This window comes from Mytilus californianus, unplaced genomic scaffold, assembly GCF_021869535.1.
Source record: "Mytilus californianus isolate M0D057914Y unplaced genomic scaffold, xbMytCali1.0.p SCAF_1, whole genome shotgun sequence".
Classification (NCBI taxonomy): domain Eukaryota; kingdom Metazoa; phylum Mollusca; class Bivalvia; order Mytilida; family Mytilidae; genus Mytilus; species Mytilus californianus.
The window spans coordinates 35,514,746-35,658,924 of NW_026262581.1; the positions used below are offsets into that span (position 1 = coordinate 35,514,746).

General features: G+C 32.2%; 3 protein-coding genes and 2 long non-coding RNA genes across 13 annotated transcripts; 3 read left to right on the forward strand and 2 right to left on the reverse strand.

Moving 5' to 3' along the window:
• Nucleotides 1–5,664: 5,664 nt before the first annotated feature.
• On the reverse strand, nucleotides 5,665–30,318 carry LOC127719843 (peroxiredoxin-1-like). Of its 8 annotated transcripts, none has more exons than XM_052226173.1 (7): nucleotides 30,189–30,318; nucleotides 27,569–27,585; nucleotides 13,551–13,690; nucleotides 11,550–11,666; nucleotides 10,821–10,943; nucleotides 7,684–7,814; nucleotides 5,665–6,787 (listed from the first exon to the last, which is right to left on the reverse strand). In XM_052226173.1, the coding sequence occupies exons 3-7, from the start codon at nucleotides 13,682–13,684 to the stop codon at nucleotides 6,699–6,701; spliced, it is 594 nt and encodes a 197-aa protein (XP_052082133.1). In that variant the 5' UTR covers nucleotides 13,685–13,690; nucleotides 27,569–27,585; nucleotides 30,189–30,318; the 3' UTR covers nucleotides 5,665–6,698. The 8 variants fall into 8 exon arrangements, with proteins under 8 accessions (XP_052082133.1, XP_052082144.1, XP_052082162.1 ...); XM_052226184.1 differs by having other exon boundaries at nucleotides 27,569–27,609; nucleotides 30,189–30,317; XM_052226202.1 differs by lacking the exon at nucleotides 30,189–30,318 and adding an exon at nucleotides 30,018–30,123.
• Nucleotides 30,319–33,919: 3,601 nt separating this feature from the next.
• On the forward strand, nucleotides 33,920–57,877 carry LOC127719889 (uncharacterized). The gene is made up of 5 exons (XM_052226247.1): nucleotides 33,920–34,080; nucleotides 45,315–45,416; nucleotides 50,987–51,046; nucleotides 53,644–53,709; nucleotides 57,638–57,877. Exons 1-5 carry the CDS (start codon nucleotides 34,045–34,047, stop codon nucleotides 57,698–57,700), a joined length of 327 nt encoding a protein of 108 aa, XP_052082207.1. The 5' UTR covers nucleotides 33,920–34,044; the 3' UTR covers nucleotides 57,701–57,877.
• Nucleotides 46,058–48,307, forward strand: LOC127719928 (uncharacterized). The gene is made up of 2 exons (XR_007990543.1): nucleotides 46,058–47,073; nucleotides 47,996–48,307. It is a non-coding gene; the product is annotated as an uncharacterized LOC127719928 (long non-coding RNA).
• Nucleotides 57,878–63,023: 5,146 nt separating the features above from the next.
• LOC127719912 (uncharacterized) lies at nucleotides 63,024–65,680 on the forward strand. Its single transcript, XR_007990539.1, has 2 exons — nucleotides 63,024–63,336; nucleotides 64,201–65,680. It is a non-coding gene; the product is annotated as an uncharacterized LOC127719912 (long non-coding RNA).
• A 47,248-nt stretch (nucleotides 65,681–112,928) lies between these two features.
• On the reverse strand, nucleotides 112,929–132,650 carry LOC127719713 (uncharacterized). 2 transcript variants are annotated; one of them, XM_052225959.1, is made up of 3 exons: nucleotides 132,545–132,650; nucleotides 124,588–127,631; nucleotides 112,929–120,751 (listed from the first exon to the last, which is right to left on the reverse strand). In XM_052225959.1, the coding sequence occupies exons 2-3, from the start codon at nucleotides 127,538–127,540 to the stop codon at nucleotides 120,501–120,503; spliced, it is 3,204 nt and encodes a 1,067-aa protein (XP_052081919.1). In that variant the 5' UTR covers nucleotides 127,541–127,631; nucleotides 132,545–132,650; the 3' UTR covers nucleotides 112,929–120,500. The 2 variants fall into 2 exon arrangements, with proteins under 2 accessions (XP_052081919.1, XP_052081912.1); XM_052225952.1 differs by having other exon boundaries at nucleotides 132,382–132,644.
• Between the last annotated feature and the right edge of the window lie 11,529 nt (nucleotides 132,651–144,179).

A 144,179-nucleotide genomic window follows, 5' to 3' on the forward strand; every position in this document is an offset into this window, starting at 1 on the left:
ACATTTACACCCTACAATAATTCAGTAGCAATTCAAAATATCTGAATATTGACCCAAGCATGAAAAATTGTTGAACATAAAAGCAAAACCATGAATATGTGTCCATATGGTATCATGTCCCTTTTGCACTATCATTTCCTTGGTCAGTCATCTGTAATATATATGGGTCGAATTCATACTTTGGCATATAGTTTTAAAAGTTCACAACATAACCAACATATGTACCAAGTTTTAATTTGATGTGACCTTATCAACTTCACGGTTAATTTAACTTAACCAAAAATTTTAACATTAGAATGAACTGGTTTCACACTATTCAAACCCGTAATTTGGTATATATTTTACATCACAACGAACATATCAACTATATTTCATGTTGATGCGACTACAACCTCATGACCAAAGTCCTGTAATCTTATATTGGACGGACCAACGGATGGAAGAAATTTCGGTGGGGCATGAAATTATGTCAAAGTGGCATAACTGTTAGACAGACATGTACATCAGACAATGATGCTTTAGACCAAAATGTTTTAAAGGGGGTTTTCTATCGATATTCTAATAATTTAATTTTGGATGTAACACGTCTTCTGATTGGCTGAAAGTGTTTTATCTATCAGCTCATAGACATAATTTTGTCATGTGACCGTGATGTCATCAACGTTTTTATCATGATCTTCTCCTTTTTAGAATTAAATTATAAGGAATGACTGTAATATTTTTTCTGTCTATTCGAAATAACATAAAAATGTGGTGCACACTTTTAAATAACACGCTACGCGCGTTAATCAGTGTGCACCACATGTTTGATGTTATTTCTTCATTGACAGAAAAAATATTGCAGTCATTCCTTAATTAGTTCTAAATTCTTTTTTGCCTCTCACAAATAATGTCCGAGTCAATAAAATTAAAGGTCTGAATTTGGATTGCAATTTAATATTTGACACATAATAGGTTTCAGACACAGAATAACTGTAGTCAAAGAACTTAGATTTGGTTATATGATTTGAATTTATATTCATTTTTTGGCTTTTGAGCAATACACTATGCTGTTGCAAATTGCCCCCCCCCCCAAAAAAAATTAACCCCCCTTTTTTTTTGTTTTTGTGCAATACACTATGCTGTTGCGAATTGACCCCCCCAAAAAAAATAAAATAAAATAAAATAAATTTACACCCCCCCCCCCCCCCACCCCCCCTTTTAAAAAAAAAATATTTGAAGAAATTTTCTTTTTAATTTCTGAAATCTGAAAAAAAATGTCCCCCCCCCCCCTCACAAATTCTTTTTTACCCCCCCCCCCCCCCCATTTTTTTTCACCTCCCCCTCCCCTTTTCAAAAAAAAATTCTTTCCCTCAAGATATGGACATAATCTCAATTCAAATTTCCAATGGAGAATTACCCATTTAAATACATCATAAAAGTCTTAAAATAGAAAATGACATACATAATCATGGCTAAAATTAATATATTAAATATTCCTTAATCAGCACTTTTAAATACAGTAACTTCTAAAAATAAATTGACAGCTAATCACCACAATACAACATTTCTTTATACATAATTTAAAAAGCAGTGTAAGGAGGTAATCCAAACTTAACATTGTACTTTTTTTAATTGTCCATTAACCAGGAAACCCTTGTTTATCCCCCTTTTTTGCCCCTAATTCCTAAACGGTTTGAGCCATAACCCCCCAAAGTCAATCCTAACCATCCCTTTGTGGTATGATAACTTGTGGTATAATTTCAGAGAGATCCATACACCGTTCCACAAGTTATTGTCTGGAAACTAGAAAAATGCTTATTTAGGCCCCTTTTTGGCCCCCAATTCCTAAACTGTTAGGACTATAACCCCCAAAATCAATCCCACCCTTCCTTTTGTGATTATAAACCTTGTGGTTAAATTTCATAGATTTCTATTTACATTTACTAAAGTTATTGTCCGGAAACCAAATGTCTTTGGAAGATACTGACGACAATGACGACCACGTGATACCAATATACGACTGCAAAATTTTTTGCGGTCGTATAAAAAGCACTTTTTTTTTCTTTAAAACTTTTTATTATGTGATTTCCATTATAATTTAAATTTCCAAGGGGCATAACTCGTTAAAAATATTTGATCAGAACTTATTTTCGAAAGTGTCAAAGACATTGCTGATATAAACCTATGATATAAGTTTCATAAAATTCTGGCAAGAATTGAACACATGAGAGCGAAAAACATTGCAATTTTCCATATTATCAATATTTTCAAGGGCATAACTCTTTTAAAAATAATTGATTCACACTGATTTTTAAACTCTTCAAGAACATTGATGATATAAACCTATGATATAAATTTCCTAAAAATCTGGCAAGAATTGTACACATTAGAGCGCCCATAAGGCAATATTCCATATAATTCATATTTCCAAGGGGCATAGCTCTTTTAAAAATAATTAATCGGCACTGATTTTCGAACTTGTCCAAGACAATGCTAATATAAACCTATGATATAAGTTACACAAAAATCTGGCAAGAATTGTACAAATGAGAGCGCTAACAATGCAATTTTCCATATAATTCATATTTCCAAGGGGCATAACTCTTTTAAAAATAATTGATCGTCCCTGATTTGCGAACTCGTCCAAGACATTGCTGATATATAAACCTAAGATATAAGTTTAATTATAAAAAATCTGGCAAGAATTGTACATGTGAAAGTGCTAGCAAGACCGGACGGACGGACGCCCGGTATTTCCATGTCCCACACAACACATTGCCCGGGGGACAATAAAAATTTAAAGAGCTGATAAAACCAAAAATTGGTAGCTTTCAAGACTGTCATGAGTATGCGAGGTTTTTCTGGTGTGTCAATTTTACAACTTATAGTCTAGATTGTTATAGAAGGTTTTTGTAAACCCAAAATTATTGAACTTCCATTACTTATATTGTGTCTGTACCAAGTCAGGCAATCTTGACCATGAAATGTTTGTGCTTTTTGGTCTTGATTATTGGTCTTTTCTTTGAGAAGTGGATTGTTGGTTGTTGGTGTGGTATGTTATATTGTCGGATATTTTTGTTAGCTCGTTATCCATGTTAGAAAGTACAAAATATAGAAGATGCATGACTTTTAGAAGCTTTAGCGTGTCCAAGGTTAATAACTGAACAATGAACAAGAGGTTCTGAAGAGCCTGATTTGCTCACCTGGAATGTTTTGTGTAGATCTTCCATCAAAATGAATGATTAATTTTAGGTGTTATGTATTTTAATGCGTGTAAAAGTTTCCATCTATCATAGTTTCTGCAAAAAAACAAAAAATTGGTAAAAATTATCTTTCAAGGGCAATAACTCCTAAAAGGGATCAATTGACAATTTGGGTCATAACAACCATTAAACAGAGAAATTTCACAACAAATATTATTTCAGGGGCAATAACTCCAAATTGGGTTGTCCTATTTGTCTGAAAAATTCCTCACTGATAGATGTTGACCTGCTGATCATTTTTACCCCGTCAAGTTTTGGTTTTAATTTTTTTTTCATTTTTGAGATATACGCTGAAAAACTGCTTTTTACCCCTATGTTCTATTTTAAACCATGACAGCCATGTTTGTGGACTAGAATAAAAAAAAAAACTTTATACAAGATACCATAAGGATCATTCACCCCAAGTTTGGTTGAAATTGGTTCCTTAATCTGTTCTAAGTTTACTTTTGAAAAAATTAAGTTTTATAAAATTAGTGAATGTTTTCACCATCCTCTGACTAGTATACATCTCTCCCCTAAATACAAATTTCAGCAAACATTTGTCATAGCCAAGACAGACACATTTATGTCCAAGTCAACCCTTGAATTAATGTCAAAAGCCTTCAAAGATGAAAAAAAGAAAGCTTTTCACTTGCTTTGATGTTCACCTTTTCTAATGTTTTTTTCTTGTCTCAAGTTAGTACTTGTCTATTCATGATTTCAATATAAACTAGACGTATTGCAAGCCAAACTATTAAAAATGTTTCTCCAAGCCCCTTGCAAAGTCCATGATTTGCTAAGGGAAAACCAAAAAATAATTTAGACCAAATAACAAAATCGGTATTCAAGCACTGTTAGGTATCACAGTTCATGGCAAAACTCAGTAGAAACCCAGAAATTTACCAAAAGAACATACTTTAAACAAATCAAATATAAACAGCAATAACTGTCTTTTCACTAAATCCATTGGATGTTGGATGTGAACTGATTGATTTTTTAGTCTTCAATGCATAACTTTTTTGTTTCATGCTGTTGGCTTTGAACTAGCTTTCAGGAATATGACAGTTGTTATCCATTCGTTTGATGTGTTTGAGCTTTTGAATTTGCCATTTACTTAGGGACTTTCCGTTTAGAATTTTCCTCAGATTTCGGTATTTTTGTAATTTTACTTTTTCAGTAACTGTGAGTACTCTCAGATCTGTACTCTGTGTCTTTTGTTGTTTTTTTTTTGTTATTTTCAGGTTGTTTTTTTTCTTTGTATCGATCTGATGAGTTAACCCCTTTTCAACAGATTTTTATTGTTTGTTCTTATATTGTACTGTTACACAAATGTCCCAGGTTAGGGGGAGGGTTTGGCACAAGCAAACATGTTTAACCCCTCCATATTCTGGATGTGCCTGTCCCAAGTCAGGAGCCTGTAATTCAGCGTTTGTTGTTTATTGGTTTGTACATAAATTAGGTCGTTTTTCATTTTAATTGTTTTACATTTGTCATTTTGAGGCCTTTAATAGTCTTTACTATATACTGTTTGGGTTTTGCTCATTATTGAAGGCTGTACGGTGACCTATACTGTAAATTCAGAAATTATTTCAAGGTTTTTATTAATGCGAATAATGTGACTGTGCAAGTATCGCAACAATAAGAACTCCCATTCTGAGTTCAATGCATATATCTGAATGCAGATTTTCCTGAAATTGCAATGATTATTTTGCTCATTTTTGTCCATTCTTCAAAATTAGCAATAAGAATGCACGTAATAATTTCTGAATGTACAGTAGTTGTTAACTTCTACAACATTTGGTCTCTGGTGGAGTGTTGCAATCGTACATCTCCTTTTTTTTCATATTGTATGGTCAAGATTCTGAGACAGTTTCATTATATTATATGATAAGGGGTTTAGGAGGACAAGCAGCTACAAACATGTACTGAAGGGTGCATATATGACAAAGTCCATCTCCATTTTATCCCAAAGAAAACACCATAAATTAATCAGACGAAGAAATGAAATAGATGTAAAAGTACATCATTGTGAAGAATTTTGTGAGATTTTCAAAATTTCTGTCAAATTTGCTGGAGCAGTTGGGGATACAATAGTTAGACAAATGAATGAACGACGACTGAACGACCGCACTGATCCAACTATCACTATATAATGCCCGCTTTAGATTGATTGGTGTTTAATGCCACTTTTAGCACTATTGTGCTATTTCATGGCTGTCAGTTTGTATTGGTGGAGGAAGCCATAGTGCCTGGAGAGAACGACGACCTTCAGTAGGAAAACTGACAATCCTAGTCTTAAATCAAGCACACCTGCCATGTGTGGGATTCGTACTCACAACCTCAGTGTTGATAGGCTAGTGATATGGTAGTGCAACTTCTTAGACCACTTGGCCACCAAGGCCCTACCTGCTTTAGAAAGTGAGGGTATAATAATAATCCATTCAACAATGTATAGCTTTGTTTTTACTTTGTTAAAGACAACGGAGGGACTATACAAAAATTATGAACACAGAAACTTCTTTATGATAAACCAGACTTGGACTATAATATGGCCTGAAAATTTTCAAAATTTCAAAATTTCTTTTTAAAACATTTTGATAAATTAGTATTTTTACATTTTAAATGTCCTTGTTTTCTGGTTCATATAACTAGGTTCATGTATGTGAATAATCTAGAAAATACTGTTCAATTACACAAGCACAGTATGTTAAACAATTCATGGAATACATATTCCTATTAATCATACTGATTTCTTCTTTAATATGTTTCTATAAGCTTATTCTAAAAAATAGAATGACCTCATTTATAACATCTAGACCAAGATAATTCTTTTTGAAGCATAATTAGTAGAATGCTTTCAGTTTTGTATAATTTAACAATACAATTGTAGACAGAACAATGAAATTCTGTATTGATTAAGTTCTTTAAGTAACAATTGTAAAACTATTACACATCTAACAATATAACACTTGATTTGAGCACTCATATTAGACTGTAAAGTCAATTCAAAAATACTTATTCACCAAAAATAGACTGAATCCTGAAAAATTTTGTTTTATCTTAAATAGTTTTTTATAATTTTAAGTACAAATTTAAATTTAAAAATCTGTATTCATAATGATCTAAAGTAATAAATTTTGAGTATCTATGCAATTTAAAATAAATCCAAATCAACCATGTGCACGTCAGTGAATGAAAAATAAAAAATAAAAATTAACTTTTTTACCAGCAGTTATCGTTCTTTTCATGATAAATAAAGCAAATAAATTTTCAAATATTTCTAACTTTTAAATGTTAATATTCTTATATATTAACAATATCTGAAGTGTAAAACCATCAAATGTTATCAAAATTTGAATTTAAATGCTTAACAACACTAAATACACAATACAGAACATCAAATGATATTTATAGAGACATGAAAATCCACCAACTGCAATAGATTTGAGTATTTTGGCTGACATTTTTGTTGTGTTACTTGGAATGTTTTCCAAAGTATTCCTGACTTCCCTTAGGGTCTGGCTTCATTGTGTCTGATCCTGGCTTCCAGCCTGCTGGACATACTGTAAATAGACAATGAATGAAATAAAATTAGTACTGAGTACAAATCTGTTATTTTATTGAAAAAGTGGAGATGCAAAACACATTGATTCAGCTATTATGTGATTGTCTTGGTTTTGTTCACTTAATTAAATATGGATATCCAGGATTTAAAGAATTTGTGAAAAAAATTTTGTCATGAAAAAAAACCTCGCTTATCTAATCTTTTTGCTTAAATTCAGATTACATCCTATTGAGAAAACTGTCTAAATTCTCAAGTAATTTTGTATTCAAATGCTTAAAAATCTATATATTAGTCTGGTTTGAATGAACCTTAAAGTGGCTTCCTAGAGCAATTCTAAATAAACCTGCCTACGCAGTCTATTTTTTATACCAAGACCCAGAAGAATGGCTTCATTAATTAATACTTCATATCTTTGACCTGTATTTTCAATAGTTTTGATCTTTGTGAATGCAGGGGTGAAGTAATATTGTCATAAATCAAAATTGTCAGACAATCACCCACTGCATGTGTCACTGTGAGTTTGAAATGCAGAAAACACAAAAAAAGCTCTATTCCTTTACTTTGAGTTTTGTCAAGTCTCTGCAGGGATTTGGTGTAATTTTCCTTCTCTTCCATAACCCAATAAAGTTACTGTAAAAACATGTTGAACCAGATTTATAATCTTACAGTCCAGAAACTTTAGTTACACCTTTTGGAAAGCCAGTGTTGAAAAAAAAATTAAAACATGGTTCAAAGATTATACTTTAAAACCTGTCAGTAAACAAGTAAAATATTGGTTGAGATATACCTTTAATAGTAATTAATTATAACATAAAAGTTGTTATTTCGTTTTTTTTTCTTTTCACCCTTGCACATTTATAAACTACTCTATTTGTTTTGATGGCAATCTCTTACCTTCTCCATGTTTATCAGTAAACTGGAAAGCTTGTACAAGACGTAAAGTTTCATCAACTGATCTTCCTACTGGAAGATCATTTACTGTCATCTGTCGTAAATTTCCTTTGTCATCAATTACGAATAATCCTCTGTAATAAATAAAAGTTTTCAATTTTTACTGTTTTAATGAAAATGAGGAATTTTTTTTATTGGCAATCATAAGCCATCTCCTTATTTCATAATTACTGGTTTGTAAGAATAAAGTCTAGAAATAAAGAATGTGTAAGCAATATATCAAAATATATTTACACTATGTTCCAGCATATCTGTAAGAATAAAATTATTGCAAATTATTATAGATTTCGAATTTCAAAGAAATACATTTGCTACTTCAATACGCTGTGATGATAACTACTGTAACCTAAATCATTGACACATTTGATATTTTTCCTAAAAACCAGCTCTGATGGTGGTTACCTGAAAGACCATGTGTATCAATACAACATTTGATTAACCAATGATGCGAAACACACAAACCATGAACTGAATTTATACGCCTACACTGATAAAACAGCAAAGTGGTGTGTCCAAAATGCACCATTATTTCCAAAGATGTGTCCGAATGTGTCAAGTGATAAGAATTGTTCACTAGCAGTTTTTAGCCGTGCTTTTGCTTATGCAATTTCTTTGTTTCTGAAGAAAGCACATAACCATTTTTTTTTAAACCAATATTTCTCGTAAAATTGATGTACATAATAGAAGGCTGTTTGAAAAATCCTCATGGTTACATATACCCATTTTTTTTTTTATAACTCAGAAACAGTTGACTTCATATTTAAACAGATAACATATTCCAAAATAAATGAAAGAACCTTAGTGAGCGCTCTCACATACCCCACGTCCCCACATTGTCATTGGAGAAATAAAATAAGTATGTATCAGAAAAAAAAATTGAATCATTATTTCCTGTCAATATGCACATCTACATAGTATGTCCTTATTATCTACACAGTTTCATGAAATTCTGTTGTGTGGTTTGAGAGGAGTTGCGATGACAAAAGGTTGCAGTAGTATATTGGGCAAATAAGTTCAAAGGGGCGTAACTCTTGGGAAAAAAATTGAATCGTAATTTCCTGTCGATATGCACATCTAGGTAGTATGTCCTTATTATCTGAAAAGGTTTCATGAAATTCTGTTGTGTGGTTTGAGAGGAGTTGCGATGACAAAAGGTTGCAGTAGTATATTGGGCAAATAAGTTCAAAGAGGCGTAACTCCTGGAAAAAAAATTGAATCGCAATTTCCTGTCGATATGCACATCTAGGTAGTATGTCCTTATTATCTGAAAAGTTTCATGTAATTCTGTTGTGTGGTTTGAGAGGAGTTGCGATGACAAACTGTTGCAGTAGTACATTAAAGTAAATAAGTTCAAAGGGGCGTAACTCCTAGAAAAAGAATTGAATCGTAATTTCCTGTAGATATGCACAACTACATAGTATGTCCTTATTATCTAAAAAGGTTTCGTGAAATTCTGTTGTGTGGTTTGAGAGGAATTGCAATGACAAGAAATAGGACTGACGGACGGACAGATGGACGGACGGGTCAAAAACATTATACCCTCCGCAACTCGTTGCGTGGGGTATAATAATTACCCTACAGGAGATAACTTCAATAGTTTTCTCAATTATGTTTTGATTTCAAAATTAACTGATTTTGAAAAAAAAAGTATACAAGGAACTTAAGATTTAATTATGAAAAGCTGTTGTTCAACATTTTATTTCAAAGAATCACTAAGGGACTCCCACCTATATATTTTTGAATCCTACAAATTACTTATCATCTACAGACAAAGATTCATGAATATGGCACTACCTACATATTTCAATTCTTCTGGATATGACCACTCAGTCTAATTCGTCAAAATTATCTCCCCATTATATCATCTAATTCATCAAGAAAATGGAAATAAAGTAAGCGCATGATACACCCGTCGCCAACTGGATAGTTTTCATCAATTTTTCAACTAATAAAGTTCCATAACTCAGCAATGTCATATCAGAAATTTATTAAAAAAAACAAAAGGTAGCTTATTTCAATAGATATAAACAAGTCACCAAAGTTTCATGATAACTGCTAGAGCATTTTTGAGTTATTGTCCGAAATACTGGAAAATCCCCCCTTTTTTATGACTAAAATCCAATACAATGTACTCCAAAACATAAAATCAGAAATTTTTAAAATTCAAAAGGGAACTTATGTCAATATATATAAACAATTCACCAAAGTTTCATGAAAATTGTTCAAAGCATTTATGAGTTATAGTCAGAAAACTGATAAAATCCCACATTTTTTATGAATAAAATCCCATAACTCGGAAACGTAAAATCTTAAATTTTTAAAAATCGAAAGGGAGCTTACATCAATAGATATAAACAATTCACCAAAGTTTCATAAAAATTGGTGAAAGCAATTTTGAGTAACTGTCCGACATGTTGAAGACGGACGGACAGATGGATATCATAATATGTCCCTGGACAACGGTATATCATAATATGTCCTGTAAACGTGCTTATAAAAATTGTGGGGATGGCTTGCTGTCAATTAAAGGTAAAAATGCATATGGATTATATTTGAGGTTGATTTGTGGCTTATTTTGACAAAATTGAATCAAACTGACTGCTAATAACAACAAATTATTCAATATTCCATTCTTGTAAATATTTGAAACCAAGAAAAACATATTTTAATTGTTTCCACTTATAGTGTCAACATTTTTGCTTATGCCCATTTTAACATATGTAAAATCAAACTGGAGTAAGCATAAGACATGACTGTAATTTTTTTGTAATTTACAGTTCCATAATTACAAGGAACAGTAAATCTTCAAGTTCAGCATGATATTAAACAAACATTGTCATAAAGATTTGTTACAATTGTCATCAATATCTGTTGCAGCAAACTTAAATTAAAATGATATTCTTGAACTGATGGACTGACAATAAAACATTGCAGTGTCTTTTTTAATGAGTTGAGCAGTGTTTTAAACTATTTGCAATATTTTTTTTGAGTTTTTTCATATAATATTTCTCTTATGATGTCCAATGTGCATCTACCATATATCCCATTTAATTTTTTTAATTTTTTTTCAGCTGATTTACCTAAAAGCAATTCCTTCATCTTCCTTCAATACATTATATGATTTACTGATTTCTTTTGTTATGTCTGAGAGGAGAGGAATTTTCATGTTTCCCAGTCCACCTTGCTTTCGTGGAGTGTTTACCCTGAAAAAAATTGTTGAAAATATATGTAAATTCCAGCATGAGAAGATTATTAATACCATTCAAATTTCAAATTAATTTTGTTCTGACACTAGAATTTGTGTTATCATGGTAATGCATATATTTACATAAGTGTCAAATTTTAACCAAAGAAGATCATTTTTACTGTTATCTTTATTCCAAATTCTATAGATTCTATTCTATTTTTTTTGTTTTTTTTTAATGAAGAAGTAGTGGTAAGGTTTTAGTTGCCTGATGTCTGGAAATTAAAAATGTTAAAAGAATCTTTGAAATTCTTACACTGAAACATCTGTCAGGAGTTATCTTTCTTTGTGTGAGTTATAATTATATATATTCAAGTAGAACAAACAACTATTACTATTTTGGGTGTTTTTCCTCCGGAAAATGTTATTGTTATTGAATGAGATATCTCAATTCATTTTTTTTATTTTGTATTTGTATTTGTTTTTTTTAATTTTGTAGCCAGATGGGAGAGAATTGGTTAAATATACATATATATATATAGTGCTTATGTTATATATTTATAAAAAATAACTATGTACACTGACATTGACCATGGCAATATCTTCTGCTAGTTTAAATACTTACCATGCTAAATGTGAAAAATGACTGTCAACTGAACAAGCTACTACTTCACAGTTTATGGAACGGAATTCTTCTGCTCGATCACTGAATGCTATTATTTCTGTTGGACAAACAAATGTACTGAAAAAATAAAAAAAACTATCTTCAAATTCATGTCCTGTAGCATTGCTTAAATAAGTAACATGAACTGGAGCATTGCTTATACAAGTTACATGACCTGCAGCATTGCTTATACAAGTAACATGACATTGATCATTACTTAAACAAGAAACATGGCCTGGGGTATTGCTTAATCAAGTAACATGGCCTGCAGCAATGCTTAAATAAGTAACATTGCCTAGAACATTGCTATAACAAGTTACTTGGCCTGTAGCATTGCTTAGACAAGTCACATGGCCTAGAACATTGCTTGAACAACTTCAACAAGTCACATGACCTGGAGTATTGCTTAAACAAGTCACATGGCCTGGAGTATTGTTTGAACAAGTTGTTATTTTTAATTAATAAATATAGGTAATTTTATAATGAAATATATGGGAAAATGCTCAGAAGAGCAATTTCAAAAATCAACCAAGGCCTGGACTACATGTTTTCAATGAAATTTTATGAAGGCCTTTGTACACAAGTGGTGAGTTCACATCTTTTGATCATCAACTGCTTCATTTAAACTCTTAATGAAAGGAAAATAAAAGTATAAAGCACAACATTCTATCAACACTGACATGACTGATTATAAATGAAAAGAGAAAAATTTTGAGGCTAAATCAAATGCCCACAAACTACAAAAGCAAAACTGTAGAGGCACATTAGTTATCCTACTATGACAAACAAAATTTTATTTTGAAACCACATGGAAAATCCAATACACATGGTTGTGTTACAATGAGGAGACATGTAACATATTCTCACTCATATTTTTTTGCTTTAGGTGAGGGAAAAAAAACATTCCAAGAAAACCCTATTGTATGCCTTCAAATGTGCTCCAATTGAAGGATTTTAAATTTAATTTTTTTTTATTTCCCAGTTAGGGGACAACTCCAATCCTCCTTAAGAGGTTTCAGGACAATCCCTCAGGACTACCACTACATAATAAGGACTCCCAATCTTTTGTATAACTAGTCCTTAAATTTGGATTCATTTCAGAGTGTACATTGGAAAATTTAATTAAAAACTTCCAAAAAATTTAACTATTTCAAAATACATGCATGAATTAGGTTATTCAGTATACTAATATCAAATGCTTCACTAATCTTTTCAAACATGTCATGGGTCACTCTAACAAACCTTGTACCTGCCAGGTGTCCACTGGTCAATATAATTTATTGATAAAGTTGGGTAATTTAATTTGACCCAAATAACTTAGTATTACATGTACATAAAGACATTGTACAAATACTTTAAAGCATTAATGTAAATAAAATTTTATACATTTTGTACAACTTTTATAATGTTCATTCTGTACTTCTATACTGCTAAGCCTTGGGGTCAAGATTTTGTGTCATGAATAAATACACCAAATACCTCCTTTTCCATTTCAAAATAAATTGTAAATGAGATATCTAAAGGTATATCTATTTCTATTACAGGTGAAAAGTGCAGACAATGTGCAGGATTCAAAACTTATTCTTTAAATTATTGAGAAGTTGTATCAGTTTGGAAGAAATCTATTCCATTCAATGTTGAACTATCCAGTATTTTGGGGGATTCCAATTATACTTTGTATGTATTATGCACTGTTTTGGGGAACAGAAGACAAATTTATGTCCCTACACATGTGATTCTTTTTGACTCTAATTCATTTCTCATCAAAAAGAACCATAAATTAGAAACAGAATTAAATTTCCCAGTGTTATCTATGCTTTATGCTTCCTTATATTGCTAACATTTTTAAAGAATTAAATTGTATGACCTTGGTAACATGAAAAAGATACTAGCCTGGCCTTTAAACATTGATTTCCTATTTTATGTAATTCAAAATATTATACAGTATTTAAATCTACTCACAAATCTAATGGATAAAAGAAGAATACAACATATTTCCCTCGATAATCTGCCAGTGAAATGTCTTTAAATTCCCCATTGACCACAGCAGTTCCTCTGAATTCTGGTGCTGGCTTAGTGAGTTTCAGCTGAGACATGGTGTTCTGTAAATAAAAGAATAACATATTGCTATGTCCCAAAGTATATTCAACTGTACCAATACAAACAATTGTAAATCATAAATGGGGGAATGTACCTCTCCCCCTCTCATCATTTTTAAATTAAAATTAAAAAAATCTACCCTGTTTGTCTATTCTGATCAAACCATTTTGTCCAACCATCAGTTTGGCTAAAATTTTACAACGATTCTGGCCTTTTAAAAAGGCAAATTATAAATTCTGGCTTTTCAGAAATCTTTATTCTGTTAAAACTGCTTCATCATATAAATATGTATACAGTGTTTCCCTAGCATAAAAAAAAATGTATCTTTAAAAAATGAAACTAAAAATTTCTTACTGTAAGTTTTTTATCCTTCACGATTCTCTTTATTTGTTACCTGTTAGTTACGCAGGTTAACCAAGGCTATATAAGCTTGTAAATGAAAGAATCAATACTGACATTTCTTTTAGGACGTGAAAATTTACACATTCAACTTAAATCATGTTCATAAAGAAGATTTGGCATTTCAATATAACAAACAAATGTATAAACAAGATGTTGATTACAAAAACATGTAAACATAAATTTTTCTTATCTACAATGTTATAAACATGATAAACCTTTATATGAGCTGAAGTGATGCCAAATAGAGTTATGTTTTTTTTCTTCTTCAAAAATCATCTTTATATCTAAATTTAGAAACAAGTTATTTTGGGCCACAACTTTTCTGAAAGTTACAGAAATTGTATTTTTGTGGTATACAATAATTGATTGTTTCAATGTGTACTAAATGCTGGAATCCCTAAGTATATTGCTTAATGCACTACAAAGTTTAATAAGAACAGTGTTCCAATGTCCCCTGCTGCAGCAAATATTTCATTATCACAATTTTTATTTCTAATCTTTTCAACTTTTAATAATTATCCAACAAGAAATGCAGACATGATCTCAGAGTGCTTCAATGCAATTTTCCATATAATTTAGATTTCCAAGGAATTGAACTCCTGTAAAACAGTTTATCGGGCACTGATTTTCAAACTCGCCTGATACATTGCTGATATATGTGAAAAAATGTATGCATAAACCTTTGACATAAATTTATCTAAATTCAGACTAAAATGTAGGCCTTAAGAGCACTTACAATGGAATTTTTCAAGTATGTACATTTCCATGGGGCATAACTTCTGTAAAAATAGTTGATTGCCTTTTATGTTTGAACTCGTCCAAAAAATAGCTGTTATAAACCTCTGATATAGACAAGAAATGTAGGGGTGAGAAAACACTTCCACTGTAATTTTCCATATAAATTACATTTCCAAAGGGCATAACTCCTGTACAGATAGTTGATTACTACTTACTTCTGAACTATGACAAGACATAGCTAATGTAAACCTTTAATATAAGTCAAGTTTCATAAAAATCTTACAAGAAATGTCCACGTGTCCACTAATTTAAGACCTGACGGTAAACAGACAAAAGCACACATGGGCACTGAGTATTCCTATGTTACTGTCCATAATTCAAGTTGAGGACAAAAAAGTAAATGAAAGAACTTTCCACGAGGAACCTTGCACACTCCACACAAAAGGGACAAACTGATAGTGACCTGTTGGCTTTAAAATAGTTTTTTCTGTTTATTTTGAGATGCGATTCTCTCCTGTTGTGATTTCAGAAATTAATATTGCCTAATGAGCAATTGGAATTAATATTAATACAGTTTTACAAGTATCCCTCCCAAAACGAGATCCCCCATTTCAGACTTTTTTTCTTATAGAAATCATTGAAGGTTTTGATGAGTTAAAAAAATCCTTGATTCATGACATATCAGAACAGGAGCAATTAAAAAATATTTAATCTTAAATAAGATTTAATAATTATAGCACTGACAAAAGGGTCAAAAACATGATACCCTTAGCAACTGTTGAATGAGGTATTACAAAACTCAGAGAAGAGCAACAAAATTAAGTCCCTGCATTTAGTATAAAGCAAATGAACATGAAGTAAAAACACTTAAATTGAGCAATAAGTACTATAAGTCAACCCAATATTTTGGTCATTATAATAATGTTTAGATCTTATTTGCTGATGATTTTTGCTATTTACAGTTTCTCTATATCTTCATAGTTAGTTGTATGAACAGTGCCAGCAGCTCATTAATTTGCTGGCATGCAATTGAATTGAATGAGCTAATAATTAGGAACTATTGTCAATACTCATAGGTCAACAAATAAAAAAAAACATTCAATTTTTGTCGAGCCTTCGACTTTAGTCGAAAAAGCGAGACATAGCGATCCTACATTCCGTCAGCGTCGTCGGCGTCCACAAATATTCACTCTGTGGTTAAAGTTTTTGAAATTTTAATAACTTTCTTAAACTATCCTTGATTTCTACCAAACTTGGACAGAAGCTTGTTTATGATCATAAGATAGTATCCAGAAGTAAATTTTTTAAAAATGAAATTCCATTTTTTCCGTATTTTACTTATAAATGGACTTAGTTTTTCTGCTGGGAAATATTACATTTACTCTGTGGTTAAAGTTTTTAAAATTTTAATAACTTTCTTAAACTATCCTGGGTTTGTACCAAACTTGGACAGAAGCTTGTTTATGATCATAAGATAGTATCCAGACGTAAATTTTGTAAAAAAATAAATCCATTTTTCCTTATTTTACTTTTAAATGGACTAAGATTTTCTGCCAGGAAACAACACATTCACTCTGTGGTTAAAGTTTTTAAAATTTTAATAACTTTCTTATACTATTTTGGATTTGTACCAAACTTGGACGGAAGCTTGTTTATGATCAAAAGCTAGTATCTAGAAGGAAATTTTGTAAAAAAAAAAAATCCATTTTTTCCATTTTTTTACTTTTAAATGGACTTAGATTTTCTGCCAGGAAACAACACATTCACTCTGTGGTTAAAGTTTTTAAAATTTTAATAACTTTCTTATACTTTTTTGAATTTGTACCAAACTTGGACAGAAGCTTGTTTATGATCAAAAGCTAGTATCTAGAAGGAAATTTTGTAAAAATAAATGTGGATAGTGTCCACATGTGGACACAGATGATGCCCCCACTTGCATATCATATAGTTATAAAGGGACATAACTGAAGAACAGTAAAAGTGACGCTACCCAAATTTGAACTTGATCTGAGTTTTGTGTGTAAGTCCCATAACATTTGGTTGAGGCTAACTTAAGTAGAGAAAAGAAACTAAAAATTCAGCAATTTTTCTATTTATAAAGGGGCATAACTCAATAATGGTTAAAGTGACACTACCCAAATTCAACTTGATCTGTGTTTTATCAGTGGAAGTCAAAATTAAACATTGCATTGTATAAAGCATTGATTGTAGTTGATTCAACTATAATCATGGACAAAGGAAGATAACTCCAATTTTAAAAATAACTTGATATTTAGAAGAAAATAAAAATTTTGCAATTTTTTCCATTTATAAAGGGGCATAACTCTAGAACGGTTAAAGTGACGCTACCAAAATTCAAACTTGATCTGTGTTTTGTGGTAATATGCATTGTGTATAAGTTTCATAACATTTGGTTGAGGCAAACTTAAGTTAGAGGACGGAAACTAAAAATTTTGCAATTTTTCCATTTATAAAGGGGCATAACTCAAGAACCGTTAAAGTGACGCCACCAAAATTCAAACTTGATCTGTGTTTTGTGGTAATAAGCCTTGTGTATAAGTTTCATATCATTTGGTTGAGGCAAACTTAAGTTAGAGAACGGAAACTAAAAATTTAGCAATTTTTCCATTTATAAAGGGGCATAACTCTAGAACGGTTAAAGTGACGCCACCAAAATTCAAACTTGATCTGTGTTTTGTGGTAATAAGCATTGTGTATAAGTTTCATAACATTTGGTTGATACAAACTCAAGTTAAGAGAACGGAAACCAATTTTGGGACGTACAGACGGACGTACGTACGTACAGACAAGGGTAAAACTTAATGCCCCCCACCGCTACGACGGGGGCATAAAAATAAATCCATTTTTTCCATTTTTTACTTTTAAATGGACTTAGATTTTCTGCCAGGAAACAACACATTCACTCTGTGGTTAAAGTTTTTAAAATTTTAATAACTTTCTTATACTATTTTGGATTTGTACCAAACTTGGACAGAAGCTTGTTTATGATCAAATGCTAGTATCTAGAAGGAAATTTTGTTTTCTTCCAGTTAACATTACATTCAGTCTGCAGTTAAAGTTTTTAAACATTTATTAGATTCATAAACTATCCTGGATTTTTACCAAACTTCGACAGAAGCTTCTTACAATCAAAAGATAGTATCAAGAGGAATATTTTTATTGATTTACTTCCTCATTTTTGTTGAGCCTGCGATTAACAGAAAAAGTAGGCGAGACACTGGGTTCCGCGGAACCCTTACGAATTTAATTGATATATCTATCAGTCTAACAGTTTAACCTTAAATTAATATTCACATTTCTGAACTTGCTTATCTTGTCTGAAAATATTTTGCTGTATCTTTTTAAGTTACAATGTTGGGAGGCATTGAACTTTCAGACCTAAACTAGCAGGAAAACACCTACCATCTTTTACCATAATCTATTTCATAAATGAATTGGGAAAAAAAAATTGTGGATTGCATAGTTACTGTCAGGAATGTCTATCAAATTTTGCAATACAGGTGACAAATAAAATCTCAGTCCCTTTTTTAAAACAGTATTATAAAATTCTCCTTTTTTAAAGCCCTTTATTCAAAACTGGTTTTTTTTTTAAGTTGAATATTAAAAACGATTCTGGATCAATAAAAGAATTTTCCTAAACAATCTTACATTTAGCATGTGTAAATCAATGTATAACATGTTTAAATTAACATCTGCAAGCACCATATGTATTCTAAAGATTTTTCAATAAATAATCGACTCTCACATCCTTTTAACTTTTCCAATAATGATGGCAGGTGTTAGCAATCTTACCTGAGACTCTGTTTTTAAAAATCCCCCGTTAAAATCTGAATTTTTATCCTCCTCAAGCAAATCAACAGTTTTAACTAAAGCTTTGGTTTGTTCTCTTAATGATTTTAAATATTCCCTATACATAACAGGAACAGTTTCATGACATCTTACATCAGGAATGCAAGAATATTCATAATCAACATTTATCTATGGGACATTTTAATTTCAAGTATTGATGTTGAATTAGCTGACATGTCAATATGATCATGAAAATATGGAACTCCATCAACTTCACTGAAATCATCCTCAGGCTAATTAATCATTGGATATTTCATGAACGCAAAACTTAAATGTACTAATAAAAGGATGAATTCACAATTTCCCTTTCATTGAAAAAAAACCTTTAATCTTTAAATAAGGGAGCTACCATTTGATTTTTATGGGGGGGCTAGGATGAAAAATTTTGTCCTGCATTTTTTTTTAGTTGTAATCTCTGTCCTGCCTTTTTATTTTTTTCACTCTATTCGGTCCTAGTTTATTCTGACTTTTTTTACATAAATTGTCATCCTGCCTTTTTTTTTACCAACTTGCTCATCCTGCCTTTTTTTCAAATTTCATCCTAGCCCCCCCCTCCCCCATAAAAATCAAATGGTAGCTCCCTAATGTTTCATCCCTAAAATTTACTTTTAAAAGAAGGTTAGATAACACATTATTATGTCACATATATCAATAATGTCAAATATTTATTTAAATGGCTCTATTGGAAACTTGAATACTTCAATAATCATATATAAAAGATAGGAATATCAGTAAAAAAGATTTAAAGATAAGGTCAAAGATAAAAGCACTTATGTTCATGTTGAATTATTGTAAAAGATCCTTGGATCTCCTCTTTTCATGATGAATGATCATGATTAATTTTTTGTAAACTATTATGAAATACAGTATAATACTATTTTGGCAAATTGGCAGTACATGATGTACCTTCAAGTCTTACATTCCAAAAACCTGTACAGCATCCACACACACACACACACACACACAAACTGAACATCCAGACAATAACTTGGATGAAATTAGAAAGAGCAAAAACTAAATTACAATACTAGTCAATACACAGGGCTAGCCAAAAGAAAGATCAAAATAATAAAATTTAAGACACCCAAGAGAAAGAAGAGGCTAAACAGAAAGGTTAAAATCTAATCTTATTGATTTAAATCATTTATATACAATTTATAGGAATAATTTAATTCTTAAAGCTCTGACCATAATCCAAATTATTTATTTGATTTATTTTGAAATACAATGTTTTCTTACAAAAGTGTTTTAGAAAAGATGAATACAAAACTTAATCAAGAGCAATCAATAATGTTTTGGATTTTCTGTTAAGGAAATCAATGTCAACATTTAAACATGTTTAATCATTGATGTTATAATTAATAAAATGGACAGACTATGTGTCCAACTTCACTTTTAACACAAGGAATTGATTTTTTATATCAAAACTTTTCATTCACTAACCAACAACAAGGAATGAGTCCCAGTGACACTTTAATCATAGAGCATGTAAAAAAAAAGGAGAAAAGTTGAGAGCCACAGTTTAACATGTTAAAGGTTCTTTTTTAAAATAAAATTAGGTGATCTTGGGATAACAGATACCCCCTGCAGAAAAAAGTCCCAAAGGTAAATTCCAATACCGAAATTTAAACCTGGAATTTTGGGTTTCAAAAAATGGTACTTTAATCAACTAGGAACCAAACAAATCAAAGTGTTATTAGGTAACTAAGGAAATAACTCTGGAATGGTAAATATCAAAACCACCAAAATAGAACTAGACTTGTGTTTTATGGTCCATGACATAAATGTTAAAGTTTAATAAAATGCTCCGCTGGGGCGCAGCTTGATACGACCGCAGAGGTCGAACCCTGAACAGTTGGGGCAAGTATGGACACAACATTCAAGCTTGATACAGCACTGAATTTGGATTGTAATTAAATATTTGACACAGCATAGGTTTCTCACACAGAATGAAAGTAGTCTAAGAACTTAAAATTTTTTAATTTACCTATTCAAACCATATCATTATTATTTGCTTTTATATATAAATCAGAAATAACCAATTTAAAATGGAAAATTTTAAAGAAAAAAAAGGAAAAAAAAATCCCCCCCCAAATTTTTTGAAACCCCCTTATGATTCATCACCCCCAAACTCAATCCCAGCCTTCCCTTTGTGGTATGGTACCTTGCAGTACAATTTCAGAGAGATCCATACACTTGAACACAAATTATTGTCTGGAAACTAGAAAAATGCTTGGGTTTTTTGCACCTTTTTGGCCCCAAATTCCTAAAAGTTTAGGGCAATTACCCCCAAACTCAAACCAAGCTTTCCCTTTGTGATATGGAACCTTGCAGTACAATGTCATAAAGATCCATACACTTACACACAAGTTATTGTCATGAAACTAGAAAAATGCTTGTTTTTTTGCCCCTTTATGGCCCCTAATTCCTAACATTTTGAGACAATTACCCCCAAAAACAATCCCAGCCTTCCCTTTGTGGTATGGTACCTTGCAGTACAATTTCAGAGAGATCCATACACTTGAACACAAGTTATTGTCTGGAAACTAGAAAAATGCTTATTTTTGGCCCCTTATTCCTAAACGTTTTGGGCAAGTACCCCCAAACTCAATTCCAGCTTTCCCTTTGTGATATGGAACCTTGTAGTACAATTTCATAAATATCCATACACTTACACACAAGTTATTGTCATGAAACTAGAAAAATGCTTGTTTTTTGCCCCCTAATTCCTAAAATTTGGAGGCAATTACCCCCAAAATCAATCCCAGCATTCAAACCCTCAATCAGCATCATTTAACAGTAATATCTAAAAATGGAAATTACATAATAAAGGTATTAAAATAGAAAATGACATCATAGTCATGGCTAAAAATAAACAAAATCCTTAATCAGCAACATTTTACAGTAATATCTAAAAATAAAATTCCTTTGTAACCATAAAAGCCCATTTAAATACATCATGACAGATATTAAAATAGAAAATGACATCATAGTCATGGCTAAACATAGCAAAAACCTTAATCAGCATCATTTAACAGTAATATCTAAAAATAAAAATTTCTTTGCAACCATAAAAGTAAAATAGAAAATGACATCATAATCATAGCTAAAAATAAACAAAAATTTTTTTTATTACCAAATTTTAAATGGAGTTTATTAAACTAAAACAATAAATTTGCAACCATAAAACCCCATTTAAACACATCATAAAAGTATTAAATAATTCAACTACATCATAAGGCTATAATCAAAGTACTGAAGTACTGAACATCGGATGACCACAAGTTCTTGAGGATGGTCAAAAGCACTTGTCTCAGAAAAAAAACAACATATCTCTTTACCTGAAACTGAGGTTAATGTACAGAGATATATTTTTTTCTAGACAAGTGCGTGCGAGTATGATGAATAAATGACAGGAAATTCAACTTCACCGTAATAACTATTATATTGTAGTGATACAAATCTGTATACACTGATTTGTTGTTATATATTATATTAAAATAACAGTTACATATATATATGATTTGCATCCGTTTGTATATCATTCTATTCTACTGTTCTAATAATAGTGCAATGCAAGTGCATGGTGGACACTTTTCTGTAAAAATTCGATTTTTCTAAGATTGGATACGAGTAGGCATTCATATTTTCCCGCAAAAACAATTACAGAGTTACCGGTCCTGTCGCAAAACGTTCTTTGAGATATTCTTCCGCATGCTTTAACACAATTTTTCGGTACGTGTGCATTTATATTATCAATGATTTTTTACTTATATATATATATATCTAACTACAAAACATTTTCACATTATTAATTTATGTTGTAAACAAAAATATTTTTATCAGTATTCATTGAAGAGATGTATTTATATCAAATGACAAGGAATGTTATTTTGCACTCGTTTATGTGCGCATATTTATCATGTTTATAGATCGGTTACAAACCCAAAACTAATTTACATAATGGAAATCTAGGCGATAGCAATACATCGGAGTGACCTCAAGGTCATCGCGATGTAAAAATAGAAAATGACTTCATAGTCAAGGCTAAAGGTAAACAAAAAACCTTCATCAGCAAAATTTTATATTGGCAAATTTCCAATGAAGTTTATTATACTAAAATTGTTGGCAAATTTCCAATGCATTTATTAACAATAAAGTTATTGGCAAATTTCCAATTTACATAATTTAAAAGCAGTGTAAGTGAGATATTTAATTGAGTTTGAATTACCAACCTTACACTGCTTTTAAATAATGTTTTGTACTTATTTGTCTATTAACCTGGAAACCCTTGTTTTTTCACCTTTTTTTCCCTTATTATTTAAAGGTTTGAGCCATAACCCTACCCCAAAGCCAATTCTTAAATTCCAATGTAACCTAAATTTACAATATACATAACTTCAATTTAAGTTTTTGATAAAATCAAACCACATCATTATTATTTGCTTTTATATCTAAATCAGAAATAATTAACCAACTTTAAGTGGAAAATTTTCACACATCACGCCCCCCCAAACTCAATCCCAGCCTTCAGTTTGTGGTATGGTACCTTGCAGTACAATTTCACAGAGATCCAATTACTTAAACACAATTAATTGTTGGAAACTAAAAAAAAATGCTTATTTTTAACCCCTTATTCCTAAACATTTGAGCAATTATCCCCCAAACTCAATTCCAACTTTCTCTTTGTGATCAGAATTAACCAACTTAAAATGGAAAATTTTAAAGAAAAAAAAAAGGAAAAAAAATCCCCCCCCCCCAAAATTTTTTGACCCACTTCCCTTTGTGGTATGGTACCTTTAAGTACAATTTCAGAGAAATCCATACACTTGAACACAAGTTAATGTCTGGAAACTAAAAAAATGCTTATTTTTGCCCCCTTTTTTGGCCACTGATTAATAAATGTTTTGGGCAAACATTTTACAATAATATTTAAAACTGAAATTAATTTGTAACCTTAAAATTAAATAGAAAATGACATCATAGTCATAGCTAAAAATAAACAAACTATTGGTAAATTTCCAATATAAAATTGGCAAATTTCCAATGAAGTTTATTATACTAAAATAATTGGCAAATTTCCAATTTACATAATTCAAACATAGTGCAGGTGAGATATTTAAATGAGTTTGAATTACCAACCTTACACTGCTTTTAAATAATGTTCTTTACTCAATTATTTGTCTATTAAAATGGAAACCCTAGTTTTTTAACCTTTTTTCCCCTTATTCCTTAAACGAAAAAAAATAATTACCCCTTTTTTGACCCCCCCCTATGATTCATCACCCCCCCTTCCCCCCCAAACCAAGCTCAATAACAGCCTTGCCTTTGTGGTATGGTACCTTGTAATACAATTTTAGAGAGATCCATACACTTGAACACAAGTTATTGTCTAGAAACTAAAAAATGCTTATTTTTCACCCCTTTTTAGGCCCCTTATTACTAAACGTTTTGGGCAATTACCACAATACTCAATTCCAGCTTTCTCTTTGCGAAATGGAACCTTGTAGTAAAATTTCAGAAAGATCCATACACTTACACACAAGTTATTGTCATGAAACTAGAAAAATGCTTGTTTTTTGCCCCCTTTTGGCCCCTTATTCCTAAAATTTCGAGGAAATTAACCCCAAAATCAATCCCATCATCGACCCTTTGTGATATGGAATCTTTTAGTACAATGTCAAAGAGATCCATACAATAACACACAAGTTATGTCTGGAAGTTACAAAAATGCTTATTTTCGGCCCCTTTTTGGCCCCTAATTATTTAACTGTTGGTACCATAACCCCCAAAATCAATCCCCACCTTCCTATTGTGGTATTGAACCTTATGGTAAAATTTCATAGAGATCCATTCACTTAAACTAAAGTTAGAGTGCGAAAACCATTGTGTATTCGGACGACGACGACGACGCCAACGTCATACCAATATACGACCACAAAATTTTTTTGCGGTCGTATAAAAAAGATTTGGTTAAAGTCATATGATATTTAAAATTTAAAAAAAAAGTTGGATATGTTTCATATATATATACTTAAATGGTTAAGTTTTACTATAAAACAAGTGTACATGGACTTTCTTGTTAAAAAATCCAAAATCTTATCAAAATTTTCAGAAATGTACTGCTAATGAATTATTTATTGTCTTCCTGTATCAAGTGTACTAGGTGAAAAAACCTCACAAAACACCAAAATAATCGTAACGTCATAGCATTGTAGGCTGTAAAATAATAACACTACAATAAAATGCTTCGCTGAGCACAGCCTGATACGACCGCAGAGGTCAAACCCTGGACAGTTGGGGCATATTTGGACACAATATTCAAGCTTGATACTGTCTGAATTTGGATTGTAATCAAATTTTTGACATAATATAGGTTTCTGACACAAAATAAATGTGGTCAAAGATCTTATAAATCCATTGCTCTATACTGTGCAATTGAAGATTTCTTCTTGAAACTTCAAAAATTCGAAATTTTAAAATTTTGAAAAAAAATATGAATCCCTTAAAAAAAAAAATTGGGAATAAAATCCCCCCCCCCAGAGTTCGCGAAAATGGTCGGTCCTGTCGGTCCTGTCGGTCAAAATGAGGCTCGGACCAGTATTTTGAAGGCTAGTGCCGGTCCCAATGACCGATGTAAAAACGGCCGTTGTAGTGCATATTTCAGCACTTTTTTACATCGGTTATTAGATGTACCGCAACTGTTTCCAATAAGTGTTTACATCAGTTATCAGATGTACCCGCTGCCAATTTCCGGTACTGGTTTACGGATTTATTATAAACAAACCAAAGCGGCGATCTACACGTGGCCTACTAAATTTGTTCATAGAGCCATCCCTGGTAAACAATCGGCGATTGAACCCTACAATGGAGCAAACAAATACTGTAACAGCCGAGAAAGTGATTCAGATGATGAAATGGATAGTGAAGATGACTTTAAATAAGAACAATCAGAAGACCTGAACTGGTCCTTCATTGTTAATTTGCCTGTGGGTGCGAAGAATAAAACTAATATTAATAAAGTTATTTTTCGATAAAATATGTTATTAATTTTATTTCAGGATAAAATTGACAGATTTTGTAGGACTGGCTAAAATTTTGTTGGACTGACAAATAATCGTGCTTTGTCGGTCCCATGACCGACGGGTCAAAATAAGTTTTTGCGAACTCTGGCCCCCAACTTTTTGAAACCCCCCTTGGAGCAATAACCCCAAAACTCAATCCCAGCCATTCCTTTGTAGTATGGAACCTTATAGTACAATTTCAGAGACATCCATACACTTACACACAAGTTATTGTCTGGAAACTAGAAAAATGCTTGTTTTTGGCCCTTTTTTGGCCCCTTATTCCTACATGTTTGGGGCAATTAACCCCAAACTCAATCCCAGCATTCCCTTTGTTATATGGAACCTTGTGGTACAATGTCAGCGAGATCCATACACTTACAAAATACACACAAGTTATTGCCTGGAAACTAGAAAAATGCTTGTTTTTGGCCCCTTTTTGGCCCTTAATTCCTAAACTGTTGGCCCCATAACCCCTAAAATGAATCCCAACCTTCTACTTGTGGTATTAAACATTGTGGTACAATTTCAGAGAAATCGAAATACTTATACACAAGTTATTATCCTGAAACTAGAAAAATGCTTGTCTTGGGCCCTTTTTTGGGCCCCTTATTCCTAAACGGTTGGGACCATCATCCCCAAAATCAATCCCAACCTTCCTTTTGTGGTATTGAACCTTCTTAAAAAATTTCATAAAGATCAATTCACTTAAACTTAAGTTATTGTCTGGAAACCAATGTGTCTTCGGACGACGAAGACATCATACCATTATACGATCCAAAAAAAATGTTTGCGGTCGTATAATTAGTAAATATAAATGTAATACACGTAATATATACACATATATATATCCCAAGCTTTAAAGCACCAAATATCTATATATATTTTTTAATTAATTTATAATGCAGATCACTAGTAGCATGATGAATGGGATTCTTGTAAACTGTCAAATATTTAGCATTTTCAAAACCATATGACCAAAATCAGGAAAAAACTTATGATTTTTATCGCAATTTATGAATTCACAAAAATTGATTCAGAATTGATATCACTAAATATCTAAGGTTAGAACATTTGTCTTCATCTGGAGCATGTATTAATAGAAAAACAAAGGATATCATATGGGATATCCATCCATGAAACAACAAAAAAACACACACAAAAAGCAAAGGAACAGCGCTTTCATTGCTGTTCTTCATCTTAAGTCATTGTCCATTATTTTTTGTAAGTTTGTCTTTTTCGGGTGATTATCTCCTTTGATGGATTATCTATTTTTTGAAGATAAACAATACAAGACATTCTTTGAGTCTTCACCATAAACATTTGTTTCCAAAACTGTAAGCTCAATTTTACTTTTTTTTCATTTTAAAGTTTTTTTTATTTAATTGGACAGTACAGGTGAATTTTACAATCCTTAGCTGCTGGGTCTGTGATTCAGCATGAAGACTACAGTTTACTATTAATTCATCATTTTCTTTTTAATCTGAATATAAATAAATTACATAAATAAATGAGTTGAATTTATTTAATATGAACTTATATTTAACTATTTTGGGTTATATTTCTGATAAAAAAAATTTCATCTTTAAAGGACCATCACATTTTACATCTGTAGTTATACAATCGACAATCAATACAAACAACAACAACTTTAATTTTTGCATTGTTTATCTATGACCATAAATTCAAAGACTATAACCATGCACTATCACCCACATTTACCATCAAGAGTGATTTTCAATTTGATTACCTTGTACCTTCTGCATATCAAAGCTAAGCAAAGCAGAATCAAATAAATTTACTTACTTGAGATTAATTTCCTCCTGAAAATAATTCAAAAGAAACAGCTGCAAAAAACATGATGCAAGATTCAATCTCAAAATGAGTTCACTTTTTTTTTATAAGATTAACAGAAAGTATTTAGTACATGTATATGTCTTGGAGAACACATAATAAGCTGAGTTCTTGCATTTCTGCCACTAAATACTGGAAAAATTCTTTTTTTTTATAATTTGTTCCACACAAACACTAGAATGTGGAAGAACCCAAACAATATAGGGTGAAACAAGAGTTCACATGCTGAAAGAATTGCCTGCTTCACTGATTATGCCAGAATTGTATGCTTAGTCTTTTAAATGAAGGTCCTACTGAAGGTTTTATGAATACTTCACCAAAGATCCATGAAAAAGGTCAAGGTCAGTTGAAACCTGTCAGATAGATAGACTTAATAACTTGACCTATTACTAACAGCACCTGTTTATGATATATTGACTATCGCCAAGGAAAAATTAAGGCAAATAATACTCTTAGCATATAACCCTGTATTTAAGGCTGTAAAACATAAGGCAAAGGAAACCTCATATATCTCAGCAAGTTAAGTTTGTGTAAAATAAACAGTCAATAAAGGGCTATTTACATTTATCAAGTTAAAAGAAAATGCTGTTGTAAAAATGATAGCCGCCCTAAAGTGCCCTTGTTATAGGAATGTGACCCTCTGCTCTCAGCTTCTCAGTCCAGGTTCTAGCTAGAACACTGAATTATGATCCACAACCAGGGGCTCTTTTCACAATAAAATCTAACAAAATTTATCGCAAGTTACACTGAATGTTCATGACTTAGAGTATTCTTTTTAATTTTTAAAGGGCCGTTCTCATACACAACAGTCTACTTAAAAGTGAAAAGGGGACATTATTTCTTTAAATCATAACTTTGCAATTAATCATTTTTTAAAAGACAATCCAGTACATGTTTAAATGTTTCTATGAAAACCTCATGTTCAGCATTGCTGTGACAGAGGGTTATTATTGTTTTCTGTATTCCATTGTATTCACAAAGGTTATCGGAATAAACATGAACTTAGAAATTAAACTCTTCAATTTTTGTGAAATGAGTCACAGATAGTTTACATGGGATAACTCCTCTCTTAAACCTTAAGCATCATGTCATACATTATTTTGTAGATAATTTAATGTAAATTTATGACATGACGAGGTTCAATGAGATAGACAACCGTGGAATCAAAATATAACAAACATGTGTAACCAAGTGTCTGCATTTCTCAAAAATGTGAGGTGGTTACCTTGAGTTATATTAAGGTTTAAGAGGTTAAAAAAATCAGAGACAAGTGTCTATCTTCGGAAGCAAGTTAACTCGTACCATTGTAAACTCGTACCACGTAAACTCGTACCAAAAAAGTTAACTCGTACCAACGTAAACTCGTACCACTGGGAAGTCGTACCAATCAGAATTTTATACTAGATTTTAATGAAAACTTAGACAAAAATACGAATGTTTTATGATTTTTTTTTTTTTTGGTAAACTTAATAAAAAAAGTTGAATTACTTGAATTTTATACTAGATTTTAATGAAAACTTAGACAAAAATACGAATGTTTTATGATTTTTTTTTTGGTAAACTTAATAAAAAAAAGTTGAATTACTTGAATTTTTTTACTAGATTTTAATGAAAACTTAGACAAAATTACGAATGTTTTATGATTATTTTTTTTAAGATTTATACAAAAAATTGAAATATCTTGGAATTATATACCAGATTTTAATGAAATCTTGGAATTTTATACCAGATTTTAATGAAAACTTAGACAAAAATACGAATGTAATTTCTTAATCACCATGCTAATTAATATATTAAATTCCTTTGATTGTGTGATTATTGGTTGATTATAAACTAATCAACTTGTTTAATCATATTATTAAATTTTGATTGTTGTTATATAATTTAACAGCTTGGAATTAAATGTATAATGTTTATTATTAAATGAAATTCCTGATTATCAAAACAAATTGGTCATTGTAATTTCAAATTATATACATTTTACAGATTTAAGAGGTATTGAGTGAAATTAAAGTATATATTCATCATGAAACACCATTTGAATGCATTTAAATAAGTTGGTACGAGTTTACAATGTTATGAATTTACCGTGGTACGAGTTAGCAGTGGTACGAGTTTGCATTGGTACGAGTTTTTTCTTAGTGGTACGAGTTGACATTGGTACGAGTTTACAATGGTACGAGATAACTATAATTCCTATCTTCAGACCCTATAATTTTTAAAAAATGAACCCTCGATCAACTTCAATATCGTATTATACTTTACATTAATTGCAGATTTACTGAGGTTGAAAGAATTCGTTGTTTTGCATAACTGTAACAACATGCATTAGCAATCAAACAATAATTATAGCTGTAAACATGCAGTTTGATGCAATCTTTGGGTTTTCTTTGTGATTTACCGTACAATATTTTCTTCTTGCAATATGAAACTGATCGGGATGTCCTGGTCGTGCTGAACTTAACCGGATATAATATCGGTTACACCTTATAACATAGCTGCTTATTTGTTTTGAGAGGTTGTACAATGTTTTCAGTGACATTTTGGAATTTTAAATTTACATAAAACTGACCAGTGAATGTCCTTGAATAGCTTTCAGGTCGATTGTTCTAGAAGCCGGTTATTTCCACACGTGCTGCGCAAAAACGAAAGTGGTTCTGGTTCCCAGTCCAGAATTTCATTTTCATTTTACAGTAAATTTTCCTCCTTGCTATTGGAGCACCCAGAGTCTCTGTGGAGCACCGATTGTTATTACCGTTCATAAAACACGATACGATAGCATTTTTAAACATAAATAAGTTAATTTATTTTTCCTGAACTGTTTAAACGCAATGATTTTAATAGTCTTTTTAAAACCTTGTCATTAGTTAATATTGTGCAAAATTTTAATATTTTTCAGGTAAAGTTTGATTCATAGAAATAAATAATGCTATCCTGATCTCTAATCCTGATCCTCAGGTTAATATAAATGGTCTCTTTGTGTTTGCTTGTTTCATCTTAGTACTATAGTTTCTCCGAGTAATGTCACACTGTACTGAGGTTAATTTGTTGGCACTGGCTACGGTAACATTGAAATGTAACAATAATAAAAAAAGTTATTGTTACATTGGAGACTAATTGCCGGAATGCACGGTTGGGTAAGGAACTGATTAATTACGAATGTAACAATAATTTAATGTGGACGGTTACGTTATGTTAACATACTGGATGTGTAGAAACTGCCATTGTAAATAAAAATTTAAAAAAATGTATGCAATATTGAAAATTCAAATAAAAGTTTTCAAGTTTTATTTGAATACATATTACTAGTCCCAGCATACATTGAAGTGAATTAACGTAACAATTACTCAAGTAACCGTAGACACAAATATTATTGTTACATTCGTAACTTATCGGTTTCTAACCCAACCCTGCATTCCGGCAATTAGTCTCCAATGTAACAATAACTTTTTTATTATTGTTACATTTCAATGTAACCGTAGCCAGTGCCTAATTTGTTTAGGCGCAGGATCGGGATTCTTCAGGGCTAAGTGCATCTTAAATATTCTCCTATAATATCCGCTGTTCTCTCGTATGTCTCTTTCTTTACTGGTGCTAGTAGGGTATGAAGATCTATTGGGATATCGCAGCCTGAAGCAGGCTTAAGCTGACCCATAAACAAAAATGTATACTAGTTCAGCGAAATGGACGCCACAATAAACTCCGAAACATACAAATGAACCAAAAATTTAAAAAAAACACACAAGACTAACAAAGGCTAGAGGTTCCTGACTTGGGACAGACGCAAACATGCGGCTGGGTAAACTTGAACATATTTTGTGAGATCTCAACCTCCCCTCCTGAGTCCTCCTATACCTCTATCCAATGTGGAATAAACAAAAACACAGCAAAGTGCACAGTAAAACTCAATTAAAAAGAAGTTCGAGTCCGATGTAAGAATAGGTAACAGAAGAAACTAGTAAGCAAAATGACAATGATCAACATAAAATAACATACGACTACTACGTTAGCAGGGGTGGGTCAAGGTGAGGGCGTAATGGGCGTACGCCCCCCCCCCCTCCCCCCTTTAAAAAAAAACCTATTAAATATACATGCTCCAAGTTAGGAACCGTTACATTAGTGCATTTCACAATTATTTTATGTTTTTTAGCAAAAAAAAGGTCCAAAAAATGTTTCACCTCGCTCCGCTCGGCAAAAGATTTTATTCTACGCCCCCTCTTTCAAATATCTTAGAAACGCCCCTGGTTAGCAGTAACTGACATGCCTGCTCCAGACCTCAATTAAACTGACTGAAAGACTACGTTTTCAGCATATGAAATTCAACCAACCGTTAGAGGTTTAGTATCATGACTTCATAAATTTTACGAGAAGAACATAACCCGCAGCATGCCAACAACTGGTTTTAGAATAAATGTGTTTATTTCCGAAGCAAAGACCCTATGAGTGAATCAATATTAATTCCAAAAAAATGCATATGTATATGATTGATACGATCGTGCCCCTAGTAAATCAGTGAAGTAATAGAGTTGACTGAGTTGATCAACTATGACACGATCGTATCGATTGAATACTATTGATACGATCGTGCTCCTAGTAAATTCAAGTAATTGAATCGATTGAGTTTATTAACCGTGGCACGATAGTATCAGTTGAATATATTGATACGATCGTACCCTTAGTAAATTGAAGTTTTATAATCGATTGATTAGATCAAATGTGGCATGATCGTATCGATTGTATACGATTGATACGATCGTGTCCCAGTAAACTGAAGTAATAGAATTGATTGAGTTGATCAACTGTGACACGATCGTATCGATTGGATATACGATTGACACGATCGATCGTGCTCCTAGTAAATTGAAGTACCGTAATAGAATTGAATGAGAACTATTTGTAAAGAATTGATTGAGTAGAAAAATAGAGCTGAATACAAATGGTTGCAAATACCCCACAACGTCCTACAACGTTACTTGAATGACTCGGATAGGCTATAGGATAGATAGTGTTTTCCATAAAGTGTCTTTTCAATCGATTGTCAAATACTGTACTGTACATTGTAAGACCTATAATGTTGTTGGTATACTTTAAAGGCTGATTCGAATTCACTCATCGACGGTGGTTTAAAATTAACAAAATGCAGAAAACATATCACATAAATTCAATTATATATATTCATAATTCTGACTTTTCAAGTGATACTACTGTCAAATTTTTAAATATTCAAGTGCCGTTTCAGAATCTAAAGGACCAAGGGTAATTGCGGCATTGCTTGTATCCCAAAAAGAATAAAACGTCACGTTTAATACACATGCATATGCTTTATATGGTACGGCATGTCTAAATATAGACTAGATCGGTACTTTGTTTTCTTTCTTATGTTAGTTGCACAGGCACTTGTCTCTGAAAAAAAAATTACCAATATACTTTAATAGGTTTTTTTTCATAGACAAGTGCCTGTGGTAAGTTGCATCATAGGTGGTTTATACATCTATGGTTGCATGTATTGTGCTTCGTGTTGATCTGGCTTCCAGGTCAGGAACCGGATTGCAAAAACTGAATGTGATTGGTTCTTCCAGAAAACTTTGCGCAGTGTCGGGCAACACAAAAAGTTCATTCTTGGCTATTTACATTGAAAATGTTCGCAATATTTTTACAATTAAAATTATGTACAACTGATGTTGCCTAGTTCCTTTCAGAGCATGGCTTTAGGGCATGAATGTGGGTCGTAATGTGGGTACCTTCATGACAAATAACGATAAAAAAAATCTTGCCAAATGACGATACAATGTACATTTTCTTTATGGCGATACAATGTACATTTTCTTTATGGCGATACAATGTACATTTTCTTTATGACGATAAAAAAATCGACTGATTTTGACGAATCACGTTAAACTTTTTTCCAAAAATTACGGTAACGGATAATTATTTGAGACCTCTGACGAATCACGATAAGGAATTTTTTACGAATCACAATAAAATTTTAACCAATTTCACGCTAACTGTAGCCGAAAATTACCGTTTGACGCCTGACGGTAAAGGGTATTCCTACCCTCCTGAATCCTTCAGCTGTGTTGGCCGATGAAACTGATGTTGGTAAATTGTTCCAATCCCTAATGGTCCTTAATTGAAAAGAAAGATTTTTTTTTCTATTTTTAAATCTTAATTTTAACAGGCAGAACAGCAATCTATTTTGTAGTATTCTATTTTCTATTGCGTATATTTTTCAATATTCACTAAGACATTTGTAGGGCGTGCGGCATCTTGTCAAGGTCAAGTGCTTGTGACCTGGGTACTCCGCTCCGTCGAGGGAGAACGTAGAGGAGAGGGAACCAGATTACGGAATTGTAACTTCCGGTCATTATAATTTTCGCGGATTTCCATGTTGATAGCTTTTTGGAGCTTTAGAAAATAACAGTGTGAGGATGTCAGACGAATCTTTAATAAAACAAGTTAATCAGGTAAAATTGGTGCAAATCGATTCACAAATTGAGAGTCATAATGTTTTAAGCGATTACTACGTGCAATATGGTGAACATGTTGTGAACGCAATTTTCCACAGCCAGGTAAATTGCCTTAATTCAATAATTGGGAAATTATGGACCCCCCTTTTTCTAAATAATATTTTAATAAATGTGTTTTAATTTTTTTGTGTGAATTTTCTGTTATATTTTTAGTACGTTCAAGTCCGATGTATCCGCGCAACTAAGACTTTTGGCTTCACTTTTGACAGTTTTGTAAATTCATATAACCAATAATCTGACATAACATCATACATGTGCTTGATAAATAAATTATGTTACTTCTTGATTTCTATTTTGTCTGATAATAATGATAATGTAAAAGATGATCATAAATTATGGCATAGTACATATTAATGCAACAATACACTAGTAGTTATTCACATTTTGAAAATATACAATGTATATATACCATAATTTGCGTAATGATCATATCTTTCTACATTCATGACATTATTTAGAAAGGTATGATCATGGTTCTTTGTATTATTTTATAAATTATTGTGAAAGAAATGAAACATTTTCGCATTTTGAGTAGCTTTATTGTGTCGAATTTAAATTTTTGGAACAATGAACTGTCCCATTGAAAGAATATAATACAGTACAACCTGTGACTTCCTCTTAATTATGTCCACCCTCTTGTATGGTCACCATCAAATGGTGGCCATTTATTGGGGTATTCAATCTTGAGATGATGGCCATTTATTGGGGTCATAAAAACATAGGTTGATGTTTTATCTAATTGTGTTACCTGTTGAAATCAATCAGGGTTGAAGTTTTCAGCTTGTATGTTTCATTAAAATTTACCTGTACAGGTAACTCAGATTCTAAAATTGACATTTCACCTTTTCTTGAAAAAGTAGATTCGAATGTTGATTTAGTCTTTGTTAATTCATATTATTTGTTGATTTTTAAATATTAATATATTTTCCTTTCTTTCCAATGTTTTTATTTTTTTTTTATTATATTTTTTTTATTTTTTTTTATTTTTGTTCTTTTAATTGCTTCTTGGTAAGAATCTTGAGTAGAAATGACAAAAAGTCAAGTTATTGACTAGCATGTGAAAACAAAACAGAGAATCCATAAATAATTATTTTTCAGTAAAAAAAAAGTTATTGTACATGATGTACATTACATTGTATTCAATTGTTCATTTGCATTATTAAATGAATTACAAAATGTATTATTAAATAAGTTATAATCATGCAAATGATAAGTTTAAAGGAACCATGAAGCAAGTTATATAAAAAGCCTGTTTCTTAACAAATTAAATTTATCAATATCAATACTTTTACAATAAATTTTGTTAACAAAGTTGTACAGTCTATTATTATTCAGCAAAACTACAAATATCATCATATAGTATAGGAAAACACTATTTTTGTTTATCTTTTATATTTTTCAAATCTTAAAACTGGAGACTTCAATTTTCCAAATGGCTACCTAGTTATCATCAAAAATGCTAATCATAATGAAATATGTTCTTATTTCTAAATAAAGTAAATCTTAGGACAAGAAGTTATTTAAAGAAAAAAAATGTCTTGCTTTTTGAAACAATTGTTTACTTATCAAATATGTTATCTTCAGTTTGGCTAATTTCTGTCTCCAGAAAAAATAAAGTACACTTCTATAGATTGTGGCATTTTTAGGGTCTATAAATTTAATCACTTTTTGTTCTGTGTATTATATTATCAAAACTGCAGGACTGGCATGATACATATTCTTGGTATACATTTGCAAAGAATATTTCACACAACCCAGGCCTTTTAGATAAAGTTAATAATTGCAGGGACTTGAATGAATTAGACTCTTTAAAGCCTTTGATTAAAAATGAATTTTAAGAACAAAACTAAGAATTTTTTTGAAAATAAAATAAAAACCTATGATGAAAACAGTAAACTCAAATGTAAGAATTAGTGGTCATAATTAAGAAATAGAAATTAGTGGATAAAATGTCTAGAAAGGATAAAACATGTAAACTGTGCCTCTTGCTGGAAGATGAAGAACACTTCCTCCTTGATTGTAAAATTTACATAATAACTTAGAGACAATCTATTTGAAAATTGTTTACCTTAATTCTCATGATAATGTCTCTTAACCAGGTTATGAATAAAATCTTACATCTTATAAAATCTTAACAAAGAACAAAAAGTAAAAGAAATGCTAAACCTCTATAACATGGAACATGTTTAAAATATTGGCTCCATTACCCATGTTATCAAATAGTCATTAGAACTGAGGGCAGAAACATATTTTTTTTCCATGTGTTTTGATTTCTTATAGAATTGTTATTTCTTTGCATTATATTGTTCAGTTTTGTATTTTTTTGTCACAAACTAATTATAATATGTTTATATGACAAAAATATTATCAAATTTTGCTGTAATGATTATTCTGAACATATTTATTAAATAGAGAAATAATGAATTACCTAAATTTTATTTAGAATAAGTCCTAAAGATAATCTTAAACATTTGTTAAACAATGTTGAATGCAGATCAGTCTCTCTAAGTATAAACAATTTTGATTTTAGAAAATTAATTTAAGAAGCACCTTTTCAATAGAAAAAGGCAGATCTATGTTTGCATTATATCAGAAGATGATAGACTGATATTCATTTATTCTTCACTTGCCAAAAAAAATACATGTAAAAAATTACTTACATGCATTGATCATGTTGATAGAATTATTTAAAAGGTATAACATCAAAAACAAACAGTCATGACAATTTTTTCAATATTTTTTTATCAAGCAATTTGTTCAACTAGTTTATATTTTTGAATTTTTATTTCATAATCACATTAACTAAATTTGACAAACACATATATTTTACCTGAGACACTTTACCTGTAAGTTATATAATTTTAACACTTCAATGCAGTCATGATTTCCCTTTATCCTTGACTAGTTTTTATACGACCGCAAAAAAATTTTGCGATCTTATATTGGTATGACGTCGGCGTCGTCATCGTCGTCGTCCGAAGACACATTAGTTTTCGCACTCTAACTTTAAAGTGAATGGATCTCTATGAAATTTTACCATTAGGTTCAATACCACAAAAGGAAGGTTGGGATTGATTTTGGGGGTTATGGTACCAACAGTTAAGGAATTAGGGGCCAAAAAGGGGCCAAAAAAAAGCATTTTTATACGACCGCAAAAATTTTTGCGGTCGTATATTGGTATGACGTTGGCGTCGTCGTCGTTGTCGTCCTGTGTCGTCCGAAGACACATTGGTTTTCGCACTCTAACTTTAGTTTAAGTGAATGGATCTCTATGAAATTTTACCATAAGGTTCAATACCACAAAAGGAAGGTTGGGATTGATTTTGGGGGTTATGGTACCAACAGTTAAGGAATTAGGCCCAAAAAGGGGCCAAAAATAAGCATTTTTGTAACTTCCAGACATAACTTGTGTGTTAGTGTATGGATCTCTCTGACATTTTACCACAAGGTTCCATATCACAAAGGGAATGCTGGGATTGATTTTGGGGGTAATTGCCTCAAAATATTAGGAATTAGGGGCAAAAAAAGGGGCAAAAAACAAGCATTTTTCTAGTTTCATGATAATAACTTGTGTGAAAGTTGTGTGAAAGTGTATGGATCTTTCTGAAATTGTACTACAAGGTTCCATATCACAAAGGGAAAGCTGGAATTGAGTTTGGGGGTAATTGCCCGAAACATTAAGGAATAAGGGGCCAAAAAGGGGCCAAAAATAAGCATTTTTCTAGTTTCCAGACAATAACTTGTGTTCAAGTGTATGGATCTCTCTGAAATTGTACCACAAGGTTCCATATCACAAAGGGAATGCTGGGATTGATTTTTGGGGGTAATTGCCTCAAAATTTTAGGAATTAGGGGCCAAAAAAGGGGCAAAAAACAAGCATTTTTCTAGTTTCATGACAATAACTTGTGTGAAAGTGTATGGATCTTTCTGAAATTGTACTACAAGGTTCCATATCACAAAGGGAAAGCTGGAATTGAGTTTGGGGGTAATTGCCTGAAACATGTAGGAATTGGGGGCCAAAAAGGGGCCAAAAAACACATTTTTCTAGTTTCCAGACAATAACTTGTGTTCAAGTGTATGGATCTCTCTGAAATTGTACTGCAAGGTACCATACCACAAAGGGAAGGCTGGGATTGAGTTTGGGGGTGATGAATCATAAGGGTGTTCAAAAAATTTGGGGGGGGGGGATTTTTTTTTTTTCCTTTTTAGCTCACCTGACCTGAAAGGTCAAGTGAGCTTTTCTCATCACTTTGCGTCCGTCGTCCGTCGTCCGTAAACTTTTACAAAAATCTTCTCCTCTGAAACTACTGGGCCAAATTTGACCAAACTTGGCCACAATCATCATTGGGGTATCTAGTTTAAAAAATGTGTCCGATGACCCCGCCAACCAACCAAGATGGCCGCCATGGCTAAAAATAGAACATAGGGGTAAAATGTAGATTTTGGCTTATATCTCTGAAACCAAAGCATTTAGAGCAAATCTGACATGGGGTAAAATTGTTTATCAGGTCAAGATCTATCTGCCCTGAAATTTTCAGATGAATCGGACAACCAGTTGTTGGGTTGCTGCCCCTGAATTGGTAATTTTAAGGAAATTTTGCCGTTTTTGGTTATTATCTTGAATATTATTATAGATAGAGATAAACTGTAAACAGCAATAATGTTCAGCAAAGTATGATCTACAAATAAGTCAACTTGACCAAAATGGTCAGTTGACCCCTTAAGGAGTTATTGCCCTTTATAGTCAATTTTTAACCATTTTTCGTAAATTTTTGTAATCTTTTACAAAAATCTTCTCTGAAACTACTAAGACAAATTTAACCAAAATTGTCCACAATCATCATTAGGGTATCTAGTTTAAAAAATGTGTCCGATGACCCTGCCCGCAAACCAAGATGGCCGACATGGCAAAAAAATAATACATAGGGTAAAATGCAGTTTTTGGCTCATATCTCTGAAACCAAAGCATTTAGAGCAAATCTGATGGTATAAAATTGTTCATTAGGTCAAGATCTATCTGCCCTGAAATTTTCAGACCAATCAGGCAACATGTTGTTGGGTTGCTGCCCCTGAATTGGTAATTTTAAGAAAATTTTGCAGCTTTTGGTTATTATCTTGAATATTATTATAGATAGAGATAAACTGTAAACAGCAATAATGTACAGCAAAGTTAGATCTACAAATAAGTCAACATGACCAAAATTGTCAATTGACCCCTTAAGGAGTTATTGCCCTTTATAGTCAATTTTTTACAATTTTCATAAATTTTGTAAATTTTTACAAAATATTTTCCACTGTAACTACTGGGCCAAGTTCATTATAGATAGAGATAATAGTAAGGAGCAAGAATGTTCAGTAAAGTAAGATTTACAAACACACCACCATCACCAAAACACAATTTTGTCATGAATCCATCTGTGTCCATTGTTTAATATGCACATAGACCAAGGTGAGCGACACAGGCTCTTTAGAGCCTCTAGTTTTTCTTTTTTTCCTTTTTTTTTTCTTTTAAAATTTTCCATTTTAAGTTGGTTATTTCTGATTTATATTTAAAAGCAAATAATAATGATATGGAAGGAGATACACACCAAACAGGATGTGTAAATTATTATGTAATAAGTATTGTGCAATAGCAAGAAATTTTCAATTGCACAGTATTGCACAATAGCAAGAAATCTTCAATTGCACAGTATTGCGCAATAGCAAGAAATCTTCAATTGCACAGTATTGGGCAATAGCAAGAAATATCCAATAGCACAATATTGCGCAATAGCAAGAAATTGTCAATTGTGCAGTATTGCGCAATAGCAAGAAATATTCAATTGCGCAGTATTGTGCAAAAGAAGATACTTCGTATAAATTGCTTATTTCTTGACCAATTTCAATGGGGTTTTATTCTTGAATTCTTGGGGTTCTTTAATATGCTGAATCTAACCGTGTATTAAGTTTTTGGATTTTGGGCCCCGTTTTTAAATTGGTCCACATTGAGGTCCAAAGGGTCCAAAATTAAACTTTGTTTGATTTCATCAAAAATTGAATTATTGGGGTTCTTTGATATGCCGAATCTAACCGTGTATTTAGATTCTTAATTTTTATACAACCGCAAAAAAATTTTTGTGGTCGTATATTGGTATGAAGTTGGCGGCGTCGTCGTCGTCGTCCGAAGACACATTAGTTTTCGCACTCTAACTTTAGTTTAAGTGAATGGATCTCTATGAAATTTTACCATAAGGTTCAATACCACAAAAGGAAGGTGGGGATTGATTTTGGGGGTTATGGTACCAACAGTTAAGGAATTAGGGGCCAAAAAGGGGCCAAAAATAAGCATTTTCTAGTTTCCAGACAATAACTGTGGGATGGTGTATGGATCTCTCTGAAATTATACTACAAGTTTCCATACCACAAAGGGATGGTTAGGATTTGCTTTGGGGGGTTATGGCTCAAACCGTTTAAGAATTAGGGGCAAAAAAGGGGGAAAAACAAGGTTGTCCTGGTTAATGGACAAATACTTTAGTACAAAACATAATTTAAAGCAGTGTAAGGGAGATAAATCAAATACATCATTGAAATTATCTCCCTTACACTGCTTTTAAATTATGTATAAAGTAATGGTTAATGAACATTTAAGATAATTTAAAACAGTGTAAGGGAGGTAATCCAAATACAACGTTTTGGTAACTTCCCTTACACTGCTTTTAAATTATGTTTAAAGAAATGCATATTTATAAAGGAAGACCAGTAAAAATATCTGCAAATGTTGCATCTTTTTTTTTCACAAAAAAATCCATATGAAAGATTTGACACTATATTTTAAATTCTATTATAAAATAGATTAAGTTAGCACTATGGTAAATTTAAATGGGTAATTATGGTTGCAAACTCCATTGGAAATTTGAATTGAGATTATGACCATATCTTGAGGGAAAGAATTTTTTTGGGGTAAAAAGGGGGGGGGGGTAAAAAGAAATTGTGGGGGGTCAATTTTTTCTCATTTCAGATTTCAGAAATTAAAAAGAATTATTCTTCAAATATTATTTTTTTTTCAAATTTCAAATATTGAAAAATTTGAAGAAGTAATCTTTAATTGCACAGTATGGCGCATTAGATTTGTAAAATCTTTGACCACATTTAATTATTTGTTATGCCGAATCTAACCGTGTATTTAGATTTTTAATTTTGGGTCCAGTTTTCAAATTGGTCTACATTAAGGTCCAAAGGGTCCAAAATTAAACTTTGTTTGATTTTAACAAAAAATGAATATATGGGATTCTTTGATATGCTGAATCTAAACATGTATTTAGATTTTTGATTTTTGGCCCAGTTTTCAAGTTGGTCCAAATTGGGGCCCAAATAAAACTTTGTTTGATTTCAACAAAAATTGAATATATGGGTTTCTTTGATATGCTGAATCTAACCATGTATTTAGATTTTTTATTTGTGGACCCCGCTATCAAATTGGTTCATATTGAGGTCAAAAGGGTCCAAAATTAAACTTTGTTTGATTTCATCAAAAATTGAATTATTGGGGTTCTTTGATATGCCAAATCTAACCGTGTATTTAGATTTTTAATTTTGGGTCCCGTTTTTTAAATTGGTCTACATTAAGGTCCAAAGGGTCCAAAATTAAACTTTGTTTGATTTCAACAAAAATTGAATATATGGGGTTCTTTGATATGCTGAATCTAAACATGTATTTAGATTTTTGATTTTTGGCCCAGTTTTCAAGTTGGTCCAAATTGGGGTCCAAAATTAAACTTTGTTTGATTTCATCAAAAATTGAATTATTGGGGTTCTTTTATATACCAAATCTAACCGTGTATTTAGATTTTTAATTTTGGGTCCCGTTTTTTAAATTGGTCTACATTAAGGTCCAAAGGGTCCAAAATTAAACTTGTTTGATTTCAATAAAAATTGTATATATGGGGTTCTTTGATATGCTGAATCTAAACATGTATTTAGATTTTTGATTTTTGGCCCAGTTTTCAAGTTGGTCCAAATTGGGGTCCAAAATTAAACTTTGTTTGATTTCAACAAAAATTGAATATATGGGGTTCTTTGATATGCTGAATCTTACCATGTATTTAGATTTTTTATTTGTGGGCCTGCTATCAAATTGGTTCATTTTGAGGTCAAAGGGGTCCAAAATTAAACTTTGTTTGATTTCATCAAAAATTGAATTATTGGGGTTCTTTGATATGCCAAATCTAACCGTGTATTTAGATTTTTAATTTTGGGTCCCGTTTTTTAAATTGGTCTACATTAAGGTCCAAAGGGTCCAAAATTAAACTTTGTTTGATTTCAATAAAAATTGAATATATGGGGTTCTTTGATATGCTGAATCTAAACATGTATTTAGATTTTTGATTTTTGGCCCAGTTTTCAAGTTGGTCCAAATTGGGGTCCAAAATTAAACTTTGTTTGATTTCAACAAAAATTGAATATATGGGGTTCTTTGATATGCTGAATCTAAACATGTATTTAGATTTTTGATTTTTGGCCCAGTTTTCAAGTTGGTCCAAATTGGGGTCCAAAATTAAACTTTGTTTGATTTCAACAAAAATTGAATATATGGGGTTCTTTGATATGCTGAATCTTACCATGTATTTAGATTTTTTATTTGTGGGCCCGCTATCAAATTGGTTCATATTGAGGTCAAAGGGGTCCAAAATTAAACTTTGTTTGATTTCATCAAAAATTGAATTATTGGGGTTCTTTGATATGCCAAATCTAACCGTGTATTTAGATTTTTAATTTTGGGTCCTGTTTTTTAAATTGGTCTACATTAAGGTCCAAAGGGTCCAAAATTAAACTTTGTTTGATTTCAATAAAAATTGAATATATGGGGTTCTTTGATATGCTGAATCTAAACATGTATTTAGATTTTTGATTTTTGGCCCAGTTTTCAAGTTGGTCCAAATTGGGGTCCAAAATTAAACTTTGTTTGATTTCAACAAAAATTGAAAATATGGGGTTCTTTGATATGCTGAATCTAAACATGTATTTAGATTTTTGATTTTTGGCCCAGTTTTCAAGTTGGTCCAAATTGGGGTCCAAAATTAAACTTTGTTTGATTTCAACAAAAATTGAATATATGGGGTTCTTTGATATGCTGAATCTTACCATGTATTTAGATTTTTTATTTGTGGGCCCGCTATCAAATTGGTTCATATTGAGGTCAAAGGGGTCCAAAATTAAACTTTGTTTGATTTCATCAAAAATTGAATTATTGGGGTTCTTTGATATGCCAAATCTAACCGTGTATTTAGATTTTTAATTTTTGGGTCCCGTTTTTTAAATTGGTCTACATTAAGGTCCAAAGGGTCCAAAATTAAACTTAGTTTGATTTTAACAAAAATTGAATTCTTGGGGTTCTTTGATATGCTGAATCTAAACATGTGTTTAGATTTTTGATTATGGGCCCAGTTTTCAAGTTGGTCCAAGTTGGGGTCCAAAATTAAACTTTGTTTGATTTCAACAAAAATTGAATATATGGGGTTCTTTGATATGCTGAATCTAACCATGTATTTTGATTTTGGACATTGGACCAAAATAGGTAAATTAAAAAAATTTAAGTTCTTAGACCACACTCTTTCTGTGTCAGAAACCTATGCTGTTTCAAATATTTAATCACAATCCAAATTCAGAGCTGTATCAAGCTTGAATGTTGTGTCCATACTTGCCCCAACTGTTCAGGGTTCGACCTCTGCGGTCGTATCAAGCTGCGCCCAGCGAAGCATTTTATTAGTTCTGTTTTCAAATTGGTCTACATTAAGGTCCAAAGGGTCCAAAATTAAACTAAGTTTGATATTAACAAAAATTGAATTTTTAGGGTTCTTTGATATGCTGAATCTAAACATGTATTTAGATTTTTGATTATGGGCCCAGTTTTCAAGTTGGTCCAAATCGGGGTCCAAAATTAAACTTTGTTTGATTTCAACAAAAATTGAATTCTTAGGGTTCTTTGATATGCTGAATCTAAACATGTATTTAGATTTTTGATTATGGGCCCAGTTTTCAAGTTTGTCCAAATCGGGGTCCAAAATTAAACTTTGTTTGATTTCAACAAAAATTGAATACCGTAGTGGAGGGGGCATTAAGTTTTACCCTTGTCCGCCTGTACGTACGTCCCAAAATTCAGGTTTCCAACCTCAACCAAATGTTATGAAACTTATTCACGATGCTTATAACCACAAAGCACAGGTGAAGTTTGAATTTTGTGACATCACTTTTACCGTTCTAGAGTTATGCCCCTTTACAAATTGAAAAATTGCTGAATTTTTCGTTTCCATTCTCTCACTTTAGTTTGCCTCAACCACATATAAATCTATACACAATGCTTATTACCACAACACACAGGTCAAGTTTGAATTTTGGTGGCGTCACTTTTACCGTTCTAGAGTTATGCCCCCTTACAAATGGAAAAATTGCTGAATTTTTCGTTTCCATTCTCTTACTTTGTTTGCCTCAACCAAATGTTATGAAACTTATACACAATAGTTATTACCACAAAACACAGATCAAGTTTGAATTGGTGGCGTCACTTTTACAGTTCTAGAGTTATGCCCCTTTACAAAAAAATTCCTGAAATATTTGTTTCTGTCCTCTTAACTTTAGTTTGCCTAAACCAAATGCAGAATGCTTATTACCACCAAACTCAGATCAAGTACTTATTTGGGTAGCGTCACTTTTACAGTTCTTGAGTTATATCCCTTTATAACGTTATATGCAAGTGGGGGCATCATCTCTGTCCCATGGACACATTCCCCATTTATTTTTGTATACTACATGTACAAAAAAAAACTGTTATGTAGAAGACTTGCACCACAGAACAGCCAAAAATTACCAGTGAACACATTTTATATGCCATTGACCAATTTCTTTATCACTGGTAACACAGGTAACAGAAATTGTAATCAAAACAATTAACATGTTAATATCCATGACGTAAGATTAATTGATTGATTAGTGTTTAACGCCACTTTCAGCACTATCATGACGTACATGTAAGACTGTGGCTTCCTACCAGTAAAGCTTGCAACTGTCAGAACATGCGTGAAAATTACTACAAAATAAAAAAAGACTCCCAATAATTAAGTATGATTATGAATGATTCCTTGTTGAAAATTAATTCTGAGATTATATTCTACATGACCATTCATATCTTTTTACAGGATGAGTTTGAAGATAAGAAAAAAAATGAATCTAAATTACTTGTTGTTGATTTTTATGCCACTTGGTGTGGTCCTTGTAAAATGATTGCACCTAAATTACAGGTAAGTTACGAGAAAATAAAATTTTGAAGAACATTGAATTTATTTATATCATGTCAAATGTTGGAATAGAAAATTTGCTTCATTAAACTAGAAGTTATAAAAATTAGTTCATTTACATGGGGCCTATATAATTTAACATTCAGTTCAGCTGATTTAGATTTTTATACGACCGCAAAAAAAATTTGTGGTCGTATATTGGTATGACGTTGGCGTCGTCGTCGTCGTCGTCGTCGTCGTCCAGCGTCGTCATCTGAATACATATTGGTTTTCGCACTCTAACTTTAGTTTAAGTGAATGGATCTTTTTGAAATTTGACCATAAGGTTAAATACCACAAAAGGAAGTTTGGGTTTGATTTTGGGGGTTATGGTACCAACAGTTAAGGAATTAGGGGCCAAAAAGGGGCCAAAAATGAGCATTTTCTAGTTTCCAGACAATAACTGTGGAACGGTGTATGGATCTCTCTGAAATTATACTACAAGTTTCCATACCACAAAGGGATGGTTAGGATTTGCTTTGGGGGGTTATGGCTCAAACCGTTTAGGAATTAGGGGCAAAAAAGGGGGAAAAACAAGGTTGTCCTGGTTAATGGACAAATACTTTAGTACAAAACATAATTTAAAGCAGTGTAAGGGAGATAAATCAAATACATCATTGAAATTATCTCCCTTACACTGCTTTTAAATTATGTATAAAGTAATGGTTAATGAACAATAAAGATAATCTAAAACAGTGTAAGGGAGGTAATCCAAATACAACGTTTTGGTTACTTCCCTTACACTGCTTTTAAATTATGTTTAAAGAAATGCATATTTATAAAGGAAGACCAGTAAAAATATCTGCAAATGTTTTCATCTTTTTTTTTTACAAAAAAATCCATATGAAAGATTTGACACTATATTTTTATTAATTCTATTATAAAATAGATTAAGTTAGCACTATGGTAAATTTAAATGGGTAATTATGGTTGCCAACTCCATTGGAAATTTGAATTGAGATTATGACCATATCTTGAGGGAAAGAATTTTTTGGGGGGAAAAAGGGGGGGGGGATAAAAAGAAATTGTGGGGGGCCAATTTTTTCTCATTTCAGATTTCAGAAATTAAAAAGAATTATTCTTCAAATATTTTTTTTTTTTCAAATTTCAAATATTGAAAAATTTCAAGACGTAATCTTTAATTGCACAGTATGGCGCATTAGATTTGTAAAATCTTTGATCACATTTATTTATTTGTTATGCTGAATCTAACAGTGTATTTAGATTTTTAATTTTGGGTCCAGTTTTCAAATTGGTCTACATTAATGTCCAAAGGGTCCAAAATTAAACTTTGTTTGATTTTAGCAAAAATTGAATATATGAGGTTCTTTGATATGCTGAATCTAAACATGTGTTTAGATTTTTGATTTTTGGCCCAGTTTTCAAGTTGGTCCAAATTGGGGTCCAAAATTAAACTTTGTTTGATTTCAACAAAAATTGAATATATGGGGTTCTTTGATATGCTGAATCTAACCATGTATTTAGATTTTTTATTTGTGGACCCTGTTATCTAATTGGTTCATATTGAGATCAAAAGGGTCCAAAATTAAACTTTGTTTGATTTCATCTAAAATTGAATTATTGGGGTTCTTTGATATTCCAAATCTAACCTTGTATTTAGGTTTTTAATTTTGGGTCCTGTTTTTTAAATTGGTCTACATTGAGGTCCAAAGGGTCCAAAATTAAACTTAGTTTGATTTTAACAAAAATTGAATTCTTGGGGTTCTTTGATTTGCTGAATCTAAACATGTGTTTAGATTTTTGATTATGGGCCCAGTTTTCAAGTTGGTCCAAGATAGGGTCCAGTATTTAAACTTTGTTTGATTTCAACAAAAATTGAATATATGGGGTTCTTTGATATGCTGAATCTAAACATGTATTTAGATTTTTGATTATGGGCCCAGTTTTCAAGTTGGTCCAAATTGGGGTCCAAAATTAAACTTTGTTTGATTTCAACAAAAATTGAATATATGAGGTTCTTTTATATGCTGAATCTAACCATGTATTTAGATTTTTTATTTGTAGGCCCCGCTATCAAATTGGTTCATATTGAGGTCAAAAGGGTCCAAAATGAAACTTTGTTTGATTTTATCGAAAATTGAATTATTGGGGTTCTTTGATATGCCAAATCTAACCGTGTTTTTAGATTTTTAATTTGGGTCCCGTTTTTTAAATTGGTCTTCATTGAGGTCCAAAGGGTCCAAAATTAAACTTAGTTTGATTTTAACAAAAATTGAATTCTTGGGGTTCTTTGATATGCTGAATCTAAACATGTGTTTAGATTTTTGATTATGGGCCCAGTTTTCAAGTTGGTCCAAGTTGGGGTCCAAAATTAAACTTTTTTTGATTTCAACAAAAATTGAATATATGGGGTTCTTTGATATGCTGAATCTAACCATGAATTTAGATTTTTTATTTGTGGGCCCCGCTATCAAATTGGTTCATATTGAGGTCAAAAGGGTCCAAAATTAAACTTTGTTTGATTTCATCAAAAATTGAATTATTGGGGTTCTTTGATATTCCAAATCTAACCGCGTATTTAGATTTTTAATTTTAAGTCCCGTTTTTTAAATTGGTCTACATTAAGGTCCAAAGGGTCCAAAATTAAACTTAGTTTGATTTTAGCAAAAATTGAATTCTTGGGGTTCTTTGATATGCTGAATCTAAACATGTGTTTAGATTTTTGATTATGGGCCCAGTTTTCAAGTTTGTCCAAGTTGGGGTCCAAAATTAAACTTTGTTTGATTTTAACAAAAATTGAATATATGGGGTTCTTTGATATGCTGAATCTAACCATGTATTTTGATTTTGGACATTGGACCATAATAGGTAAATTAAAAAAATTCAAGTTCTTAGACCACATTCTTTCTGTGTCAGAAACCTATGCTGTGTCAAATATTTAATAACAATCCAAATTCAGAGCTGTATCAAGCTTGAATGTTGTGTCCATACTTGCCCCAACTGTTCAGGGTTCGACCTCTGCGGTCGTATCAAGCTGCGCCCCAGCGAAGCATTTTATTGTCAGTTGCAATTGTAATATCATCCATAGCAGCTTACACATGGCAGAGGTAGTTCCTGTATAGTTTTATTTGATGCATTACTCATTAATTGTCAAAAACTGTCCTTGATAAAGAACTGAAGCTATACTCCTGCCTACATTATATAAGCAGAGGAATTTTTGTCCCATATAGTGAACATATTCTACTTTTATACCTCTTTTTGGAGTAATAGGAAATTCATTTTGCCTTGTAAGTCAGTGCAACTCCTCATAAGGGACCAGACAGAAATTGATGAAAATTTATACATGTAGTTGAAGAAAACACTACTTTAGTATGTACTTAAAGAAATATGATCAAGATCCAACATGTTAAGGGGAGATAATCAAATTTTCTTATTACAGATGCAAGTACTTTTTTAGCATTTTCATTTTGTACGTCTTATTTTTCACGAATTTCATATTACCTATGAATTTCGGGGTATTTAATTTTGCGATATTTCTGAAAATATTAAAACACAATTAACGGACTTGAAATAAAGTGTACTTAAATGTTTATTATTTAAGTCTTTTTTTGTTTAACATTATAAAACAAAATAAACAAACGATTATTGAATCATCAAACTAGTCATCTATTAGATTGAGTGTACATGTATTATCAATTAAGTTGTTGAACACACATAAAAGTTGTCATATTTGATGTGGGGCATTATTTACATGTGTATTACCTTTTGTCCTTTTATCCTTGATTTGTTTTCTGTATGAATCACTGGTGTTGTTTTAACAGTTTCAGAGTCACAATTCAATTGAGGCTATGTAAGGTAAACAAGGAAAACATGCATGCACATTTGTAGATTCCAGGATATACATGTACATTAGACATGTACTGTACATTGTACAGTCTTGGAAAACATGATTTATTTATTAGTTGTAATTGGCCTTGAACTAGCTTTCAGTATCTCCAAGTACTCTTAGATGGATAATTTGTTTCCTTTTGTTAGTTGTTTTTTTGTGGTTCGTGCCAAACTGATGTGTCAAGCCATTTCCAACTGATTATTGTATCACCTTGATGGAGTAAAAAAGCGAGATATAGGTATGCTGTTTCTGGTGAGGTGGCAGCAACAATGTACTAGTTTGTGATTAGGTCTAGATTATGGGGAACCACTAGTGGTAGGTGAATGATATTTGTTATGCAGTTGTATTAGCATTGGCACATCACATTTCAATGGAGATTATTTGGCCCTGTCCCCTCAGTCATGGTCAGTTTATGGGGACCACTAGTGGTAGGTCAATGATATTTGGTATGCAGTTGTATAAGCATTGGCAAATATCTTATTTCCATGGAGATTATTTGGCCCTGTCCCCTCAGTCATGGTAAATTGACTTTGACACTTTTGCTTACTTTACATGTATTTGTTTGCGATTAGATCAGTTTATGCCCATATGGGGAACCACTAGTGGTAGGTCAATGGTATTTTGTATGCAGTTGTATAAGTATTGGCATATCTTATTTCCATGGAGATTATTTGGCCCTGCCCCCTCAGTCATGGTCAATTGACTGAAACTTTTGCTTACTCTACATGTATTAGTTTGTGATAAGATCAGTTTATGCCCATATGGGGAACCACTAGTGGTAGGTCAATGATATTTGGTATGCAGTTGTATAAGTATAGGCATATCTTATTTCCATGGAGATTGTTTGGCCCTGCCCCCTCAGTCATGGTCAATTGACTTTGAAACTTTTGCTTACATCGTACTTTACATGTATTAGTTGTGATTAGATCAGTTTAAGATGAACCACTAATGTTAATTCAATGATATTTTGTTTGCAATGCATTTGCAAATTTCATTTCCATGTAGATTATATAGCCCCACCCCCTAATCATGGTTCATTGACTTTGAAACTTTTACATAGTTTACAAGTTAATGTTTGTGTTTAGGTTTGTTTAAAGGGAATGATATTCATCAATGGTATTTGGTATGCAGTTGCATTAGCATTGGCACATCTCATTTCCATGGAGATTGTTTAACCCTGTACCTTCAGTCATGGTTCATTGACTTTGAATATTTGCATAACTTAAATGTTAAAGTATAGGGTAGGGTTCTACCATTGTCCCTGGTTAGGTAAGGGTTGAGCGCTAGCAAACATGTTTAACCCCGCCACATTCTGTATGTGCCTGTCCCAAGTGGGAGCCTGTAATTAGTAGTAGTCATTGTTTGCTATCCGTCATATTTGTTTCACATTTATTGTTTTATTTTAAATCAAGCATTTGGTTCTTTTTCTTGTTTGAATTGTTTTACATTTTGTCATGTCATGAGAGATATTTGAACTTAGTTACAATGTACTTACTTAACGTATTTAAAAATAGTCCCAAGATTCAGTAATAGTCTCCAATAAGTGCAATCTTAGTTATATTTTATTACTAATATATTTGTCCTTTTACAGTTTGTATTAAAAAAAAATAATAGTATTGCGGGGCAAGAGGTAGGTACCCTTTTGTGAGTTCACTCACAGTTCTAGGTATTTTTTTTATTTCAGGAAATGGCCAAAGAATTTTCTGATGTAATGTTTCTAAAAGTTGATGTAGATGAAGAGGAAGTAAGTACATTTACTTATGGACATGATGGATGAGTTCTTCTCATGGTTTTAACTTTTCCTTAATATTTGAAATGTTCATTCCAGACTGAGCACAAAAAAAATGGCTTAACAAACCCTATATTTTTCAATAATTTTTAACCAAAAAAATTACTTCTTAGTTAAAACCCTTGGTTAGATATTTTAAATTCTTGTTTCTTACTTACTATATTTACAATTAAACTTATTTCTACAAAAGTTTCTTCAGTGCCCACTATTTCCATTCTTTAAAAACAATCTAGTTCATTTATGTTAATAAAATATTAACATGTAAAAAAAAACAGTAAAAAGTCAAGAAAAGGTTTTTGTCTCGCCTTGACGAAGTCAAAAAGCGAGACATAGGTATGCTGTTTCCAGCGGCGGCAATGTCAACAATGTATAAGTTTGTGATTAGGTCTAGTTTATGGTGAACCACTAGTGGTAGGTCAATGATATTTGGTATGCAGTTGTATTAGCATTGGCACATCTCATTACCATGGAGATTATTTGGCACTGCTCCCTCAGTCATGGTCTATTGACTTTGAAGCTTTGCTTAGTTTATATGTATTAGTTTGTGATTAGGTCAGTTTATGGGGAACCACTAGTGGTAGGTCAATGATATTTTGTATGCAGTTGTATAAGCATTACCACATCTATATTTGGTCCATACCCCTCAATCATGGTCTATTGACTTTGAAACTTTTGCTTAGTTTACATGTATTAGTTTGCGGTTAGGTCAGTTTAAGATGAACCACTAATGTAAAGTCAATGATTTTGTTGCATTTGCAAGTTGCGTTTCCATCGAGATTATATTTCCCCACCCCCTCATCATGGTTGATTGACTTTGAAACTTTTACATAGTTTACAAGTTAATGTTTGTGTTTAGGTTTGTTTAAAGGGAACGACTTATGAAAAGTCAATGGTATTTGGTATGCAGTTGTATTAGCATTGGCACATCTCATTTCTATGGAGATTGTTTAAGCCCTGTACCTTCAGTCATGGTTCATTGACTTTGAATATTTGCATAACTTACATGTTAAAGTATTGCTATTTTAATTTCAATATTTGCATTATCAAAATAACAAAAAGGCGAGACATATCTCTGTGTTAACAGTTTATTGAATAAGTATCACTTAATCAGGTAAAATGGATAAAAAGTACAATGTTTTATTTTAAACACACATTTGTAAGTTAATTCATCAAAACTTATGAGATATGAAATTTAAACAGGAAGTAAAGTTGTGTATTACATAATAAATTTTTCATTTCCTGACTGTCCCTTGTCGACATAGATAAGGGCAACTAATTTGTGATGTTGGGAGAGATGTAGCTATCACAATAATCAAAATGTAGCAATTTTAAGCAGTATTTGGAGAGTGTTTCCAAATTCCCTCCAAGAAGGGAGGAATATCCAAGTTTCCTGGTGTGACTGAGAATAAACTTGGTGTTGGGAGTATGATAACCCATCATCCATACTTGTGCTATATGTAAAAAAAATTCATTTCATAAGTAATTCCAAAGACATTTGTATCTCAATCAGGGCTTTTCAAAAATATATTTAGCCAGTGTGAAATTTTTTAATCCCGTTTTTCATCTCTTAAGACTGTAAATAGTAAATAAAGGCAATCAAGGACAATGGCTGACAGAAAATGATTACTTGGTACTTTTGATATGGATTATGAGCACTGATATTGATTTTTACATTGGTAGTTGGATTAACTGACAGTTCATAGTTGAAGTGTGGAACAGCAGTTGACCTACGTTTGCGCTATACCATTTATTAAAGCAATACCACACTAATAAGAAACATTACTTGCAGGGACCCAGTAGCCAATGCTACTGAAAATTGGGTTGGGCCCCTAAAACTTTTATGAAAATGCCCATAGTGCTTAAATTAATTTTCATATTGTGGCAGGTTGGGCCCCTAGTCAGAAAATGTTAGTCTTATTCCCGGACTTGTGTAAAGCACATGTTTCTACATTGATTGATTTTATTTAGCCCTCCTCTTTATATTCAAATTCCTTGTTTATCAAACAATCTTTGACATAAATATAAGTTATTTATGTATGTGAATCTAAATAATATACTGTAAATTCAGAAATTATTGCGTGCATTTTATATTGCGATTTTGTCATTTTAGATTAAAATGCGATTTTAATTTTTGCGATTTTGAGAAAAATCCTGTTTAATTCATATACAAAATTTCAAAATGCGAGTTTAAATTATTGCGTTTATAACCCTGTTGCAGTTTTTGCAATAATAAAAACATTGCAATAATTTCTGAATTTACAGTATTTTAATTTTTAGAACCTCGTCTTTTCAATTGATCATACCAATTCTAAGACACAGACACTTAAAAATTCCACAGTGTAGGCTTTGTGCACATTTGTTGAATATTTAAACCTAAAAAATAGGGAATGGATTTGTAATAAAAAAATGTATGCAAAACATAATAACACTTGCAGAATTGTTAGACCTTGAAACATTTTCCCTATGTGATCATTATTATGCCGAAAGAGCAGTTTTCAATACAGACTTCCTTTTATCTTATTCGTATTCAGCATAATTCAATATTTTTTCAGGACTTAGCACAAAGCTGTGGGATTAGTGCAATGCCTACTTTTCAGCTATACAAAGGCGGGCAAAAGGTAAGTTAAATGCAGATGCAAACTGAATATAAACACTGATTTGGGGTTTGACTTAAAAGTAAGGGATCTGGTTAGGTTTCCATCACTTTCCTATGTGGTTACTGACACCATTCTCATTACCATAAAACCTCTTTTGTTACATGTTGGACAAGTCAAGTGCTCGACACCCAAGTATGACACATCAATATTAGCAGTCTGAGCTATTTTTTGTTTCTAACTTACAGAAGCCAAATAATGTACTATGATAAGAAAAACTTACTATCAGAAAGTCGACTTCGATATATCAAAGTCGACATGTGCAACATTTTGATGCAGGTCAAATTTTTTGCTTTGCATGAATTGTTGAAGTCTTATTTTTTTTTTTTTTAGATAAAGGAAAATACAAAATTTAGACCTTAATAAGTTATAAGCAAAATTAGACAGTAGTTATGTCTGAGCTATGACAAAAGAGTAATTAAGTGAGGGGTTTGATTTTGATTAGACTATTACTAATTATAACATCTATATGTCATTTGGTTTTTTGGTGGATAGTTGTCTCATTGGCAATCATACCATATCTCCTTATTTTATAACACAGATTGCTCAATTATGAATGATCTAAAGTACTTATTCACACGTATTTACAATGCTAATCATTTTTGATTCTATTGGAAAATTATGATTGGTTACCCCTAATGCCATCAAACACATTTCGGTAGCAGCCAGAGATCTAAAATAAATAAATAAATAATAATTCTAGAGTTGTGTTATGTGGCAATTTCTACCATACTGTGGGGAAATGATGCATTTTATTATCACCTGGAAGTTTAATGTCCCAACTGTCGTTAGACATGGCCAACACCATACATATAACTAGGAAATTAAACCAAGGAGTTACTGGGACTTTACTGTAAATGCTACTCTCCACCTCTTGCAATATTTTTATCAAACCAAACTGTTCAACTGGTCAGAAATTTTAACCAACTGCTGTAGAAAGCCGCAGTCAAGTCGTCAAAGCGCAAGGTGATAAAATAAAGCATACAATTCTTTTAGATTTGAATTCTACTTCATTTCTTTTATAGCTAAAAATGTCTATACAAAGTGTTATTGTAAAGAGTCATTTGAAAGGTGAGAGGTACTAATTTTTTAATGAACTGCAATGGGTGGAGAGCAACACTTACAGTCAATTCACAGCAAACACAAAATTAGTGGACATATTTGGTAATGTCTTGATTTATAGAAATAAAAGACCTCCACCAGTCAGCTATCACTTATCATCTATTATTTATAGAATTTTAACGTGAGTAACACAACATACTTCACTTGGGGAGCAGGAACCTTCCAGAGCTAGAGAATTCACCCCCATATTTTGGTAGGGGTTCCGCTTTCTTAATGGGTAGTTTCCCATTTAGTATTTTGTAGGCTTTTGGTTGTCTTTTTTCTTTTGGCCATGAAGTTTTCTATCTTCCTTTTTTATGCCCCTGCCTTAGCAGTGGGGGCATAAAGTTTAACCCTTGTCCGTCTGTACGTACGAACAAACGTCCGTACTTCCCAAAATTGGTTTCCGTTCTCAAACTTGAGTTTGCCTCAACCAAATAGTATGAAACTTATACACAATGCTTATTACCACAAAACACAGATCAAGTTTGAATTTTGGTGGTGTCACTTTAACCGTTCTTCAGTTATGTCCCTTTATAACTATATGATATGCAAGCGGGGGCATCATCTGTGTCCACATGTGGACACTATCCACATTTATTTTTTTTTTATTGATTCCTTGCCGACTTCTTACATTCTTATTGTTCCCTAACTTAGTTGTATTTTTATTTGACAATGTGGAAGAATAAGTGTTTGATGATTGGTTAGCTTGCTGTGTTGTCCAGTACTATTGTACATTTTCCTCTTTCCTGTCATCTTTTATTTTACTTATTACCCAAACCCTACATTCTTTTTCTTTTCCAGTTATTAGCCTAAATTTTAGCCCAAAATTCACCCCTTAAGCCAGGTTGACTCACTTTGTGAAATCTACCTTATTTACTTCATGTAAATATTCTTCTTATCTCAAATATGAAGTATTGACAATCGGATGTTAATTAACCTGATAAAAATCAATCAGATCAATTCATTTCTGCTTGTTGTCATGGTTGTAATATAAGACCAAACAATAAAATATTAGTGCATAAAGTTTCTATGTTAGAAAAATGAGGTAGGTAGGTACAAGTTTTTTATTTTCTCAATTTTTTTACCTTGAGTATATGGGAACCACCTGCAATTTTGACACCATATACTACCAAAAATGGCTGATATCATCTTTAGGGTAGGCAAAAAAATACAGGGTAGGTAGCTGTAGGGAAGAAAAAAACCAAACACAAGTTATTTTATTAATTGCATTTTTAGAAAAGGGGAAATGTTTGAAATTGTGTAGTGGAAAGCCACAAATGATCTATGCACAAAATTCATGAAAATAATAAAACATTAATTTTCATGCAATCCATTATTTATTTTCATTAAGTGTTTATATTTCAGTTATGAGTTTGTATCTCTACATTAGTTAAAATCAATACATGTTCTGAAAGGAATCTATAATAACAAACCAATAGAATGTTGAACTGTATGTTTGAATGCTAACATTAATAATGTGATTACAGATAAAATGCAAAAAAAAAACCCCAACTAATACATAAAATGTCAAGAGTATTTTAAGCTTAGAATGTACTATATAAAAATAAGGAGATGCGGTATGATTACCATTGAGCCAACTATCCACAAAAGTTCAAATGAAGTGGATGTAAGCAATTATAGGCAACCGTACCCCCTTCAACAATGAGAAAACCCCAACCGTAAAATCAGCAATAAAAGGCCCTGACATGAATAATATGAAACAATTTAATTGAAAAAACTAACGGCCTAATTCATAACAAAACAATTTACATGATTTACGAAAAACAAACATGACAGACATGAACCAATGACAACCACTGAACTGCAGGCTCCTGACTTGGGACAGGCACATTAGAATGTGGCGGGTTAAACATACAATGCTTGGTAAAGAAACATTTGATCACATGAATTATCGTGAACTAAGCAAATTTGGATGAATTACAACAATATTTGATTAATTAAGTTTGAATGTAAACCTTGATGTCATCAAGTCTCTTGCAATTTGAATATATATTGATACCACTGTTGTAAATATGAACTCCAAAGTAATAGTGCAAAAAAGAGTGGCGAGAAAAATTAAAAAAGGATATTCAAACTCCTAAATCGAAAACAAACTGACATTGCCATGGCAAAAAAATGACATAAAGATAAACAACAATTGAAACACAACATAGAAAAGTAAAGACTGAGCAACACAAAACCCCACCAAAAACCAAAGCTTTCAAATAGGGAAAAGAGTGAAATTTAATTATACATCTACAAGGCAAAAGCTATTCAAGTTATTGCTTAATTCAAATAAAAGGTAAAAGCTGACAGACTCTAAACAAAAGAACATTTCTTCATGTATACTGGTTTTTTGTCAAAGGAATTAATTTAACCCATAAAAGATAAAAGCTTGTATGAAAAAATGAAAAAAAATATTATCACTTAAGTGTTTTAAAATTTTACTTCTCAAACTACTTATTTAAGTGATTTTACAGATTCTGTGTCAAATTTTGTTAACATTTTTCAATTTTAAATGGTATTATAACTTAAATAGGGGATCCAGAAATCACATGTTTAAGTAATACCTCTGACTGATATTGGAAGATTTAATGGCAGCAACACTATTATTGTCTTATTTGGTCGTGGTATAATTTTACACTAGAACGGCAAAACAAAATTGGAGTAACAAATTCATGTTCTTGTGAGTAGGTTAACTAAGATTCGGAACCTCAACTTTATTTTATTTATCTTTAAATGATATTTAAAATGATGAATTACTTAGGATATATGCTTTGTATTTCAGGTAGGGGAGATCACTGGAGCTAATGCAGATAAATTAAAAGAGTTGATTATGGAAAAGAAATAGAACAAACTTACATATGTCACAGTGAACAATGAGTAGCTTGCCTTCACATCATGGAAATAATTAGTCAAAACCATGTGTCTTACAAAATTTTCTATTTTCAAAAGCTTAACAACTTGTTATTTGGTATCATTTCTTACAAAATTTTTGACCCAATAAATGTCTTGTGTAATTTTTTAATGCTTGTTTCAGTTGTTCTTTGTCACTATTGAAGAAAGATGGAATTAGAACACCACTGTTTCAAAAACAGTAATTTTTGCCATATTTGCAATTTTTCTATAAAAGTAAATTAATTCAGTGATTCAGAATTTTAGATATAAGAGTGATTGAGCTTGCACTTATGAGCTGGGAGCATTCTTTGATATGCTTGTAGTTCATATGAGAAATTCAAAGTACTTAACCTTCTGATATAAAATCATGAAGTCGTAAAGTCTTACATATTGATGTCTGAATCACTGTATTTCTAAATTTATAGAAAAAAATTGTACATATGGTTCTATCATAATATACTAGAATTAAAGTCGGTTATGTTTTTTGCTAAACTGTTGTAATTGTACAAATGTACATTCTTCAGTCTATGTAACTTATTCAACTGATTAAGATATTAAAAGGGTTCGGGTTGATATTCCAAAAACATATGTAGTTTAACCCCATCATATGTTTATAGGGCTGTCAATATAAGAAATCTTTTCAGCAGTTTCTGTCTTGCCTGCGACTTAATTTGCAAAATGCGAGACATAGGAATTACAATCTTCCTGTGGCGACAGCGTAACCTATTTGTTTAAAGATTTATATTTCAGAAGGTAGAAGACATGGATTCTTCATACTTTATATACAGATGCCTTATTTTAAGAAGTTTCAGTCTGGCGTATGTCCTTGACCTGATTTTCATGGTTCAGCAACTGCTGATAAATTTCTGGATAAAAAATTGTTTTTTTGTCACGCAAGTTTCTCACTTATTATGAGTAATAGGGTAACTTTATTTGGTATATGGGTTCCTTGTAAGGTCTACATGTCTGTCAGACAGGGTTCATCTGACCTCGACTTCATCTCATGGATCAGTGATCAAGGTTAAGATTATGTGGTAAAAGTCCCTATCTCAGATACTATAAGCAAAAGGTCAACTATTTTTATACACCAAATATAGGTCAACTATATTTGGTGTATAGAATGATTGCATACATGTATGTCTGTCTGGCAGGATTCATCTGACCTTGACCTCATTTTTATGGTTCATTGGTCAATGTTGAGTTTTCATGGTTTTGTCTGTTTATCAAATACTATAAGCAAACGTTCAACTATATTTGGTGTATGGAATGATTGTAAGGTGTACATGTCTGTCTGGCAGGGTTCATCTGACCTTGACTTCATTTACAATGATCATTGATAATGCTAATTTCTATTAGAAAATTATAGTAAAACCTCCATATTACATACTTTCAACATAAATTAAATCATGATAAGTTAAGCAGGCAAGAAAGACATTTCAGTGTGTGTAGTCTTGTCTTAGGTTTTATATTGATAAATGATATATAAGTATGGGGACATGGTTTGATTGTCAATGGGACAAATATCCAAATAATGTTCTTGGTTGTTTTTTTTTTTTTGTCAATTAGGCAATTTAGTATAGAAGGTCAATCTTTCAGTCTGTTAAATTTAATCAAACTTCTCTAGACTCGGACTGATTTAAAGCTTTACACTTTGTATTGTTTGGTTCCAATTCACATTGTAAAGTTCTTGGGTTATCTGGAAACCTCTTTTCTTCAATATTTCAGTCTATTTTTAGTTTCAATGACCTTGAACTTTGAAGCTATGATATTAAAATCAATATTGATTTTCTCTCGTTATATGTGACCATATGTAACTGTTTCTTTGCAATGCCATGTAAAGTACTTATATTTTGGGTTATTATTCAGAAAACCCTCCCCTGCACTTTATTTCAGTTAATAGTTTGAAAGTTAGACCTTGGCATTGGACAACATGATCTTATACTCATAATATGTGACCAAATGTTCGAATTTGGTTCCAAATCTATGTTAAGTTATAGAGTTATAATCAAGACATTCCTTTCTTGCACTAGTTTAAGTCTATTTTTGTTAATTTTATTGTTAAAATATGTGATTAGATCAGACTTGAAGATGAACCACTAATGGTAGTTCAATGACATTTGGTATGCAGTTTTATAAGAATTCACAGATCTTATTTCCATGGAGATTGTTAGGCCCAGCCCTTCAGTCATTGTCTATTGAGTATGAAACTTTACTTTGCTTGCTTTACATGATAAATTTTGTGATTAGTTCAGCTTAAGATGAACCACCAATAGTAAGTGAATTATATTCGGTATGCAGTTGTATAGGCATTTGTACGTCTCATTTCCAAGGATACTATATTGCCCCATCCCTCATCATGGGTCATTGACTTTGAAACTTTTGCATAGTTTATATGTTAAAGTTGATGTTTAGGTCAGTTTCATGAGAACAACTTATGATAAGTCCATGGGATTTGATTTGCAGTTGAACCAGTAATGGCACTTTTCATTTCCACAGAGGTTATTTGGTTCTGCACCTTCAGTCATGGTTGTTTACATGTTAAGGTATTGCCATAGTAATTCCAATAATTAAATTATCCTATTAACACTTACCATGCTGAATTGTTTTCAGAAAATGTCTTAATTTTCGTTTATTTGCAAAAATATGCAAATTACATACAAATGAGCTTTACCCTGCTGCTGATGCATATTGATTCCTTTAAATGTAAGATTGGGGATCACGGGGTGGGGTGAGTGGGTGGGAATTAGCCCCAAAGTTGGTCATTGGGTGCAAAAAACGTCAATTTTGACGATTTTTCGTTCTATTTCTTGACCAGGAAGACCGAGGGATGCTGATGGATGTATCTTCCTGTAGTCTGCATGTAGAGTGGACCCCAGTGAACACATTAATCACAACAAAGCCTAGGTCGGAGACAAACCGTTATTGGTACAGCAGTCTACAGAAGGTCATTTCAACCAAAAATTTGGAATTTCTCGATTTTTCCCGATTTTTGCAACCGGAAGTAGTCGTTCACCAAGTGGATTTCAATAATAAACACGATCAGTTATATATTCCCGCAGGTTTACACTAATTTTTATACGACCTCAAAAAAATTTTGGTGTCGTATATTGGTATGACGTTGGCGTCGTCTTCGTCCGGCGTCTGAAGACACATTGGTTTTCGCACTCTAACTTTAGTTTAAGTGAATGTATCTCTATGAAATTTTACCATAAGGTTCAATACCACACCCCACAAATGGTACCAACAGTTAAGGGGCCAAAAATAAGCATTTTTGTAACTTCCAGACATAACTTGTGTGTTAGTGTATGGATCTCTCTGACATTGTACCACAATGTTCCATATCACAAAGGGAATGCTGGGATTGATTTTGGGGGTAATTGCCTCAAAATTTTAGGAATTAGGGGCCAAAAAAGGGGCAAAAAACAAGCAATTTTCTAGTTTCATGACAATAACTTGTGTGTAAGTGTATGGATCTTTCTGAAATTGTACTATAAGGTTCCATATCACAAAGGGAAAGCTGGAGTTGAGTTTGGGGGTAATTGCCCAAAACGTTTAGGAATAAGGGGCCAAAAATTAGCATTTTTCTAGTTTCCAGACAATAACTTGTGTTCAAGTGTATGGATCTCTCTGAAATTGTACTGCAAGGTACCATACCACAAAGGGAAGGCTGGGATTGATTTTGGGGGTAATTGCTTCAAAATTTTAGGAATTAGGGGCCAAAAAGGGGCAAAAAACAAGCATTTTTATACGACCGCAAACATTTTTTTGGGATCGTATAATGGTATGATGTTGTCGACGTCGTCCGAAGACACATTGGTTTCCGGACAATAACTTTAGTTTAAGTGAATGGATCTTCATGAAATTTTTTAAGAAGGTTCAATACCACAAAAGGAAGGTTGGGATTGATTTTGGGGATGATGGTCCCAACCGTTTAGGAATTAGGGGCCCAAAAAGGGGCCCAAAACAAGCATTTTTCTAGTTTCAGGATAATAACTTGTGTATAAGTATTTCGATTGCTCTGAAATTGTACCATAATGTTTAATAATACAAGTAGAAGGTTGGGATTCATTTTAGGGGTTATGGGGCCAACAGTTTAGGAATTAAGGGCCAAAAAGGGGCCAAAAACAAGCATTTTTGTGGAGCCTTCGACTTTTGTCGAAAAAGCGAGACATAGCGATCCTACATTCCGTCGGCGTCCACAAATATTCACTCTGTGGTTAAAGTTTTTGAAATTTTAATAACTTTCTTAAACTATCCTGGATTTCTACCAAACTTGGACAGAAGCTTGTTTATGATCATAAGATAGTATCCAGAAGTAAATTTTGTAAAAAAAAAAATCCATTTTTTCCTTTTTTACTTTTAAATGGACTTAGTTTTTCTGCCAGGAAACATTACATTCACTCTGTGGTTAAAGTTTTTAAAATTTTAACAAATTTCTTAAACTATCCTGGATTTGTACCAAACTTGGACAGAAGCTTGTTTATGATCATAAGATAGTATCCAGAAGTAAAATTTGTAAAAAAAATCCATTTTTTCCTTATTTAACTTATAAATGGACTTAGTTTTTCTGCCAGTTTACATTACATTCACTCTGTGGTTAAAGTTTTTTTAAATTTTAACAACTTTCTTAAACTATCCTGGATTTGTACCAAACTTGGACTGAAGCTTGTTTATGATTAAAAGCTAGTATCTAGAAGGAAAATTTGTTAAAATTTTGTTCCACTTTTTCCGTTTTTTACTTATAAATGGACTTTGTTTTTCTTCCAGTTAACATTACATACAGTCTGCAGTTTAAGTTTTTAAAGCATTTATTAGAATCATAAACTATCCTGGATTTTTACCAAACTTGGACAGAAGCTACTTACAATCAAAAGATAGTATAGAGAGGAATATTTTTATTTATTTTTTTCCTCATTTTTGTTGAGCCTGCGATTAACAGCATAAGTAGGCGAGACACTGGGTTCCGCGGAACCCTTACGAATTTTTCTAGTTTCCAGACAATAACTTGTGTGTAAGTGTATGGATCTCTCTGACATTGTACCACAATGTTCCATATGACAAAGGGAATGCTGGGATTGATTTTGGGGGTAATTGCCTCAAAATTTTAGGAATAAGGGGCCAAAAAAGGGGCAAAAAACAAGCAATTTTCTAGTTTCATGACAATAACTTGTGTGTAAGTGTATGGATCTTTCTGAAATTGTACTACAAGGTTCCATATCATAAAGGGAAAGCTGGAGTTGAGTTTGGGGGTAATTGCCCAAAACGTTTAGGGAATAAGGGGCCAAAAACTAGCATTTTTCTAGTTTCCAGACAATAACTTGTGTTCAAGTGTATGGATCTCTCTGAAATTGTACTGCAAGGTACCATACCACAAAGGGAAGGCTGGGATTGATTTTGGGGGTAATTGCTTCAAAATTTGAGGAATTGGGGGCCGAAAAGGGGCAAAAAACAAGCATTTTTATACGACCGCAAAATTTTTTTTGGGATCGTATAATGGTATGATGTTGTCGTCGTCGTCCGAAGACACATTGGTTTCCGGACAATAACTTTAGTTTAAGTGAATGGATCTTTATGAAATTTTTTAAGAAGGTTCAATACCGCAAAAGGAAGGTTGGGATTGATTTTGGGGATGATGGTCCCAACCGTTTAGGAATTAGGGGCCCAAAAAGGGGCCCAAAACAAGCATTTTTCTAGTTTCAGGATAATAACTTGTGTATAAGTATTTCGATTGCTCTGAAATTGTACCACAATGTTTAATACCACAAGTAGAAGGTTGGGATTCATTTTAGGGGTTATGGGGCCAACAGTTTAGGAATTAAGGGCCAAAAAGGGGCCAAAAACAAGCATTTTTCTAGTTTCCAGACAATAACTTGTGTGTAAGTGTATGGATCTCTCTGACATTGTACCACAAGGTTCCATATAACAAAGGGAAGGCTGGGATTGAGTTTGGGGGTAATTGCCTCAAAATTTTAGGAATTAGGGGCCAAAAAAGGGGCAAAAAACAAGCAATTTTCTAGTTTCATGACAATAACTTGTGTGTAAGTGTATGGATCTTTCTGAAATTGTACTACTAGGTTCCATATCACAAAGGGAAAGCTGGAGTTGAGTTTGGGGGTAATTGCCCAAAACGTTTAGGGATAAGGGGCCAAAAATTAGCATTTTTCTAGTTTCCAGACAATAACTTGTGTTCAAGTGTATGGATCTCTCTGAAATTGTATTGCAAGGTACCATACCACAAAGGGAAGGCTGGGATTGATTTTGGGGGTAATTGCTTCAAAATTTTAGGAATTAGGGGCCAAAAAGGGGCAAAAAACAAGCATTTTTATACAACCGCAAAAATTTTTTTGGGATCGTATAATGGTATGATGTTGTCGTCGTCGTCTGAAGACACATTGGTTTCCAAACAATAACTTTAGTTTAAGTGAATGGATCTTTATGAAATTGTTTAAGAAGGTTCAATACCACAAAAGGAAGGTTGGGATTGATTTTGGGGATGATGGTCCCAACCGTTTAGGAATTAGGGGCCCAAAAAGGGGCCCAAAACAAGCATTTTTCTAGTTTCAGGATAATAACTTGTGTATAAGTATTTCAATTGCTCTGAAATTGTACCACAATGTTTAATACCACAAGTAGAAGGTTGGGATTCATTTTAGGGGTTATGGGGCCAACAGTTTAGGAATTAAGGGCCAAAAAGGGGCCAAAAACAAGCATTTTTCTAGTTTCCAGACAATAACTTGTGTGTAAGTGTATGGATCTCTCTGACATTGTACCACAATGTTCCATATGACAAAGGGAATGCTGGGATTGATTTTGGGGGTAATTGCCTCAAAATTTTAGGAATTAGGGGCCAAAAAGGGGCAAAAAACAAGCATTTTTATACGACCGCAAAAATTTTTTGGGGATCGTATAATGGTATGATGTTGTCGTCGTCGTCCGAAGACACATTGGTTTCCGGACAATAACTTTAGTTTAAGTGAATGGATCTTTATGAAATTTTTTAAGAAGGTTCAATACCACAAAAGGAAGGTTGGGATTGATTTTGGGGATGATGGTCCCAACCGTTTAGGAATTAGGGGCCCAAAAAGGGGCCCAAAACAAGCATTTTTCTAGTTTCAGGATAATAACTTGTGTATAAGTATTTCGATTGCTCTGAAATTGTACCACAATGTTTAATACCACAAGTAGAAGGTTGGGATTCATTTTAGGGGTTATGGGGCCAACAGTTTAGGAATTAAGGGCCAAAAAGGGGCCAAAAACAAGCATTTTTCTAGTTTCCAGACAATAACTTGTGTGTAAGTGTATGGATCTCTCTGACATTGTACCACAAGGTTCCATATAACAAAGGGAAGGCTGGGATTGAGTTTGGGGGTAATTGCCTCAAAATTTTAGGAATTAGGGGCCAAAAAAGGGGCAAAAAACAAGCAATTTTCTAGTTTCATGACAATAACTTGTGTGTAAGTGTATGGATCTTTCTGAAATTGTACTACTAGGTTCCATATCACAAAGGGAAAGCTGGAGTTGAGTTTGGGGGTAATTGCCCAAAACGTTTAGGGATAAGGGGCCAAAAATTAGCATTTTTCTAGTTTCCAGACAATAACTTGTGTTCAAGTGTATGGATCTCTCTGAAATTGTATTGCAAGGTACCATACCACAAAGGGAAGGCTGGGATTGATTTTGGGGGTAATTGCTTCAAAATTTTAGGAATTAGGGGCCAAAAAGGGGCAAAAAACAAGCATTTTTATACAACCGCAAAAATTTTTTTGGGATCGTATAATGGTATGATGTTGTCGTCGTCGTCTGAAGACACATTGGTTTCCAAACAATAACTTTAGTTTAAGTGAATGGATCTTTATGAAATTGTTTAAGAAGGTTCAATACCACAAAAGGAAGGTTGGGATTGATTTTGGGGATGATGGTCCCAACCGTTTAGGAATTAGGGGCCCAAAAAGGGGCCCAAAACAAGCATTTTTCTAGTTTCAGGATAATAACTTGTGTATAAGTATTTCAATTGCTCTGAAATTGTACCACAATGTTTAATACCACAAGTAGAAGGTTGGGATTCATTTTAGGGGTTATGGGGCCAACAGTTTAGGAATTAAGGGCCAAAAAGGGGCCAAAAACAAGCATTTTTCTAGTTTCCAGACAATAACTTGTGTGTAAGTGTATGGATCTCTCTGACATTGTACCACAATGTTCCATATGACAAAGGGAATGCTGGGATTGATTTTGGGGGTAATTGCCTCAAAATTTTAGGAATTAGGGGCCAAAAAGGGGCAAAAAACAAGCATTTTTATACGACCGCAAAAATTTTTTGGGGATCGTATAATGGTATGATGTTGTCGTCGTCGTCCGAAGACACATTGGTTTCCGGACAATAACTTTAGTTTAAGTGAATGGATCTTTATGAAATTTTTTAAGAAGGTTCAATACCACAAAAGGAAGGTTGGGATTGATTTTGGGGATGATGGTCCCAACCGTTTAGGAATTAGGGGCCCAAAAAGGGGCCCAAAACAAGCATTTTTCTAGTTTCAGGATAATAACTTGTGTATAAGTATTTCGATTGCTCTGAAATTGTACCACAATGTTTAATACCACAAGTAGAAGGTTGGGATTCATTTTAGGGGTTATGGGGCCAACAGTTTAGGAATTAAGGGCCAAAAAGGGGCCAAAAACAAGCATTTTTCTAGTTTCCAGACAATAACTTGTGTGTAAGTGTATGGATCTCTCTGACATTGTACCACAAGGTTCCATATAACAAAGGGAAGGCTGGGATTGAGTTTGGGGTTAATTGCCCCAAACATGTAGGAATTAGGTGCCAAAAACAAGCATTTTTCTAGTTTCCAGACAATAACTTGTGTGCAAGTATATGGATCTCTTTGAAATTGTATTACAAGGTTCCATACTACAAAGGAAAGGCTAGGATTGAGTTTTGGGGTTATTGCTCCAAGGGTGGTTTCAAAAAGTTGGGGGGGGGGGATTTTTTCCCGTATTTTTTTAAGGGATTCATATTTTTTTTTTCAAAATTTTTAAAATATCGAATTTTTGAAAAGTTTCTCAAGAAGAAATCTTCAGTTGAACAGTATTGCGCAATGGATTTATAAGATCTTTGACCACATTTATTTTGTGTCAGAAACCTATATAATGTCAAAAATTTGATTACAATCCAAATTCAGACAGTATCAAGCTTGAATATTGTGTTCAAATTTGCCCCAACTGTTCAGGGTTTGACCTCTGCGGTCGTATCAGGCTGCGCTCAGCGAAGCATTTTATTTTAGTTTCAGGTCCATAACTTGTGTGCAAGTGTATGGATCTCTCTGAAATTGTACTGCAAGGTACCATACCACAAAGGGAAGGCTGGGATTGAGTTTGGGGGTGATGAATCATAAGGGGGTTAAAAAATTTGGGGGGGAGGGATTTTTTTTTCCTTTTTTTCCTTTTTTTTTCCATTTTAAATTGGTTATTTCTGATTTATATATGTAGGACTCTAAAGTGCGATTGGGACGCTAAAATACGATGGTCACGCTAAAGTACGATGGTATACGCTAAAGTGCGATGCCTCCATACGCTAAAGTCCGATGGTCCGCGAAAGTATAGACGTAAGAAACGTAGTTTGATTATGACGTTAACAGTCGTTTATACAAACTAAAAATGAACACGCCGGAAGATAAATTACTAATATTTGATTAACAACTGTTAAACGAAATGTCAATGACTTATTAATAATTAATTCAAACCTAACCGTGCTTTGACGTCTGAAGCAAATGTGTTTTTTTTTTCGGTAGCTGGAAGAAGAACTTGTATCCTGCAGTCGACCATTTTACTATTTAGATACAAAATAGTATTCGCATAAATATCCTGTATCGTGCTTTTATTGGAAGCGAACGGATACATTTAAATCATTGTTTATGTTGCAGTTTACTTTGCTGTCCCCGTTAAAATATTGTCGCTTTAAAAAGTAACATCGGTAAAATAAAGGTACATGTTTGCATGCGTAAATTATAAATTGTCGGCTAAAATATTAGTTTGTACATTATAGGAAAATATAACATGTATGTGTAGTCGCTACGAAAAAGGAGAAAACTCGGCGAACATCGCCTTTTTCTCTCATTTAGATTAAAGCTAACAAATAAATGTTACATATTCCGACAATAATCAGTAGAAATATAGTATTTTGTGACACCTAAATTACCTTTTTAGAAATTATTACGTGGTCGGTCTTCTAAATTTAGAAACAATCACTTCAGCCTACCAGTAGATTATAATGCCTATCACATAAGGTACACCTTAGATTACTAGATTTTGCAAAAGGACTATTTTTACATCTTATGTTCTTTAACGTTTTTAAAGCCCTCGAACCTTACCCTATTGGTCCATCGCACTTTAGCTTGATATACCACCGTACTTTAGCAAACAAACAACCATCGCACTTTAGCGTGACCATCGCACTTTAGAGTCCTACATATATAAAAGCAAATAAAAATGATATAAGTTTTTAATTTACCTATTCAAACCATAAGTTCTTAGACCACATTCACTCTGTGTCAGAAACCTATGCTGTGTCAAATATTTAATCACAATCCAAATTCAGTGTGTATCAAGCTTGAATGTTGTGTCCATACTTGCCCCAGCTGTTCAGGGTTCGACCTCTTCGGTCGTATCAAGCTGCGCCCAGCGGAGCATTTTATTAAAGTTTTAGGCCTCTGAACTGCGTGTGTCTGACACCGAAGGGAAGCCCACCCCTCCAGAAACACCAGTTTTATTTGATTTCAATTTTCCAAATTCGTATTTGAGCTGAAAATGCATGTTAAACATGAGAAACATGACAATAAATAGCCTCAGGTTGAGGAAACATGCATTAACTTCGAAATTAATGTCATAAAGTTGACCTCTAAAAGTATGGAAAGTCATTGGAGCCAAATAACGGTAGTTTGGGTTATCCCGTCATATGACGGGCACCGCATGGTAAGGGTTTAATAAACAACAAAAATAAAAATAAATTTAAAAGTGCTTTTGAGCAAACCAGTGTATCTGGAGGCCTTGATAACCCAATCTAACCCCAAATAAGATGAAAAAACATCGAAATTGGAGCTATACTGGAAAAACTTGATTTCTACCACCAAAGGCCTTAACACTTACCATGCTGAATTGTTTTCAGAAAATGTCTAATTTTCGTTTATTTGCAAAAATATGCAAATTACATACAAATGAGCTTTACCCTGCTGCTGAATGATGCATATTGATTAAGATAGTGGATCACAGGTCGGGTGAGTGGGCGGGAACTAGCCCCAAAGTTGGTCATCGGGTGCAAAAAACGTCAATTTTGACGATTTTTCGTCCTATTTCTTGACCTGGAAGACCGAGGGATGCTGATAGATGTGTCTTACTGTCAACGTATATTTGTTCCGCCTAACAGAAGTTCCTCTGGAAACTTTGTTATAAACAATGTCATAATATCTGTTCCTGTAGGAACACTTTTCTATACCCTTTATTCCGTAAGGAACAAATACTGTAATATTGAGGCTTGTTTAGGGGGGATAACAATATCCCATATCCCATTAAGTTTTTGTCCCAATATCCCATATCCCTATAATGTTTACCCCTAATATCCCAATAAATATTTTTTACAAACATCCTGTATCCCTAAAACTATTTTGAAATATCCCAAAAAATCATTGATTAATTCCCAAACCCATTTTTGTATACAACATTTCTTAAATACGTGTTGTATGCGTTGTAGTAAGGATGTGGGCTTTTTCACAGAGAAAAGTTAATTATTTATTTGACATATAAACAAGAGGAACAACTCTGTCTTTATCGCTCACCTGATGAAAAAAATTCGCCAGTTTGCTAATGAGGACTTTGATATGCACATAATTTAGTTACTCTTTCTGTTGCTGATCGTTTTTGCAATTTATAATTTAGCCTAGCTCCTATAGGTTTTAGAAACCAAAAGCCAAAACTTCAAAAACAGTTAAAATCAACATTTAAGGGGGAATACTTCTAAAACTTGTTGCTAAAAATATCATAGTAAATAGGTCTTGTTATGCTGATTATTATTTTTTTTATTTACACTTTTAATCTAGCTCATATAGTTTTCATGATAACAGCCAATACTGTTAAAAATTATAAAAATAGACATTTCAGGGGCAATAACTCAAAAACAAGTGGTTAGATTAATTTCCATACATGTGGATACATGTCATCATGTAGATCATTTTCCAAAATTAAACTTTTAATCTAGCTCCTACATTTGAAAAATAAAATGGCAAGGATATGTCAAATAAGTACAATAACTCCTTTGAGAGCTCGATTGGCAATTTCGGTCATGATAACTTATTTGTAGGTCTTATTTTACTAAAGATCTTTGCCATTTAATGTTTATCCATGTCCAACATAGTTTCTCCAAAAGATTTAAACTTTTGGTAAATAATCTTTCAAGGGCAATAACTCCTATAAAGGATCAGTTGACCAGTTTGGTCATGTTAACTTATTCGTAGATCTAATTTTGTTGAACATTTTTGTCACTTAAAGTTTCACTTCATCTATTATAGTTTCTTAAAAAAAAAATGAAAGTTTAATTTTAAAAAAAAAGCTTTTCAAGCCAATTACTCCGATAAGGGATAAATTTACAATTTCGGTCAGTTAACTTAGTTGTAGATCTCAAATTGCTGGCCATTTTTGCTGTTCAAAATTTCTCTTTATCAGCATTTAAGATAATAATAAAAAAAAAAAAAAAACAGAGATATTTCGTAAAATTTATAATTCCAGATGCAATAACTGCAAATAGTGTTGTCCAATTGGTTTGAAAAATTACATGGCAGATAAATCTTAACATGCTTATCATTTTTACCCTTATAAAAATAAGGAGATAAGGTATGATTGCCAATGAGACAACTATCCACCAAAGTTCAAATAAAGTGGATGTAAGCAATTATAGGCAACCTTACGGCCTTCAACAATGAGAAAAACCCATACCGTATAGTCGGCTATAAAAGGCTCCGACATGAAAAATATGAAACAATTCAATAGCTGAGAAAACTAACGGCCTATTTTTGGCAATTTTATCAAGTGAGATGTAACTTTTTCTGTACTTAACTTTTAAATTCCACATTTTTTTTTCATGTTCAAAATTCAATATCCCTAAAAATGCATCAATATCCCATATCCTATTTATTTTTAAGACAAAAATCCCATATCCCTAAAATTAAAATGGCAAATATCCCGTATCCCAATATACCCAATATTAGCCTCAATATTTGTTCCAACGGAAACAATATTACAGAATATTTCTTCCACTTGGAACTTATATTATGAATGAACTTCTATTCCGTGACATTACTATAGTCTGCATGTAGAGTGGACCCCAGTGAACACATTATTCACAACAAAGACTAGGTCGGAGTCAAACTGTTCTTGGTACAGCAATCTAAAGAAGGTCATTAATTTGCACCAAAAATCCGGAATTTCTCGATTTTTCCCGATATTTGGCTTCAACTGGACCTGCAACCGGAAGTAGTTTTTCACCAAGTGGATTTCAATAATAAACACGATCAGTAGTTATATATTCCGGCAGGTTTACACTAATTTTTAAAGTTTTAGGCCTCTGAACTCACGGCGTGTGTCTGACACCGAAGGGAAGCCCACCCCTCCAGAAACACCAGTTTTATTTGATTTTAATTTTCCAAATTCGTATTTGAGCTGAAAATGCATGTTAAACATGAGAAACATGACAATAAATAGCCTCAGATTGAGCAAGGAATTGTATATATATACAATTCCTTGGATTGAGGAAACATGCATAAACTTCGAAATTGATGTCATAAAGTTGACCTCTAAAAGTATGGAGAGCTATTGGAGCCAAATAACTGTAGTCATATGACGGCACCGCATGGTAAGGGTTAATTAATTAATTAAAATTTCATATCTCTGTGAAAAGAAACAGAAGAAACTTCAACAAAAATTTTTATAAAGAAAAAAATGTTAAATTGCAGTTTTCAAACTTTAACTTTTCTTTGACTTAACCAAATGTTCTGAATTTTAAACTTATACACAATGCTTATTACTACCAACACAGATCAATTTTGAATTTGGGTGGCGTCTCTTTCACAGTTCTTGTGTTATGCCCCTTTATAAATGGAAAATTAGCAAATTTTCTGTTTATAGTGCACTCACAACGTCAGTAGGTTTGAATAGGGTCGGTCTTTTCACCACCGAACACCGCCGAACACCACCGAACACACAAAAAGACCACTAACCCTTAAGAAAAACTGTAATGTTACACAATAAAACAATAAAATTGATTAAATTACGTAAAATCTATTCCTATTGTCATGTTTTTCACATTTTTATGTGCATTAGTGATGTCAAAATTATAGAAAAAAAAACGCTTCCGGATCCAGCAATATTTTTTCCGCATTTACATTGTCTGTATTTCATTGCATATTATCTTATGGTCTACTTTTCAATTATTAGAAATACATTGCTCAAATAGTTAAAACCTTTTATTTAATGTGAAATTATCACAATAATTATATTTAAAAAAATGTTAGACTTGAAAGTGTTCTGTTCTGACAACAGCCCTGCAAGAGTCTGTTCTTTTTGGTTCTCTTGTTATCATTTCTTATTAATTTGTGTATATATATGTATACACATATTTATCCTCGTTCAGAAGGTAAGTCAAATATATAAATAAAGATGAAAACAATATATTTAGGTGTGTTAGATGGTATTTTAATGTGTTCGGCGGTGTGCGGTGGTGTTAGGTGGTGAAAAGACCTACTGGGTTTGAATATGTACATTTTCTATTGCATATTTACAAGCTAGACATCTGTGGCCCATAGACACATTCGTTTTTTTCCAGCCTAAAATATTTAGGGTTTCCGAAGTAAAAAATAAACCCCTTTATATCCATAAAAATGCAGCAGCAAGATTGTTTTGGTGAACTCCGCTCACAGTTTTGTTTATATATATTCAGTAGTGTCAATCATCAGAAATAAATTTATAAAAGAGCCAGATTTGAAAATTTCTGTTAGAGATATTATAATCTCAAGCCCTGCTCCATTATTTGTTTGTGGAACCTGTTATCCAGTGATTGCCTTTGGTTACTGTGTTTTTTGCTCTTTGTAGTAATATATTAATCAGGTTTTAGGTGTTCTTATAAAAAGAAGATGTGGTATGATTGCCAATGAGACAACTCTCCACAATAGACCAAATGGCACAGAAATTAACAACTATAGGTCACTGTACTGCCTTCAACAATGAGCAAAGCCCATACCGCATAGTCAGCTATAAAAGGCCTCGAAATGACGAATGTAAAACAATGCAAACGAGAAAACTAGCTGCCTAATTTATGTACAAAATAATGAACGAAAAAAAACAAATATGAAACACAGCAACAAAGGACAACCACTGAATTACAGGTTCCTGACTTGGGACAGGCACATACAGAATGTGGCGGAGTTAAACTAGTTTGAAGGTGCCAATGTAAATGCTTTTTGTTCCGACGTTGGAAAGTTCCGGGCGGAAAGAACTAACTAGCCGAAAAGTTCCGGAGCCGAACTTATTAACTAGTTACTTTGTTCTTCCTCTGGTTTAAAAGTTCCTACGGAACAAAGTGACTAGTTGAAAAGTTCCAACGCAACATATCAACTAGTTAGAAAGTTCCTTTTTGCCAAATTAGTCAAAACCGGAACTAACAAACTAGCCCAAAAGTTCAAACGGAACTTATCAACCAGGCAGAAAGTTCCATTTGGAGAATTGATGCAAAGTAAAAGCGCAACATATTATTTTTGAACCTTTCAAGGGGAAACCAAGATACTGATTACAAAAGTCAAAAGAAACTTATCAACTAGCCACAAAGTTCCAACGCAACATATCAACTAGTTAGAAACGGTTCCTTTTTGCCAAATTAGTCAAAACCGGAAATAACAAACTAGCCCAAAATTTCCAACGGAACTTATCAACCAGTCACAAAGTTCCATTTGGAGAATTGATGCAAAGAACCACATGAGGAGGGGGGTATTCTTCCCTCTCTTGAGTGTACTATGAATACTAAATTTGCATGATAATGCAACTTATTCCGTTTTATGTGAGCTATGAAATACAACTTAAATTTTGCATATTTGTCCCCAAAGAAACCCCTTTCAGTGCGTTGGGTAGTCTTGTAAATTTATGATTTGCTCTTATATATTGTTGTTGTTATTGGTTTTGGTAGGCGGCTTACTTATGTAGTAATTGCGCCTTAAATTCATATAACATAAATATTATGTATATATACTTTCATTCCTGAATTCATTTTTAGTATTACGTTTTGGCGAGATTTATATAAAACTTTGACAATATGGTTGACTGTGTTACAATAAAGTATTTATATGTAGAGAGAAAAAAAAAAAACACATAACAGAAGGTACATGTAATAGGAAAATGAGAGAGAAAAAAAAAGCAAATTATACTTCCTAATGAAATGCACATTATTAATTGATAGGTATCATAAAATTGTTTAGAAATTTCATCTAGTTGTTCACCTTTGTGTCGTCTGTGATATGCTTATAAAAAAAAGTATATTTAGAAACATAAAACAAGACATGTGCTAGTTAAATGCTACCAATGTAAGGACGTCTCCCACGATTGATGTAGCAAATAAAGAATCCTTAAGTAAGGATTGATTGTAGTTTTTCCTTTTCCATAACGGCAAGTTGCGTTAATTTTTCCAAATAAATTTCCAAAGACATACTGGTATTTAGTGATTCCCCCTTCCCTGACGAGAAAAAAAAACACTTCTGTCATTGAATGAGAAATCACCCCTACCTACACCCTTAATCGCCTATTTAGATATATATATATATATATGTAATATATAAATGGAGTAAAAATAGAAAAATATGAAAAAAATAATACCAGTATATTATTAAAACAATGCAATTGTTTGAATTTGTTGTAAGTACAGAGAATGTCAGCGAAACAGAAGTGCTGGGATGTGCATATATATATACAATAATCTGTGTGTGTTTGTCTAACTGACATATGCATCCTCTAGTACAGATTTTAGTTTTTTTCATTTTGTTGTCATAGAAAAGGATTTAGCACTTGTTTCTATTCTAAAAAATATATGAGCTTAATGATTGTGTTTGTTTGTTTTTCTTATTTTCTAATAATATGACTATAATTGTCAGTTTGTGAAGATCTGAAAAGACAAATTGTATTTTCCTTTGTTCTTGCTTTTCCTTTAATCTTTTAACATTAAGATAAATGTTAGTGGCACTTTCATAAAAAAAAGAAGCCTGTAGCAAATGTTTCTATTGTTAAATATATGAGCACAGTGTGTTGTGTTTGTTGTTTTTATTTCTAATTGTCCATTATAGAGAATCTTAAGGTGATGTTGTATTTTCCCTTAATATATAATGTTAACTTTTCTAGTGTACTAATCTTCAATAGATCAGAGTGTTTAAATTGAATGTTGATACTTGTTAAAATTAATTGCGTGCATTTCATGGTCAATTAGTACTGGTGTTTGAAAGGTGATTGATTTACTGATGTATGACACAGGTAGAAAAAAGTCTGTTTGATTACGCTCAATGGACTGACACAAAGGTGAAGTGTACATTGCACTTGTGACTTACTTATCATTATTCTATGGATATTAAAAAAGGAAATGATTTTATATTCGGGTGAGTTTTTCTTTTATTTTTAATCTTGCTGGTTGTATAACTTGATGAAATAATTTAACTTGAGGGACCATCTGAGAAATAGTTCATATACACTGGTTCCAAATACATAATTATTTATTTTATAATATCTAAACTAAAGCTAAATGACACTTATAGTTGAGAGTCTTCCTATTTTCTTATAAGTATATTAGTTTCCCGTAGATAGTTATGCACGGGACTAAAAGTATGTGTGTATCCGGATAGAAGGTGTTTCAATGAGAGATCTATGACTCCATTTTTTTTAAGCGTATCAAACATCTGTTTTCGTTGCACATCATATTTTGAGCAGACTAATAGAAAGTGTACAACATCGTCTGTGACTTTGCAGTTTTCACAAATTTCACTCGGGCTTTTCCCTATTTTGTGAAGATATTTATTGACATTTATAGAGCCAGATCTTAATCTGAATATTATTCGTTCATTTTCTCTATTCATTTGTGGAATAGTAATCTTAAAAGATACATTATTTTGGAAGGAGTGTAGTAATCTTCCCTTTGGGTTGTCTGACCACTGTTTTTGCCAAATTTGTTTTAAAATGTTTTTTGTTAAACATTTGATGTCTTCCTTATATAGGGGAATATGACAATCTATTGTACCTTTATTAAGAGCCACTTTGGCAGTCTGGTCTGCAATTTCATTTCCTAAAATTCCGACGTGGCTTGGGATCCACTCAAATATTATGTTGCTACCTAGTTTGACTAACTGGTTGTATAAAAATATAATATCGTACAATAAATAATTTTTTACCTTAAATAAATTACTCTTTAAGGCTTGTAGAGCTGATAAAGAGTCGACAAACACAATAACATTATTTGGTTTGAATTCTTCTAACCATATAAGAGACAGAAATATTGCTATAAGCTCACAAGTGAAAATTGACATATTCTTAGGCAGTTTGAAACCTTTTTTTATTCCCATTTCAGGTATTGCAAATGCACATGAGGTTTTATTAGAATTTGGATCTTTAGATCCGTCCGTATATATTTTTAAAAACTGGCGATACTGCGTATCAATCATTAAGTTACTTTCACTTCGAATTAAGTGTGGATTGTCCTTTTTCGAGATGAGATTTGTGAGTTGTGTACATACACGGGGTTTAGTCAAATGCCAAGGGGGTGTTGGGAATTGTTTGTATTTATATATTTGGTTAATATCTATATCATGTTGATTAATCATATCTTTTGAAACAATAAAATATGGTTTTTTATTCTGTTTTATTTCCCTGGAGTAGCAAAGAAATGTTGCCTTTTTTGCTAAACTTTCCTTAGTTGGATGGTTATCTTCATGACTAGATATGTTCAAGAAAGATTTTGTAATAAGACACTTCCTACGTTCTTCGTAGGGTGGGTCACCCATTTCTACTTGCTGTCCACTTGTGGCTACATTTTTATATGCACCGGTACAAATTCGAAGTGCTTGACTTTGCACCCGGTCCAGTATTTTCTTTACGGAATGTGAGGCAGAATTATATACTTCACAACCGTAGTCTATTTTAGATCTTATAAGTGCAATATATATGTTTCTAAGAGAATGGCTGTTTGCTCCCCACTTAGTACCTGTTAGAAGTTTCATGCAATTTAAGACTTTACTGCATTTTGCCTCTATGTATTGTATATGTTTTAACCAAGTCAATTTACTATCAATAATTATTCCTAAAAATTTCACCTCATTGACTACTTGTAATAAACTGTTACCTAACGTTAATAATAACTTCTGAGACTTTTTCTTTCTACTAAACACAATAGCTACAGTTTTAGAGGGGGAAATGAGAAATCCCCATTTATCACACCATGTTTTGATACTGTCAAGATCTTTCTGTATTCTCCTTTGAATATAACCAATATTTTTACCACACAACCATATAGCACTATCGTCTGCAAATTGGGAAATAGAACAATTATTAATACATGAGGGGAGATCGTTTACCATAATATTGAATAATGTCGGGCTGATGCAACTTCCTTGAGGGGTACCATTTTGGATCGTGAGAGTATCAGAAAGAGTGTTATTTATTTTGACCTGTATGGTTCTGTTAGTAAGAAAACAATTAACCCAACCGAGCATGTTACCCTTTATCCCAATTTTAACCATTTTGCTTAAAAGTCCAAACTTCCATATCATATCAAATGCTTTCTGGAAGTCAATAAATACTCCAACTAAATATTCTTTCTTTAAAAATGATTTTTGTATATCGTTATCAAGTCTAATTATTTGTTCCATCGTACTTCTATTTTGACGAAATCCACTCTGATAAGGTGAGTAAATATGATTTTTCTCAAGGTACCACCTCAGTCTGTTATTAATCATCTTTTCCATAATTTTTACAAAATTAGATGTTAAAGCTATTGGTCTATATGCATGTGGGTCACTTGAATCTTTCCCCTTTTTAAAGCTTGGAATTATTATTGAATGTTTCCAAGACAGAGGAAGATCTTGTGAGAACCAAACTCTGTTATATAATAAAAGAAGTACACCAAGTGATTTATCACTAAAGCTTTTAAACATACTATAGGTAACCTTATCTTTACCAGGAGATGTATCTGATGTATCAGCAATAGCATCCTGTAATTCATTAAGGGTAAATGGTTCATTATAACTTTGGGAGTTTTCAGAAAAATATTCTTTCAACTTTTCAGCTTCTATAGACTCAATATGTTCTTTATGTGATATAAATGCTTCTGAATAGTTACTTGAACTGCTTACATTGGCAAATGCTTCAGCTAATATATTAGCCTTTTCTTTAGTAGATTCATATATTTTATTTTTGTAAATCAAAGTTGGCATAATTAGAGAATTAATTGTTTTACCCATCATTCTCTTAATTGTATTCCATACTTGCCCTATATTATTATTATTATTCAATCCACTGCAGAAGTTTTCCCAATATTGTTGCTGTGTTAATTTAATAGTATTTCTACATTCCTTTTCTTTTTCTTTGTATAATAAATAATCATGTCCACCCCCCGTATGTCTGGCCTTGTTACGAGCTTTATTGCGTTCTTTTACCACCCTTGTACAGTTTTCATTCCACCAGGGTACCTCTGGTTTATTATTTTTCCTCCTTTTCTTGGAAGGGATGTGCTCACCAGCAATTTTAATGATAGTGTTAGTGAGATGTGTACATGATTCATTAATATTATCGGTAACCATGCTCTCACTAAGTTGTTTATGACATGAGCTGGCGAACCCATCCCAATTAGCTTTTTTATAGTTCCAAATCAACTCGTGTTCGCTGTTTGAACACGATGAGGTTTGATTCAATGATAATTGTATTACAAAATGGTCACTACCATATAAGGATTTATTATCTACTGTCCACGTTATTTGGTGTGCTAGCTGTACACTAGACATTGATATATCAATACATGACAATTGTAGATCGGAGGGGTTTTGTCTAGTACCTGATCCATCATTTAAAACTATAATATTATTGGTACTAATAGCATTATGCAATGAGTTACCTTTAGTGTCAGTTTTATTACTACCCCATAGATAATGATGAGCATTAAAGTCACCACAGATAATAAATTTACCTTCAATTTGATTCAAGAGATTTATATAATCATCTTCTTTTGTGTCTGTTGATGCATCATATAGGCTAATAATGGTGACCATATCACTGTTTATTAATATTTGAGCAACAGAAGTTTCAAATTTTGAAGTTATTACTTTCTTAGAGTATGGGATGTCTACTTTGACATATATAGCTGTGCCACCCCCCTTTATGCCATCTCTAACTGAGAAATCTGCAACTGTGTAACCGTTAATTTCAATTAGATCATTTTCATTTTTAAACCAAGTTTCTTGTAGGCATAATACATCTGGATAAGTAGATGAATTTGATAAATTCCATAGATATTCTGGACCATTGCTATGAAAGCTATGGCAATTCCACTGATGTATAACAAATGAACTAGTCATTATTGTAAATAATATAATTATATAATACATGATGTTAGTAATGATGGTCTTCAAGTTAATACTTATTTAGTATATATATATATATGTATTGATTATTTTGAATTTTATATACTGATAGACTGACTTTTCTCAATATAATGATTCATTTGATCTGTGTCAACATTACACAAGTTTAGAGTTTTGGCCACTTCACTGATGTACTTTGCTACATTCTCAACTGTAATTCTCTCTTTTGGAGCATTAATGATATGAGTTATTGCAATAGTCATTATTGAAACCATTTGGGAAACAGTAGTATTTACTTCTCCCAATACAGGTTTTTTGTGGGTTTTTGTTTTACTGATATGTTGCATATTTAATTCTTTCTCAGCAACAAAGGTCTTAGTGTCTTCACCTTTTACAATTTTGGTGGCTTCACCGACTGATATTTTTAATTCCTTGCTCTTTTTGAGAGCTTTTTGTTTTTCTACTCTTTTAGGACAATCTTTGGAGTTTGCCTGATGAGGACCTTTGCAGTTTACACACACTGCTGTATCAGTATTACACTGGCCTTCATGTCTTAAACTACACTTTACACATGCTTTATCCCTTTTACAATTTGTAGCAACATGGCCAAACTGTTGGCAATTATAGCATTGGAGTGGCTTGGGTACAAAAAGTTTAACTCTGTACTTTAGAAACCCAATGCATACAGATGTTGGCATTTGTGGTATGCTAAAGAACAATTTTATAGTTCTAGAGGGTACTCTTTTGGCTTGTTGTTTGTCATAATATGTAAGCCTTGTGGCTTTTGTGACCCCATATTCATTTAATGCATATCTAATGTCTTCCTCAGAATATTCCTGAGGTACATTATATATGCATCCTTGTGAGCTCAGAAGACTTTGTGGTTTAGAGCACTTGACTTGCCATTCTCCTAGCTGAGTCGCTTTCATCAGTTGTTTTAGTTGCATACCATCCATACAGTGTACAATAATGTTACCAGATCTTATTGGTCTAATATTTTTAACTATTCCATACTCCTTTGAAATATTTTTTTGAATTTTGATGGGATTTTCTTCTGCTAGGCGAACACCTCTAGCACTGATAATGATATGCTGGTTGTCGGGGACAGAGGGTCGAGGGGCTTTGCGTAATGGTCTATATCGGACTGTGGCTGGGGTTTGGATTGCGTGTGAGTAACTCTTATTTGGACTAGGGGTTGCAAATTTGCGTTTTTTGCTCTCCCTTTCTATAGAATTATCAGACATACCTCTTGTGGAGAAGTCAGACTCATAACCTCTGCCTACTGAAGAGCTTTCTTCAACAGATTCAAAACAGTCGGAGTCCGCCATTTTGTTTGTACTCACGGAATACAAACAAGAAAAAAAATCGAAGTTTTTACGACTAATGTAATAAAAAAACTTACAAAAAATAGCAATACTATACTGAATATTTGTCTAAGTAAGACGTGCAATCAATTTTATAAATGAATACCTCAATAGACTATCAAAAAAATTGATTTCCAAACAGATTCTTCTCTCAGTGAAAAAAAACCGCCGATTGATCCGGGACTCGCCGACCCGAATGATATATACTGATACTCATTCTTCCCCCTCTTTCTACAAAAAGCCTATGGTATATTCGGAACGATGTAACTAGTTGTTCTGTTCCGCCAGAACTATTCAACTAGCTACATTGTTCCGGGACTTTTCAACTAGCTACTTTTTTCCGGAACTTTTCGACTGCACTCGGAATAAAACAACTAGTTGGAAAGTTCCATCGGAACGAAATAACTAGTTGAAAAGTTCCGCCGGAACAAAGTAACTGACGAAACATAGTGGCTGCATTGGCGTAGCTTACGTTGAGGCAGTTGCCTCGGTAAAAAATAATTAAAAAAAAATTAAAAACTTGGTTGTTTTTTTTCACAAAATGCAGCAGACTCGCTACTAAACCAAATTGTATATCGTCTTGTTGTCGTTATTGATTCATACCGTTTGGGAGTTATGCAAGACTTGTGGAAACATTTCCCTCTGGAAATCCCGACCCCTTTGCGGTAGTTTTCTAAATATGTCAGAGTCAAAAGAAATCGACACAATTGAAGCTGAAAAATTTTAATCCTACCCCAAGCTAAATCAGTAGAATAGATGATGATCCATTTCACGAGCCGGTAATGATTATTAATTTTGTGTGAGAATAATTCCTAGAATATGAGGGTCTGAGTGAGGTTTACACTGAGAATACAGAAACATGCCCTGAAATTATTTTAAACTTAAAAGAATAGACGATTTAAAATGGTGCTTAAATATAAAATAAAGGAAATCAAATTATGGACAAAAAGGATTAAAATAAATATTTGAAGTCCCCCTGATATTCAACCGCTTACTTCCAAAATTGAAACATCGTTGTGTGTTGACATTTTCCCTAATACGTGTAGTACTCCAATTAGTACAGAGTTTCATTGACTTTGATATAAATTAGAATAAAATATACATTAATCAATATGCACAGAATAATGATTTGTATGTTGTTCTAAAGTGTTATTCTCGCTTTTTTAAATTTTATAGTTTTTCAATAGCAGGGAATTTGAAATACTTGAAGGAGTCATTTATTCCAGCGACATATATAGTAAATGTGACATTGTCTGTTTCTATATAAAAACTTCAACCAAATACTGTTTTCATTTATTATGAAGACTTCAGAAAAACGAAAATGTTTCCGTTAGTACTTCAACGTTGTCACTTTCACAATGGGAAAACCATGTAAGAATTTGAAGACATTCCAAGAAATATCAGGGCATACACAACCCATAAAAGTGCCCTCGGGTGCGTTTTACATGTAGCATGTGTCTATTTCTTAGTTTATCAAGAAATGGTGCTAGCGTAATGTCTGGTAATGTTTCTGGTATTAAAACCTGCATACAGCAAATCCAACCAAGAGCATATTATCATCATTACAGAGTGCACATTTTGAATCTTGCTGTTGCGTCCACTTGTAAAGCGCTAGCTGCAATCTAAATTTTTTTTAAAATTCTGTACGTAAGTTGACATGGTTTCTTAGCTGTATTGTTTGACATGCTGTGTCATTTAAGTATACCCCATATCCATCTCCTTTTATTCTCAACGAATTTAAAATCTGAGTTCACTGAAAGGATTCAATTTGAAATAGTGGTAAATGTATTTGAGCACATTTATGTATTCATCTGAACCGTTGATTGAAAATGATGTAGGTAACAGTAATCTAATAAATTTGTAGTATAACTTAGTGTAAGGTATATTAACATTATTATGATGAAATTAAATAAAAGAACTGTTATAATTTTTAATAGATTCTTCTTGTTCAAATTGCAAAACCTCAACAGCTTCTGGGGGCTGTAACCCCAGACCCCTGCCTCGGTAATAACAGAATGCAAGCTACGCCACTGGGCTGTTACACCAACCCTTCCCTTAACCTGGGACAGTGGTGTAACAGTACAACATAAGAACAAACAATAATAAAATGCTCCGCTGGGGCGCAGCTTGATACGACCGCAGAGGTCGAACCCTGAACAATTTGGGCAAGTATGGACACAACATTCAAGCTTGATACAGCACTGAATTTGGATTGTAATTAAATATTTGACACAGCATAGGTTTCTGACACAGAATGAATGATGTCTAAGAACTTAAAATTTTGTAATTTACCTATTCAAACCATATCATTATTTGCTTTTATATATAAATCAGAAATAACCAATTTAAAATGGAAAATTTTAAAGAAAAAAACGAAAAAAAAATCCTCCCCCCCCATTTTTTGAACCCCCTTATGATTCATCACCCCCAAACTCAATCCCAGCCTTCCCTTTGTGGTATGGTACCTTGCAGTACAATTTCAGAGAGATCCATACACTTGAACACAAGTTATTGTCTGGAAACTAGAAAAATACTTGTTTTTTGCCCCTTTTTGGTCCCAAATTCCTAAAATTTTGAGGCAATTACCCCCAAAATTAATCCCAGCCTTCCCTTTGATGTATGGTACCTTGCAGTACAATTTCAGAGAGATCCATACACTTGAACACAAGTTATTGTCTGGAAACTAGAAAAATGCTTATTTTTGGCCCCTCATTCCTAAAAGTTTTTGGCAATTACCCCCCAAACTCAATTCCAGCTTTCCCTTTGTGATATGGAACCTTGTAGTACAATGTCAGAGAGATCCATACACTTACACACAAGTTATTGTCATGAAACTAGAAAAATGCTTGTTTTTTGCCCCTTTTTGGCCCCTAGTTCCTAAAATTTGGAGGCAATTACCCCCAAAATCAATCCCAGCATTCCCTTTGTGATATGGAACCTTGTGGTACAATGTCAGAGAGATCCATACACTAACACACAAGTTATGTCTGGAAGTTACAAAAATGCTTATTTTTGGCCCCTTATTCCTTAACTGTTGGTACCATAACCCCCAAAATCAATCCCCACCTTTCTTTTGTGGTATTGAACCTTATGGTAAAATTTCATAGAGATCCATTCACTTAAACTAAAGTTAGAGTGCGAAAACCAATGTGTCTTCGGAAAATATTTTTGCGGTCGTATGAAAATCAGTTGAAAAAGACTTAACAGGTGGATACAAATAGAAATACATCCAACAAAAACACAAAGTGGACGTGGACGGGTACTTGTACATACCAACAACAAAAGACACTTAGCATAGATCTGAGAATACTCGCAGTTACTGACAGCTAGTTCAAAGTTGTTTTATGTTTGACATACTTGGGCCTCTTAAAGATAATACTATTCAGTATGAGTGTACAAGTTATGCTCATCGGTGACCTGAAATTGTTTACATCTTTGTCTTTTGGTCTGTATGGATAGTTGTCTCATCAGCAATAATACCACATCTCATTATTATATCATTAGTCAAATCATCAAAGTGCAAAGTGATCAAACAAAATGCAATTGGGTCAGAAATTTGAATGAACTGCAATAAGCAGAGAGAAACACAATCAAAATCAAGTCACTGTAATTGGTAACCTGGTAATCAAAACTGTTTTTGCAGCTTTTAGCAATTTTTATTTACAGTAAGGACAATCGATTTGATAAGCGAGGACCAGAATTGAAACAGCCCACTGGTAATAAGAATTCATAAACATTTTTTTTACCCTACAGTATCAATGAAAAAAAGATGAAATATAACTGTGAATCAAGTTAATGATTTCGAATGTTTTATTTTTAAAAAGCTAGTGGAAACAAAGAGGGTCATATACAGCCTTACAACTTCTAGGAATATCTGTAATCATGATTTAAACTTTGAAACAAGGCCTTTTGAGAAAACAACAATACTGCATAATCAAATGTATAAAGAAAAGTTCCCGACTTCCACTCATAAATTTTATTCTGTCCTCGGTGTTCAAAATTTGTGCTGGAAACACCAAACCAAGATCGGTTGATTTCTGACTCTGAGTAAGATAGTCATACTCGAAAGTTTTAATACCGCAAGGCAAGATGTTGAAGAAGTTGTTACATTGATCAACAGTTGACAATATTCCAGGATATATATTTGTAATGAGCTGTTATGTGCACAGCTGTTCTGGGACAGAAAATTACTTGTCATTTTTCAGTTCATAGTGAATGACAAATCATCCATTGCATTTTAAAACTGCAAAACTATGCTTACATAAATTAAAATGTTGTATATAAATGAAGTAGTAAACATTTTGTAACATTCTTTTAAAATAATGAGATATGGCATGATGCCAATGAGACAACTATCCAACCCTAATAATGTGAATTTCAGCAACTATAGGTCACTATACAGCCTTCATTAATGAGCAAACCCATACTGTAAAGTCAGCTATATAAAGCCCCAAAATGACAAAAATGTGAAATAATTCAAACAAAAAAACCAACAGCCTGATTTATGACAAAACAATAAATAATAAAATGCTCCGCAGGGCGCAGCTTGATACGACCGCAGAGGTCGAACCCTGAACAGTTGGGGCAAGTATGGACACAACATTCAAGCTTGATACAGCTCTGAATTTGGATTGTGATTAAATATTTGACACAGCATAGGTTTCTGACACAGAATGAATGTGGTCTAAGAACTTAAAAATTTTAAATTGGACATTCACCTATTATGGTCCAATATCCAAAATCTTAATACATGGTTAGATACAGCATATCAAAGACCCCCAAGAATTCAATTTTTGATGAAATAAAACAAAGTTTAATTTTGCACCCTTTTGACCTCAATGTGGACAAAGTTGATAACGGTGCCCAAAAATCAAAAATCTAATTACATGGTTGGTCCGAGTACACAGTTATTTCGTAGTGCATTTCTTTTAGGCAATAAATGAAAATTAAAAAAATCTCACCTGCGCTTTCTCAATAATATTTTTACAGTGTGTTGTACTACTTTTGGGACAAATTATATCAAAATTATAGAAAACTTCATCGGCTCTAACTCAAAGTATGGACAATTTCATGTTAAGGGGGTCTTCAAATCTTTTGACAGCTTCCAAAGTGCTAATTTTTAACATTTTTCAGCTAGACCAAATCACTACTTAACTTTAAAATTCATGACCCAAATTTTTTTACAGTGTCATTTCACCCCCCTACTTACTATTTGAGTCATAAAACATGGAGAAATAAATTTGGAAGGGGTATAAAAAAAATCAACAAGTAACACACTGTCCACACTAGGGACTATATTCGTGGACAACGAAAATCAAAGGACGATAACTGTGTACCCGGACCTAATAGGGTAGAAAAAGTTGACAAATCTTAATGAAACTTGGTATGACCAAAGCTTATTAAATTACAAGACTGCTTACAAAGATTCATGGCAATAGGATGTATATTATAGACAATATGACTAATTCTATATTCAACTTTGCGTGTTAAATTTAGACGTTAAAATTGAAAATTTTCAACTATCAACATTTGGGGCTTAAAAAATTAAAATATTGCAAAAAAATACTTTTGAAATGCCTTAATATATAATATATTATGTATTAAAAGCAATAGAGTACTCATTTGATTTATCAGACTTATCATAATTATTAAAAAGTCAAATTTATATGAGCCTGTGGCTAAAAATGGAGGTTTTCCAATGAAGGAGGGCCTTACATAAAGATGTAATATTTTCCAGCAATTTTAAATTTGTAAAGCTTTTTGGTTATAAATAATCCTTACATATGTATTTAATGTACTTTAAATGGAAAGAAAACTTACAAATAACATATCACATTAGTTTAAAAGGGTCTTAGGCCAAGTAAGACTGAAAATAATTTAGGGTCAATTTAGGCCGTATCACATATTTACATTTAAAAATGCATATTGAAGCTATAGGAAATAAAATTTTGTGTCTTTTCTATCATTTCTATACTCAGGTGACATGATACAATAAATCTGAGCACAAAAAGACTCTTGCATTCAACTTTTTTTGCAGACAGTATGGTCTGATACAAAGATTTTTCACTTTTTAGTGAAAAACATGCATGCAATTTTAGTCTCAACAGGCTTATATTTGAACCACTTGCTATCCTACAGAAGAAAAGAAAGATATTATGTGACATAAAACAGGTACAAAAGACATTGTTAAGTGCTTTTTATACAAATTTAGTGAGGTCTTTATAATGGACTTCAACTTTTATGTTACAAGCTCCTCACATTTAACTTGATCCAAACAGGGCGTTAGACGAGGATCATATATACAACACATTTTGCACATATTGTCTGAGATAATCTTCTTTTCTGTAGATTCAGAGTTCACAAATGAGTTATACAACTGGATTGAAGCATAGAAACACAAATATTGACACATAAAAACCTGTCAGATAGAAAGTCAGAATGCCACTTATGCATCAAAATTGAAAAAAGCTATGAAATGCTTATTTTGACCATAAAATGCCAAAATTGGTCATTTTTGCAGAAATTCTATCAAAAAAAAGTTTAAATCCTTTAGTTTTATGCTATTTGATAAATTGACACCATCAAATCATTCAGGGAAGTTGCCAAAGTACAGATTCTATATTTCCTGATTTCACCTCTTAGGTCCGAGTACACAGTTATTTCGTAGTGCATTTCTTTTAGGCAATAAATGAAAATTAAAAAAATCTCACCTGCGCTTTCTCAATAATATTTTTACAGTGTGTTGTACTACTTTTGGGACAAATTATATCAAAATTATAGAAAACTTCATCGGCTCTAACTCAAAGTATGGACAATTTCATGTTAAGGGGGTCTTCAAATCTTTTGACAGCTTCCGAAGTGCTAATTTTTAACATTTTTCAGCTAGACCAAATCACTACTTAAATTTAAAATTCATGACCCAAATTTTTTTACAGTGTCATTTCACCCCCCTACTTACTATTTGAGTCATAAAACATGGAGAAATAAATTTGGAAGGGGTATAAAAAAAATCAACAAGTAACACACTGTCCACACTAGGGACTATATTCGTGGACAACGAAAATCAAAGGACGATAACTGTGTACCCGGACCTAATAGGGTAGAAAAAGTTGACCAATCTTAATGAAACTTGGTATGACCAAAGCTTATTAAATTACAAGACTGCTTACAAAGATTCATGGCAATAGGATGTATATTATAGACAATATGACTAATTCTATATTCAACTTTGCGTGTTAAATTTAGACGTTAAAATTGAAAATTTTCAACTATCAACATTTGGGGCTTAAAAAATTAAAATATTGCAAAAAAATACTTTTGAAATGCCTTAATATATAATATATTATGTATTAAAAGCAATAGAGTACTCATTTGATTTATCAGACTTATCATAATTATTAAAAAGTCAAATTTATATGAGCCTGTGGCTAAAAATGGAGGTTTTCCAATGAAGGAGGGCCTTACATAAAGATGTAATATTTTCCAGCAATTTTAAATTTGTAAAGCTTTTTGGTTATAAATAATCCTTACATATGTATTTAATGTACTTTAAATGGAAAGAAAACTTACAAATAACATATCACATTAGTTTAAAAGGGTCTTAGGCCAAGTAAGACTGAAAATAATTTAGGGTCAATTTAGGCCGTATCACATATTTACATTTAAAAATGCATATTGAAGCTATAGGAAATAAAATTTTGTGTCTTTTCTATCATTTCTATACTCAGGTGACATGATACAATAAATCTGAGCACAAAAAGACTCTTGCATTCAACTTTTTTTGCAGACAGTATGGTCTGATACAAAGATTTTTCACTTTTTAGTGAAAAACATGCATGCAATTTTAGTCTCAACAGGCTTATATTTGAACCACTTGCTATCCTACAGAAGAAAAGAAAGATATTATGTGACATAAAACAGGTACAAAAGACATTGTTAAGTGCTTTTTATACAAATTTAGTGAGGTCTTTATAATGGACTTCAACTTTTATGTTACAAGCTCCTCACATTTAACTTGATCCAAACAGGGCGTTAGACGAGGATCATATATACAACACATTTTGCACATATTGTCTGAGATAATCTTCTTTTCTGTAGATTCAGAGTTCACAAATGAGTTATACAACTGGATTGAAGCATAGAAACACAAATATTGACACATAAAAACCTGTCAGATAGAAAGTCAGAATGCCACTTATGCATCAAAATTGAAAAAAGCTATGAAATGCTTATTTTGACCATAAAATGCCAAAATTGGTCATTTTTGCAGAAATTCTATCAAAAAAAAGTTTAAATCCTTTAGTTTTATGCTATTTGATAAATTGACACCATCAAATCATTCAGGGAAGTTGCCAAAGTACAGATTCTATATTTCCTGATTTCACCTCTTAGGTCCGAGTACACAGTTATTTCGTAGTGCATTTCTTTTAGGCAATAAATGAAAATTAAAAAAATCTCACCTGCGCTTTCTCAATAATATTTTTACAGTGTGTTGTACTACTTTTGGGACAAATTATATCAAAATTATAGAAAACTTCATCGGCTCTAACTCAAAGTATGGACAATTTCATGTTAAGGGGGTCTTCAAATCTTTTGACAGCTTCCGAAGTGCTAATTTTTAACATTTTTCAGCTAGACCAAATCACTACTTAAATTTAAAATTCATGACCCAAATTTTTTTACAGTGTCATTTCACCCCCCTACTTACTATTTGAGTCATAAAACATGGAGAAATAAATTTGGAAGGGGTATAAAAAAAATCAACAAGTAACACACTGTCCACACTAGGGACTATATTCGTGGACAACGAAAATCAAAGGACGATAACTGTGTACCCGGACCTAATAGGGTAGAAAAAGTTGACCAATCTTAATGAAACTTGGTATGACCAAAGCTTATTAAATTACAAGACTGCTTACAAAGATTCATGGCAATAGGATGTATATTATAGACAATATGACTAATTCTATATTCAACTTTGCGTGTTAAATTTAGACGTTAAAATTGAAAATTTTCAACTATCAACATTTGGGGCTTAAAAAATTAAAATATTGCAAAAAAATACTTTTGAAATGCCTTAATATATAATATATTATGTATTTAAAGCAATAGAGTACTCATTTGATTTATCAGACTTATCATAATTATTAAAAAGTCAAATTTATATGAGCCTGTGGCTAAAAATGGAGGTTTTCCAATGAAGGAGGGCCTTACATAAAGATGTAATATTTTCCAGCAATTTTAAATTTGTAAAGCTTTTTGGTTATAAATAATCCTTACATATGTATTTAATGTACTTTAAATGGAAAGAAAACTTACAAATAACATATCACATTAGTTTAAAAGGGTCTTAGGCCAAGTAAGACTGAAAATAATTTAGGGTCAATTTAGGCCGTATCACATATTTACATTTAAAAATGCATATTGAAGCTATAGGAAATAAAATTTTGTGTCTTTTCTATCATTTCTATACTCAGGTGACATGATACAATAAATCTGAGCACAAAAAGACTCTTGCATTCAACTTTTTTTGCAGACAGTATGGTCTGATACAAAGATTTTTCACTTTTTAGTGAAAAACATGCATGCAATTTTAGTCTCAACAGGCTTATATTTGAACCACTTGCTATCCTACAGAAGAAAAGAAAGATATTATGTGACATAAAACAGGTACAAAAGACATTGTTAAGTGCTTTTTATACAAATTTAGTGAGGTCTTTATAATGGACTTCAACTTTTATGTTACAAGCTCCTCACATTTAACTTGATCCAAACAGGGCGTTAGACGAGGATCATATATACAACACATTTTGCACATATTGTCTGAGATAATCTTCTTTTCTGTAGATTCAGAGTTCACAAATGAGTTATACAACTGGATTGAAGCATAGAAACACAAATATTGACACATAAAAACCTGTCAGATAGAAAGTCAGAATGCCACTTATGCATCAAAATTGAAAAAAGCTATGAAATGCTTATTTTGACCATAAAATGCCAAAATTGGTCATTTTTGCAGAAATTCTATCAAAAAAAAGTTTAAATCCTTTAGTTTTATGCTATTTGATAAATTGACACCATCAAATCATTCAGGGAAGTTGCCAAAGTACAGATTCTATATTTCCTGATTTCACCTAATAGGGTAGAAAAAGTTGACCAATCTTAATGAAACTTGGTATGACCAAAGCTTATTAAATTACAAGACTGCTTACAAAGATTCATGGCAATAGGATGTATATTATAGACAATATGACTAATTCTATATTCAACTTTGCGTGTTAAATTTAGACGTTAAAATTGAAAATTTTCAACTATCAACATTTGGGGCTTAAAAAATTAAAATATTGCAAAAAAATACTTTTGAAATGCCTTAATATATAATATATTATGTATTAAAAGCAATAGAGTACTCATTTGATTTATCAGACTTATCATAATTATTAAAAAGTCAAATTTATATGAGCCTGTGGCTAAAAATGGAGGTTTTCCAATGAAGGAGGGCCTTACATAAAGATGTAATATTTTCCAGCAATTTTAAATTTGTAAAGCTTTTTGGTTATAAATAATCCTTACATATGTATTTAATGTACTTTAAATGGAAAGAAAACTTACAAATAACATATCACATTAGTTTAAAAGGGTCTTAGGCCAAGTAAGACTGAAAATAATTTAGGGTCAATTTAGGCCGTATCACATATTTACATTTAAAAATGCATATTGAAGCTATAGGAAATAAAATTTTGTGTCTTTTCTATCATTTCTATACTCAGGTGACATGATACAATAAATCTGAGCACAAAAAGACTCTTGCATTCAACTTTTTTTGCAGACAGTATGGTCTGATACAAAGATTTTTCACTTTTTAGTGAAAAACATGCATGCAATTTTAGTCTCAACAGGCTTATATTTGAACCACTTGCTATCCTACAGAAGAAAAGAAAGATATTATGTGACATAAAACAGGTACAAAAGACATTGTTAAGTGCTTTTTATACAAATTTAGTGAGGTCTTTATAATGGACTTCAACTTTTATGTTACAAGCTCCTCACATTTAACTTGATCCAAACAGGGCGTTAGACGAGGATCATATATACAACACATTTTGCACATATTGTCTGAGATAATCTTCTTTTCTGTAGATTCAGAGTTCACAAATGAGTAATACAACTGGATTGAAGCATAGAAACACAAATATTGACACATAAAAACCTGTCAGATAGAAAGTCAGAATGCCACTTATGCATCAAAATTGAAAAAGCTATGAAATGCTTATTTTGACCATAAAATGCCAAAATTGGTCATTTTTGCAGAAATTCTATCAAAAAAAAGTTTAAATCCTTTAGTTTTATGCTATTTGATAAATTGACACCATCAAATCATTCAGGGAAGTTGCCAAAGTACAGATTCTATATTTCCTGATTTCACCTCTTAGGGTAGAAAAAGTTGACCAATCTTAATGAAACTTGGTATGACCAAAGCTTATTAAATTACAAGACTGCTTACAAAGATTCATGGCAATAGGATGTATATTATAGACAATATGACTAATTCTATATTCAACTTTGCGTGTTAAATTTAGACGTTAAAATTGAAAATTTTCAACTATCAACATTTGGGGCTTAAAAAATTAAAATATTGCAAAAAAATACTTTTGAAATGCCTTAATATATAATATATTATGTATTAAAAGCAATAGAGTACTCATTTGATTTATCAGACTTATCATAATTATTAAAAAGTCAAATTTATATGAGCCTGTGGCTAAAAATGGAGGTTTTCCAATGAAGGAGGGCCTTACATAAAGATGTAATATTTTCCAGCAATTTTAAATTTGTAAAGCTTTTTGGTTATAAATAATCCTTACATATTTATTTAATGTACTTTAAATGGAAAGAAAACTTACAAATAACATATCACATTAGATTAAAAGGGTCTTAGGCCAAGTAAGACTGAAAATAATTTAGGGTCAATTTAGGCCGTATCACATATTTACATTTAAAAATGCATATTGAAGCTATAGGAAATAAAATTTTGTGTCTTTTCTATCATTTCTATACTCAGGTGACATGATACAATAAATCTGAGCACAAAAAGGCTCTTGCATTCAACTTTTTTTGCAGACAGTATGGTCTGATACAAAGATTTTTCACTTTTTAGTGAAAAACATGCATGCAATTTTAGTCTCAACAGGCTTATATTTGAACCACTTGCTATCCTACAGAAGAAAAGAAAGATATTATGTGACATAAAACAGGTACAAAAGACATTGTTAAGTGCTTTTTATACAAATTTAGTGAGGTCTTTATAATGGACTTCAACTTTTATGTTACAAGCTCCTCACATTTAACTTGATCCAAACAGGGCGTTAGACGAGGATCATATATACAACACATTTTGCACATATTGTCTGAGATAATCTTCTTTTCTGTAGATTCAGAGTTCACAAATGAGTTATACAACTGGATTGAAGCATAGAAACACAAATATTGACACATAAAAACCTGTCAGATAGAAAGTCAGAATGCCACTTATGCATCAAAATTGAAAAAAGCTATGAAATGCTTATTTTGACCATAAAATGCCAAAATTGGTCATTTTTGCAGAAATTCTATCAAAAAAAAGTTTAAATCCTTTAGTTTTATGCTATTTGATAAATTGACACCATCAAATCATTCAGGGAAGTTGCCAAAGTACAGATTCTATATTTCCTGATTTCACCTCTTAGGTCCGAGTACACAGTTATTTCGTAGTGCATTTCTTTTAGGCAATAAATGAAAATTAAAAAAATCTCACCTGCGCTTTCTCAATAATATTTTTACAGTGTGTTGTACTACTTTTGGGACAAATTATATCAAAATTATAGAAAACTTCATCGGCTCTAACTCAAAGTATGGACAATTTCATGTTAAGGGGGTCTTCAAATCTTTTGACAGCTTCCGAAGTGCTAATTTTTAACATTTTTCAGCTAGACCAAATCACTACTTAACTTTAAAATTCATGACCCAAATTTTTTTACAGTGTCATTTCACCCCCCTACTTACTATTTGAGTCATAAAACATGGAGAAATAAATTTGGAAGGGGTATAAAAAAAATCAACAAGTAACACACTGTCCACACTAGGGACTATATTCGTGGACAACGAAAATCAAAGGACGATAACTGTGTACCCGGACCTAATAGGGTAGAAAAAGTTGACCAATCTTAATGAAACTTGGTATGACCAAAGCTTATTAAATTACAAGACTGCTTACAAAGATTCATGGCAATAGGATGTATATTATAGACAATATGACTAATTCTATATTCAACTTTGCGTGTTAAATTTAGACGTTAAAATTGAAAATTTTCAACTATCAACATTTGGGGCTTAAAAAATTAAAATATTGCAAAAAAATACTTTTGAAATGCCTTAATATATAATATATTATGTATTAAAAGCAATAGAGTACTCATTTGATTTATCAGACTTATCATAATTATTAAAAAGTCAAATTTATATGATCCTGTGGCTAAAAATGGAGGTTTTCCAATGAAGGAGGGCCTTACATAAAGATGTAATATTTTCCAGCAATTTTAAATTTGTAAAGCTTTTTGGTTATAAATAATCCTTACATATGTATTTAATGTACTTTAAATGGAAAGAAAACTTACAAATAACATATCACATTAGTTTAAAAGGGTCTTAGGCCAAGTAAGACTGAAAATAATTTAGGGTCAATTTAGGCCGTATCACATATTTACATTTAAAAATGCATATTGAAGCTATAGGAAATAAAATTTTGTGTCTTTTCTATCATTTCTATACTCAGGTGACATGATACAATAAATCTGAGCACAAAAAGACTCTTGCATTCAACTTTTTTTGCAGACAGTATGGTCTGATACAAAGATTTTTCACTTTTTAGTGAAAAACATGCATGCAATTTTAGTCTCAACAGGCTTATATTTGAACCACTTGCTATCCTACAGAAGAAAAGAAAGATATTATGTGACATAAAACAGGTACAAAAGACATTGTTAAGTGCTTTTTATACAAATTTAGTGAGGTCTTTATAATGGACTTCAACTTTTATGTTACAAGCTCCTCACATTTAACTTGATCCAAACAGGGCGTTAGACGAGGATCATATATACAACACATTTTGCACATATTGTCTGAGATAATCTTCTTTTCTGTAGATTCAGAGTTCACAAATGAGTTATACAACTGGATTGAAGCATAGAAACACAAATATTGACACATAAAAACCTGTCAGATAGAAAGTCAGAATGCCACTTATGCATCAAAATTGAAAAAAGCTATGAAATGCTTATTTTGACCATAAAATGCCAAAATTGGTCATTTTTGCAGAAATTCTATCAAAAAAAAGTTTAAATCCTTTAGTTTTATGCTATTTGATAAATTGACACCATCAAATCATTCAGGGAAGTTGCCAAAGTACAGATTCTATATTTCCTGATTTCACCTCTTAGGTCCGAGTACACAGTTATTTCGTAGTGCATTTCTTTAAGGCAATAAATGAAAATTAAAAAAATCTCACCTGCGCTTTCTCAATAATATTTTTACAGTGTGTTGTACTACTTTTGGGACAAATTATATCAAAATTATAGAAAACTTCATCGGCTCTAACTCAAAGTATGGACAATTTCATGTTAAGGGGGTCTTCAAATCTTTTGACAGCTTCCGAAGTGCTAATTTTTAACATTTTTCAGCTAGACCAAATCACTACTTAACTTTAAAATTCATGACCCAAATTTTTTTACAGTGTCATTTCACCCCCCTACTTACTATTTGAGTCATAAAACATGGAGAAATAAATTTGGAAGGGGTATAAAAAAAATCAACAAGTAACACACTGTCCACACTAGGGACTATATTCGTGGACAACGAAAATCAAAGGACGATAACTGTGTACCCGGACCTAATAGGGTAGAAAAAGTTGACCAATCTTAATGAAACTTGGTATGACCAAAGCTTATTAAATTACAAGACTGCTTACAAAGATTCATGGCAATAGGATGTATATTATAGACAATATGACTAATTCTATATTCAACTTTGCGTGTTAAATTTAGACGTTAAAATTGAAAATTTTCAACTATCAACATTTGGGGCTTAAAAAATTAAAATATTGCAAAAAAATACTTTTGAAATGCCTTAATATATAATATATTATGTATTAAAAGCAATAGAGTACTCATTTGATTTATCAGACTTATCATAATTATTAAAAAGTCAAATTTATATGATCCTGTGGCTAAAAATGGAGGTTTTCCAATGAAGGAGGGCCTTACATAAAGATGTAATATTTTCCAGCAATTTTAAATTTGTAAAGCTTTTTGGTTATAAATAATCCTTACATATGTATTTAATGTACTTTAAATGGAAAGAAAACTTACAAATAACATATCACATTAGTTTAAAAGGGTCTTAGGCCAAGTAAGACTGAAAATAATTTAGGGTCAATTTAGGCCGTATCACATATTTACATTTAAAAATGCATATTGAAGCTATAGGAAATAAAATTTTGTGTCTTTTCTATCATTTCTATACTCAGGTGACATGATACAATAAATCTGAGCACAAAAAGACTCTTGCATTCAACTTTTTTTGCAGACAGTATGGTCTGATACAAAGATTTTTCACTTTTTAGTGAAAAACATGCATGCAATTTTAGTCTCAACAGGCTTATATTTGAACCACTTGCTATCCTACAGAAGAAAAGAAAGATATTATGTGACATAAAACAGGTACAAAAGACATTGTTAAGTGCTTTTTATACAAATTTAGTGAGGTCTTTATAATGGACTTCAACTTTTATGTTACAAGCTCCTCACATTTAACTTGATCCAAACAGGGCGTTAGACGAGGATCATATATACAACACATTTTGCACATATTGTCTGAGATAATCTTCTTTTCTGTAGATTCAGAGTTCACAAATGAGTTATACAACTGGATTGAAGCATAGAAACACAAATATTGACACATAAAAACCTGTCAGATAGAAAGTCAGAATGCCACTTATGCATCAAAATTGAAAAAAGCTATGAAATGCTTATTTTGACCATAAAATGCCAAAATTGGTCATTTTTGCAGAAATTCTATCAAAAAAAAGTTTAAATCCTTTAGTTTTATGCTATTTGATAAATTGACACCATCAAATCATTCAGGGAAGTTGCCAAAGTACAGATTCTATATTTCCTGATTTCACCTCTTAGGTCCGAGTACACAGTTATTTCGTAGTGCATTTCTTTTAGGCAATAAATGAAAATTAAAAAAATCTCACCTGCGCTTTCTCAATAATATTTTTACAGTGTGTTGTACTACTTTTGGGACAAATTATATCAAAATTATAGAAAACTTCATCGGCTCTAACTCAAAGTATGGACAATTTCATGTTAAGGGGGTCTTCAAATCTTTTGACAGCTTCCGAAGTGCTAATTTTTAACATTTTTCAGCTAGACCAAATCACTACTTAACTTTAAAATTCATGACCCAAATTTTTTTACAGTGTCATTTCACCCCCCTACTTACTATTTGAGTCATAAAACATGGAGAAATAAATTTGGAAGGGGTATAAAAAAAATCAACAAGTAACACACTGTCCACACTAGGGTCTATATTCGTGGACAACGAAAATCAAAGGACGATAACTGTGTACCCGGACCTAATAGGGTAGAAAAAGTTGACCAATCTTAATGAAACTTGGTATGACCAAAGCTTATTAAATTACAAGACTGCTTACAAAGATTCATGGCAATAGGATGTATATTAAAGACAATATGACTAATTCTATATTCAACTTTGCGTGTTAAATTTAGACGTTAAAATTGAAAATTTTCAACTATCAACATTTGGGGCTTAAAAAATTAAAATATTGCAAAAAAATACTTTTGAAATGCCTTAATATATAATATATTATGTATTAAAAGCAATAGAGTACTCATTTGATTTATCAGACTTATCATAATTATTAAAAAGTCAAATTTATATGAGCCTGTGGCTAAAAATGGAGGTTTTCCAATGAAGGAGGGCCTTACATAAAGATGTAATATTTTCCAGCAATTTTAAATTTGTAAAGCTTTTTGGTTATAAATAATCCTTACATATGTATTTAATGTACTTTAAATGGAAAGAAAACTTACAAATAACATATCACATTAGTTTAAAAGGGTCTTAGGCCAAGTAAGACTGAAAATAATTTAGGGTCAATTTAGGCCGTATCACATATTTACATTTAAAAATGCATATTGAAGCTATAGGAAATAAAATTTTGTGTCTTTTCTATCATTTCTATACTCAGGTGACATGATACAATAAATCTGAGCACAAAAAGACTCTTGCATTCAACTTTTTTTGCAGACAGTATGGTCTGATACAAAGATTTTTCACTTTTTAGTGAAAAACATGCATGCAATTTTAGTCTCAACAGGCTTATATTTGAACCACTTGCTATCCTACAGAAGAAAAGAAAGATATTATGTGACATAAAACAGGTACAAAAGACATTGTTAAGTGCTTTTTATACAAATTTAGTGAGGTCTTTATAATGGACTTCAACTTTTATGTTACAAGCTCCTCACATTTAACTTGATCCAAACAGGGCGTTAGACGAGGATCATATATACAACACATTTTGCACATATTGTCTGAGATAATCTTCTTTTCTGTAGATTCAGAGTTCACAAATGAGTAATACAACTGGATTGAAGCATAGAAACACAAATATTGACACATAAAAACCTGTCAGATAGAAAGTCAGAATGCCACTTATGCATCAAAATTGAAAAAGCTATGAAATGCTTATTTTGACCATAAAATGCCAAAATTGGTCATTTTTGCAGAAATTCTATCAAAAAAAAGTTTAAATCCTTTAGTTTTATGCTATTTGATAAATTGACACCATCAAATCATTCAGGGAAGTTGCCAAAGTACAGATTCTATATTTCCTGATTTCACCTCTTAGGGTAGAAAAAGTTGACCAATCTTAATGAAACTTGGTATGACCAAAGCTTATTAAATTACAAGACTGCTTACAAAGATTCATGGCAATAGGATGTATATTATAGACAATATGACTAATTCTATATTCAACTTTGCGTGTTAAATTTAGACGTTAAAATTGAAAATTTTCAACTATCAACATTTGGGGCTTAAAAAATTAAAATATTGCAAAAAAATACTTTTGAAATGCCTTAATATATAATATATTATGTATTAAAAGCAATAGAGTACTCATTTGATTTATCAGACTTATCATAATTATTAAAAAGTCAAATTTATATGAGCCTGTGGCTAAAAATGGAGGTTTTCCAATGAAGGAGGGCCTTACATAAAGATGTAATATTTTCCAGCAATTTTAAATTTGTAAAGCTTTTTGGTTATAAATAATCCTTACATATTTATTTAATGTACTTTAAATGGAAAGAAAACTTACAAATAACATATCACATTAGATTAAAAGGGTCTTAGGCCAAGTAAGACTGAAAATAATTTAGGGTCAATTTAGGCCGTATCACATATTTACATTTAAAAATGCATATTGAAGCTATAGGAAATAAAATTTTGTGTCTTTTCTATCATTTCTATACTCAGGTGACATGATACAATAAATCTGAGCACAAAAAGACTCTTGCATTCAACTTTTTTTGCAGACAGTATGGTCTGATACAAAGATTTTTCACTTTTTAGTGAAAAACATGCATGCAATTTTAGTCTCAACAGGCTTATATTTGAACCACTTGCTATCCTACAGAAGAAAAGAAAGATATTATGTGACATAAAACAGGTACAAAAGACATTGTTAAGTGCTTTTTATACAAATTTAGTGAGGTCTTTATAATGGACTTCAACTTTTATGTTACAAGCTCCTCACATTTAACTTGATCCAAACAGGGCGTTAGACGAGGATCATATATACAACACATTTTGCACATATTGTCTGAGATAATCTTCTTTTCTGTAGATTCAGAGTTCACAAATGAGTTATACAACTGGATTGAAGCATAGAAACACAAATATTGACACATAAAAACCTGTCAGATAGAAAGTCAGAATGCCACTTATGCATCAAAATTGAAAAAAGCTATGAAATGCTTATTTTGACCATAAAATGCCAAAATTGGTCATTTTTGCAGAAATTCTATCAAAAAAAAGTTTAAATCCTTTAGTTTTATGCTATTTGATAAATTGACACCATCAAATCATTCAGGGAAGTTGCCAAAGTACAGATTCTGTATTTCCTGATTTCACCTCTTAGGTCCGAGTACACAGTTATTTCGTAGTGCATTTCTTTTAGGCAATAAATGAAAATTAAAAAAATCTCACCTGCGCTTTCTCAATAATATTTTTACAGTGTGTTGTACTACTTTTGGGACAAATTATATCAAAATTATAGAAAACTTCATCGGCTCTAACTCAAAGTATGGACAATTTCATGTTAAGGGGGTCTTCAAATCTTTTGACAGCTTCCGAAGTGCTAATTTTTAACATTTTTCAGCTAAACCAAATCACTACTTAACTTTAAAATTCATGACGCAAATTTTTTTACAGTGTCATTTCACCCCCAATACTTACTATTTGAGTCATAAAACATGGAGAAATAAATTTGGAAGGGGTATAAAAAAAATCAACAAGTAACACACTGTCCACACTAGGGACTATATTCGTGGACAACGAAAATCAAAGGACGATAACTGTGTACCCGGACCTAATAGGGTAGAAAAAGTTGACCAATCTTAATGAAACTTGGTATGACCAAAGCTTATTAAATTACAAGACTGCTTACAAAGATTCATGGCAATAGGATGTATATTATAGACAATATGACTAATTCTATATTCAACTTTGCGTGTTAAATTTAGACGTTAAAATTGAAAATTTTCAACTATCAACATTTGGGGCTTAAAAAATTAAAATATTGCAAAAAAATACTTTTGAAATGCCTTAATATATAATATATTATGTATTAAAAGCAATAGAGTACTCATTTGATTTATCAGACTTATCATAATTATTAAAAAGTCAAATTTATATGATCCTGTGGCTAAAAATGGAGGTTTTCCAATGAAGGAGGGCCTTACATAAAGATGTAATATTTTCCAGCAATTTTAAATTTGTAAAGCTTTTTGGTTATAAATAATCCTTACATATGTATTTAATGTACTTTAAATGGAAAGAAAACTTACAAATAACATATCACATTAGTTTAAAAGGGTCTTAGGCCAAGTAAGACTGAAAATAATTTAGGGTCAATTTAGGCCGTATCACATATTTACATTTAAAAATGCATATTGAAGCTATAGGAAATAAAATTTTGTGTCTTTTCTATCATTTCTATACTCAGGTGACATGATACAATAAATCTGAGCACAAAAAGACTCTTGCATTCAACTTTTTTTGCAGACAGTATGGTCTGATACAAAGATTTTTCACTTTTTAGTGAAAAACATGCATGCAATTTTAGTCTCAACAGGCTTATATTTGAACCACTTGCTATCCTACAGAAGAAAAGAAAGATATTATGTGACATAAAACAGGTACAAAAGACATTGTTAAGTGCTTTTTATACAAATTTAGTGAGGTCTTTATAATGGACTTCAACTTTTATGTTACAAGCTCCTCACATTTAACTTGATCCAAACAGGGCGTTAGACGAGGATCATATATACAACACATTTTGCACATATTGTCTGAGATAATCTTCTTTTCTGTAGATTCAGAGTTCACAAATGAGTAATACAACTGGATTGAAGCATAGAAACACAAATATTGACACATAAAAACCTGTCAGATAGAAAGTCAGAATGCCACTTATGCATCAAAATTGAAACAGCTATGAAATGCTTATTTTGACCATAAAATGCCAAAATTGGTCATTTTTGCAGAAATTCTATCAAAAAAAAGTTTAAATCCTTTAGTTTTATGCTATTTGATAAATTGACACCATCAAATCATTCAGGGAAGTTGCCAAAGTACAGATTCTGTATTTCCTGATTTCACCTCTTAGGGTAGAAAAAGTTGACCAATCTTAATGAAACTTGGTATGACCAAAGCTTATTAAATTACAAGACTGCTTACAAAGATTCATGGCAATAGGATGTATATTATAGACAATATGACTAATTCTATATTCAACTTTGCGTGTTAAATTTAGACGTTAAAATTGAAAATTTTCAACTATCAACATTTGGGGCTTAAAAAATTAAAATATTGCAAAAAAATACTTTTGAAATGCCTTAATATATAATATATTATGTATTAAAAGCAATAGAGTACTCATTTGATTTATCAGACTTATCATAATTATTAAAAAGTCAAATTTATATGATCCTGTGGCTAAAAATGGAGGTTTTCCAATGAAGGAGGGCCTTACATAAAGATGTAATATTTTCCAGCAATTTTAAATTTGTAAAGCTTTTTGGTTATAAATAATCCTTACATATGTATTTAATGTACTTTAAATGGAAAGAAAACTTACAAATAACATATCACATTAGTTTAAAAGGGTCTTAGGCCAAGTAAGACTGAAAATAATTTAGGGTCAATTTAGGCCGTATCACATATTTACATTTAAAAATGCATATTGAAGCTATAGGAAATAAAATTTTGTGTCTTTTCTATCATTTCTATACTCAGGTGACATGATACAATAAATCTGAGCACAAAAAGACTCTTGCATTCAACTTTTTTTGCAGACAGTATGGTCTGATACAAAGATTTTTCACTTTTTAGTGAAAAACATGCATGCAATTTTAGTCTCAACAGGCTTATATTTGAACCACTTGCTATCCTACAGAAGAAAAGAAAGATATTATGTGACATAAAACAGGTACAAAAGACATTGTTAAGTGCTTTTTATACAAATTTAGTGAGGTCTTTATAATGGACTTCAACTTTTATGTTACAAGCTCCTCACATTTAACTTGATCCAAACAGGGCGTTAGACGAGGATCATATATACAACACATTTTGCACATATTGTCTGAGATAATCTTCTTTTCTGTAGATTCAGAGTTCACAAATGAGTAATACAACTGGATTGAAGCATAGAAACACAAATATTGACACATAAAAACCTGTCAGATAGAAAGTCAGAATGCCACTTATGCATCAAAATTGAAACAGCTATGAAATGCTTATTTTGACCATAAAATGCCAAAATTGGTCATTTTTGCAGAAATTCTATCAAAAAAAAGTTTAAATCCTTTAGTTTTATGCTATTTGATAAATTGACACCATCAAATCATTCAGGGAAGTTGCCAAAGTACAGATTCTGTATTTCCTGATTTCACCTCTTAGGGTAGAAAAAGTTGACCAATCTTAATGAAACTTGGTATGACCAAAGCTTATTAAATTACAAGACTGCTTACAAAGATTCATGGCAATAGGATGTATATTATAGACAATATGACTAATTCTATATTCAACTTTGCGTGTTAAATTTAGACGTTAAAATTGAAAATTTTCAACTATCAACATTTGGGGCTTAAAAAATTAAAATATTGCAAAAAAATACTTTTGAAATGCCTTAATATATAATATATTATGTATTAAAAGCAATAGAGTACTCATTTGATTTATCAGACTTATCATAATTATTAAAAAGTCAAATTTATATGAGCCTGTGGCTAAAAATGGAGGTTTTCCAATGAAGGAGGGCCTTACATAAAGATGTAATATTTTCCAGCAATTTTAAATTTGTAAAGCTTTTTGGTTATAAATAATCCTTACATATGTATTTAATGTACTTTAAATGGAAAGAAAACTTACAAATAACATATCACATTAGTTTAAAAGGGTCTTAGGCCAAGTAAGACTGAAAATAATTTAGGGTCAATTTAGGCCGTATCACATATTTACATTTAAAAATGCATATTGAAGCTATAGGAAATAAAATTTTGTGTCTTTTCTATCATTTCTATACTCAGGTGACATGATACAATAAATCTGAGCACAAAAAGACTCTTGCATTCAACTTATTTTGCAGACAGTATGGTCTGATACAAAGATTTTTCACTTTTTAGTGAAAAACATGCATGCAATTTTAGTCTCAACAGGCTTATATTTGAACCACTTGCTATCCTACAGAAGAAAAGAAAGATATTATGTGACATAAAACAGGTACAAAAGACATTGTTAAGTGCTTTTTATACAAATTTAGTGAGGTCTTTATAATGGACTTCAACTTTTATGTTACAAGCTCCTCACATTTAACTTGATCCAAACAGGGCGTTAGACGAGGATCATATATACAACACATTTTGCACATATTGTCTGAGATAATCTTCTTTTCTGTAGATTCAGAGTTCACAAATGAGTAATACAACTGGATTAAAGCATAGAAACACAAATATTGACACATAAAAACCTGTCAGATAGAAAGTCAGAATGCCACTTATGCATCAAAATTGAAAAAGCTATGAAATGCTTATTTTGACCATAAAATGCCAAAATTGGTCATTTTTGCAGAAATTCTATCAAAAAAAAGTTTAAATCCTTTAGTTTTATGCTATTTGATAAATTGACACCATCAAATCATTCAGGGAAGTTGCCAAAGTACAGATTCTATATTTCCTGATTTCACCTAATAGGGTAGAAAAAGTTGACCAATCTTAATGAAACTTGGTATGACCAAAGCTTATTAAATTACAAGACTGCTTACAAAGATTCATGGCAATAGGATGTATATTATAGACAATATGACTAATTCTATATTCAACTTTGCGTGTTAAATTTAGACGTTAAAATTGAAAATTTTCAACTATCAACATTTGGGGCTTAAAAAATTAAAATATTGCAAAAAAATACTTTTGAAATGCCTTAATATATAATATATTATGTATTAAAAGCAATAGAGTACTCATTTGATTTATCAGACTTATCATAATTATTAAAAAGTCAAATTTATATGAGCCTGTGGCTAAAAATGGAGGTTTTCCAATGAAGGAGGGCCTTACATAAAGATGTAATATTTTCCAGCAATTTTAAATTTGTAAAGCTTTTTGGTTATAAATAATCCTTACATATGTATTTAATGTACTTTAAATGGAAAGAAAACTTACAAATAACATATCACATTAGTTTAAAAGGGTCTTAGGCCAAGTAAGACTGAAAATAATTTAGGGTCAATTTAGGCCGTATCACATATTTACATTTAAAAATGCATATTGAAGCTATAGGAAATAAAATTTTGTGTCTTTTCTATCATTTCTATACTCAGGTGACATGATACAATAAATCTGAGCACAAAAAGACTCTTGCATTCAACTTTTTTTGCAGACAGTATGGTCTGATACAAAGATTTTTCACTTTTTAGTGAAAAACATGCATGCAATTTTAGTCTCAACAGGCTTATATTTGAACCACTTGCTATCCTACAGAAGAAAAGAAAGATATTATGTGACATAAAACAGGTACAAAAGACATTGTTAAGTGCTTTTTATACAAATTTAGTGAGGTCTTTATAATGGACTTCAACTTTTATGTTACAAGCTCCTCACATTTAACTTGATCCAAACAGGGCGTTAGACGAGGATCATATATACAACACATTTTGCACATATTGTCTGAGATAATCTTCTTTTCTGTAGATTCAGAGTTCACAAATGAGTAATACAACTGGATTGAAGCATAGAAACACAAATATTGACACATAAAAACCTGTCAGATAGAAAGTCAGAATGCCACTTATGCATCAAAATTGAAAAAGCTATGAAATGCTTATTTTGACCATAAAATGCCAAAATTGGTCATTTTTGCAGAAATTCTATCAAAAAAAAGTTTAAATCCTTTAGTTTTATGCTATTTGATAAATTGACACCATCAAATCATTCAGGGAAGTTGCCAAAGTACAGATTCTATATTTCCTGATTTCACCTCTTAGGGTAGAAAAAGTTGACCAATCTTTATGAAACTTGGTATGACCAAAGCTTATTAAATTACAAGACTGCTTACAAAGATTCATGGCAATAGGATGTATATTATAGACAATATGGCTAATTCTATATTCAACTTTGCGTGTTAAATTTAGACGTTAAAATTGAAAATTTTCAACTATCAACATTTGGGGCTTAAAAAATTAAAATATTGCAAAAAAATACTTTTGAAATGCCTTAATATATAATATATTATGTATTAAAAGCAATAGAGTACTCATTTGATTTATCAGACTTATCATAATTATTAAAAAGTCAAATTTATATGAGCCTGTGGCTAAAAATGGAGGTTTTCCAATGAAGGAGGGCCTTACATAAAGATGTAATATTTTCCAGCAATTTTAAATTTGTAAAGCTTTTTGGTTATAAATAATCCTTACATATGTATTTAATGTACTTTAAATGGAAAGAAAACTTACAAATAACATATCACATTAGTTTAAAAGGGTCTTAGGCCAAGTAAGACTGAAAATAATTTAGGGTCAATTTAGGCCGTATCACATATTTACATTTAAAAATGCATATTGAAGCTATAGGAAATAAAATTTTGTGTCTTTTCTATCATTTCTATACTCAGGTGACATGATACAATAAATCTGAGCACAAAAAGACTCTTGCATTCAACTTTTTTTGCAGACAGTATGGTCTGATACAAAGATTTTTCACTTTTTAGTGAAAAACATGCATGCAATTTTAGTCTCAACAGGCTTATATTTGAACCACTTGCTATCCTACAGAAGAAAAGAAAGATATTATGTGACATAAAACAGGTACAAAAGACATTGTTAAGTGCTTTTTATACAAATTTAGTGAGGTCTTTATAATGGACTTCAACTTTTATGTTACAAGCTCCTCACATTTAACTTGATCCAAACAGGGCGTTAGACGAGGATCATATATACAACACATTTTGCACATATTGTCTGAGATAATCTTCTTTTCTGTAGATTCAGAGTTCACAAATGAGTAATACAACTGGATTGAAGCATAGAAACACAAATATTGACACATAAAAACCTGTCAGATAGAAAGTCAGAATGCCACTTATGCATCAAAATTGAAAAAGCTATGAAATGCTTATTTTGACCATAAAATGCCAAAATTGGTCATTTTTGCAGAAATTCTATCAAAAAAAAGTTTAAATCCTTTAGTTTTATGCTATTTGATAAATTGACACCATCAAATCATTCAGGGAAGTTGCCAAAGTACAGATTCTATATTTCCTGATTTCACCTAATAGGGTAGAAAAAGTTGACCAATCTTAATGAAACTTGGTATGACCAAAGCTTATTAAATTACAAGACTGCTTACAAAGATTCATGGCAATAGGATGTATATTATAGACAATATGACTAATTCTATATTCAACTTTGCGTGTTAAATTTAGACGTTAAAATTGAAAATTTTCAACTATCAACATTTGGGGCTTAAAAAATTAAAATATTGCAAAAAAATACTTTTGAAATGCCTTAATATATAATATATTATGTATTAAAAGCAATAGAGTACTCATTTGATTTATCAGACTTATCATAATTATTAAGAAGTCAAATTTATATGAGCCTGTGGCTAAAAATGGAGGTTTTCCAATGAAGGAGGGCCTTACATAAAGATGTAATATTTTCCAGCAATTTTAAATTTGTAAAGCTTTTTGGTTATAAATAATCCTTACATATGTATTTAATGTACTTTAAATGGAAAGAAAACTTACAAATAACATATCACATTAGTTTAAAAGGGTCTTAGGCCAAGTAAGACTGAAAATAATTTAGGGTCAATTTAGGCCGTATCACATATTTACATTTAAAAATGCATATTGAAGCTATAGGAAATAAAATTTTGTGTCTTTTCTATCATTTCTATACTCAGGTGACATGATACAATAAATCTGAGCACAAAAAGACTCTTGCATTCAACTTTTTTTGCAGACAGTATGGTCTGATACAAAGATTTTTCACTTTTTAGTGAAAAACATGCATGCAATTTTAGTCTCAACAGGCTTATATTTGAACCACTTGCTATCCTACAGAAGAAAAGAAAGATATTATGTGACATAAAACAGGTACAAAAGACATTGTTAAGTGCTTTTTATACAAATTTAGTGAGGTCTTTATAATGGACTTCAACTTTTATGTTACAAGCTCCTCACATTTAACTTGATCCAAACAGGGCGTTAGACGAGGATCATATATACAACACATTTTGCACATATTGTCTGAGATAATCTTCTTTTCTGTAGATTCAGAGTTCACAAATGAGTAATACAACTGGATTGAAGCATAGAAACACAAATATTGACACATAAAAACCTGTCAGATAGAAAGTCAGAATGCCACTTATGCATCAAAATTGAAAAAGCTATGAAATGCTTATTTTGACCATAAAATGCCAAAATTGGTCATTTTTGCAGAAATTCTATCAAAAAAAAGTTTAAATCCTTTAGTTTTATGCTATTTGATAAATTGACACCATCAAATCATTCAGGGAAGTTGCCAAAGTACAGATTCTATATTTCCTGATTTCACCTCTTAGGGTAGAAAAAGTTGACCAATCTTTATGAAACGTGGTATGACCAAAGCTTATTAAATTACAAGACTGCTTACAAAGATTCATGGCAATAGGATGTATATTATAGACAATATGGCTAATTCTATATTCAACTTTGCGTGTTAAATTTAGACGTTAAAATTGAAAATTTTCAACTATCAACATTTGGGGCTTAAAAAATTAAAATATTGCAAAAAAATACTTTTGAAATGCCTTAATATATAATATATTATGTATTAAAAGCAATAGAGTACTCATTTGATTTATCAGACTTATCATAATTATTAAAAAGTCAAATTTATATGAGCCTGTGGCTAAAAATGGAGGTTTTCCAATGAAGGAGGGCCTTACATAAAGATGTAATATTTTCCAGCAATTTTAAATTTGTAAAGCTTTTTGGTTATAAATAATCCTTACATATGTATTTAATGTACTTTAAATGGAAAGAAAACTTACAAATAACATATCACATTAGTTTAAAAGGGTCTTAGGCCAAGTAAGACTGAAAATAATTTAGGGTCAATTTAGGCCGTATCACATATTTACATTTAAAAATGCATATTGAAGCTATAGGAAATAAAATTTTGTGTCTTTTCTATCATTTCTATACTCAGGTGACATGATACAATAAATCTGAGCACAAAAAGACTCTTGCATTCAACTTTTTTTGCAGACAGTATGGTCTGATACAAAGATTTTTCACTTTTTAGTGAAAAACATGCATGCAATTTTAGTCTCAACAGGCTTATATTTGAACCACTTGCTATCCTACAGAAGAAAAGAAAGATATTATGTGACATAAAACAGGTACAAAAGACATTGTTAAGTGCTTTTTATACAAATTTAGTGAGGTCTTTATAATGGACTTCAACTTTTATGTTACAAGCTCCTCACATTTAACTTGATCCAAACAGGGCGTTAGACGAGGATCATATATACAACACATTTTGCACATATTGTCTGAGATAATCTTCTTTTCTGTAGATTCAGAGTTCACAAATGAGTAATACAACTGGATTGAAGCATAGAAACACAAATATTGACACATAAAAACCTGTCAGATAGAAAGTCAGAATGCCACTTATGCATCAAAATTGAAAAAGCTATGAAATGCTTATTTTGACCATAAAATGCCAAAATTGGTCATTTTTGCAGAAATTCTATCAAAAAAAAGTTTAAATCCTTTAGTTTTATGCTATTTGATAAATTGACACCATCAAATCATTCAGGGAAGTTGCCAAAGTACAGATTCTATATTTCCTGATTTCACCTCTTAGGTCCGAGTACACAGTTATTTCGTAGTGCATTTCTTTTAGGCAATAAATGAAAATTAAAAAAATCTCACCTGCGCTTTCTCAATAATATTTTTACAGTGTGTTGTACTACTTTTGGGACAAATTATATCAAAATTATAGAAAACTTCATCGGCTCTAACTCAAAGTATGGACAATTTCATGTTAAGGGGGTCTTCAAATCTTTTGACAGCTTCCGAAGTGCTAATTTTTAACATTTTTCAGCTAGACCAAATCACTACTTAACTTTAAAATTCATGACCCAAATTTTTTTACAGTGTCATTTCACCCCCCTACTTACTATTTGAGTCATAAAACATGGGAGAAATAAATTTGGAAGGGGTATAAAAAAAATCAACAAGTAACACACTGTCCACACTAGGGACTATATTCGTGGACAACGAAAATCAAAGGACGATAACTGTGTACCCGGACCATGGTTAGATTCAGTATATCAAAGAACCCCATATATTCAATTTTTGTTGAAATCAAACAAAGTTTAATTTTGGACCCTGATTTGGACCAACTTAAAAACTGGGCCCATAATCAAAAATCTAAACACATGTTTAGATTCAGCATATCAAAGAACCCTAAGAATTCAATTTTTGTTAAAATCAAACTTAGTTTAATTTTGGACCCTTTGGACCTAAATGTAGACCAATTTGAAAACGGAACCAAAAATTAAGAATTTAAATACACGGTTAGATTCGGCATATCAAAGAACCCCAAAAATTCAATTTTTGATGAAATCAAACTATGTTTAATTTTGGACCCTTTGGACCTCAATGTGGACCAATTTAATAACGGAGCCCAAAATCCAAAAACTTAATACACGGTTAGATTCAGCATATTAAACAACCCCAAGAATTCAAGAATAAAACCCCATTGAAATTGGTCAAGAAATAAGCAATTTATACGAAGTATCTTCTTTTGCACAATACTGTGCAATTGAATATTTCTTGCTATTGCGCAATACTGCACAATTGACAATTTCTTGCTATTGGGCAATATTGTGCTATTGGATATTTCTTGCTATTGCGCAATACTGTGTAATTGAAGATTTCTTGCTATTGCGCAATACTGTGCAATTGAAGATTTCTTGCTATTGTGCAATACTGTGCAATTGAAAATTTCTTGCTATTGCACAATACTTATTATATAATAATTTACACATCCTGTTTGGTGTGTATCTCCTACCATATCATTATTATTTGCTTTTAAATATAAATCAGAAATAACCAACTTAAAATGGAAAATTAAAAAAAAAAAAAAAAGGAAAAAAAGAAAAAAAAGGAAAAAAAGAAAAAATCCCCCCCCCCTCAAATTTTTTGAACCCCCTTATGATTCATCACCCCCAAACTCAATCCCAGCCTTCCCTTTGTGGTATAGTACCTTGCAGTACAATTTCAGAGAGATCCATACACTTGAACACAAGTTATTGTCTGGAAACTAGAAAAATGTGTTTTTTGGCCCCTTTTTGGCCCCCAATTCCTAAACGTTTCAGGCAATTACCCCCAACCTCAATTCCAGCTTTCCCTTTGTGATATGGAACCTTGTAGTACAATTTCAGAAATATCCAAACACTTACACACAAGTTATTGTCATAAAACTAGAAAAATGCTTGTTTTTTGCCCCTTTTTTGGCCCCTAATTCCTAAAATTTTGAGGCAATTACCCCCAAACTCAATCCCAGCATTCCCTGTGTGATATGGAACATTGCAGTACAATTTCAGAGAGATCCATACACTTGAACACAAGTTATTGTCTGGAAACTAGAAAAATGCTTATTTTTTGCCCCTTTTTGGCCCCTAATTCCTAAAATTTGGAGGCAATTACCCCCAAACTCAATTCCAGCTTTCCCTTCGTGATATGGAACCTTGTAGTACAATTTCAGAAAGATCCATACACTTTCACACAAGTTATTGTCATGAAACTAGAAAAATGCTTGTTTTTTGCCCCTTTTTTGGACCCTTATTCCTAATATTTTGAGGCAATTACCCCCAAAATCAATCCCAGCATTCCCTTTGTGATATTGAACCTTGTGGTACAATGTCAGAGAGATCCATACACTAACACACAAGTTATGTCTGGAAGTTACAAAAATGCTTATTTTTGGTCCCTTTTTGGCCCCTAATTCCTTAACTGTTGGTACCATAACCCCCAAAATCAATCCCAACCTTCCTTTTGTGGTATTGAACCTTATGGTAAAATTTCATAGAGATCCATTCACTTTAACTAAAGTTAGAGTGCGAAAACCAGTGTGTCTTCGGACGATGCAGGACGACGACGACGACAACGACGACGACACCAACATCATACCAATATACGACCGTAAAAATTTTTGCGGTCGTATAAAAAACAAATATAACAGGCAGCAACCAACAAGAACCACAGGGATCCCTTACTTGGGGTAGGCATGTAAAGAATGTGGCATGGATAAACATGTTTGTGAGCGCTCAACCCTCCCCATTAACTGGGTATTGGTGAAACAGTACAATATAAGAACAACCTGTAATAAAATGATCTGCAGGGCACAGCTTGAAACGACTGCAGAGATCAAAACCTGAACAGTTGGGACAAGTATGGACACAACATTCAAGCGTGATACAGCTCTGAATTTGGATTGTGTTTAAATATTTGACACAGCATAGGTTTCTGACACAGAATGAATATGGTCTAAGAACTTAAAAATTTGAAATTGGACATTTACCTATTATAGTCCAATATCCTAAATCTAAATAGATGGTTAGATTCAGCACATCAAAGTACCTGAGAATTCAACTTTTGATGGATTCATACAAAGTTTAATTTTGGACCCTTTGGACCACAATGTGGACCAATTTGATACAGGGCCCTAAATCCAAAATCTAAATACACTGTTTGATTCAGCATATATCAAAGAACCACATATATTTAATTTTTAAATTTAAACAAAGTTAATTTTGGACACTGACTTGGACCATCTTGAAAACTGGGCCCAAAATCAAAAATCTTAATACATATTTAGATTCAGTATATCAAAGAACCCCAAGAATTCAAGACTTTGAATTAAACTTCATTGAAATTTGTCAAGAAATAAGCAATTTACACAAAGTATATGAAAAGTATTGTAAGCCACCCGAGAGTATCCTGTCCTATACTGGGCAGTTTACATACGAACACTCATAAAATGCAGTATCTGCTCCCAGGAGCACCTCAGTTTGTGTTTAAATATAGTTCCTCTGTTTGGTTAATGTATGTGTATTAAACGGCTTCCTTTGTATTTATTTGTTACTGTGCTATTTGTGTTGCTAACGGCTTTCCATAGTTTTTAATTTCGAACGAGCGTCCTCCAGCTCAAGTTGTTTTACCAGTGTAAATGCAAATACTTTTTGAATGTATCCAAGTTTGATAAAATAAAGTGATCTTTTCAATGCTAACAGTTTTATTTGCTGAACTGTTAAAAAAATCATATAACATTATATGATTTTATATAAATAAACAATAGCGTTCAAGTGTACTGAATAATAAATCCTAAAATACATATTTGTGGTGTCCGACGTGGTGGGAGATAGCTTACTGTACAAAAGACGGCTATTTAAACTTCATTATGTTATCCTAATTCTCACCTAAAGGTTATTACTGCTTTATTTGGAAATTTATTGTTTTCTAGGTTCAAACTTGCCGCCAGCAAAACTTTGGGCTATCTGCCATTACTGAATGCTCACGCGTTTATATACTAAATTGTAAGTGTCACGTGACATACTAATCCAATGGTTACTTGTCCTTTCCGGGTAGCCGGAACTATACAAAATTACGATATTGAAAAACATAGAATTGAAATCATCTTGAGTTGTCCTATGATTGTCCTTATACATAAAATATTAAAACAAAGCTATAGCATCTAAAATATCGATAAAGAAGCTTGAAATAAACAATCGGACACCACTGCGCGCGCATTGATTTAGCAGACGATCTGCGTAAGAACATACAAAGTAAATAACATATAACATAGTTCATTACAACCATCTAAATATTTACAATATATTTGTGTCCGGCAGGGTATACTTATAAAATATTAAATGTGTGGTATTAAAAATGCAATATTAGATCAATTGTCCAGGGGACGAATTTGTATCAAAAGAGATAAAATCAACGTTTCATTCCCCACAAAATGGCAGACGGCAAAATCGCCGGTCAGTAAACAATTGCAGTTAAAGTATTTCCCTATGTATACCAGGCATATCAGACGTTTAAATATGAATATTTGGTTACCAGAAATGATCCTTAATACGGGAATTACATGATATATAGCATGAAGAAGGTAATCCATGAGTAATTACATACATTCCCTGCCGTAACACTTGTACACAAAAAATGTAAACAATGATAAAATCATTTCAAATTCCAGAGCTTTCACATAAAATCAGTTGCTTTACTGGATATATATCACCTTTGTACCAACATATGTACACACCTTACTTGTAAAACTATGTTTTAGCTAATGAAATGCCTCCCCCTGTAATTTATTGGCAAAAAGTGAAACTTTGGCCTGTGAAATCCATAAAAAAATAGTAAATTAATGCCATATCTTTGATTTCAAATGTAAAATGTTTCTCTAGCTCGCTGCAAGCCAAGTTACTATGCGTAAGAACACAACCGTTAAGTTTAAAAGATAATATTTGGTAAAAACTTGAATTTTGACTTGTGATCATAGTAATAAGTATAGTGGATTACTGCCACAATTGTAAAAAATCATTATAAAATATGTGTCAGTCTTGCCACAAATTAAGTATTTACTTATAAATTACACCGCACAATTTAATACCTATTTGTTTCAGTATAACATTCCCCAGTACCTTACAGTATTGTTTTTTGCCACTTGTTGGCTTCTTATTCCTAAACAGTTAGGGCCATAACCCTTAAAATCAATCCCAAGAAAAATGCTTGTTTTTGGCCCCTTATTCCAAAACAATTGGGACAATAACCCCCAAAATCATCCCAACTTTTCTTTTGTGGTATGGAACCTTGTGTTACAATTTCATAGCGATCCATTAACTTATACGCAAGTTATTGTCTGGAAATCAAATGTCTTCTGACGACGACATCACCACACTATTATACATGAGCAAATTTTTGCAAATTAAGACAGGCAGATAGGTACTTTGCAAAAAAACATAATAAACAATTTATTTTAACAGAAATTATTTTAAATCAACAACAAAAATAAGTTCAAATAGATATTTATAAACAAAAGGCAATAATTATAAACACTAAGTTCCTGACCTCGGAACAATCATTTAATATTTATTTCACCATTAATTCGTATCAACATTCAATAGCCATAATAAATTTGATCTTACTTTAATAACCTAGACCATTCTGCCATTTTGGGCATTGCCATTATGATAACTCTACCCTCAATTACAAAAATTAACCCAAGTCTAACCATACCTTTTTCCATAATCCTAGCCTTTACAATAGAACCTTTACAATTATCCTAGCATTTACAATATACATGTACTAGCCCATACCTTCAATTAATAAAGAGCTGCGCCATGTTCGCATGATACGCCAGTCGCTTTTTCAAAGAATAAAGTTCAACAACTCCTCAATTTATAAAAAAACTAAAGGGAGGTTATTTTAATAGATATAAAACAGTCACCAAAGTTTCATGAAAACTGCTCAAAGCACTTTTGAGTTATTGTGCGAAAAACTGAAAAATCCCCCCTTTTTTATGAATAAAATCCCATAACTTGGAAACGTAAAATCCAAAATTTATAAAAATCGAAAGGGAGCTTACGTCAATAGATATAAACAATTCACCAAAGTTTCACGAAAACTGCTCAAAGCATTTTTGAGTTATTGTTCGAAAACTGGAAAATCCCCCTTTTTTAATGAATAAAATCCCATAACTTGGAAACATAAAATCGAAAATTTATAAAATATCGAAATGGAGCTCATGTCAATAGATATAAATAATTCACCAAAGTTTCATGCAAATTGGTTAAAATGTTTTTGAGTTATTGTCCGACATGTTGACGATGGATGGATGGACAGACAGACAGAACAACAGTATACCATAATACGTCCCGTAAACAGGCGTATAAAAACTAAACAAACCCTTTGCTAGAAATGCCATAATCCCTACCTTCCATTAAAAACTTACAAAACCCTAACCAAATTTTTTCCCTTAAGCACAAAGGTTGTGAAATTATAAAATTATGTACCTCCCAATCATCAATACATGTCTGTATTAAAAAATCCAAAACTATATACATGTATTTTCCTTCCTGCCCACACATAACCATTCAAAATGCAATAAAAACAACGTCAATGAACAAGCAACAAAGTTTTAAAAGATTCTTACTTCAACTTTCTAATTTTACATACACAATGACAAACATAAACGTACATTTAGGAAATATAGTTAGTTATTACATTATATATACATGTAATACATTTGTATTGCAAGTGTCTCTTAAACATCAAGTATGAATGAAATAGCAAATGGTGATCATAATGATGAATTAAGCAAGACTATTGGAAGTTGCCACAATTGTACAGGAATGATACTTATAAACTCAGGATTGTTTTCAAGACAAAAATTAAGATTTTAAATAATAATGGCAGATGAAATTAAAGAACCTTAGTGAGCGCGCTCACATACCCCACGATCCACGTCCCCACATTGTCACTGGAGAAATAAAATAACTGTAAGAAAAACAAAAATTGTATAAGAAAAAAAAATTGAATAATAATTTCCTGTCAATATGCACATCTACATAGTATGTCCTTATTATCTACTAAGTTTCATGAAATTCTGTTGTGTGGTTTCAGAGAAGTTGCAATGACAAACTGTTGCAGAGGTATATTGAAGCAAATAAGTTCAAAGGGGCGTAACTCCTAGAAAAAAAATTGAATCGTAATTTCCTGTCGATATGCACATCTACGTAGTATGTCCTTATTATCTACAAAGTTTCATGAAATTCTGTTGTGTGGTTTCAGAGGAGTTGCGATGACAAACTGTTGCAGAGGTATATTGAAGCAAATAAGTTCAAAGGGGCGTAACTCCTGGAAAAAAGTTGAATCGTAATTTCCTGCCGATATGCACATCTACGTAGTATGTCCTTATTATCTACAAAGTTTCATGAAATTTTGTTGTGTGGTTTCAGAGGAGTTGAGATGACAAACTGTTGCAGTAGTACATTAAAGTTAATAAGTTCAAAGGGAAGTAACTCCTAGAAAAAAAATTGAATCATAATTTCCTGTCGATATGCACATCTACGTAGTATGTCCTTATTATCTACAAAGTTTCATGAAATTCTGTTGTGTGGTTTCAGAGGAGTTGCGATGACAAACTGTTGCAGAGGTATATTGAAGCAAATAAGTTCAAAGGGGCGTAACTCCTGGAAAAAAATTGAATCGTAATTTCCTGCCGACATGCACATCTACGTAGTATGTCCTTATTATCTACAAAGTTTCATGAAATTTTGTTGTGTGGTTTCAGAGGAGTTGAGATGACAAACTGTTGCAATAGTACATTAAAGTTAATAAGTTCAAAGGGGCGTAACTCCTAGAAAAAAAATTGAATCATAATTTCCTGTCGATATGCACATCTACGTAGTATGTCCTTATTATCTACAAAGTTTCATGAAATTCTGTTGTGTGGTTTCAGAGGAGTTGCGATGACAAACTGTTGCAGAGGTATATTGAAGCAAATAAGTTCAAAGAGGCGTAACTCCTAGAAAAAAAATTGAATCGTAATTTCCTGTCGATATGCACATCTACGTAGTATGTCCTTATTATCTTAAAAGGTTTCATGAAATTCTGTGGTGTGGTTTGAGAGGAGTTGCGATGACAAAAGGTTGCAGTAGTATATTGGGCAAATAAGTTCAAAGAGGCGTAACTCCTAGAAAAAAAATTGAATCGTAATTTCCTGTCGATATGCACAACTACATAGTATGTCCTTATTATCTAAAAAGGTTTCGTGAAGTTCTGTTGTGTGGTTTGAGAGGAGTTGCGATGACAAGAAACAGGACTGACGGCCGGACAGACGGATGGACGGGTCAAAAACATTAAACCCTCCGCAACTCGTTGTGTGGGGTATAATTATATATAATCTAAATGTTTCAAAATTCCTTCACAAATATCTGCATAGATAAAAATAAAATAACCTTGCATTATACACAATATGTTTAATGTATTTTTTTTTATAAATTTGGCAAATTTGAAAAAATATTGCCTTTTAAGCTTATAGTTGATTAAGTTATCTCATTTCTATGCTGGAAGCCGAAATGGAAAAACTGAAGTCTAGAAAGTAATGGTTTAAGTGACTTATTTCATGATGTGAAGTTATTTACATTTCTTAATAACCTTTGAGTGATCATGTCAAATTCATTTCGCTACCATAAGTTTCTTTCAGACTTATCTAATTTTGCTGATTCATTTCCTTTTTTTTTAATGAACAATCAATGTTAATATAAAATACTTAAACCATCTTGCATGTAAAATGGATTGTATGTTTTAATTCCTTGTTCTTGATAATTAAGACAGCTGTAAATATACATTAAATTCTAGAAATTGATCAATATATATATATTATGTTTAAAGAAAATAACAAAAAATAATCAATAAACAGGGTGGAATAGGGATCCATATATATTCATGGTAATGTTTGGCTAAACAATCATTAAATCATAATAATAAATCAATATATATATATATATATATATATAAGACCCTACATCAACTGTCAAGATGAAGAACAGGAATAAAAGCCCTGTTCATTGATAATTTATTTATTTTTACTATGTATTGTGTGCGATTTTGTCCCATGTACTCTTACTCCATATCCTTTCATTTCTATATTTGATTGAATAAAAATAACAATAACAGAAAAACAAATAAAGCTAAAGGGTGGAATTGAGATTTATATATTTATGGTATTTTTGGCTCAAATCAACGTTAGCTGGACTATAGTTAATTTTGATTTCTAATATTATTTACATTTCTAAGGGACATAACTCCAAAATGATTATTTATGCGTCTTGATTTTGCTGATGTAAATCTTTTAAATAAATTTCAATGAAAGTCTAAAGGGATCTGAATGTAGATCAGCTACAATGCAGATTTTCTGTATAATTTTCAATTTTATGGTGCATATAAAGTCCACCAATATATTGGATCAGCCCTGATTTTTCAAACTCATCCAAGAGATTGCTAACATAAACTTTTTTCATAAAATTCATTAAGCTTCCCAAGAAGAAATCTAGACCATTAATTTCAATATAATTTACATTACCTATGGGTATTACTCCAAAAATAAGATTTCAAATCTCATCCAAAATAATTATTAAACTTTAAAAATATCTTATGTAAATCAGTAAGGATTTCTATTTAGACTTGATGAGGCACATAACGGGTAACTGTTTGAAATTTCTTGTTAATTTCTAAAATTATCGATTGAAACTCATTCATATCAATAAATTTAAAAATAGCTGTTAATGTATGCAATACATTTTTCAGCCTGTTGTGGCAGTTTATTATATTATTATATTTGTTATGTTATTTTGCTTCGTCATTTCCTCGTTTTATTCTGTTGTATACCCTTTATTGGGTCTCTTGACAGACCACATTTGTTTATATGTAAAATCTAATTTTCCATGTGCTAGTTAGGCTTTCGCAAATTCATTGAGGCCTTATAACTCATTTACTGGTAACACTGTTTCAATTCCTATTTATATATTTATCTTGGTCCTTGCATATCTCGCTAAAACTTCTAAAGGATTTATTTTATTTTAGCCAGATTCGTGAAAGTTGTCAGTCTCTCACAATTCCATGTTGTTTTTGTGCATTTATTAGGTTATATGAATATTGGAGTTTTAAAAGGAGTTTTTGTTGGACCATTATAAATTAAATTTCTGAAAAGAAAGTTAAGAATGCGATGTTTTCTTGAATTTTTTTCACTTTTTTCGTGATAACCATAGATCTAATGGGAACTGTAGGTATGAGAGCTCTTACAATGTTAACTGGACAGAGGACAATAGCTTTTTCATATCCTATGCATTACTTTGCAAATGTGGCAAAAAAAACATCCCGTGGGAGTATTTTGAAAGTTTTAATGGAACAGTCTTAAAAAAGGGTAAAAATTTGAAGCAAAAAGAGAAAGATTTTTGGTTAATGAAATACAAAAGCGTTACCCTGTCATGATAGATATACATAAAAGTTCTATCTCATCAAGATCTGACAATTACAAATGAATAATCTTATGATCCTTCATTTGGAAAATTGATGAAAATATCCTCATTCAACTTTTAAATTCATGATTTTTACTCTTAAGGAAAACTTGGTATAATTCTTTTCAGGGATCAACGCCAAAAGAAGGGGATGAATTTATAGCAATTACATGACATTTAAAAAAAGCTAGAATGGTTGAAATTTGTAAATTAGGGAAGATCTAAAAAATTCCATCAGAATGATACAAGTGTAAACATAAGACATTGTATAATATAGGTCATCATTTTTTACAAGTTTTTCAGTTGAAATTATATTTTTGTACTTTTGAATTAAAGAAATTTTTTTTTTAAAACATAAATTGTCATCAGAAGAAATAAAATTGAAATTTTGTCAAATTTTACCTCTTTTTATTACTCAACTAAAAAAGAAATAAGTTTGTACATTTTCATTTCTATTTATAATATTAAACATGTTAAAGTAATTGATACATGTGATTCTTTTTTTTTCTTAGCATTTAACCACAAGCTACAATGAATAAAATAAAGTCTGTGATACAAAATCCTTATGCATCATATCAATTTCAGGCATTCCAAATATTGCCAGTTGGTAGCATAAAGTGATTTTTCATTTAACTTCACAAAACTGTATACTTTTGGATCTATAATCAACTGAAATCCAAACAGGAAACCAGAAGACTTTCTAATGACAAAAGTCTACTTCTTTACCCTGCCCCCCTTGGTGATACATTTAGTTGGAAAATCTAAAGATATAAATAATCATAGACATGGACATATCTGTCATGGCCTATAAGATATAATGGTTGAGAAATATGTGTAGCAACATATGATGGCTTGTTGATTGTAGGACATGTATCCCATTGCTGGATAAACTGTGCAGTGACTGAAAGATACACAAGACGATTTCCACCACCATCTGTGACAAAGACCAAACCCTTCTTGTCAAAACAGGCAGAAGTTGGATTCCAACCAGGACTGTCTTCCTTGTAAGTCCCTAAAAAATTATACAAATTCTAATTCAAATGCAAAGAAACAGTACAACATAAAAAATTATCATACAAAATTGAGGGACAAAGTAAGGAATGTATATTTTGTTAAACAACTAAAACATAAAATTCACAAAATTTTTAACTAACAGAAATAAAATCTAAATATAAATCTATGATATTATAAGTTTCATAAAATTCTGGAAAGAATTGAACATACGAGCATGATGAGAGTGCTAACAATGCAATTTTCCGTGTAATCAATATTTCCAAGGGGCATAACTCTTTTAAAAACAACTGATCAGCACTGATTTTTTAACTTGTCAAAGACATCGATGAGATAAACCTATCATATAAATTTCATAAAAGTCTGGCAAGAATTGTACATATGAGAGCACTCATAAGGAAATTTTCTGTATAATTAATATTTCTAAGGGTCATAATTCTTTTAAAAATTTTTGATCGGCACTGATTTTTGAACTCTTCAAAGACATTGCTGATTTAAACCAATGATTTAAGTTTCAGAAAATTCTGGCAAGAATTGTACACATGAGAGCGCTAACAATGTAATTTTCCATATAAATCAATGTTTCCAAGGGGCATAACTCTTCTAAAAATAATTGATCAGCACTGATTTCAAATCTTGTCTAAGACATTGCTGATATAAACCTATGATATAAGTTTCATAAAAATCTGGCAAGAATTGAAACAAGAGTGCACAAGCTGAAATGTCTCATCTTCTTTACTGGCCATTGATTTTATGTTGATAGTCCTAAATACAAAGCTTTACTACAACTATCACATAAACTTAACATCATCCAAGAAAATCAGGTCAAGGTCAGATAAACCAAACTGGAAATACATGTACACCTTACAATCATTCCATACACCAAATATGCTTTAAATATAGTTGACCTATTGCACATAGTATCTAAGAAACAAACTTAACCACGAAAACTTAACACTGATCAATGAACCATGAAAATGTGGTTGAGGTCGGTTGAACCCTACCAGACAGACATGTACACCTAACAATCATTACATGCTTTAAATATAGTTGATCTATTGCATATAGTATCTAAGAAACAAACTTAACCAGGAAAACTTAAGATTGACCAATGAACCATGAAAATGAGGTCAAGGTCAGATGATAATTGCCAGACAGACATATATGCCTTACAATCATTCCATACACCAAATATAGTTGACCTATTGCTTATAATATTAGAAACCAGACCAAATAACAAAAACTTAACATTGAGCAATGAACCGTAAAAATGAGGTCAAGGTCAAATAAAACATGGCTGACTGACATGTACATCGTAAAATATTTTCATACACCACAAAACAGACCAAAACACAAAAACTTAACTATAACCACTGAACCATGAAAATGAGGTCAAGGTCAAATGACACCTGCCAGTTGGACATGTACACCTTACAATCATTCCATACACCAAATATAGTATCTGAGATATGGACTTGACCACGAAAACTTAACCTTGTTCACTGATCCATGATATGAGGTTGAGGTCAAATGAAAACTATCTGACAGACAAGAGGACCTTGCAAAGTACGCATATACCAAATTTAGTTATCCTATTACTCATAATAAGAGAGAAATTAAAAATCTTTACTTTTTTTTCAAGTAGTCACTGAACCATGAAAATGAGGTCAAGGACAATGGACATAGGTCAGACGGAAACTTCATAACATTAGGCATCTATATACAAAGTACGAAGGATCCAGGTCTTCTACCTTCTGAAATATTAAGCTTTTTAAAAGTTTGTTAATGCCACAGCCGCTGGATCACTATCCCTATGCAGAAGTCGCAGGATAGACAAAAATGAGAGCGCTAACGATGCAATTTTCCATATAATTAATGTTTCCAACAGGCATAACTCTTTTAAAAATAATTGATCAGCACTGATTTTTGAACTTGTCCAAGACATTGCTGATATAAACCTATATTATAAGTTTCATAAAAATCCGGCAAGAATTGTACACATGAGAGCGCTAACAAGACTGGATTGTGTGGGGGACAATTAGCGATAACTCACATTTCTATTTTTAGCATTGGTGGCCATGTTGGTTAGCAGAAAGAATCATTACACATATTTTTCCAAAAAGAATAAAACAAGGATGATTGTAGCCAAATTGTTCAAATAGTCCTTGTAGTCTAAGGGGAGAAGATCTAAATTAAAGACAACAGAAGACGACAGACAATGACAGACAGTCAATGGATGCCAAGTGATGGCAGTAGTTTACACTTGCCCTTCAAGCCAAGAAAGCTGAAAAAAGAATAAAGCATGGCAATTATTTTTATGTTTAAAATTAATAACTAATAAAATGCTCCGCTGGGCGCAGCTTGATACGACTGCAGAGGTCGAACCCTGAACAGTTGGGGCAAGTATGAACACAACATTCAAGCTTGATACAGCTCTGAATTTGTATTGTGATTATATATTTGACACAGCATAGGTTTCTGACACAGAATGAATGTGGTCTAACAAATTAAAAAATTGTAATTTACCTATTATGGTCCAATATCCAAAATCTAAATACATGGTTAGATTCAGCATATCAAAGAATCCAAAGAATTCAATTTTTGATGAAATCAAACAAAGTTTAATTTTGGACCCTTTTGACCTCAATGTGGACCAATTTGATAACGGGGCCCAAAAATCAAAATACATGGTTAGATTCAGCATATCAAAGAACCCCATATATTCAATTTTTGTTGAAATCAAACAAAGTTTAATTTTGGACCCCAACTTGGACCAACTTGAAAACTGGGCCCATAATAAAAATCTAAACCCATGTTTAGATTCAGCATATCAGAGAACGGCAAGAATTCAATTTTTGTTAAAATCAAACTAAGTTTCATTTTGGACCCTTTGGACCTTAATGTAGACCAATTTAAAAAACTGGACCCAAAATTAAAAATCTAAATACACGGTTAGATTTGGCATATCAAATAACCCCAATAATTTAATTTTTGATGAAATCAAACAAAGTTTAATTTTGGACCCTTTTGACCTCAATATGAACCAATTTGATAGCGGGACCCACAAATAAAAAATCTAAATACATGGTTAGATTCAGCATATCAATGAACCCCATATATTCAATTTTTGTTGAAATCAAACAAAGTTTAATTTTGGACCCCGATTTGGACCAACTTGAAAACTGGGCCCAAGATCAAAAATCTAAATACATGTTTAGATTCAGCATATCAAAGAACCCCATATATTCATTTTTTGTTAAAATCAAACTAAGTTTAATTTTGGACCCTTTGGACCTTAATGTAGACCAATTTGAAAACTGGACCCAAAATTAAAAATCTAAATACACGGTTAGATTCAGCATATCAAAGAAAAAAATGTGGTCCAAGATTTTACAAATCTAATGCGCCATACTGTGCAATTAAAGATTACTTCTTGAAATTTTTCAATATTTGAAATTTGAAAAAAAAAAAATATTTGAAGAATAATTCTTTTTAATTTCTGAAATCTGAAATGAGAAAAAATTGATCCCCACAATTTCCCTTTGTGGTATGGAAACTTTTGGTATAATTTCAGAGAGATCCATACACCGTTCCACAAGTTATTGTCTGGAAACTAGAAAATGCTTATTTTTGGCCCCTAATTCCTTAACTGTTGGTACCATAACCCCCAAAATCAATCCCAACCTTCCTTTTGTGGTATTTAACCTTATGGTAAAATTTCATAGAGATCCATTCACTTATACTAAAGTTATAGTGCGAAAACTAATGTGTCTTGGGAAGCCAACGTCATACCAATATACGACTGCAAAAATTGTTTGCGGTCGTATAAAAACTTACCCAACAGGTTTCCTTCAAAATCCAAAACACTGACAGACTTTGAGATTCCATCAATTACCACCAGCTTCTTGCCTTGATGATCACATCTCAAATCAACTATCTGTTGAATCTGACTGCTGCCTATTCCAATATCTAAATTCTTAATAAAATTTCCCTTGTTTTCATCTACTCTATACTGGCGTATTTTTACTCCGGTTGATACAACAATGGTATTTTTTGGAGACCAAGTTACCAAACAATTAAAAGGAGTGTTGTTGAAAATTAGTGGATTCATATCTGTTCCATCCTCTTTTATGGCACAAATTTGATTTTTTACACTATAAATCAATAAGTTTGCAGTAAAAATTGCTTGGTTGACACTTTTCAGATCAAAGCATTTGATAAATTCTCCCTTTGTTGTAAATATTTTGACCTTGGAATTTTTGACATCAGAAACAATAATACTGGTAACTTGGAGACAATAAACACTTCTAAGATTTGGTTCATGGATATCAATACTAAGCTTTGTATCCAGTCGCCATTTCGGCTGCAAAGAAATAACTTTACTTGGTTTTGCAATGGCAGCTGCAGCAGCACTGGTTGAAGACACTGATTTATCTTCAGATGAGACAGATCTGCTTCTGCTTTCTTTCTGCTGTTTATGACTATCCTTCCTTTGTTGCCATGCTAAGTCCATCATTAAAGAAGGCCTCTGTGACTGGAAACCATCTTGTTGTGGCATAGTGTACAAATTAGGTACAGAACCATACATTTGTAGCACATTCCCTGGAACTGGAACTGTGGTAGGATACCTATAGGAAGGCTGGCAGCTTTGCATGTTTTGAGCAGGATTATTCATAAGCCCATACATATTTGTAGGGTTGCCAAAAACTATAGATGTTTGAGGACTCCTTTTGAGTCCCTTTAAGGGTTCATTGACAATTCCTTTATCTTTTGGGAAAGTAGATTGAGCCATATTCTGTAATACATCCACTTTCTGTCGTTCTCCTTTTTGTTTCTTGCCTCCTCTTTTGCCTCTGCTCCTCTTTTTCTTACCCACTGATGGATTTTGATTATCTGATGATGCATCAACCCATGAAGAGTCTGAGGATTCACTGTCACTTTCTAAATCATGATCTTCTTTTCCAACATTTCCTGAATGGGGTTGCGACCATACTGTAGCATCCACAAAATTCTTCTTTCTCAAACTACTATCTTCAGGTTTAATTTTGGATGAAGCTTGACCTGTAATTTCTTCAACATTCAAAGGCTGAGGAGATATTCTTCTAAACTTTCCCATTTCAACTAACTCATCATAGGAACTTTGAATTGGTATAGATTCTGCAGGTTCAAATTTTTGCTTTGGTCCAGTAACTTTGAACAATGACAGGTCTATGTTTTTGTCCTGTCGACATGAAATTTTCAAAGAACTGACTACATCAACCACTGGCAGAGAATACCAACTAACCGGATATGGTTTGATATCTTTGTTAATCATCTGTACCAGTCGTTTGTGTAAAATTGGTTCCATCTGCAAAAAATCTTCATCACTGGCTTGACTTGTTAGTATATGTAATGCAGGATGTATACTTGTCATGTTTTTTTCTATATTTTCACTGCATGAAAATCTGTTTTTACTTTGTGTTTTAAGCCTAGTAAATTCAGCCTTAGTGTTTGAAATGATGGATTGTCTCTCTTTCTCAACAGCTTCCACTAATTTCTGAAAAAATGAATTGATCTTTTCAATTTCAGTATTCTCAGCAACTGCTACTCGATCATTCTGACTTTCGTATTCCTCATGTTCATCTTTCCTCAAATTTTCAAGTCGTCCGTGAAACCCATAAATTAAGCTTTCAATTTCTTTCTTCTTCGGATCTACTGCAACTGATGGCAAAATACATGAATGCCCCTGATGATGCAGCAAAATACATTCACGGCATACAAGAAATTTGCAATCTGAACAAAAGTATTTCAGCAGTTCATCTTCATGTAAAGAACACATTGGTTTTGACTTGTTTCTTATGGCATCGTCCAAGGCCTTGTCTTTCATTTCTTCTAATGGAACTACCTTGTGGTTTAAAGTAAAGCGAGTAAAAGAATGACTTTGCCAACAGCTTTTGCACAGCATGTCGCTGCAATCTTTACAGAAGGCAGTGGCTTCTTCTACGATATCTCTAAGTTTACAAATTTCACACTGTTTTGTCTGATTTAACTTCTCCCTGATCTTAATCATGTTTGAAAAGACTGTATTGGAATGTAATTCCTCTAAGCCCTTTACAGGCATTTCAAAGATTTCCATGCATGTTGGACAATGGGTTGTTTTTGGACTTAAACCTATTTTGGCTAAAACTGAAGTAGTTTTGACTTTTTCTTCTTTATTGTTTTTCATATCCAACAATTTCTTGTATTTAGAGTTATCTACCTTGTCAGTCATGGTATGATCACATGACAAGACCTCTGTAATATCATTTTTATTCCCATTTATCCCATCTGCAGCAGACACTTCAAAGTCTGCATCTTTAAGAGTTTCATTTTTTTCTTCTGGAAAACACAGTTTCTCTAAGCAGTTCAAGCAAAAGGTGTGCAAACATGGTAGTAATTTTGGATCCTGTAGATATTGTTGACAAAGTCCACACACTAAACTTTCGTTAATCATATCATCATTTGGTTCTTTGATCTCATGAATCAGTTGAAATTTTGAATACGTTTCATCACCTATGTCCTCCTTGGCATTACTAGTTAAGTCTAAATTACTCTTAGTAGTTAAGTCTAAATTACTCTTAGTATCATAAAATAATTCATTATCATTTTTTATTTCTTCTTCTTCCAAATTAGCAATATTCTTTTGGATTTGTTTTTCGAATGTTTGGGCATCATCCCCAGTAAAATTGTTTGTGGTGAGACCAGTAAAATCTGTTTCTCCTTTACTCATCTTTGGAATATCCTTACAGTTGTCAACTTCTGGGTCTGACATTTTTGTTCTAAAGATGATTCAGTATCCTATGTTTCAGAAAGTCACTGTTTTATGGGCTCAATCTTCTTTAGTTGTCTACAGCACAGAATTCCTAAAATTATTCATTAGATTTCTACAATATATATAAGTTAAAATGCTTCAATGAATATACATGATATATGTAACACTCAGAAACATGTCCATTCCCCCAAAGGTGTCCGATTCACTCAAGCCTGTCCCCATTATGTCACTAAACTGCAAACATGTCTATGTTCTAAAGAGTGCCTTAACGTGTCCTTTTTAAGAACGCCCAATCGTGTCCATTCAAAAGAAAATGTTCAAACGTGTCTAATTTCCCAAACGTGTCATAATCCCTGTAACGTCAAGAAAATAACATCATACGAATGAAAACTCTCAACCTGAAGGTTAATTCGTTACCTGTACACTTCAAATTCAGATAATATCCCATGAAAATGAAGTTTTTGACACATAAACTGGGGCGAAAAACGTGTCCACCATTATTTAGAAGTGATTCGCGGTTACATAATGTTTAAAAACAAATTTGGTAATTGCTCTTTCATTGAGGTATACCCCAATATGGTCACTTAGGTTTTTTTCCGATTGGCAGTAAAACCCTTGCAAAAGTGGGCATCCGTTTGGCTATGCGGGATGTAAAAGTATGCAGCCACGTCCACTCAGAATGGGAACATTAAATTCGATAATGGTGTAGGGAGAGTGACCTTTGTAACCACTATTTGTGGGGTCTGTAGGTGGCCTGTTGCAAGGCAAAATTTCTGTCCCTATCCAATGTACCCCCATTTTCCAGTTGCATTCAAAATTTCCCCAATTTTTCCCAAATCCTGAAAAATTAATATTCAATTCCCGAGTCCCGATTAGTGTATATCCGGCACAAAAAAATGCCCAATCCTGACGTCCTGAAAAAGGTCCTTCTGTCCCTCATTATAGACCCTACCTATTTCATTGTTGATACATGTATATTCTTGTCCTGATCATACATAAAATAGTTGCCACTGGACGTTGAGCAACCAACAAGGCCACACTTAAAAATATTTTGGTTTGTCCAAACCCTACCCAAAGGTTGAAACAGCGGGTAGGTAGGTAGGCATTTTCTTTTTCTTTTTTGACAAAGAGAAATTAATGCGTCAAATGTTTTTTATCTCCATGCCTATCTGATTGAAAAAAAAACTTTTTCCCATCAGGACAATAAAAGATTTTGAGTAGGCAGCTATTTTTTGGGTAGGTAGGGTTAGGGCAAACAAACATAATCTTTTTTAGGGCCCAATCCATTAATTTATTGTCTTAAATATGCATGAAATAATTGCCACAATACACTAAGCAAGCAACATTTAGTTACTCCAGTTTTTTCTGTAAGTCGATTATTACCTCCTTAACAATTGATTTAACGTAATGTGACAGTTCAAAAGATGGTGCATATTTAGAATGACTTAAATTCACATCTTTAAAGTTACGCATACTATTTTTAATGTATTTTAACGATACCTTAAGGTAATACATGTTTTTAACGATTATAAATTATATGGCTGGTATCAGGGATGCTAATGATACATACAAATTCATTCTTCTTTATTATGTTTGTTAGTGATGCTCGAACCCAAAATATTTAAAAACTAAAAACTGAATACCAGTACATACTTTGAAGTAAAAAAATCAGTACTATAGAAAAAATTGGAAAACACTCCTACAGGAAACTGGCAGTGCAATATCTTCATGCATTATTAATATAATTAGGCATCACTGGAGTATATTCGTACAAAAGAATTTACTTAGTAAACAACTACTTCAATTGTACAAAACTAATTAATTGCAATTCTAATGTTAGCTCTAAATATGCATGAAATATATGAACTTGACATTAAGCAATCAATATTCAGAGTTATTAATGTTGCAAATTAAGCTTGCAATTACACACTAAGGACATTTTAGCGCTTAAAATTTTGAGACGTCATGGCATCTTAAAGTGGACACGTTTTGGCAAATAATAATTATCGGACACGTTTGGGCAATTTGGAATTTTAAAGGCACGTTTTGGGGAAGTAGACACGTTTTGGAGAATCGGACACGTGTTAGGGGATGTACATGTTTGAGAGTTTTACATATATATTAAAAAAAATGTTGACACAGAGATATGTCTTGCCTGTCGACAGAAAATAAAAAAAAAGACAATCTGATAGGCAGAAACATTGCTACTTATTTCAAAGTCGCTAGACCATGACCTAGGGGCAGGGCCTCAACAAACTGATATGTACTGATAGTAATGCAACTTTTTACAAAATACCTTTGATCTATCTTAAGTACAATGTAGTTCCTATCAAACTAACTTAAGCAGAAAACTGCCGTCGGAAAAAGCAACACCTATGTCTCGCTTTCTGCAACTTTCGTCGCAGGTCAGACAAAATTATATTGAATTTAAACTTACTATGTTTCCAACATGTCCAAGTTCTCTTGAAAATGTCATTTTTGACTGATTGAACTAGAGGCAGCAAAGAGAATGTATCAATCACCTGTGCAAAATATTGACTTAAATATTTTGTCAGATTAAAAAAAAAAATGTTAAAAAATTTGAAAATACAGGATAAAACCTTCTGAAACTCCATCCACAAAAACATTTTGCACAAGTTCCCATACCAAACCTAAGACAATTGATCTTGGGATATCCACAAAATTAAATGACTAAAAGTAGACAATTTTTAAAATTAGATGTATTCACTTTGGTATAACACAAATGGACCAGCATACAGCTTTATCACAAAATGATCCAACTGAAATGAAACACAAACTTGATTTGTAAGTCTTCACTTAAATGTAATTATTTATTCATAATGACATGTATAAAAAATTTAATTTGAAAATAAGATCTAAATGGATGTAAGACATTTTCCTTCTTTGTGCTTAAATTGGTTGCACTGTTGAAGAATTAAATCGACAATTCTGATCAATAAAGTTTGTTCACTTATTCTTATTTTGTTCATCTTTCTTTTGTTTTTTTTGTGATCAGAATATCCCTTCATTTATTTACAATAGAGAAAAAGAATTAGGAAATGAAAGCAAAAAGGAGTGAGATCAGGTTCATCAACAAAGTAGGCATATCATGTTGTTAATGCACCACCAGCCATGCCAAAACATGAAGAAAACACTTTAAAATTATGACAATTGGAAAATTTTGGAAATAGTTTGCAACTAATATGGACTTCACAATTGAATCTATAAACACTATACATTCAGGGTCCTCTATCAGATGTGGTTTACTGATACGGTGTACTGTGGTTTCACATTATGTGCAAAACACGTTGACGGGTGGTCCAAACAGGTAAGCAATTTTTCTGTTTATCTATATCTAAAACAGTTTAATCACATTACTTTCAGATAGATTTTTCATCAAACTTATAAAAACATGGAATATATACGTTTGTGGATGATGTCAGAAAATTGACCGTATTGACAAAAAAACAAGTCAGCAAACTAATATGAACTGATTTAGTAATGCAACTTTAAAGAAAATATCATTGATCTACATGTATCACAAGTAGTTCCTGTCAAACTGACTTAAGCAGAAAACAACATTGAAAATTGCTAATTAATTCAAAATCATTGGACCATGACCTATGGGACAGGGCCTTGAAATAGTCATCAAACTAATATGTACTGATAGTAATACAACTCTATCATGTCTATGCAAAATATCATTGATCTATCACAAGTAGTTCTTATCAAATTAACTTAATTAAGCAAAAAACTATACATTGAAAATTGCTTATTAATGGAAAACCTAGGGCAGGGACTCGAAATTGATGTCAAACTGATATGTACTACTACTGATAGTAATGCAACTTTATAGAAAATATCATTGATCTATCACAAGTAGTTCCTATCAAACTCCTCTGTGGTCTCGTGGTAGTGTGTTTGCATCATGTGCGGGAGGTCGTGGGTTCAAACCCTGTCCAAGTCACATCAAAGACTTTAAAATTGGTATTTGCTGCTTATCCGCAAAGCACCCAGCATTAAGGAGCAAGAGCAAAGACTGGTCAGCTTGGAGTCAGAATAATGTGTCCTGGTAAGGTGACTTGTCTTCCTGCAGACCGTTACCTGGTGAACTAGCACGTTAAAAATCCAGCTCAGCGTGATGGTCTAGTACAAAGCAGGCTTAATATTCATGTTACATTAACATGTTCTCATCCTGAATATAAAATTGAGAATGGAAATGGGGAATATGTCCAAGAGACAACAACCCGACCAAATAGCAGATAACAGCCGACAGCCACCAATGGGTCTTCAACACAGCGAGAAAATCCTGCACCCCGCGTTGGTCCTCAGCTGGCCCCTAAATAAAATTGTGTACTGGTTGAGTGAAAATGGACGTCACACTAAACTCCAAAACATATAAAGGAACTAAAATTAAAAAAAACATACAAGACTAACAAAGGCCAGAGGCTCCTGACTTGGGGACAGGCTCAAAAATGTGGCGGGGTTAAACATGTTTTGTGAGATCTCAACCCTCCCCTATACCTCTAGCCAATGTAGAATAAAGAAACACATAGCAATACGCACAGTAAAACTCAGTTTAAAAGAAGTCCGAGTCGGATGTCAGAATAGGTAACAAAAGAAACTAAGCAAAATGACAATGATACATGCATATTTAATTGTGCAGCTGGATGTTAAGTAACCATCTATCATCATCATCATCAGGACATCCTATCAAACTGATTTAAGCTGTCAATTGTTGACGCATCTGCCGTCGCCAGAAAAAGCCAAATAAATGTCTCGCTTTCCGCGACTTTCGCCACAGGCGAGACAAAAATCGTGTATCCAATACAAAAAAATACCTATAATATAATCTGTATGATTATATAATCTTATGAGGATCTTCCATGCATGAGCAACCTATTCTGAGTATTCAACAGTCTGTCTACACTGTAAGCCGTTTATCAATATGGCTTCCTTTTTAAGAGTCTCTCTCTCTTTTTACTTAAGTCTTGGCATACCTACTCCTACATGAGTGCCATTATGTTGTAGCTTTACATAACAGGAATAATCGCTTTGAGAGAGCACGATGCTTTGCGAAAGTGAAAGTTGGTATGTGGATAGAGTAAACATATTCCCGTTTGCGGACACAATTTGAACTTCCGGATTTAAGATAAGATAGATATCTAGGATAAATTTTATTTATTAAAAGTCAAGTTTGTTACGTAAAACAGAAAACATTCTGGTCTTGCATCAGAGTTATAGCAACTTTATCATTTTCTTTTATGGGAGGAAATTGTATTTTTACAAGTCCCCACTTTTAAAAAATATCACTGAGAATTTCAAAACCCCAGGGGCGTGTTTTTTTGTTCTTCGGTAGTGAGCCAGAAGAGGTCCATTTCTGTTTTTTACATCGAGATGACCGTGAGGTCATTCCGATGTATTGCTATCGCCTAAATTTCCATTATGCAAATTAGTTTTGGGTTTTCAACAGATCTATAAAAAAATATAGATCCGCGGACCGTGCATTATCTAGTGCAAAATAACATTCCTTATCGCTTGTTTTAAATTCATTTTTTTCAATGGATGGTCCTACAAATATTTTTTTTAAACACAAATTAATAATATGAAAATGTTTTGTCGTTAGATATATATATATAAAAGTAAAAAAATAATTGATAATATCTATGCACACGTACCGAAAAATTGTGTTAAAGCTTGTGGAAGAATATCTCAAGAACGTTTTGTGACACTCGCGGCAAGGACCGGTAACTCTGTAATTGGATTTGCGGGAAAATATGAATGGCTGCTCATATCCAATCTTTTAGAAAAATGGATTTTTTTACCATGTGTCCACCATGCACTTGCACTGCACCATTATTAGAATAGTACAATAGAATGATATACAAATGGATGAAAATTATATATACATGTAACTGTTATATTAATATAATATATAACAACAAACCAGTGTATACATACTCTGGGACTATTATTATATTAGTATAATAGTCCCAGGTATACTGATTTGTATCACTACAATATAATAGTTATTACGGTGTGGTTGAATTTCTGTCATTTATTCATCATCCACGCACGAACTTGTCTCAGAAAAAAAATATATCTGTACATTAACCTCAGTTTCAACTGAGACTTCTATAACACAGAGATTGGTCACTATAGATTTATCGGATTATCTGAGTCTCCGGTAGTTAGCTACGTTATTTTAACGTAGTTTCGTATTCGACCGTAGCAGACGACATATATCACCTATCACTGAGAATACTATAACAGTATCGGATATTATTATTTTTCTTTTAAAAATAATTTAAAAACAAAATTGAATTAATCAAAAAAAAAAAAAAAAAATAGTTTTTATCTTTCAAATGCAGTTATATCTATTCATATTTAAATTTTTGTTTTTAATCATTAATAATTTGTTAATAGTTTGTTATTATGCGGCCACTCTTGAAAATGTGAATGTGATTAATCTTATCAATCTTACAGTTACATTGTTTTGCTACACGTCCGTTAATTGTATCTAATATACAATTATTTTACCTGTAAAGACAGGTAGTCTCATAAGCATGGGAGATGAATTTTGTTTCACAGCTGGGTGCCCAAGGTACACGAGGCTCCGTTTATTGCAGTAAACTTTTATTCTATACTTGTAAGGTATTTCACTGCTGAGTGCCCAATATACATGTTTATTGTAGTAAACCTTGTCAAATATCGTCGGTGCACTTGTGGTAGGATTCAGGAGGGTGTGGATGGGGTTTTATAGAATGGAGAAATAGGGACAAAAAAAGTATAGAATGTAGAAAAATGGACCGACAAATAAAGAATAGAGAAGAGAAAATAATAAGTTATTAAGATTTAAAGAATAGAGAATAAAATGCTTCGCTGGGGCGCAGCTTGATACGACCGCAGAGGTCGAACCCTGAACAGTTGGGGCAAGTATGGACACAAAATTTAAGCTTGATACAGCTATGACTTTGGATTGTCATTAAATATTTGACACAGCATAGGTTTCTGACACAGGATGAATGTGGTGTAAGAACTGGAAAAAATTTAATTTACCTATTATGGTGGAATATCCATAAACTAAATTGTTTGTTAATTTCAATATATCAAAGAATATGTAGAATTCAATGTTTGATGTAATGTAATAAAGTTGAAATTTGGACCGTTTTTGTTCAATGTGGACCAATTTGGTAACATGTATAAATAATCAAAAATCTAAATACATGGGAGCCCATTTAAATACATCATAAAGGTATTAAAATAGAAAGTGACATCATAGTCATGGCTAAAAATAAACAAAAATCCTTAATCAGCAACATTTAAAGTAATATCTAAAAATAAAATTCCTTTGTAACCATAAAAGCCCATTTAAATACATCATAAAGATATTAAAATAGAAAATGACATCATAGTCATGGCTAAACATAGCAAAAAACCCTTAATCAGCATCATTTAACAGTAATATCTAAAAATGGAAATTACATCATAAAGGTATTAAAATAGAAAATGACATCATAGTCATGGCTAAAAATAAACAAAATCTTTAATCAGCATCAGCAACATTTTATAGTAATATCTAAAAATAAAATTCCTTTGTAACCATAAAAGCCCATTTAAATACATCATAACAGATATTAAAATAGAAAATGACATCATAGTCATGGCTAAACATAGCAAAAACCTTAATCAGCATCATTTAACAGTAATATCTAAAAATAAAAATTTCTTTGCAACCATAAAAGTAAAATAGAAAATGACATCATAATCATAGCTAAAAATAAACAAAAATTTTTTTTATTGGAAAATTTTAAATGGAGTTTATTATACTAAAACAATAAATTTGCAACCATAAACATGATAAAACCCCATTTAAACACATCATAAAAGTATTAAATAATTCAACTACATCATAAGGCTATAAAAATAGAAAATGACTTCATAGTCAAGGCTAAAGGTAAACAAAAAACCTTCATCAGCAAAATTTTATATTGGCAAATTTCCAATGAAGTTTATTACACTAAAATTGTTGGCAAATTTGTTATAGTAGTCTCAGGTTTCAAGTATAGAGATGTGTTCTTTTTCTGTGACATGTGCTTTTGACCATCCACAAGAACTTGCGGTCATCCAATGTTCCGGCAGTACTGCAGTACTTTGATTTTAATAGGGAAGATCTTCTGGCTCTCTTCCACCTCTTCTTTTTTGATAGGTAGTTTAGACGGCAGAGTCACATAACAAACATGGCGTCGTTTAGTCTAAATGACATTAATAAATTTATGAATGCAGATATATTAGAATGTGAGCTGTGTTATATAAACGTTTTTATGGTATGACAGTCTTAGTATGACATCCCTGTAGGACGATAAACTGGAAAAATATAAGAACTACACGGACAATAACAGTTAAGGGACGACTATTTGATATTCTAGGGAAGGGATTTTGATTTATTGGTGTTTAACGCTAATTTCAACACTAAGTTGGGCTATTCCGTGGTGGTCAGTTTAAATTTATAGATGAAGGATGGGGAAGGGAAGATGGCATTATTAACTTTTTTAATCTGCCGCTAATTATGCCTATTTTTCATCTCTTACCAGGCAACCATATTCATATATGAAATCCTCCTGTCCCCCACCCCAATAAATGAATAAATATCAAATGGTTTTTCATCTTATTTAACACAAGTTTAAATTGATTGATTGTTTGTTGCTAATTTTTAACGCCCAGTGAAAAATATGTCATAAATGTTCAGGACTCGGTTCAGGAAAACACGAGTTTAAAAGTCAGGTATATAATATAAAAACGAAGAGATTTATGATTGCTAATGAGACAACTATCCACCGGAGTTCAAATATGAAGTGGATGTAAGCAATTATAGGCAACCGTAATTAAGGCCTTCAACAATGACAAAACCCGATACTGTATTAAAAGTCGTCTATAAAAGGCCCGACGTGAAAAATGTGAGAAACAATTCAAACGAAAAAAATAACGGCCTAATTATACATAACAAAATAATTTACAAAATATCAAATATGAGTCGAGGCATACCAACGACAACCACTAAACTATAGGCTCCTGACTTGGGACAGGCACACAAAGAATATGGCAGGGTTGATATAAAAACGAAGATTGCAAATGAGACAACCCTCCACAAGAGACCAAATGACATAGCAAGTAATAGCTATATGTCACCGTACGGCCTTCAACAATAAGCAAAGCCCATACCGCATAGTCAGCTATAAAAGGCCCCGAAATCACAAATGTAAAACAATTCAAACGAGAAAACTAAACGGGTCTAATTAATGTACAAAAAATGAACGAAAAACAAATATGTAACACAGCAACAAACGACAACCACTAAATAACAGGCTCCTGACTTGGGATAGGCACATACATACAGAATGTGGCGGGGTTAAACATGTTAGCGGGATCCAACCCCCCAACCCCCCCCCCCCCCCCTCTAGCCTGGGACAGTGGTGTAACAGTACAAGAACATGTTTACGAGCGCTCAACCCTTCCCGAAAGCTGGGACATTGGTGTAACTGTACAATATAAGAACAACCTGCACAAATCAATTGCAATTAGATTAACTCAAAAGATCGGTACGAGACACACACAAAAAAACTTATATATAGACAATAGACACAAAACACCGAAATAAGAGTATTTGCAATTACTGGAAATTTGTTCAATGCTAATAACAACTAGTCCTGAAATAAATCTTGTTCTCCCAGACTGAAGTATCAATCAGTACACTACCAATGGATTTATTAAAAAAAAAAAAAAAAGAAAGAAAAAACAGTCTGAGAAATGTCTGGTATACATTGTATACTTGCATATTGATACATATACAATGAAAATTTTTGAAAAGTGGTGGTCTGAAGGTTTTGACCATCGAAATTTTGCAATAGAAATAATAGTTAGGAACAGAAGATTTTCTTCAAGGACCACCAGAGAAAAATGATTTTGAGAACTTTCCGATATCTTTGCTTTATACAAAAATAATCCAGTTTGGTTACTTTAAAAAAATTGGATAGACAAGATGTCCTTTTTGATCATATTCGATACAAACATTGACGAATTTTTGTGCAGTTTAAGATTATTCTAAAAAATCAAATAGTGAGGGTTTAAGCCAGATTTGTCTAGCAAAATTGAGTTAGAGGAAAGAACAAAGAAAAATGTCACGAACAGAGCACACTTTTACAGTCATGTCTACCGGACGTATCTTTTCTATAAAATCATCGTAAACTTCATGTATGTCATCCAACATAACAAAAATCTGCTATATTCGACGGCAAATTGAATTTTTGTTTTATTGATCTTCCGTAGAATATCTCCAGAAGAGGTCCAGATTCATTTTTTGGACTCTTCACCAGAAAACATTCTGGAGCCATGATGTGCAGAAGAGACCAATAAAACACGCCCCAGGTGACACCTTTTCCAAGGACATAAAAATTTCACCCCCTCCCATTTTTTAATACATTTATTCATTTAATAACAAAAAATTCATATTTCATGATAAAATATTGCATCAGCCGCTGATCCAGAGCTTTAAGGGACTGCATTTTCATTTGGGGGACGGGGGCGAGGGCGGGTTCGAGAGGGCGGCTTGAAATTTTGTGAATGGAAACTGGGGATATCCATTTTACACTTTTACTTTAGATTTGGGGGGGGGTCACATGATCGAAAAAATTGTTTACAAGATTTGAGCAATTCTGTACTTCAAAATAATGCAAAAATTATAGTCAGGGACATAATTATATACACAGATTCTCATTCTGGGCCGCGTGATTTAACGTGTCGGATTTCAGGGAGTTGCCAATCTCTCTGTATATATGTCTCTGTTATAGCTAATTTGATGAATAGAGAAAACAAATGAAATTGATTAAAATTCCCTTAATTCTCTTTTAAAATAATTCAAACACAAATATATTCATAATCATTATTCAGTATCATCCTATTCTTTACGATGTTAAAATTCGGTCTTATTTCCTTTTATTTGTTAAACTTTATACTTAATTTCAACAGAGAGTTAAAATAAATAACAAAAATTGATAAAGAGGTATAATTATGGGTGTCACGTCTGCAGTGTTTTGCAGTGTTGATGACATTTCTACTCTTTTTGGGTGTTAATAATTGGTCTCGTTTCTTTTTACTTAACCCTAGTTAAACTTTTTACTGATATACGTGAAATAAGTAAGATAACATAATAAAATATTGTTTTTTTTTCTTCAAAGTTTAGGATCATTTTTGGGTGTTCGGCGGTGTTTTGCTGTGTTCGGTGGTGTGCGGTGGTGTTCGCGGCGGTGGAAAGACCTACCGTCTAACACTTGATTCACAATCATAAATCTTTATCTCTTGTCATAATTTTTGGCTTCAAACTTCATTTCAATGTTTTACTCAGGTGAGTCATCAGTGGCGGATCCAGAAATTTTCATAAGTGGGGGCCCGCACCAGTCATGCTTCAGTGATTCCCTATATAATCAACCAATATTTTCCCACAAAGGGGGGGGGGGCGGCCCCCCTGCCCCCTCCCCCCCCTAAATCCGCCTCTGGTCATAACCTGCTACTGTTTGTTTGTTTGTTGGGCATGAAGAATGACGATGATAGGGCGATAATGCTTTGTTGTCTTTGTTTTGTCGGTTTTCTCGAAGGTTTTCTTCCATATGATATTAAAACACTGATCATATTAATCGTTAAATTCATGATTGTCATATTTTTCGATGGTTACAGATGATATCTAGGAGTCAAGTATGGCATTTTTAATATGTCTTCACGTGAATTGTTTTCCTTTATGACCTGGAGACAGAAGTCATATGCGACCCCCACTCAACGCTTCCCCTTAAAACCAAAAAATATATTTTGAAATATGTTTTTTTTCCTCGCTTCATTCGGCTCAATTGTTAAATCAAATTCCTATATTTCAACAGGTTCTTCATGGAAAGTATTTTTATCTGAAGTTAATCTGCTAACTTCTTTAATAAAGGATAGGAACAATGTGCTTAAATTGAATGAAGGTGTGGTAAATTTCAATCAGACCATAACAGGCATATCTAAATAAAGTTCCCTGAAGACACAGACAACTTCCCCATTTGAAGCTGTATTTCAACTACTGATGAACTATTTTATTGAATAATGATAATATAAGTAGAAACTGTATGCACGTAGTTTTTGTTGAAAAGCGTTGGGTGAAACTTTCATGTCTTTGGAAGGGGGTCTTTAAAAAAGAGAAAGAAATTCAGTTGTTTGCCGCCAGGACGTATGACTTTTGCGTCAATTTTGAAAATATCATTTTTTCATTTGCGACAAAACAAAGTTTCATTTGCGCCAAAACAAAGTTTTCATTTGCGCCAATTATTAGTTTTTCATTTGCACCAATTTAACTGATACGTTTTAGACTGTAAAAAAAACAAACAATAGCCCCGAATCGTTTCATTCGCACTTCAAGGAACAGTTTTACTCACTACACCACAATATTTGCATTTTTGTGGATGTCATAAACTTGACGTCCAGTCAACAACTTATGTACAAATCAGATCTCTCGACATGCTAGTAGCCGTCGTTAGAAAACATAAAAGGAAAAAAAGGACTGCGTTAGTGAAAAGTATCAGATTTATGCTAGAGAAGATATCACAAAGTCGCAGTTCATCAGAAGTGTTGCATACAAATACTCAGCTAGGACAGACTTATACATATGCACATGTGCTTTATACATCAAACTGTTACGATTTTATTTTCAAAGAGAGCTATTTTACGTGTGATGTATATAGTTTTAGAATATTTTACAATAAACTTATCCTGCTCGAAAACCCACTTCCACTCCCCGTTGTGAGCAGCAAGATGACAGGCAGAATGGGTATTTTTGCTATGATATCAATAAATTCTGTACAACATATATTTCTCTTGACTTGTGTTAACCTGTAAACCTGTAAACCTGTCCCGAGAATCGGCAAACAACTTGAATAGTGATCTTGCAAAAATCCATAGATGGTCTTCAAATTGGCTAGTGACCTTTAACCCTCAGAAAACCGAGACCATGACAATTTCACGGAAACTTCACAAACCTGATCATCCAAAACTTAACATGAACAACGTAACTGTAACTGAGGTATCTACCCATAAACACCTTGGATTACATATTTCAAACGATGGCACTTGGCATAAACATATTGATGTAATAACCGAAAAGGCATACAAACGACTGAATGTTCTACGAAAATTTAAATTCATCCTTGACAGACGAACACTCGAGACAATATACCTAACATATATAAGACCATTATTAGAATATGCTGATGTCATCTGGGACAACTATACACATCTTTTGATCGATAAAATTGAAAAAGTACAAGCAGAGGCTGCCAGGATCGTAACTGGGGGTACTAGGTTGGTGTCCCTAGAGAGATTATATCTCGAAACGGGTTGGGAAAAGCTTAAAGATCGAAGGGAGAGCCACAGATTAATTTATTTTTACAAGATGAAAAATCATATTACTCCGGAATATTTATCAAACTTAGTTCCAGAATCCCATGCAACCATACATAATCATAATACGAGAAACTCGTCACTAATCCCCCCTGTTCGAACAAGAACAGCCCTGTATTCGAATTATTATTTACCGGCAACTGTACGTTCATGGAATCTCCTCCCTGAGAATGCTAAGACCAGTACTTCGGTGGGGGCATTCAGGAATTGTGTCGAGTCTCGGATGACTAAGCCTCCAAATTATTATTACATTGGTAAGCGATTAGGTCAAATTTATCACTCAAGACTTCGAATGCAATGCAGTTCTCTAAATCAACATCTTTTTGTAAAAAATATAGTGGACTCACCACTTTGTTTATGTGGTGCTATAGAAACAACAGCGCATTACTTGTTGCACTGCCCCCGATTTCACATCATGCGTGAACAGCATTTTTATAACATCAATATCATACATTTCTTGTCAGAAGAAATTTTGCTACACGGTTCAACGGATTTCAGCTACGAACAAAACATTGAAATATTCTTGGCAGTTCAAACATTCATACTCAGTAGCAAAAGATTTGTCATATGATTACAATCATCTTGTTCAACAAGTAATACTTATATCTTAAATAAGTGTGTCCGTTCAGAAACATACACTTTATTATTGTATATCTGATGTAAAAAAAAAAAATGTTTTTCTCTTTTGTGTTCACAACCTTATTACATGTATATGTTTTGTTTGTTTTCCATCTAGTGTAACATTGTTAATTTTTTTACACTCTACTCCTTGAGTATTACAATATGAAATGTTCTTATTTGAATTAGGAAACGGATTAATATAAGCTAACAGCTTGTTTCTGGATCCTATTAATTATTCACTTGTATTAATATGTAAATGCCAATTTGTGTACATTACTTAACCTGAATTTAATTAATAAAATATGTTTACACTAACCTGTAAATTGGCGCAAATAAAAAAATAGTTATTAGCGCAAATAATAAAAAATGGCGCCAATGAAAAAATAAATTGGTGCAAATGCAACTCAGTGATCTAATCGGAAATGCCTGTTATAGTCTTACCAGCCACACCACCTTCATATGCAACTTCAGCACATTTTGTTTCTTTGTAAATTTACTTCAGACAAACATACTAACCTTGAAGAACATTTAAAAAATCAGGATTTTAAGTAATTGGGTTTGTTAGCGTCAGTAATGTGTCGAGTAGAGCAGAGTTTTCGGAATAATGCATCTATGTATTTAATCATGAGTTGTAAATAACTCTGTTGTACATAAGGATTATTATAAGTATAGTCAAAAGTTCAATGAAACAGAGGTCTTTTTCTGACCTTGGCCCATAGGGGCCTTATAAGGATAAATGACTCATACGAGGTATGGTCGCCCTATTAGGGTCACGCCCCCTCCCCCTCCGCTACAGCGCCACGGTTTCCAGATTTGACTAAAACCAGCCCCATTCTACTATTAACACTTGTAAAAGACAACACAAGGAAATATTTCTGTAATATATTGGATAGCATTAATCTAGTGGTTGTATTTGGTTGTTATCTGCCAATAATTGGTTGTTCTTATTGTTTTATAGCTTTTTTTTACGGTATGGACTTTACTAATGGTTGACGACCGCACTGTAATCTCTGGATTTTTACATCCTTGTCTACAAGGTTAATTAGTGTCACATTATCTTATTTGTATACATATGTCATGTTTAGTTCCACAAAGCCGTAACTAGGCATATTATTTTAGTGAGGCAGAACTGGTCGCCGATCGGAGTGAGTCGAAAAAATAGAGGCGAGCGAAGCGAGTCAAACAATTTCGACAAGGGTTCTGGGAAAAATTATGTAAAATCCTGCATTCTGGGCATTTCCAGAGAGCTTGACATCGTTGAGACAAGCTGTCCGGAGTTTTTACTTTTGGACACTTTTTATATATTTTTCATATTTTAAGACATGTACTAACACCAAATTTTTAACAACTTTATCTAAATTTATATGTCAGATAAAGCAAGAACACAGAACAAACATCGACTCAGTAGCAATTGTTATTCAAATTGGAGTTTGCCAATCATGCATATCTTTGTCGTTTGAATTCACTGAGATATGGGGTACCCACTATGTCATTTTATGTTATTTTAGGAATATTATTTTTAGTTTTTCTTTTTGCTACCTTTTAATGTTATGGACACGGGAAATTGGATATAACTATATCGTTTTATGTCATTCTAGGAATATTGATTTTTATTTTTTTTTATGGATACAGTCGGGGAAATTGGACTGGAGTTTTCGCCGTTTACATGTTTCTTGATTTCAGATTATTTCTGGTAATAGTCAGTGGCAAGATATTTTAGATCGACAATCGAATAATGAGGGGGTAGGAGGGGGTTTGATTTGTCAGTCTATTTATATTTTTCCGATTAGTTTCAATGAAAATATATTCAATACTGGAACTCTTAACACCTGCTGTGATCACAAATAACATCCATTAGTTTACTAAAATTATACCTTCATCACCTTTATGAGGCGCCGTTTTACTATTTATTCCTTATTTTCTGATATCAAAAAATATTTCTTGATATAAAAAAATTGAATTCCTGATATCAAAAAATGATTTTTTGATATCAGGAAATATTTTTTGATATCAAAAAATATTTCTTGATATCAGGAATTCAATTTTTTGATATCAAAAATTGCCTTTTTTGATATCAAGAATTCGATTTCTTGGTATCAGAAAATAATCTTTATTTCTTGATATCAGAAATTCGATTTTTTGATATCAAAAAATCATTTTTTGATATCAAGAAATCCGTTTTTTGATATCAAAAAATAGATTTTCTGATATCAAATATTACTGACTATATTTTGATATCAAGAAATACATTTTTCTGATATCAAAAAATGATTTTTTGATATCAAAAATTCGAATTCCTGATATCAAAAAATGATTTTTTGATATCACAAAATAAGAAAAATATCAACGATTGCTCCCTGTGTGTCAATAAAAGCATCAACGTTCACCAATGAGGCCTTACATTAAGTCTGGTGTTTCGGTCGTGTAATATATACGAAAGCATTAAACAGAGTTCGGCTTCATCAGTCTTAATATAAGAAATTTTGTGTTTTTTTGTGTTTCACATATTTATTATTTTAAGGTTTATAGTCAACAA

What these genes read in the sequence shown, in the direction of transcription:
- LOC127719843 (XM_052226153.1), bottom strand. Translation starts at nt 30,158, where the DNA reads ATGTCACTGAAAACATTGTACAACCTCTCAAAACAAATAAGCAGCTAT. An exon ending in CAAGAAGAAAATATTGTACG is followed by an intron (nt 13,691 to 30,017) that starts GTAAATCACAAA and finishes TTTTATTTACAG; the next exon opens with AACACCATGTCTCAGCTGAA. An exon ending in TACTGATAAACATGGAGAAG is followed by an intron (nt 6,788 to 7,683) that starts GTAAGAGATTGC and finishes GTCTATTTACAG; the next exon opens with TATGTCCAGCAGGCTGGAAG.
- LOC127719889 (XM_052226247.1), top strand. Translation starts at nt 34,045, where the DNA reads ATGTCAGACGAATCTTTAATAAAACAAGTTAATCAG. An exon ending in TGATTGCACCTAAATTACAG is followed by an intron (nt 45,417 to 50,986) that starts GTAAGTTACGAG and finishes TTTTTATTTCAG; the next exon opens with GAAATGGCCAAAGAATTTTC. An exon ending in TATACAAAGGCGGGCAAAAG is followed by an intron (nt 53,710 to 57,637) that starts GTAAGTTAAATG and finishes TTTGTATTTCAG; the next exon opens with GTAGGGGAGATCACTGGAGC.
- LOC127719713 (XM_052225959.1), bottom strand. Translation starts at nt 127,540, where the DNA reads ATGTCAGACCCAGAAGTTGACAACTGTAAGGATATTCCAAAGATGAGT. An exon ending in TTTTGAAGGAAACCTGTTGG is followed by an intron (nt 120,752 to 124,587) that starts GTAAGTTTTTAT and finishes ATAATTTTTTAG; the next exon opens with GGACTTACAAGGAAGACAGT.